Below are 131,818 nucleotides of genomic sequence, written 5' to 3'. Positions count from 1 at the left end.
CATTCGTCATTTTAATCCGTAAAGATTCCGACTGAGATAAGCGAAGTCTCCTGTCTTAACGGTATTGAATCCTCACTGTGCTCGCTTAACTGAACTCTGGATACGGCTCTCGGTCATCGGAAAGCATTTAAAACCTGCACACTGACACATACACAATCTATCAACGTTAACACACTCACTCACACACACACACAACGCTGTAAGGAGAGGAAGGCTTGGGAAGTTTGGGTAGTATTTGAGATCCTGTGGTAGAGTTTTCATTCAGAAAGAAGCCTAAGAAGAGCTGTTTGGAACGAATCTGAAACAATGTGTTCCTTATAGTCCTTATCAATTTAGACTTCGAGGATAAAGCGTTGTAAAGATCTGGTATTACACATGCTCCGGTCATAACCTGAACTCGATCATTCAAATGAGTTTTCTGTGATTGATTCCTGATCAGTCATGATGACCAATTCAGTTTTCCTCTCACGATAAATCACCCAAGGAATGTCCAGCGCACTCATGAAATCCCACAATGCTCAGCAATAGGTTAGCGTCCAATCGGTGCACCTTACATGATACGGAATGCCCAAGGACCAGATGGGAAGGACGTAGAAGGTTTCAAGGTTCAAAGGTCATGACCTGATATGAAGATATGAACGGTGCGATTATGATCCCCAGATGCTGCTGAAGATAAAGCATCGAGGCTGGTGCACTCGCGTCTCCGAGGCCACGCTGCAGTGATCACAAGCCCTGTGTGTGTGAGGGGTGTGTACACACACGTACGTGCGTGTGTGTGTGTGTGTGTGTGTGTGTGTGAGGATGTATAGTAATGGCACTATCCTCACCAAGCCTGATGTGACACCGTGTCCTGCATTCACAGGGCTTTGACATCGGCGCCAACCTGACTGGGTCATGTCACAGCAGGTTTTCCGGACCAGCATGGATGCTGCATTTGTATTACCATCACACACACACACACACACACACACACACATCACTCTTTTTCGTCTGCTTGTCTCATCCTCTCTTCCCTCCCTGCATGCCCTCATCTGCTGCATCCCTCCATCTCCACAAACACACACACATACGTACGTACAGACATATGCATGCACATGCACGGAGGAAGGAGACGGTCGCCATGGCAACCGCGCCGTTGCTTGCTTACCTGCTCCTGAATGAGCTGAAACAGTGAGCTCCTATCCATATACCGGGCCCTGCTTCACCAACCGCCACAACGAGATACACACTCACACACACATGCTCACACGCCTGCACCCACCAGGGCGCCACACACCCCCTTCACACCCCTCTCTCTCCTCCAACACACGGAGGCTGCCGAGGCTGGAGTACGATTCCGAGTACGGTCCCCTCCGGTCAGGGAGGAGGAAAGGGCTGCGTCCTTATGTGGGAAGAGGGGGGAATCCAGGACAGATCTGTCTCTCTGTCTGCCTCTGCAGATGCTCTTGCCTTCTTCGGCTTCCTCTTGGCAGAATGCAGCCCTTGCTCGCTCTCTGTCTATCTCTCTCTCTCCCTCTCTCACTCTCTCTCTCCTTCCTTCTCCTTTCCCCTCTTCCTTTCCCCTCGTCTTGCCACATGCACCTCCTTCTACCTATATGTAAATCTCTCTCTGTCACTCCCTCTCTCTGCCCTTCTTACAAGCAGCATTGCCTGAATGCTAATAAGGAAGGGGAGGGAGGTGGTGTCCGCCAGCCAATAGGAAGCCAGCGGGGCGTGTCTGACAGGCTGCAGCTTTGCCTCACACACACACACACAAGCATTTGTAGTATGCTTGTGCTCAGCCTTTAACAATAACCATGTTTTTTTTCATGCAAAAGATATCAAACCATTTGTACCATATACGGTCGATACAGAGTGTCTGTTATGGTTGAACAGAAAACAAATAAAACCATGGTGATAGTAGTATTAATCTTAATAAATACTAAATTCCCCAACAGTACCAGAGTGAAACTGTAACAGTGCCCTTGCTAGATACGTAATAAACATAGACGCTAAAGGACACCATGGTAAAACCTTTTCATTTTATGGTTATGCACAACGATCAGCCATAACATTAAAACCACCTGCCTAATATTGTGTAGGTCCCCCTTTGTGCCACCAAAACAGCTCTGACCCCCTGAGGCATGGACCGCATAAGACCTCTGAAGGCGTGCTGTGGTATCTGGCACCAAGACGTCAGCAGCAGATCCTTGTAAGTCCTGTAAGTTGTGAGGTGGGGCCTCCATGGATCGGACTTGTTTGTCCAGCACGTCCCACAGAAGCTCGATCGGATTGAGATCTGGGGAATTTGGAGGCCGGGTCAACACCTTGAACTCTTTGTCCTGTTCCTCAAACCGTTCCTGAACAACTGTTTCAGTGTCTCAGTGCGCATTATCCTGCTGAAAGAGGCCGCTGCTATTAAGGAATTTTGTTGCCATGAAGGCGTGTACTTGGTCTGCAGCAATGTTTAGGTAGGTGGAACGTGTCAAAGTAACATCCACATGAACGCCAGGACCCGAGGTTTCCTGGCCGTCCACACGATGTAAAAGAAAACGTGATTCATCAGACCAGGCCACCTTCTTCCATCGCTCCATGGTCCAGTTCTGATGCTCACGTGCCCATTGTAGGTGCTTTCGGTGGTGGACGGGGGTCAGCATGGGCACTCTGACCGGTCTGCAGCTACATAGTCCCATACTCACCAAGCTGTGATGCACCGTGTGTTCTGACTCCTTTCTATCAAGACTAAACGGGTTAGCCTTCGCTCCCCACGCTCATCACTGAGCCTTGGGTGCCTATGACCCTGTCACCGGGTTCACAGGTTGTCCTTCCTTGGACCACTTTTGGTAGGTACTAACCACTGCATCCCGGGAACACCACACAAGTCCTTCCGTTTTGGAGATACTCTGACCCAGACACAATTTGGCCCTTGTCAGAGTCGCTCACATCGTTACGCTTGCCCATTTTTCCTGCTTCCAACACGTCTACTTCAAGAACTGACTGTTCACTTGCTGCCTAATAAATATATCCCACCCCTTGACAGGTGCCACTGCAATGAGATAATCAATGTTATTCACTTCACCTGTCAGTGGGTGTAATGTTATGGCTGATTCTGTGTGTGTTTATATATATACAGTGCTCTCATGACGTTAGCGTTCTAACAGCTCTTAAGTGATATTTGACTGTACCAGTATTTACCACATTATGATTTAACATGGTTACTGTTACCACAGTGAAGTAGAATATAGTGAATTTCCTAGAAGGGAGGTTCAAATTCATATCATCATACTATAGAGGACTGATTTCTGTGAACATTTCAGGTTTGTATCTGGTCTCCCATTAGATATATTCAACCTGAAAGTGAGGGAAATTTGGGTGGGAAAATTGCACTCTCTCGTCCCCATAAAAAAAATAAGAGAAGACTCAAACCTGAAATGTTGTGCATGCACACTATACTTACCTAGGTACCCACTAAAAAAAATGAAGACTGAGAACAGTTCCCATTATAAATTTTCCCTTAAAGGGGAACTGTGAGCAAAGTTGGACTTAAGTTATGTCTAAGGAACAAGAATGTGCAAAATGTTTATACATTTACCTTGTAATATACTCTAGAGAACGGTTTTATTTCCAAGGAGCTCGGACCGTCCTGAGCCAAGATTTCGAGGTTTCTGTGAACAGCTGTTTAAGCAAAATTTGTTGTGTGCATTCATTTGAAAAAAAATATTAAAAATTTAACGATGGTTTTGCAGTGCCAATGCATAGAGATAATCATTTAAATAAATAAATGTGATATAAAATAAGATTGAGTGCTGACATGCATTTTTGCACATTCCATCTAACAGACTCCTTCAGAAATTAAATATGAGCTTTTACACTATCTAGACATTCTCAGAAGGCTGTCTGTGTGTGTTGTTTTCTTTTTTTATCTTTATTTTTAATACCTCAAATTAAGCAGATGGAACCAACGTTCTTCGGCTCTTGGCACGTTCTAGCACTCATCTAAAAACACATTCCCTCTGCCAACAAATATATAACAACAAATATAACAGCCATTGCATTCCGAGTAACTGGCAGTTTCAACAAGAATGGACCACAGACGGTCTCGCTGTTAGCGCTGAGACATAACGTCCTGTCAGACTGCATTAAATCTACAGTGATCTTACCCGCTGCTATCCAGAATTAAATTGGGGCAACTTCAAACTTTAATAGATGCATCCGGAGTGAGAGAAGCTCAGTACTGAAGCACACAGGCCTCATTACTCACTTCAAACCCTTATTTAAACACTCAGACAGAGAGAGAGAGAGAGAGAGAGATTGAGAGAGAGAGAGGGGGGGGATAGAGAGGAGAGAGGGAGGGGGGAGATAGAGAGAGAGAGAGAGAGAGAGAAAGGAGTTGGAAGTGAAAAATCCAAATAGATACAGTTACTAAAAAATTTTAGAAGAAAAAAAAAAACAACCAATAAGATCAGATAAATAGAGACAGACAGACAGATATGTAGACAGACAGACAGACAGACAGGTAGATAGATAGATAGATAGATAGAGAGATAGTCAAGCAAAGGGAAAGACAGACTGACTGACAGACAGAAAGACAGATAAATATAGAGACAGGCAGATAGACAGAAAGAGAGACAGAGAGACAAAAAAGACAAACATATAAACAGACAGACAGAAAGATAGATACGCATATAGATAAATAGAGAGACAGACAGATAGATAGATAGATAGATAGATAGATAAATAGATAGATAGAGATAGGTAGGTAGGTAGGTAGGTAGATAGATAGATAGATAGGCAAACAGACAGACAGGTAGATAGATAGACAGATAGATAGATAGATAGATAGATAGGTAGGTAGATAGATAGATATATAGATAGATAGATAGATAGATAGATAATTGACAGACAGACAGAAAGACAGACAGATAAATATAGAGACAGGCAGATAGAAAGATAGAGTAAAGGACAGACAGACAGGCAGACAGACAAACAGAAAGACCATCAGATATATAGATAGACAGTCAAGCAAATGGAAGGACAGCAGGTCGATAGACAGAACAACAGACAGATAAATATACTGTGGAGACAGGCAGATAGTCAGACAGACAGAAAGACCATCAGATATCTAGACAGATAGACAGTCAGACAGACAGACAGAAAGACCATCAGATATATAGATAGACAGTCAAGCAAATGGAAGGACAGCAGGTCGATAGACAGAGCAACAGACAGATAAATATACTGTGGAGACAGGCAGATAGTCAGACAGACAGAAAGACCATCAGATATCTAGACAGATAGACAGTCAGACAGACAGACAGACATATACAGAGAGAAAAAAGACAAATATATAAACAGACAGATAGAAAGATAGACAGATAGAGAGACTGACAGAAAGACAGAGAGATGGCTGGACAGACACACAGAGAGGAAAACTGTTAGCTATCTGACAGACTGCAGCGTAATTGTACGGCCTGCTGTAACGTCTCATGTATTACACAGTAAACGTCCATCTGTGACTCGTCAGTCACTAAACACAGGAATGAATAATCCTACAAACTCAGGGAAAGCGAGTCATTCGGATACGGATGAGGGCAATGTTACAGAGTGACCTATGAAGAGTAGAGAAAGAAACAGATATGGAGACCCAAGTATGAAGGAATAATGTGTCAGGTGTGTGTGTGTATTATGGAGAGGATGTCATTCAGAGTTGGCTGAATGAAGTGCTTAAAGCTACCAGATAGAAGATTTTGGAATTTCTCGGTGCCCTCTCTGGTAGAAAACAGCTACTGCAGGCTATTTTTTAAAAATCATTTTTTAAAGCATTTTTAGCATTTAGAAACGCAAGTATCAAGTGTCACAGCTGCCATGGCTCAGGATTCAGAGCGAATTCAGGGCTGCGTCCCAAACCGCGTAATGCTCACCTAAATAATAATGACACCAAAAGCGTCCTGACAAACTCATTAGTGTGGTTTTATTCGGTCTGGGACGTGATCCAAGTTATTGACGGCTCTGAGGATATAATTAAATGTTGCTGCTTCCTCAGTATTACAGCGGTTCTATGAGAATAAATCAAGCTTTACTGCACACATCAGTGGTTGCTCCACAATATGATGCCGATCGACTGACTCGAACTAGCTGCTCAGAAAACACTGGAGAGAACAAATCTCCCAACAATCACCTCTGTTCGCTTCCCATGTCTGTATTTTATTATCGAATCGTTGCATTTTGTTCTCCAGCCTGTCAAACACGTTCGACACAATCCTAACACGCAAAGCAGTGAATGGCGATATACACGAAATATACACATAACAACTGGTTAACCATACAAATTGCACAGCCATCATCGATAACTCACTGGCTTCAAAATTATTTAAAACGTCTTACCTGTTCATGAAAAAAGAAAAGCCACCGGGATTCTATCAGTCCTCGCTGTCTCCTGATTGGCTGTCAGCTCCTGCCAGTCACTGTGTATCTGGACTTCTTTCACTTTTTTAAACATTTTCTTTTATGCCCCCATAATCCTTTTCTGCACATTGATCCCAGTGAATCAACAGTCCGTATTAAGTATAAATAAACACTGACCTGTCCTGTACGCTCAGGAGTATTAGTCTCAAACCTAATAATAAAACTCCAAAACAACACAATTTCTATTGGGGTTTTAAAAATACGTCAATACTTCAACCATTAATTCAATATATGGTCCATTTTTATTATACTCTCTTGGCCTAAGAGTATCGGCTCGGAGATTAAATTACACCGTCGAAAGAGCTCCTATCTGATAAAAGTGGTTTGCCTTTGACTAAGCTCAATCAATGTGCATAAACTGAATAATATAAAAGACGCTGAAAGACAAATATTAAAGGCACAGGTTCGGTTTTCAGGTCAATACTGCTTTGGACACGTCCTTGTCAACTCCCAGATCGTCATCTAAAATTACATTTATACTCAATTTCCCTTCAGTCAAACCCCCAAAAAACAACAAAACTTATGTACCATAACTACTGTAAGAATCCAATCTATGGAATAAGTAAGGGGAGTTTATAGAGTCCAAAGTGTCCGTAGTGTATGAATGGGTGTGTGAGTGTGTGTGTGATTGTGCCCTGCGATGGCTTGGCACCCTGTCCAGGGTGTACCCCGCCTTGTGCCCCATGCTCCCTGGGATAGGCTCCAGGTTTCCCCGCGACCCTGAAAAGGATAAAGCGGTACAGAAGATGGATGGATGGATGGCGTTTATAGCTAGCAGGTTAGCACTGTGCTAACCTAATGTCTAAATAACATTGCACCACGCCTCCCGAACACTTTCTTGAGTGTGATTGATGGTGTAGATATGCTAATCTGGAAGCTGAAAGCTTTTCTGTACTCGTTAGCTTGTTACTTGTAGCTTCAAATCTGAAGACGCTGATGTTGGACACCGAAGATATTTCGGCTACATCACCTACATAAACGTTGGGTTTAAGTTCAAGTGCGCACACACACACACAACAGCTAGCTGGTTTTAGCTGGTATCCAGCCTTAACTATTTGGGCTGATTTGGTTTGATGGTTTTAAGCGAGGTTTTGGACGCTTACAGGCTAGTTCTAACTGGTCAGACTGGTTCCAGCTGGTCAAGCTAGTATAGTTTAATGGATTTAAATGAAATTTGGATGCTTTTAGGCTGGTTGTAGTTGGTCAGGTTGAAAGACCTACTAACCTAACACCAGGCTAGACCACACTAAACCAGTTAAGACCATCCCATGCTGGTCTATGATGATTTAAAAAATTTTATGAAAGGATATCGAGTCAACATGAGTGTAGATTTCAAACAAAAATGGTGGATGTAATTCTTTATGAGTGTACACAATAGCAATAAACTAATTCACATGCCAAAACAAATAACATTCGATTAATTAGCATATGATCCAGCTAGTTATCAAGCTAAGTACAGATATCTATAAATATCATGAAGAAAAGTGTGTTACTGATTTCCTCAAATAACTTCGGGGGAAATAATCATCCAAAAGAGCATGAAAGAAGCTGAGTTGTTTTATCGCTTACAGCTTTGAGATTTTAAAAAAGTATTTTTAAACGCGAAAAGATCTTGTCAGAAGTGGGATTTGAACCCACGCCTCCATGTGGAGACCAGAATCCTCATTACAGGAAGGTTTTACACCTTGAGTCTGGCGCCTTAGACCGCTCGGCCATTCTGACATAAAGACAACACGGCGAGAGGATAATATATAGCTGCATCTGTAACATACTCTGTATACCAGCAGTTTGGTTTTAGATGAGCCCTTGACTGAACGCATTGACACTAGAAATCTGTGATCTTGCAAAGGCAAAAGGTAGGAATAAAATAAAACAGAAACTCAAAACTGAAACACTGTTGTCGCTGTAATGGCCGCCAGTTAATGCATCATCGCCCCCTGCTGGTCAAACAGCTTAAATACCGTTTGTCTTACTGTGTGAGGAAATTCTGTTGACATAATTATTAATATATATACATTAATTATACTCAATAAACAAAAGGAAAACTTAATTTAAAAAAACAATAAATTTTTTAAAAAAAGCAATAAAAACAGTTTTGTTATCTTTTGTCAGTCTATTAGATGATTAAATTTTGTTGTTGTTTGCAGTTGTTTGCATACAAATATTGTGTTGTTTGCAGGCATTTGTGTAAAAATATTTTGTTGTTGTTTGCAGGTGTTTGTGTAAAAATATTGTGGTGTTTGCAGGTGTTTGTGTAAAAATATTGTGTTGTTTGCAGGTGTTTGTGTAAAAATATTGTGGTGTTGTTTGCAGGTGTTTGTGTAAAAATATTGTGTTGTTTGCAGGTGTTTGTGTAAAAATATTGTGGTGTTGTTTGCAGGTGTTTGTGTAAAAATATTGTGTTTGCAGGTGTTTGTGTAAAAAAATTGTGTTTGCAGGTGTTAGTGTAAAAATATTGTGTTGTAGTTTCTAGGCGTTTGTGTAAAAATATTGTGTTGTTTGTAGGCGTTAGTGTAAAAATATTGTGTTGTCATTTGCGGGCGTTTGTGTAAAAATATTGTGTTGTTGTTTGCAGGCGTTTGTGTAAAAATATTGTGTTGTTGTTTGTATGCGTTAGTGTAAAAATATTGTGTTGTTTGTAGGCATTAGTGTAAAAATATTGCGTTGTAGTTTCTAGGCGTTTGTGTAAAAATATTTTGTTGCTGTTTGCGGGCGTTTGTGTAAAAATATTGTGTTGTTGTTTGTATGCGTTAGTGTAAAAATATTGTGTTGTTGTTTGTAGGCGTTAGTGTAAAAATATTGTGTTGTTTGTAGGCGTTAGTGTAAAAATATTCTGTTGTAGTTTCTAGGCGTTTGTGTAAAAATATTTTGTTGTTTGTAGGCGTTAGTGTAAAAATATTGTGTTGTTGTTTGCAGGTGTTTGTGTAAAAATATTGTGTTGTTGTTTGCAGGCGTTTGTGTAAAAATATTTTGTTGTTGTTATGAACGCTGCATTCTTTTTGTCTTAATAACTTCAACAGGAAACAGGAAATGCCTGGTGAGGGAACAACTATTTATCTGCTATAATGCAAGTGATAACAGGAACTCGTTTAACAGATGTTCCATGTAACAATAAACTGATAAAAGAGCTAATTAATTCATCAAAAATTTTTTACAGTACAGTAGGTTCCTACAGTACATCAGGTCATATTTTATTCCTTTATAATGCTTTTTGTCAACATGGCGTGTTGTCCCTTGTTGCTTGATGTGTGTAATTATGTTGAACAACCATCGGAGAGAAAAAAAGAAAAAAGGAATAATACATCAGACTTTTGTATTGAAGGCCTGAGAGTTCCATTCCTATGAATTTTAGCTCATGCAAAATTCATAGCTTTATTTACGGACGTGGGTGAGTTGATCCGATGACAGAAAAGCTAGAATGGCTAACTCCGACACCTTACTGTAACCTCAAACCCTTTTGTAACTCTTGTTTTTGTGATTAATTGGTATGAGCGATTTCACACAGAACCCCCCACCCCAAAAAATAAATAAAAAAATTAAACCCCTCTAGGTTTAAAGAAAGCTATGAAGGATAAGCCTACCCATCTCCCAAATTTTTAATACAAGTTGTAAGCTTTCAAACTTGCAGTAGTGGTGTGAAACAGTTGTGTGTGTGTGCGCGTGTGTGTGTGTGTGTAGTGCACACTACAGGAACGTGAACTTATTTATAAGCACAATCAATAACGACTGATCAATAATGATACGAATTAATAATCAGTGCTCCCATCAGAAGTCTACATTTCCATAGCGCCCTGCTGAACACACCTGCTCCCTGGAGTGCACAGGCTGATTAAAAACTATTGTGAATTCCACATGAGAACCGACTGCCACGGAGAAAACAACAACAACAACAACTTTCAAATATGCATCAAATGCTAATGCTAACAAGAATGCGGGGGGTGATTAATTGAAGCGTGAAAACTGAGCGCGTGAGTGAAGTGTATTAATAATTGCAGCTCCACGCAGAGCCAAGATGGCGTTCAAGCGGCTGGAAAACACCAACAGTGAGCACGGAGAAGATATAAACAGGCCGCTTGAAGAGTTACAACTCTAAAGAAATGCTTTAATAAGAGTAATACAAATAAAAGTCTCTAACGGGGATAAAAGTGATGATTTGATTTGGTCAGAAGTGCACGCGCTGAGGAAGCTCTGCATGGTGGAAACGTGGGGCTTTGGGACGGCAGCTCTGGGTTTGTGGGCAGGATGAAGAACAAAAGAATGCGCGAGACCTGAAGCGCGAGTGCAAAACGACCCCGTGAATCACTTCACACTCTGATTAATAACATTAACGTGCAGTGTGTTGATGTGGCTCGGACTTGTTGTCGGTACCGGGGCTCGGTGTTCGGTCCGAACGGCTGTGTGAGCTGTTGGCAACTTTCCTGCAGCAAGCTCAGAGAGCCTCAGCATACTAAAGCATCAGTTATTAATACCCGAATTTAGGCGTTTTGCACAAAAAGCAGGCGCGTGCGTGCATTTTCGGGGCACGCTCTTTGCACGTGCATGCCCCCTGCGTGATTTCGGTAGCACTTTAATTCACGCCGGTTTAATTTATAGCAGGTTTAACGGCAAATAAGAGCAACAACGTCACGCGGACTCGCGGCGAGGACTGTGTTAGTTGGGCAAATCCGTCAGCCGATTAAAAGCCTAAACGGCGTTTTGCACGAGCCGAACCCGCCTCGTCGTGCTCAGCGATGATCCGGCTTTTCGGTGCACGCGGTGTCGTGAGGCTGGCTCGCGCGGTTTCGGGTCCATTTGGGCCGAATCCGGCAAAATGCGTGGCAGCGCGCGCCACTCCGAGTCGGTTTTCCGGGAAAAAAAGTTCCTCGCGCGCGTCTCTCTGACGGGACGCTCGGGCGGGCGCGAAGCCTGAAGTGTCCTCTCTCGGACCGGACGGTCGGCGGAGCTCGTGCGGTGGCGGGCCGCGTGAATTCGGCGCGAGTTCGGGCGACAACAAACACAAACCGGAGCGCGCGGGTTTCATGGAAGCACGCTCACTCAGCTTGCTGGCCGTTGGTGTTCTCAATCACGTCCGCGCCGAGGCTTCATTAGACTTCCTACCGTGCACGTAACACACACTCACACATATATATACACACACACTTATACACACACACACTTGCAGGACGCGGCACACTTTGATAACGGGACTGTAGTGACGTGATTATTATTATTATTATTATTATTATCATCATTATTTGATCATAAAAAGTTTCTGATCTGCGCGTGCCGGTTTGTTTACGTTCTTGGAGTTCTGACAGCGCGAGACGCGTTTGTATCTATTACACATATAGGATATATATATTTCTATATCAGGACTCGTTAAAACCATGGCGGAAACGGCAGCGGCTCCGGCAGCGGCTAAAGCCAAGAAGGCGAAATCACCGAAGAAAGCGACGTCGCACCCGAAATACTCGGACATGATCCAGGCGGCGGTGGTGGCGGATAAAAGTCGCGGCGGCGCGTCGCGTCAGTCCATCCAGAAGTACGTGAAGAGCCACTACAAAGTGGGAGACAACGCCGACGCGCAGATTAAACTGGCGCTCAAGAGGCTCGTCGCCACCGGGTTCCTGCGCCACACCAAAGGCATCGGAGCCTCGGGCTCTTTCAAGCTCGCCAAAGCCGAGGAGCCGACCACGACGAAGAAGAAGCCGACCACGACGAAGAAGCCGCCGACGTCGGCAGCGGCGAAGAAGAAACCCAAAGCCGCCGTGAAAGCCAAGAAACCCAAAGCCGCAGCCGCCAAACCCAAGAAAGCTCCCAAACCCAAAAAAGTGGCCGCCAAGTCCCCGGGCAAGGCGAAGAAGAGCAGAGCAGCGGCGAGCGAGAAGAAAGTGAATAAAAAGACAGCGGCGGCGGCGGAGAGGAAGAAGAAGTCTCCGGTGAAGGTCAAGAAGGCGGTGAAGAAACCGAAAACAGCCGCCAAGCAGAAGAAGGTGAAGACTGCGGCCAAGAAACCCAAAGCCAAGACGGCGAGCAAGAAAGCGGCGAAGAAGAAGTGACTTCAAAGAGAACAAAGTTAGCCCAATGACATGGACTCAAAAAAAAAAACACACACACACACAAACCTGTAAATAGACTTTTTTGAGGATGTTTTTTGGCCTATTATTATTATTAGTAGTAGTAATGTTAGTCTGTTAGGATGTAAGCTCTTTGTGGCGACCTGAATTTTTTTTTTTAAAAAATGCTTTTTTTTTTTTTTTATACACTTCCTGCCGTCACCTATTGCACTATTGGACTTGATGAAAGGAGCTAAAACTACACTCAAATACATGCTTTTTAATCATTATTATTATCATTTTGAATAAATAAATGCCTTTTCTTGACGGTGGAGCATCAGATGAAGGAGGTCTTAACACTAATCATGTTTGTCAGGTTGTTGTAAACTACATTAGCATATATTCGTGTAATAATAACAACTTGTTCGGACACATTTATACTGTACAACAATAAACTTTTCTCCTCTTTTAAACCTGTGTGTGTGTGTGTGTGTGTGTGTGTGTGTGTTGTACTAGTCAGAGTTCGAGTAGGATGCTGCAGTTAGCTTACTGACAGAGAGAATGAACCGGATATAGCCAGCAGTATATTTATTTATTTAGATCATCATTCATAATGCACTAGACTGAGGGGCACAGGTTCAATCCTAACCGGCGCTTCAGTTTGGAAGTAAGTGCACTACATAGGGAAGGAAAATAAAAGCTGGAGCGCCCTAAGCAGTGCACTGTTGGTCCAATAGGGAGCCATCTTGCGATGCAACCGGTTTAGTGTCTGGGCGTGTTGCCATGACGACAGTCCTCGCTAACCACGCCCACACCAGTACAGGGGGGGGGGGAAATACTATAGCCTAATGTAATGTAATATAATATTTGTAGCCTATCAAACAGTGATCACGTGAATATTCACGTTTACAGGTGTGGTTAATAATACACGTCTCACCCGTAACACATAATGCACGTGATTATATTTTCACACAATTCATTCAAATTATTTGAGTACATTTATTTTTTTATTTATTTGTTAAATTAATTGGCAAATACACCGATCAGCCATAACATTAAATTAACACCAAGAGGTGACGTGAATAACGTTGATTATTTTGTTATAATGGCACCTGTCAAGCGGTGGGATATATTTATTAGGCAGCAAGTGAGGAGTCAGTTTTCGAAGTTGAGGTGTTGGAAATGGGCGAGCGGAAGCATCTGAGCGACCTTTAGCCTACAAGGACCATAGTGTGATGGCTAGACGACTAGGTCTGAGCGTCTCCAAAACGGCAGGTCTTGTGGGGTGTTCCCCCGGGATGCAGTGGTTAGTACTTACCAAAAAGTGGTCCAGGGAAGGACAAACTGTGAACCGGCGACATGGTCACCGCCGCCCAAACCTCACTGGGGAGGGAAGGCTAGCCCGTCTGGTCCGATCCAACAGAAGCGCTACTGTAACACAAACTACTGAAAAAGTTCATGCTGGCTCTGACAGACAGGAGTCTGAACACACAGTGCTTCACAGCTTGCTGCATAGTTGCAGACAGGTCAGAGTGACATGTTGACCCCCTGTCCACCAACGAAAGCTCTTACAATGGGCACGTGAGCATTAGAACTGGACCAATGTAAGAACATGGCATGGTGCGATAAATCACGTTTTCATGTGGACGGCCGGGTGAGTGTACATGTCGCTTACCTCGGGAAGAAATAGCACCAGGATGCACTATGGGAAGCTGGTGGAGAGAGTGTGACGTTCTGGGGTAATTTCCTGCTGGGAAACCTTGGGTCCTGGCATTCATGTGAATGATACCATGACACGTACTGTACCACCTTCCTAAACATTGTTGCAGACCAAGTGCACTCCTCCACGCTAACGGTATTCCCTAACAGCAGTGGCTACAAAAGAAGCACAGAGCTGCAGAACTGTTTGCAGATAATTCAGCTCTTCATGTTTGGAGAAAGAAGGCTTGTGAGAAAGATCCCAAGCACATCATACCAAGAGTGAAGCACGGTGGTGGGAGCATCACCGTATCGGGCTGCTTCTCTACGAATGGTACTGGAGCATTACGCGTCTTCGACGGAAACGTGAATGAACAAGTGAAGAATTGAATCTCATTGGACGAGATGACAGACGTTTCAACAAGACAATTTCCCCTCACAGTATCTGCACGTGACCCCCCCCCCACATGATTTATTAACTGCACAGGTTTTATTTTCACACAGATCATTTTATTTTCACGTGATGTTTATTCACAAAAATAACTTCCTTGATTCTTTTATTTGCATGGATCCATCACATCGAGTCATTCACTTGATTCTTTGCAATTCTTTTTTGTGCTTTTATTTCCACGTCATTTTCACGTGATTCTTTTAGCACATTCTTACTGCATATATTTGAATCACTTTTTTCTATACTTTTATGTTTGTTTGATTTTTTTAATGCTGGATTTATTAACCGGCTTGTACGCTTACATGAGAGTTTATTTTCATGTTGTTGTTTTTTTTAATATCCCATGTGATTAATTTATTTGCATGTTTTTATTTTCACATGTAAAGCATGTTTTTTTGTCCCCCCACCCTGTCCATGCTGAGATGAACCTTTTTTCACACTTGGTAAACTTTTGTTGTGTGTTAACGGTGGTGAGCTGCCTGAACAATCCACAGCAGCCAAGAACATACGCAATTCATGGGCTGCCAATTGTGCTTGCGCTTTAGCACAATGTGAGACACTCGCCGGGATTCATTTCCCGTTACAATTCCTAATGCAGCCTTTCAGGGCTAGAGGTATTTTCTTGATTCCTGGTGTCAGCTCTCTGGCATTTGTCTTTTGTCGTTTTCTGCCTAAAAGCCTGTGTGTGTGTGTGTGTGTCATTAAAAAAACAAAACAAAAAAAACCACATTCTGTGCTTACAAAGTGGAGGAGAAAAAAACAAAAAACATTTATTACAAAATACTATTTGTTGAACACAGCGGCTTTGATGTGCCATAATTTAAAAAATTATTCATAAGAGGACATGTCTGTGTTGGACCATTCATGAGTGTGTGTGTGTGAATTCCAGTATCAGCAACCTGTAATGGATTACTACAGGCTTTGAAAGCGACTATACAAAATTAATGACACGCAGAGACCTGAGGTGGCGTCTCTCTTTTCAAAACCGGTTCAAAAAAATAATATTATATATATATATATATATATATATATATATATATATATATATATATATATATATATATATATATATGGAAAAGTCTTTTTTTGGACCTTTTACTGCCTGTTATTATAATACAGTGACCATCTGCTTCCTATAAATATATGCCAAAAATAACTGTCGGTCTTTCTCTCTTACATACACACACACGGTCTTACTGACGCTGAGAGGTGTGCGTGAGGGTCTCGACTCACAGGGCTCAGGTCAAATACACTAAGGTGAAAGAGGTCAAAGTTCATTCTCCCGCTTAACATATGTTGGACCAATAGCGCGGGAACTGTGCTCGTATGTGTGACTGAGAAGGAGCAGCTGAACAGAGTCAGTTGGTGGTATGTATGTATTCGTGCGTGTGTGTATGTTATTTGTGCCTGCTGAAGGCTCTGTAGACGGCGAATCCCAGCAGACTGGCGCCGAGAGCTCCGAGGGTCACACGTAGCCAGAAGGACGCGCTGTTCGTGTCCGAACCGTTCAGGTGCCTACGGACAGGAAATGACATCGACGCACGTCAATCACATTCGTTCGTAAAAACAGGAAGACCCCCGTGAACCTTGATCGAACCTTGGCTTTGAGTCATACATGTAAATCATAGCAACGCTTCGCTGCCGAGTTAACATCCAAGTCCGCTAGGAAAAAAGTAATGGCACCCTCGTTTTGCTGTTCCGTACACTAGAGAATCACTAGAGTGGGTTTATTCCCTTTTACACATCATAGCATGTGTGTGAGAGAGTGAGTGAGTATGAGAGAGAGAGAGAACGTACGGATACATGGCGGCCCAGGCGAGCTTGCTGTAGATGTGCGTGTTGCTGTGCGTGTCGAGTGCGCTGAAGCCGAGCGGCGTAGGGAGTCTGTGCTTGTAGCAGAACTCGGCCGGACTCATTCCGTGGTGCTGCTTCACCTCGGGCAGGTCGGCTTTGGATCCTACCACTACGCACGGCACGCCGCTCGCCATGTAGTGCTGCTGCAGAGACATACACACCACCACACACACACACTTCACTTCTGGAAGGCGATTCACTGCTTTTTTTTATTAACGCACTCCTTTTTAACATGTTATCGTTTCTATAGCAACAACTCGATCACGTGATCTAGGTGCCACGTGATCTAAGGCGAATAATAAACATGTATGTGTATGTAAGGAGTCTCTAGTGTCCGGGGGGGAGGACGATGACGACGACTTTACACCTGCTATAACATAAGTGAGAAGAGGAATGAACTTGTTTCACAAGCAAAATTGAATCTAACTAAACGGATAAGAAAAATAAAAGTAAGTATGACGTGTTATTTTAATTAATTCTTGACAAATTGCTGTGGTGTGAGAGGAATAAAACACTTCATATATTATACATACACGTGCGTGTGTGTACCTTGTATATACTAGCGCAGTAGTTGAACGAGTCGGGATCGCTGACGTCATACATCAGACAGGCAACGTCGCACGTGGCGTCAGCCGCTTTCAGGAACTCCGCTTCGACGTCCACTTCCTCCAGCTACAGGAAATGGAGGCACAAAGCAGGAAGCGGTACATCGTTACATCATTACATTACTTAAACCCGAGCCTGGTAACGTGACGAAACAAAGCGGCACAGAATGAACACGTGTGGCACTTACGATGAGGTATTTCTCCTGGTTGGAGACGGAGACGGTGTTGATGGTGTAGAGAGAGAAGGCGCCCGGGTGGCGCTCGTCACCCTGAAACACAGGTTTATACGTTTACAAAAATGACGACTTGAAAACGATGGCGGTAATAATCTGATAAGTCAGGCTCCCTCACCGCGAGGCTCCGCCCGAGAAAGGCTTTCAAGAAGGCGGACTTTCCCGTCCCACGTGGTCCAATCACCTTGCAGAGGAACACCGAGCGCTGCGTCTGTCCTTTCTCCAGGTCTGACGCCTTCTCTCTGGTTACTGAGACGTTTACAATGTATAAACACAGAGTTACTCTACTTTAAATGGCCTTTATGTTACCTAAATGTTGTGAGAATGTGTATGTGTGTGTGTGTGTACCAGTGATGGCTGATGTCTGAGAGTCCTGCTCCATCAGGATTGGATAACCGAGGTACCCCAGATGCTCGAGACACCTGTGGATGCCCAGGTACGCCGACAACCTGCAGAAACAAAAACGGGCGATACGAGATCAGGGAAGTGTCGCAAAATGAAGACTTAAAAACATGCGTGGCGGTTGCCACGGTTTCCCCGTTGTGGTCTGCCATCCATCGTGTACTATATTACAAGACTCCGGTTCGACTCACGTCCACTGGCAGAGGTAGCCGCGCAGAGAGATGTAGTTGTCCTCCGTTGTGGGGACGCTACTGTACACCGACTCAGACCAGGGCGTGTAGGGAAACACGGCGAAGAGGTTCTTCAGCTCCGCTGGCGAAAGAGCAGAGTCCTTATCCTGGTCCGGAACATACAGAGAAATCAATATCGCTGCACATGTAATTAAAAAAGGTTCCCCCCTCCCCTCGCTCATTACCTCATCGTACTTCTCGAAGAGCCGCTGGAGGAACTGGTAGCCGAGATGGTTCAGCTCTGTCGTACAACCGACAGGCACGCGCAGCCTGGGAACGCAAACACGCGTTTAATTAAATCCGTCGTGGACGCTTTGCTGGAAAATGACGATAAAACGGAACTCACGGTGGATAGAGGTAGTCGTCGGTCAGCTCGAGCGTGTCGTCGTAGCCGAACTTGCGCAGGATGGTCCACGTGGTCTCGTGACGTCCTCTCTGGATGAACAGCGTGTTCAGGAAAAGGAAACCTGCGAACGGCGGGTCAGAGCGCGGACTGTTTTTCAGGAGAGATTCGAAGGAGTCTCAGATACGCGGCACGCTGCCGCTACGCGGTACGAGAGCGGCCTCTAGAGGCGAAAGAAAAAAAAAAAAAACGACCGCTGACTAATTTTGTTGTGTTATTTGAAGGGTTTGTTTTGGATGTCTGTTTTTTATTTTTTATTCGTTATTCCGAGCGTAACTTTTTGGTTCAGTTTGGATGTTTATCTTTTATGTTCGTTAATATTTAATAATAGTTCATATATTAATATTAATTTCACTTTAAAAAGTACAGTACGTTTTAACGGTACAGTCAGTCCGACGTAGTCACCGGTATCAGTAAAATCCACTATCGCATGGCTCGACCTCTACTTGTGACTACGTTTTAGAATTGGCATCTAGTTTAACTGGGTGTGTATGTTAAGTGTACCGTGTGCGTGTGTGTGTTACCATTAAGAGTCAGGCCGTTGTCCTGCACGCCGTCGCTAGTGTTCTTCCACACGACTGTTTTCACGTCTTCCAGAGCCTGAGCGGCCAACGGGTTCCCAAAACAGGATTTCTGCACACACACACACACGTGCGCACAGTCACATGATGTAAAAAAAAAACCAAACAAACAAACAAAAAAAAAAACACCACCACTAATCCGGGACTTTACTACTACTACTAAAAAAAGAAAAAAAGGAGAAGGGAATTACACTGATTATGTCGTCGTTCATTAATTTGCACGTTATAGCGTTATAACGCACGCACTCTTACCTGAAAGCTGTTGAGTTCAGCGTCGCTGAGGACCCGATCATTGTCTTGATCGGATATGCTGAAGATTCGACTGAGCGCACGGACGCACTGCGGCTTCAACTACACACACACACACACACACACACACACACACACACACACACAGTGACGGTTCAGTATTCGGAAACTTGAGGGTTTTTTTTTAATTCTGCACACTGTTCATGTTGTTGACTTCTAGTGTGTGTGTGTGTGTGTGGGTGTGCGTACCTGTTTGTCCTCAGGATCATAGAGCGGTGCTGTCGGGTGCAGCACGGCTTTCTGAGCATAGTAGAAAAGCTCGGAGATGTTTTTCAGGTTCTTAGCTGAGCACTAGCGTGGAGAGGAGAGAAAAAATAAATATCTGAAACGCACCATCATTAAAGTGTAAATGTGTGCGTGTGTGTCCGTTTGTTCTCACCTCGACGCACGTCTCGATCTCTGAGAACTGGTTCATGATCGGCAGGATGGCTTCCATGGAGCTTCCGGAGCGCAGGTCGGATTTGTTGCCCACTAGGATGATGGGAATCCTGCGCAAACGCGAGAGTTCCGACTAATAAGACTCTGGGAAGACGAGAACGTCGTCTGGATTTATTTCCGGTGGGTGGAGTCTATTTCCGGACCAGATCTGGCTCCTCCTACTATGGGCCGAGTCAAGCCAACGAGACGTGTACAGCATTGTGTGCGTAAGATTAGGATTAGGAGGAGTTAGATCAGATCGCAGATCCAGCTCCACCCCCTGGTTTTGAATGTTGATATCTTGGACTACAGGTACGTAAACAAAATGTGAAATTCAGGTGTGTGTGTGTGTGTGAGTGAGAGAGAGAGAGAACGTGACCACGGTTCTTACTTGCTGCCTTTTTCGGCCTCGCCATTCACGAGCGGAATCCATTTTGTCCGGATCTGCCGGAAATAAACAGTGTAAAACCGGCGTCATGAGGAGGGATTAAAGAAAGACGAGGCGAGAGAGCACGAGGTACCTTGTCGATGGTTTCCTCTTGCGTGACGTCGTACACCACACACACCACATTCGCCTGAAAGGAAGATCGCAACAAGCTCAGAGACTTGCAGAAGAGAAAAAGACCGGCACTGTACTGAGCGTCGACGGCAAAGGCTTTAATCACGACCGAGCGGCGTTTACCTTAACGATCTCGTTGTGCAGCACTTCTTCCGTCTGCTCGCTCTCTGCACACAAAACCACAGACTATTGCAGAGCACGCACAATTCCACGTACACCATCCAAGACTCAAGACACACGTGCGCATGCTTACCGGAGTAGTCCACTATGTGCGTCGGCACTTTCTCAGGCGTGACGTCTGCGGGTATGGTGATCTCCTCGGCCCGGAGAGGAACCTAACCGATTACACAGACATTCACAGTCAGAGATTCAGAGTCACGGCACAGCGTAAGTGCTTTATTAGGAGTGGACTTTTAGGAGTTCAGTCAAGTCACCTCCTCTGGGAACTCCTCTCCTACCAGGGACATAATGAGAGATGTCTTCCCCACTTTGGCTAGACGAAAGAGAGACAGATTAAAAACAAAACCTTGAAATTGACACTGAAAGTGAATTATTATTATTATAATTATTCTTTGAATAAAAGACTACCCAAATAAAAAGCGACGCAAAGTTATAAAACACCATCTTTCTATAAGCACTCATGGTGACAAACCTTCTTGTGTCACTAACTTTTAAGCAAACGTTTCTGAACAGATTACAAACTGTAAAGATAAGTGTACAATCAACACTAACGAGGAAAACGCCCCAGGTAGGCTGCGTCCCGAACGGCTCCAGAATCCCTATTAGGTGCACTAGATATAGGGAGAACTAACGGTTTCTTGTACACTAGCTAGAGCGCTATTCGGCACAGAGCGCGCCGTTTGGGATACAACCACAGGCTAGTGCTGAAGCCGCATCCTACTCTACTAAGTAGTGCGGGAAAATAGTGCGCAAGTTAACGGGTTAGCGTGCTGGTTAGTACAGTAGTACGCGGCTTCAGGTGAGGCTCGAGCTCTCGCTTTGTTAGGGAAAAAAAGTTAGATAAATAGATAGATATAGGTACATAAATAAATGCTACAGTAACAGCAGGTGTATTTTCTGATATTTTATCACAGCGTTAGCTTGCGAGCTAGTTAGACGTTAGCTTAAAAAAAAACCCGCCTTCAAAATATTTCTCAACGCTTTAACAAAAAAATGTGGTTAAAATACAAATAAAAAGGCGTCAAAATCTATATAAACTAAATTAAATAAAATTATATTTTTTTCCGAGTTCAAACCAACCAACCAAATACAAAATATCCGACTCTCATGCTACGCCCAAATCCACATGTACAGTCTGTGAAGTGCACTACGCAGGGCGCGGAAGGCACGACTTGTGAGTGCACCTGAACAGGGAGCGCAGATGTAATTGGGACTGAACCCGACAAGTTGAATTCAAAACTTCGCTCACGTTAACCGCTGTTTAAATCAAAGCTAGGCTACTCCGACTAATTCCGCTTAGTAAAATCAGCTCGGGTGCTAACCAGTTGCATTTAATTATGTTAAATCTCGTTTCTGCTTGTTTTATTAATGTAAAAAAAAAATCGAACAGTAAGTAATAGCTAGTGAGCTAACTAGCCCAGGTGTACACGTTAGCGAATTAAAAAAAATAAGCTACTCACGTTCCCCTAACAGCAGAATCCGGACGTCGCGTTTCATTTTCATTCATTTATTTATCAATTAATTAAAACAGTGATTGTGTTTTTGAATAAGTTATTGAACTGCACGTCGTATTCCTTTCTGACCCATTCCGTCCAAGGAGACACACATATACACACAGACGCACTGCAGCTTCACTTCCGGTTCCAGTTGAAACACAACGCCCACTTCCGGTCAAATCACTCGCTCGCCTACCGGCTGCAACCATAAACTCTGTTTACATTATACAGTCTGTCAAAGAATAGTTCAACTACATTTGATATAAATATGTAAATAAAAAGTGTCATGCGCAAACATTTCAGAGAAATAACAACGTTAATAAGAGACAGTATTTCTGTCTGTTCCAGGTTACATGACACTTTACCTTCAAATATAGGTCAGAAATCTTAAAAATAATAATAATAATAATAAAAATAAAATGTTGCATTAATGTGTGAATCCCACTTTTAAAACATAATTTTCCATGACTAATCCATTATAGGTTACAAAAAGAAATAATTTTAGCTCCCATTCACTCAACCCCACCCCCCATGAAACATTTGGACTGTTCCAAAAAGCGTCACGTGATTAATATGACGTTGCATCATCTGAATTTTCTCATCTGGAGAAAATCATATGAAGTTATCTGAGGTAAACAAGCAGGTTTCTGTCCCTTGACTGTGGATAGAAATCAAAAATAAAAAAAGACAGATAGTTCTTATTTAGGATGTTTATTTAAAAACATAAAAAAAAGTGTTCAAACATTTTCGTAAGATATAAACCTCAACTAAACTGCGATAAAATACAATAGCAGAAGTAACTAAATACACACACGTAGACATTGAGAAGCGAAGAATTTGACTGGTTGGACAAACGGGAATAAAACTAAGAACAAAGGTCCAGGCTTGGTCTCAAGTAGTGCGTGCGTGTGTGTGTGTGTGTGTGTGTGTGTGTAGAGATTGTGTGGTAAGAGAGTAACTATGCTAATGGACGTTAAATGGATTAGTGTTGACCTTGTATCTTATTTGCAATACCACTGCTGTGTGAGTGTGTGAGTGTGTGAGTGTGTGTGTGTGTGTGTGTGTGTGTGTGTGTGTGTGTGTGTGTGTGAGTCACAGGCCTCTCAGGCTCCACAAGAAGACCTCTCCATGTGCTGCAGAGAACAGAGTTCCTGACTGGCTGAAGCTGCAGTGGTGAACGGAGTCGCTGTGCCATGTGAAATCCTGAAAACGGCCGCTGGACGAGTCGATCAGCTTCAGCACACGCTCTGCAACACACACACAAAGTCCATAACTGTTGATACAGTGAAGTTTTCCGTCAGGAGCACGGGCTCTTAACATGACTCACGGTTTGATCCGACAGCGAGCAGTCTTCCTCTAAAACACAGGCTGAGAGACAGAGCCCAGTCCGGGAGAGACACCGTCCTCATCACCTAGCACAAAACCGAGACAGACAAAAATGTTTAATGTAGTAGTGAAATCCGAAATCAATCCAACACTAGCTCTCTCTCTCTCTCTCTCTCTCTCTCTCTCTCTCTCTGTGTGTGTGTGTATACCTGTTTCTTTTTCAGGCAGTAGAAGGAGAGTTCTTTCTGAGCAGCATAGCCCGTGTAAACCACTACTCCCCTCTCTGTGGGGCTGAACGCTGCCAGACTGGGCGGCAAGCTCGCTGCGTCCTGATTGGACAAGGCAAAAAAACAACAACAATCGAGTCAGTTTATTGGATGAGAAGAGAGCGCACATGGATATCTCCTCCTCTCTCTCTCAGCTGTTTGCGCTGATTACCTGACTAGGAGGGGCAGGAGCAGGAAACGTCAGCCAATCCAAGAGCTCGCATTTGTCCTTGGCCCAATCGGACGCCCAGATGCTGACGCGGCGGTCGGCGCTGACGGCCAGCCAGAGCTCGTTTCCCTCCAGACCGTACTCCTTATACTGTTCACGATGATTTATTAAATGACCGATAAAATGAATCTGATTCTTAAATATGTTACATTCATGTTAAACACACGTACTACACTCTTCTACATGTTCTGTTCATCATCCCTACTGCTTTCTAACCTGTTTGCCTGTGCACTGTATAGCGCTGATCGGCGCCCCCTTCTGGTCACTGATGATGCGCAAGGAGGCTCCTGTTGATGGGCTGCTCACTGCAATGACGCCGTCTCGTCCTCCTGAAAGCAACACCTGACCTGCAAACGAGGTCGAGGATCAACACACACAACACACACCTCTGTCCTGAAGACCTTCCCACAGGGTAAAACGCAAAAACTGCCTGTTACAAATTGTTACTATAGAAACGATAACTTATTAGAATCAGTATAAACAGTATAATCCTGTGATTTGGTCTTGTACTTCCATTAAAGCGAACCTCGTGCTGTAAACCTGAGCTCACCATGGTGCGAGTACTGCAGTGCGCTCACAGCGCTTTGGTGAGGCTGCAGTTTGAGCTCCATCTCGGCCGAAGCTGCGCTGAAGATCCGCACGGAGCCGTCGCTGTAGCCTCCGGCCACACGTCCAACCATGTCAAGCTCACACGCTCCTGCTGCTGGGCTCCAACACACACACTCGCAGCTCTGAAAGAAACACTTCAGTATATAACACTGCACTTCAGACTATTACAGGCTCTGGGAAACAATATTAGATATTACATTGTTTGGCTTGGTCGGTAACCACCCCGCTGTTTGGCTTGGTCGGTAACCACCCCGCTGTTTGGCTTGGTCGTTAACGCTGTTTGGCTTGGTCGGTAATGACCTCCGTGTTTGGCTTGGGCGGTAACGACCCCCGTGTTTGGCTTGGGCGGTAACGACCCCCGTGTTTGGCTTGGGCGGTAACGACCCCCGTGTTTGGCTTGGGCGGTAACGACCCCCGTGTTTCGATTGGGCGGTAACGACCCCGGTGTTTCGATTGGTCGGTAACGACCCCCGTGTTTGGCTTGGGCGGTAACGACCCCGGTGTTTCGATTGGTCGGTATCGACCCCGGTGTTTCGATTGGTCGGTAACGACCCCCGTGTTTGGCTTGGGCGGTAACGACCCCCGTGTTTGGCTTGGGCGGTAACGACCCCGGTGTTTGGCTTGGGCGGTAACGACCCCGGTGTTTGGCTTGGGCGGTAACGACCCCGGTGTTTGGCTTGGGCGGTAACGACCCCGGTGTTTACCTGGTTGAGAACCTGAAACTGGACCAGTAGCTCGTTGCTAGGCAACGCCCACACTCTCACGCTACCATCAGCCCCGCAGGTGACGAAGTGATGCTCATCTGGACTACATACCACGCCGTTCACCTACACACACACACACACACACACACACACACACACACACACACACAATGTGTAGATGTGATTAAAAAGACAGGTCAACAATAACAATGCAGTGCCTTTCATACCCAAGTCATTTTGTTGTTATTTTGTGTGTGTGTGTGTACCTTGCTCTTATGGCCACTGATTAGGCGTATACTGGTGTTGTCTCTCCAGTTTATGTACCACAGCGTTCCAGCAGTTGTACCCACAATTCCCATGTCCATGACATCATCAAACGCTGCGCTCACCACTGTGCCATCCAGCATCATCTCCTGCTCTAGTAGCACTTTAGCGTCACTGATTGGCAGGCCAATGTTATGGGGGGGAGACAGATCAGACAATGCTTGTTGCTTTAATATAAATCTGGTATTGAATTTGTTAAGAAATGAAGTTGGGGGTGAAACTCAACTACAGCTAAAGCTCAGCTAATAACTCCAGAGAAAATAACAAAAGTAGGCCAACGTGTTTACTTGTATTATTTTAGACACAGCGGTTGTGTACGTTTTTATTTATATATTTTTTACCAGCGCTTGCTGCTCGTCTCGGAGTTCGAAGGTCTGAGATTTTGCACTGCGGTCACTGACCACAGTTTTAACTTCTTGCTGTTACTGCCAGTGAGCAGCCTGTTACCACGACACAGCAGCACACCTACACACAAAAAACACACAACGGTCTGAGCGAGCAAAGTGTGTAGAAATTCCTGTAGAGACAGATATAAACACACCGGAGTAGTTCTCAACCTCTGATGGACACACAGACACTGAGATGTTTCCCTCACCGATTTCACCATCATCAGCCTCCCAGGTCATGAAGCAGCGGTGTGTGTTGCAGTCCCACACACACACACGCCCACTGTTCGTCCCAGTGTACAGGATGAAGTTAGTGTCGTAACAAAGCGAGGTGACCTCGGCCTCGCCGATCTCCTCTGGCAAACCCACGGTTTGGACCTAGAAGGAGAAGGAGAAGTGTTACACGGTCTCTGTGAAGGAGGCGTGGCCACTGCGCTTACCTGTAGTGTGCGCGTACCTGTAGCTCCGCTCCACGGCCTTGTGTGCGTATGCGGCAGAAAAAGACGACGCCGGAGCCGACGTACGCCAGTTGGCTGGCGCCGCTCGGGCAGAATGCCGCCTCATGCAGTGGGACGCTCACACTGATCGAACAGAGCAGCTCGAACGAGTGTGTGCTCCACAGTGCCACCACCGACTCCTCAAAATCGCCTGCACGCACCACAGATGATCTTGCTATAATTTTAATATCGTTTAACATTCATTCACAAATAGGACAAAGAAAGCAATGTCGTCTGACCCCACCTACGGACAGGAAGTAGAGGTCGTCTCTGGAGAAAGCCAGACTCTGCACCGAGCCCTTGTGGTACAAAACGCTACTTCTGCGTGATCCGTCTCGAACGTTCCATATGCAAATGAGGCTCTTGGACGACGCCCCGCCTCCTGACGCAGAGGCCACGGTCTAGATAAAACAGCACGTGTTTTATTATCACACTAGTATTGTGCTTCTGTGAATATTAAAATACTTGGATTAAAAAATGTTCTTCAAATAAGACCGCTTGCTACGGCACGACCTGTGCATCGTGCGTTACGGCGAGGGTCGAGATCTCCTCGCTGTGGCCAAGCCAGTGCCTCTGAGAACCGTTGTGGAGATTCTCCACCACCACCACACACCCACATGAGTACACGAACAGACCTACAGGAACAGGAACATGGACACACACCGTGTTCTACTCAAACACACATCTGCAGTCAGGGCTAAGCGCAAATATGATAAAGGTATGTGATGTGCTGCTCACCTGTGTCTGGATTCCAGACCATGTTGCTCCGCCCATTGCCATTGTAACCAATCACAGCTTTGAGGCTAAGGCCTTCTTGGCCTGGAGGTGGAGTTACAGCACTCTGAAAGAAAAGAGGAGGAGAAAGCGAGTCAGCCAGTCATTCATTCAGCAAGTATCTCGGCTGGTCCGCTCGTACTATTTTTTTACACTCATTTAATAGTCAAAAATGGCCAAATGTTTCAATGAAGAAAAAAAAAAGTGTACCGGGTCAGGAGCAGACGTTTTATAACGAGGCGTAAAGTGTTTGTAACAGTCTGGACGGATCGGCTTCTCCTCCTCTCCGTTTTCCTCCACTGCGATCTGACCGACCGGAGCAGTGACAGATTTTGTGGCTCCGCCCCTCTCAGTGACTCGTAGGACAGAGGCATGTCTAGGAGCAGGGGAATTGTCGGGGCTGGGTCGCACCTCTTCGACGTAGTCAGTGACTGACAGGAAAGATGAAGCTGTTCCAAAAAAGATACGTCACATCTGAAATCACACTGTTTACTAATAAAGTCGATCATCGTTTAAGCTGAGGTCTCACAAACACAGCTAGCGACACACACTAGTGGGGATGAAAGTAGCCCGCTTACCCTCATGCCCCGCCTTCTCTCTGGCGATAACTTCTAAAATGGGTGGAGGTGAGGAGGGAAGAGGCGCCGCCTGTCGAGGCATCCCGCTGGACAATCCGTTAAATGCCACCTCGCTGTGTTTCACAGCCACTGAAGGAATGAGTCAGATGATCAAAGTGTCAAAAATTTTATGCCAAAATGTGATTCACAGTGAGTGAGTCATGTGAGTGTGAGTGAGTCAGGTGAGAGTCAGGTGAGTGTGTCAGGTGAGTGTGAGGGAATCAGTTGAGTGAGTCAGGTGAGTGTGTCAGGTGAGTGTGAGGGAATCAGTTGAGTGAATCATGTGAGTGAGTCAGGTGAGTGATGGTCAATCAGGTGAATGTGAGTGAGTCAGTTGAGTTAGTCATGTGAGTGTGAGTGAGTCAGGTGAGAGTCAGGTGAGTGTGAGTGAGTCAGGTGAGTGACAGTCAATCAGGTGAATGTGAGTGGGTCAGTTGAGTTAGTCATGTGAGTGTGAGTGAGTCAGGTGAGTGTGAGTGAGTCAGTTGAGTGAGTCAGGTGAGTGACAGTCAATCAGGTGAATGTGAGTGGGTCAGTTGAGTGCAAGTCAGTCATTTAAGTGTGAGTGAATCTGGTGATTGTAAATAAGTCAGGTCAGTGAATGAGTCAGTTCACTGAGTCAATAGGTAGCATGTGAGTGAATAAGATGAATGTGAGGAAGTCAGTTGTGTGTGAGTGAGTCAGGTGAGTGCGAGTGGGTCACACCCCTCTTCATCTCCCTCCACTGTCTTCCTGTAGCCGCCCATATCAAATTCAAAGCCTTTATGCTCACGTACAAGACCTTGTCTGGAACAGCACCCCCCCCTACCTCAACACTCTCCAGAAGGATTACGTTCCCTCACGCAATCTGCAATCAATTAATGACTGATGCTTAGTAGTGCATACTCAGCGTGGCTCAAGGTTTCCTTCCAGAACCTTCAAACTAACCGTCCCTCAGTGGTGGAATGAACTTCCAACAGTTAAAGCTATCTTCAAAAAACAGCTAAAGACCCACCTCTTCCGTGAGCACTTAACTAACCCATAAAATGCCAACCTCACATTATCCTTAAAAATAACCTTAAAAATGACTCTGGCTCCCACACCTCTACTCTGTTCACTTTACTTTTCTAGAACTCAATTAAAAGATCTTGCATGGTAGCACTGCTTGTATTGTTTTCCGCTTGATATATTGCTTTGCTTGTATTTCCGCATTTGTAAGTGGCTTTGGATAAAAGCGTCCGCTAAATGAATAAATGTAAATGAGTGAGTCAGGTGAGTGAATCAGGTAAGTGCGAGCGAGTCTGGTAATTGTCAATTGTGAATGAGTCGGTGATCAAGTAATTTCTTTAACGCTCCTGTTCTGTTAATTACACAATAGGGCAGTGTGTAATACGTAACGAATTAAACATGGTGAGGCTTGCTGTTATAGGAAAATAATCAACGATGTGAAGCAGAGTTACGCTTGAAGTTGATTATCTTCCCCTAACAACTTGTGACGTTACCAAGAAACCGAAAAGCCACGTTGGACATTCACCTGTCTTCGGAGGAGAGCTGCTCCGGTCTTTCCCTGCTCTAGGAAGAGAGACGGAGGATACTGGTGGTCTGAGACTGGGGTGGAAAATAAGAGAGAACAATTGAGAAGGTAAAAAAAATAAAATAATAATAATATTAATAATAATAATAATAATAATAATAATAATAATAAGTTGATACTCAGGATAAAGTGAGATCATACTTTTCAAAATATGGTAAGTGGAGGGAACTTACCTGCAGGTAGGCACTTCCTGTGGATGATGGCCCAGGAAGTCCCAGAAAAAGATGGCGTCACCCACTGAAACCACGCCCATCTGGTCAGGGGTGAAGCTCACCTGTCTAATGGGCTCTGAGTGACCGATGAACACCTGTAATACACAGACAGTTTTTCCAACTATTACATGCTTTCTTCTCCTCTAGCAGGTGCTGCTGGTTATATAATGATTATAAAGTATCCTCCACAATTATTGGCACCTTTCACAAACAATGCACACACACACACACACACACACACACACACACACACACACACACATACCTGTGACTTGACATCCAGTTTCATGTAGTAGTCCCAGACCTTCACCGTGTTGTGTCCGGCAGTGAGCAGGTAGCGTCCGTCTTCACTGACGGACAAAGACGAGCACTGATCCTTGTGCGCCTCAGATATCTGTATACGTAGAACAGTTATTTTTCAAAACAGAAAAGACTAAATGAACAGATAAACAAGCGCTGCACATCTCCCTCACCTCTCTCAGCAGCCTGCCTGTGTTACTGTTGAGCCACAGGATCTTATTGGATGAAGTGGTGACGAGCAGGTGGGACAGGGAGGACGGCGAGAAACACACCTTTAACGCCGAATCCAGTGTTGTGCTCTCGACGTCTAATACGCTCACGTCCACACGTAGTAACTCAAACACAAAACGTTAACAATGTAATATTATTATTAAGTTACACAGTACGTTATTTATAATAAATCGAACAACAATAACCAACCAGCACCTTTGGTGCTTGGACCCCTTAAAAGGTGTTCCTCAAGGGTGAATGCTAAGACCTGTTGTTCTTGCTTTTGTTAATTAATAGTTAGGTGTACCTCGTCGAGCGAACGTGTATCCGCGACAGTTACGGTGTATTCCGTGGGACCGACAAACGCCAGGCGTTTACTATCCGCACTCACAGCCAAAGCGTCCGGGCCTCGATCCGTACCTCGCGCCACCATGTTACCTTTACGACAGAATTAACACCAGCGTTAGCCATGTGAAGTGAATTCGATATCGCGGTATTACAGGGTTAGTCCGTGTAATGCGGATTAACCTAGCACGCGGTGGACATTATATTCCGGTTGGGAAGAGTCATAGAGAGCGAGGTATCCCAGAGAGCCGGCGCTGTACATGCGTTCGCCGTCGGGAGAAAACACCAGGCCCACCACCGCACCCCGATGCTGTCTGAAACGACACAAATCTACTGAACGCAATCACGCTGCAACGGATACGAGGTGTGTGGCATGACACTAGACATGTTCTTATATGTAATGTTCCTACAATGTACCTGTGTTGTGCTAGTAAGCTGGACGTGGGGATGTCAAACACTCTGACGGTTCCCGAGCTGGACCCGCAGGCGAAGATGGGCATCCTGGGATGGAACGCCACTGAAGACGGGGCGTCGTTATGATCATCAGATACAAAGTCGTACAGCTACACAGAGAACGAAAGATAAATGTTTTTTTCTTCACGATGCAGCACCAACTTCCTGGAACGGAGCGTGCGCACAATAAACGGACGGAAGCAAACCTGCTGAGCGGAGTCCACATCCCAGATACGGACCGTGCCGTCACGGGACGCCGTGGTGATCTGGCGCCGGGTTCCGTCCACGCTGAAGCCCAGCACCGCGTCCATGTGCGACCTCATCAGCGTGCGGTAAGCGTGACTACCGACGTCCAGATAGCCCAGGTTTCCTGTGCTGGTGGCCGCCAGGACACTCAGACCGTAAGAAGATATGCACACCAGACTAACTGGCCCTTCATGTTCTATACAAACACACACACACACAAAAAACCCCTGAAAGGTTGAATGTTATAAAAGTTCAATGAGTTGGAGACTGACAACTGGTACCGACCCGCCTCCAGGAAGACAGAGGAGAAGTCGAGAGGCCAGAGACGCAGGAAGCCATCCGCTGAGCCAGTCGCGCAGAACGCGCTGCACACACTGATGCTGTTCACTGCAATACCTGGCCCTACACACACACACACACACAATGCTTGTAAAGACATAGTATTACAGTATATATAAATGCATAACCTCCTTGACTGCCTCACCTGTACTGAAGGTCTGCTTCTCTCTGCAGTGGGTGTGGCTTTGCTGAGATGGGAGGAGCCTCCGGATGTTCCGAATCGTCACCGAGACATAGTCAATCTCCAGGATGTGGCCACTCCTACTGCTGACAAAGCTGCGAAACCCACACACACTAATTACAACACGCTCTTTATAATAATAATAATAATAATAATAATAATAATAATAATAATAATGTGTGAGTGAGTGCACGTCCTCACAGTGTGCGCTCGTCCGGCTCTCGCCCCGGAGCGCATCCCTGCTCGAAGTCGAGGTCGGTAAACTCCAGGCTGTGATACTGTCCCAGATTAACGGGGCATGAGCGCAGAGAACGGCCGCGTACACGCCACAAGCGGACGTTACCCGCGCCGCAGGACACCATGCTACACGACACAAACAGGCGAGCGTACAGTAAATACGAAAGGACATGCAGACACGTGTATACAAAGCACATGCGTACCGTGGAGTAGCAGATGTGTGTGTGTGTGTGTGTGAGAGAGAGAGAGAGAGAGTATTTGTACCGCGTGTCATTGAAAAAGGCTATCTTCATGGTCTGGATGTCGACATCTGTGTGAGCTTTAGCCACAACTGAGACAACACCTCCTTTGAGAGCGCGCTGTGTATTCCACACCACAACTGTCTACACACACACACACAAACTTTAGTTATATCTCCCCAGGAAGCAAACGCCTCACTCCCAGATGCGTGGTCTGTCAGGCCAGGTAAATATTTATCTGTTTATAAGTTCATGGTGTTTGTGCGTACGATGTGAAGCAACACTCACGGTTTTGTTATGGCTGTCTTTACCGACTCCACACAGAACCCCGCCGCTACAGGACAAACTGGACACACGACCCAATGCATTTTAGTAAGCCTAAACAAAACGTCTAGTGTGTGTGTGTGTTTGTGGGTCTGAGTACCTGAGTGAATGCAGCGAGTGAGTGCTTGTTTTAATAACTGTTAGCGCCTCTCCCTGGCTATAGTTCCAGAGCCGGAGCAGGCAGTGTGTTCCCATCTGAGCCGACACTAACAGAGACGAGGTGGAGTTCAGAGCCAGAGCTGACACCTGAGACACATACACAGTATACGCATTAACCGCTCCGCATCTGTCACACACCAAGACACTATATTGTCTGTTTGTGTGTATGTGATGTTACACACTTTATCGGTGTGGCCGATGAAAAAGCGCTGTTGACCAGATGAGACTTTCATACTGACGATGATGGCGTGACACGGATACACCACCTCTTCTCCGTCACAAGCCCACACAGCCTGAGAGAGAGAGAGAAAAAGAGAGCGAGAGAAAGACAGACAGAGACAGAGAGAGAGAATGACAGAGAGGGAGAGACAGAGAGGGAGACAGAGAGGGAGACAGAGAGGGAGACAGAGAGGGAGACAGAGAGACAATGAGAGAGAGACAGAGAGAGATTTGGATATATATATATATACATACACACACACACAAATGTGTTTGTATGTGTGGTGTTGTCTCACTCACACATCTCACTGTTGCGCCACCAAATCCAACGATTCTGCTCAGCTTCAGTATAGGGTCAGGGTGCAGCTTCTGCTAAGACCGATCACAACACACACACACACACTTCATCAAAAATGTTATCAAACACTCTAGACTGTTTCTATGTATGATTTTACATTAAGTGCTGCATCTCATCTCACACTTCGCTGCTTTGCTGGTTTAGTTGAAGGCAGAGGACGCGGACGAGGAACAGCTGCGTTGAACACCTAAACACAAAACGCACTCATGATAAAAACACACATTCTGCACTTTGAGTCCAATGAAAACAAATGACGAAGGAGACCACACACACACACACACACACACACATACACACACACAAACAGGCCACTGAATCACTCACTGCCACTTCATCGCTGTCTGTTGAACGGGCGCTGATGTCATCGTCCTCGTAGTGAGCGTACACATGCACGCTGTCTCCGTCATCACACACGACCCTGCCGTCTTCTTCCTCCTCCTCGTCCTCGCTCTGTGACCCATGACCTGTAGATCTGGGGCTGCCTACGTCTCCGGAGAGCGCTGTGGCGAGCTCGGGCAGGCTGGAGGTGTGCAGCAGTGAGCGCTGCTTAGCATGCTACACACAAACACACACACAAAGAAAAGTGATTCAGTTCCAGTATCCTAATACGTTACATCTTAGTTTCTGATAATTGGTGAAATATAAACAGGAAGTGAAGTCAAGACTCACGGGTTTGGGTGTGGTGATCTGTTGGATGAGGGAGACGCGGTCCTGCACTGGCTTGCTGATGTCCACGCTGCGACTCTCCTCTCGATATGGACTTTTGTCATCCAGAGTTTCTTCTACAAAGGGGTGGCGGGGGGGTTACAACATATTAAACCAGGAATTATTAGCACAATTACTATACACTCACGTGTAGTACGTCTGTGTGTTTAACACTTACGTGGAATTGGGGCTTGAGCATCCTGTCCTTTCTGTATGGAGTCAAATGGCATCTTTGCACCGTCAGAGGGGAATCTGCAAAAACACACACCGCATCATGTTTTAATTTCACACGTTTAAATGGAAAATTTAATGAAAATTCATCCGATCGTTTGTTTATTAAGTGACATCAGGAACGAACTTGTACAGAAGCTGTTCCGCAACATTACGTGTGCACAAATACTGATATGCAGGCGTGTGGCGTACCTGATGTAATCGTAGAGCTGATGCCAGCTGCTGCCTTTTGGCACAGGGAAGCACATGTCCCTGGGCATCGGGGCCGTGCCCTCAGGCAGCACCACGCCTGCCTGCCGGAACTCTGAAAACGACAGACCTGCAGTCACGTAGCATGAGAGCATGATTAGAACAGAGACAACACTGTATTGTTTTGCATATCGGTTTTAACGCGAGTATGAGCGTGTACCAGGCTCCAGCATCAGGTCGCTGGTCACTACATTTTTGACGGCCATGTTGGCACACAGTTTGATGCTCTTCAAGTGGCTGTGTGTTCTGTTCAGGTAGACGGAAAGCACGTAACGCAGGTCCATCGCCAGGCACGTCCAGCGCACACCCACCGGGGCTGGACCCACCAGACCTGAAAACCCAGACAGCCATGTTAGCTACTAAATGTTCCATCAGGACCTGTTTTGGCAAGACACATTTGTAGTGAGCCAGCCTAAAATAAAGCTATGCATAACTAGACACCCAAGGACTTTAAAATGCAAAGACGTCCATTATTTGCCTCAGTTTCTTCAGAATTCTGGTGAGCCAGCCAGGAGCAAACACTGAAAAGACTACAGGGGTCTGCATGAGAATGCACCCAAGGACTTTAACACAGCCACGAGTGGCATTAACTGACTTATAATCAGACTATTACATTTGTGGCGAGCCAGCCAGGAGTGACCATTGAAAAATTGAAAACCAGTCTAAAACACCACACTCGAGGATGTGTTTAACACACCAAGAACGGCATTATCTGCTTTATAATCAGGCTGTTGGATTGATGGCTAGCCAGCCTGGAGGGAAAACTGAAAACCAGCCTTAAAGTGTCCATGTCCTTATAAAATTCCATGTTACATCTGGACTATATGCTTTTCACCCCGAGTTTGACGGCACAATCAATAACTGGTGCAAATAAGGTGAAGTGATGCAAGTGTTATATTTAGCACGTGTGTACCATGTTTGGTGGTCTTGGCTGTGCTCTCATACACAGAGCCAGGTGCAGCTGCACACAGGAAGGGGAACTGAAGCCATGTTGCTGTGGATTTAAACTCCTTAAACAGGTTGGAGAATGACACACGAATCACACGACCCTCCTGAGAGCGAGAGAGAGAGAGAAAGGATACAACAACAAACAACCCTTTATCCATGACTCCATTTCATGTTACACTTCCTGAATCACTTCTCAACTCAAGCCATCATTCTCTGACAGTATCTGGTTACCGATAGTAACCATAGCAACCTGTATATACGGTTTGTGAGCATTATTATTATTATTTCGTATGGCAGAATGCAGTTTAGTAACTGCAAAAAGCACTTTCAAAGAGAAATCTGCTTGGAAATCTTCTGTCAACGCGCTCACCTCAGCCGCCACGTCCAAGTGCACTACGAAGTGTTTATTGGGACAGGGTCTGAAGAGCAGGTACAGGTAACGGCCTGTGAGGCCCAGCGACTGGCTGCTGGTTTTGGGAATCAGGATGTAGTTGCTGGCCGGAACTGAACCACGGATGCGGAACACGGTGCACTTCAGCGTCTTGTCCTACCGTGACCAAAAAAAAAAAGAGGGGGGGGGGGAGGGGGTGAAGCTGAGGATGTGATTGGGATTAGGGGCAGGGCTAGTCCCGGCCCCAAAAAATCCCCCAAAACAATAGCCTTAAATCAGTGGGGGCTCGGGGGGGCGCAAATTCTTTCAAAGAAAGAAAAAAAAAACCACAGACAGGGCATAATTTGGTTACTCGGTGTATTTTATTGCTTTTCAAATAGAATGTGCATAATTGGAAAAACCCATGTTCCCTCTCCCTCTGTAGTTTCTTTTTGCTGGGGAGAGGCGGAGCTTAGCCTGCCTTTAATCTAGCTGGTTGAGAACCTCCGCCTTAAATAACTCAACTAGCCTGAGAATACTGTAAATTTCAGTTCTTGTTTTTAGTCTTTAGATCATTAAACTAAATATAATGATTACATGTCAAGTTAGCTTTAAGTGTTGAGTATAGAAGAGGTTTATTTTGTTTTGGGTTTTTTTTACCATATAGGTTGTGACGTCTCCGTCTTTGCTGGCTTTCCTCCATTCCTCCAGCTTCACATGTTTAAATAGGTTTACGTAAGGATGCTGCCACACTGGAGGGAGAAATATCATACAATAATAACAACGATACACTTTATTTACGGAGAACACACAGAAAAACAAAACCTTCAGCAGGGGATTCAATTTTTGTAAATTTGTTTATTAATCAGAAATAAACAGAAATACCAATACCAAGAAATTGAGGAAATGAGGATGAGCTCCAGAGAGTGTGTGTGTGTGTGTGTGTGTGTGTGTGTGTGTGTGTGTGTGTGAGACAGAGAGAGAGAGAGAGAGAGAGAGAGAGAGAGAGAGAGAGAGAGAGAGATGAAAAGAAACCAATCTGAATAGGAGAAGAGAGACTTACCTTTGGAAGCCATCATTAATCCCTGATACTAAAGCAAAAAGTAACACATCACCTGGTGACTACTACACACACAATTAGCCCTCTAGCTAACTACAACATGCACCAAAAACATTTTTTAATTCCTTGACGACGTCCATTTGTGCTCCCTATTGCCTCCACGTTCAGTTATACCTGATCTACATAACATAAAGTACTAATTTATTCACTTTAAAGTCAGTTTAAGTTGATGTTTATGGTTGTCAGGCGCCCGTTGTTGATAAATCAACTTCTCCCGCTGCAGCAGCCGCCGCTGCCCAACGTCATGACGTAAACGTCAAACAGGAAACGTCACTCGCGGTAATGTAGTCCAAAGTCATGGGTAATGTAGTCCAAGAAGAATAACGATTAAAACCAGTGAAATAGAAATACACTGGAATGGCCGTACGCGGGATTCCTGGCCGCCATCTTGCTCAGTGCTTCATGGACACACGGAGGTTCAATCTGCAGAATTTAATTCCCATTCATTCTAATCAAGCAGTCTCTTGACCATTTAATTAACATGTACATATAATAAATATTATTAATATATGCATGAATATAAATCAGTATTTATACATACTGTTATTAATGTGCATTTTATTAAATTATCCATTACTGATATGATTTGTAATTTAAAAAAAAAAAAAAAATGTTTGCATGACAGTGTATAACATTTGAAAATGGAGGGGAAAAAATGATTACAGAATGTCTGTATATACTTCAAGGACCTCAGCAAAGAGACTAACTTATATAATACAAGCCATCCGGGTTGGTTAATAAGCAATAGATTCAAAACATTCAGACAAAAATCCCACACATTTCTCAGGCACTACCTTGTGATACAACCTTCCAAGTGACTTTACAGACTACCTTTAGCTATTGTATTGATCACATTTTTATTTTCATGTTCATATTGTTAAATGAAACCAAGCTGTATTGTGATATTCATCTGATCAGTACTCACATGCAAAAATGGATGTAAAACCCGTCATTTAAATGAGTGTATATACAGTTCTAGAAAGATAACAGTCCTATTCAGGGTCTGTCTCACTGATCGATTTAATCCAAGGTTCTGAAGTCGGGCAATGTGATGATGTCTTAGAGTGCAGAATACTTCTACCAGAAGCCTGATCAGGTAGACGGTATGATTGTCAGTGCTATCTTGAGTTTCAGCAGCATGGTCTGCCATGCCATTTCCAAACACACCCCTGGCTCCAATATCTGACAAGACTCGGTACTGGACACGGGAGAAGACACCCTTCCTTGTTAGGACATTGCTGTCCGTTAGTTCTTTGAGATGCATTTCTACAGCTCTCACTATGGTAACGACTCCTTCACATGGCATAATAAGTCCTCCATTGGTCTTCAGCTGAATAAAGTAGTATGAGGAGCTGTATCTTGGAGGTGATTCTGAAGTCATGAGTGCCACCCTGCAGGTGGAGATGAGACTTTCAGCAGCACCTTCCTAACCACCCAACCTTCAATGTATACAAGGATGTTGTCCAGGGTTGCCAGGACTTCCTGGTTTGGGAGAACAAAGTCCTGGTCCATGCATATATTTTCTATCTCCTCATCTTGCCTGTTAAACAAGAAAGTAAAGTAATGTCTTATATTATAATATAATAATATATCATATAAGTTAGCTAGCTAAGTTTTTAACAGATATAGTACTCAAATATTTCACTTTTTTAAGTAAAGTTGAATATGGCAATCCTAGGTAATAGTATGTGTAATTATTGAAACTAGTTCTGCAGTGTTTCATTACCTGATTAGAGTTGGAGGCACAAAAGTGCTGGATCCTGCCTGTACCAGGTCTGTATCACCAAAGGATGTGCAGTTCCCTGATGATCCTGCGGCTAGGGCCCCACATCTCATGATCAGACGTTTAAATGTGGCTTTGAAATGTGCAGCAGTGGAATTGTTACACCAGCCTCCTAGAAATTATGATTCAGGTTCATGTATTATATGTATGTTAAATATATATCTGTATTTTTCTACATTTTTAAAATTTAAAATCATTATGTATGACGTACATAACCAATTATCACCAATGAATTATACAACTTAAATTCAGGATATTTTCAAGTACTGTTAATAAATTAGACGATACCACCTCTTATAACTGGGTCTCTCCTTTGTAAATGTTTATTGTTATCAATGACACTTATCATTACAGTTTTAGTATCTTATGGCTATACTTACATTATTATACGGCAGATATCTTCCTTTGTGAATATATACCATTCATCAATATACAGTAGCAACTTAAATCAAAGATCAAATGTTAAAATAACAACAACTGAAATTATATATCTAAGTTCCAAATTCAACATTAAACAAATAAACTTGGAATATATGAAATTAAAATAATTTGTTTACCACAACGTCGTACTGCATTGAAAAATAATTCAATGTGATCTTGGCTAAATTTGTACATAGGGATATATCTCAATATCTCAATATCTCAGTATAAAGGATATATCCATGTAGCACTGAGCAAGATGGCGGCCCGAGATCTCGCCTCTATCGTGAATCACAAGTCAAGTAAAAAAAAAAAAAAAAAGATTCGCAAACGAACAAACAAACAAATATACAGATTGTGGTGGAAATTAGACAACACTCACAAGACTCACCCTCTGAAGGTAAAAAAAGGTTTATTACAGAAGGATGGTTAGTACAGGATAGAATAATGAGAGCGCTCTGAAGTGCTTGTGCTGAACCACTACTATATATATGAAACGCAGAGTATGACACACTTCTGTGTACCGATAAGAAGCAGTTTGAGGCAGTTCAAACAGGCTTTGTTTTAGGGGTCTTAGAACCTTGAACAGAAGAACATGTTTGTGTCTCTGTAAGCAGATAAACATTCTGTACCGATCTCAGTGACATGACATGGCCTTCTTAGGCGTTATCCTCTGATGAAAGGAAACAGAACAAGAACAAAACTATTACAAAGTAAAAATGAATAATTTCCCTCACATTTCCCCCATTTTATCATTACAAAATATGATAACTAAAATTAACAGAGAAATTACAATGCTGTGAATACATCAGAACTTCAGAATCCTTTGACGGTTCAACTGAATTCATCATAAAACAGACATAATGACGGCGCTAAGGATGTTTTTGTGGATATAAAGTATCCTGTAGTCAAGCAAGCTTATTTTAGAGTGAAATGAGAGTTGTCCTGGTCAAAGGAATATTTACTATAGGTGTGAAATGGATGTCAGTGGGTCGTCATCATCAGTGTCGCTGGGAGAATCTGATTCCCAGTCAGGTTTAGGATACAAGTCAGGTTGGTCATCATAGGGATCGTACTCAGTCTTTGTCAACGTCAGCGTTTGGTCATTAGTGATTTCAACGAGCGTGAGAGACTGCTCCGAACGAGAGAAACAATACAAGGCAAAATGAGCAAGACAAGAAGAATTATTGCACCTATTGGTAGACAGACGGTTAATATCCAAGAGCCTCATCCCCCGAGTACTGAGTTCAGCCAATCAAACCCCATCTTGCTAGTCTGTGGAGGGTTGCGTATCGCAGACCGCATGTGTTCAATGATAAAATAACCATTTTGTGTCTGTGTGACGAGGGGACGTGTGACATTGCGTGGGTAGCACTGTTGGCAATGATTCTTATGACGAAAGGTGATACAGAACGGTTTACAGAGGCGGCCAATATCTTGGCATACGGGCTTTTAACTGCTAATTGTCATCCAATCTGCAGCAATAGTCTACTAAAGAACTTCGCGGGCTTATGTGGGACCTACAGAAATCATGTCGCCTTAGGCACTTAGTCCCGTCACCACGATCAGCTAAATACCAAATTTGGGTAAAAGTGTTTGCGTCATCCACTCATTCTGCCACAACGATGTGATTGGCGTGATTGATCATTAAGTCTTCCACCCAATAAACTTCAATATCGCACTTTGGTTTATCTTTCCAGCTTAAGGGTCTACCCCCGGACCCCCAGTGTTGTCGGGAACGGTCCCAATGATTTGTGAGTTTATTTCTATGACAGGGCTTAAGAGATACCACCTGTACCAGGAGAAGGGTGCACGATTAGGAATAGGTTTGTATGTATGAGTGGATGGATGTGCAGGTCGACATGTAATGATTTGTGTCTAGTCTGCAACAGTAGTCTGTGGACAGGGAGTTTTGGGGCGTAAGAGGTGAGGTAGCAAAGTCACGTTATCTAACCTCTGTCCTGGTCACATGGCTATATAGTACGCACCAATGAAGTTCAGTCCTCCTAAGAGGTTTCCGTGTCGTCAACACTTTCTCCAAAAACTACATGTCCGTGATTTCGCAGGCTACTAGATACCACTTGGTGTCTTGTGTTGTGTAACCACAAGGAACTGGTGTGAGAATGTGTGTTTGAGTGCAGTGTGTCATGTGTGTGGGTGTATATGTGCAGATCGTCACTCGTGAATGTCGGTCTTCCTAGAGGCCTCTCGATAGAAAATAACTTTCTAGTCCTCCTATTGCAGTCCCGTCTTCTCCAGCTCATTGCTCGGCTCTGGCACTCTCCTGCAGTTGCTGGCGTGCATCCACATGGCTCTCTGGCTGACCTTTACCACAGAGCGAGTGACGAAAAGGATCTGGAATGGCCCCAACCACCGTGGCTTGTTCCACCTGGTCCTGCAGAAGTCCTTGATCACGATCCACTCTCTGGGCTTCAGATCATGCAGCGGAACTGTGGCTGGAGCTGGAAATGCTGCTTTTACCTGCTTGTGGATAGAGTGCAGAGCAGACAGGGTTGCACAGTAATTTAACACTGCATCATCACATACTGCAGCGTCAGGAAGAGGAGCTGTCACAGGTCCAATTCCTGTGTGTGGAGGTCTCCCAAACAGTATCCCAAAGGGGCTAAGCCTTACATACAGCCTTTTCCACTGGCGTAGCTCATGCTTGGAGGTCTGAAAGTTGTAAAGAAGGAGTGATTCATTCTTTTGAGTTTTGGGACCATAGATGCAGCTGCTTGCTTTGCTGCACTGTCCACTTGAGTGTTTCCTAGGAAAACAGGGTCTAATTTGTTAGTGTGTGCATCACATTTGCATACTGCAATAGTTTTGGGGAGTAGGACTGCATCCAGCAGCTCAGAGACAAGTTTGTGGTGGGCTATGTGTGTTCCTGAACTCGCCAGGAAGTTCCTGTATTTCCAAATTGTTCCAAAATCATGTACTAACTCAAAGGCATATCTACTGTCTGTGTAGATATTTACTGACTGTGCCTCAGCATGTCTTCATGCCTCTATGAGGGCGTACAGTTCAGCTGCTTGTGCTGAAAAGTTTGAGGGGAGACTTCCTGGCAGACCGTCTTGTGTGTGGTTACTACGGCATAACCGACTTTTTACCTGTCTCTGGATCGTGACGCTGACCCGTCCACAAAAAGGATCAGATCTGGGTTTTCCAATAGAACATCCTTCAGGGCGACTCTAAGAGAGTAGAGTTCGTTAGTCAGTACAACACAGTCATGTGGTTCTCCGTCTCCCTCTGTTGGAAGAAGAGTAGCAGGGTTAAGGACAGTACATCGTTTTATAGTGACATCCGGCATGTCTAGTAGAACTGTGTTATAGTGCAACCACTGATGGGTGGACATGTGTGAGGTTCAAGCATGAGTAATGACACCTCATGTGGTACCAGAAGGGTCAATTCTGAGTAACCTACCATGCCACCACAGCTTTCTCAGCTGCTGCTACTGCACATACACACGGGGGAAACTCTGCAGCGACTCGATCCATCTGACCTGAGAATGAGCTGTCGAACCTCTCGTATATGCCATTTCTCTGAGCGGTGCTTCTAGAATGGAATAGTTTAGAATGAAAGATCTGCGATACGAACACATACCTAGGAAAGATAGAACCTGTTTCTTTATCCGAGGCTTGGGAATATTCTGGATTGCAGATACTCTGTCAGCTGAGAGTTTCTTTCCCTTTGCAGAAATCTCACTTCTTGTTGTACATACTGTAATTTGGAGAGACTTTGTGGCCTTCTTTGGCAAGATGCTGCAACAATTTAATGGTGTCAGTTTCCCACTGTGCCCTGGAGAACGTGGTAGAGGTGCTAAGCTGTCCTTTAGCATTTGGTTGTATATCATTAGTGACTCTCAATAAACTACACACAAGCGAGTGAAAGTGTAAGGACGTCCGTCAAATATGAATGCAAACCGAAACTGGCTATTTTTGTCCATTTTTATGGTTATAATGGTCCATTGTTATTTTGAATACTGAAAATGCATTAGCTAAATCTACGACTGAAAACTATTCGCTATTTGCTGGAACCTGGCTTAATGTAGTGTAAGAATTTGGCACGTCTGGAGCTCTTTGTTTTACTGCTGCATTTACCGCTTGCAAATCTTGTACAAGTCTCCATTCATCAGGTTATAGGGTTTTTTTTGCTTCTCACACTGGAAATATTGGAGTGCGCAATGGTGAATCTGGGCAGGGGACAATGATGCCGGCCTTCAATAATGAATTGAAATCTGGTCTAATGCCCTCAATAGCTTCTGATTTAAGAGAGTATTGAGATTGTCTGGGCCTAAAGTCAGATTTGGGCGTGATCACGACTGGTGGTGCACTTCTAATCAGGCCTATGTTATGTTTCCCTTGGGCCCACAGCCCGAGAGGCACCTTCTTCAATTGTGGGTGTATCTCTATGGGTGTGGAGCTTGTCCCAAGGTTCAGAAACATCCCCTTGTCAAGACAAATAACATCCCAGTTATCCTTGCACATTTCCAGAAATAATTTTTTTATAAACTCCCAGCTTCGGGCTGTACCACATGTTGGAGGTGGGTTTCTGTTCCCAATCTGTAATTTTCCCACTCTCACATAATCTGACCCACAGTCCCATGTCTTTCTACTGTTTGTTCTTTATTTTGGCTAATGAGACGCGGGGCGCTGATTCTGGGACGCAAAATGCACGCAACTGCGTGTCACTCAATTTGACTGAACATGCACAAAATTTGTCACACCAATATAGTGCCTTTAGGTACAGCTCTTCACTTTCTGGGATATCCATAAACCATTCTTTCTCAAAATTAAAGTATCTTCCTTCATGCACTTCCTTCATACTGTGCATGAAGGGTAGAGACCAGCATAAAATCAACACAGTTGTCCTTCATCTTATCATGTGCCAACGTCAACAAACGAGCACAGGCTGTAGGTTTGTTATGCATGGACCATTGATAAACCATTGATGTAACATGGTTAGTGTGGCTGTGTGGAGGTCTTTTCCCCTCTTCTGTGTCTTTCTGTCCTTTCCGTCTCGTAGGAGCTTCTCCGCGTGGATTGCATACCTCTCCACTTGTGTGAGGTTTCCGGTGTCCCAGGTGATGCATTGTTGTTTGACTATAGCGGCAATTTCTGGTTTCATGCCGTTCATAAAGCTGATTCTGAGATGTGCCTCCCATGCTGTGACGGCCGCCTGCCCATCTGCCAAAGCGTCGGCTTTCTCCAAGCCTGAGTTTGGATCATGGATCTCAGTGAGCCTGGAAAGGTACTGTGATACAGTCTCTGAGTCTTGTTGTTTACACTTTGCTATTTTTGTCATGTCCAGTCGCACAGGAAAGGTGTTCGTCAGCCTCTGCTAGAGCGCCACGATTTGTGCTCTGTACCTTGCGTTGACTCCATCATCCCACTGTGGTTTGATCAGACGGACTTCATTCAGTGGGAATTCACGTGAAACCTTGACCCAGTCCATGCCAAGTTTCACCATGAGCAGTCATCGTAGTTCATGAGTGGTGGGTCTGAATTCTCTGCAGAATATCTGAAGTTCATCCCCAAACTTTCGTCCTCCTACTTCGCGGAGCGCTGGCAGATGTGTCATGCTGTTCCTGATGTCTTCCAATGTCCAGGTTCTGTGAACTAGCATAGGGTCTCCTTCTCCGGCCACTTCTAGCATTGGGGCATTTACCACAGCATGCACTGTCCCTTCTCTGTCCGATTTTGTTGGTCTGAAACCCTCAGGCAGCAATGTTGTTGGGCCCTTCACTTGGGATCTCGTGTGTAACGCCACTGGTGAAGCCAGGACAGCTGGCGCATAGTTCGGTGGGGGTTGGTGGCTCAGTTCTGACAGGTTCGGATAGAGTGGTGTAGTCTGGGCCGCTTCATCGTGAGGAGGTGCCTCTGCAACTGCAGGTTCCTTCCTCCTTCCTGGCTGTGGGCGTCATGGTGGGGCGGAGTCCAGGTCAGGATCGGCTTTCTGAAATTTATCACACTGAGAAATAGATGAGGGCCCTGCCTGACATTTTTTCTGTCTTTTATGTACCTCACTCTGCCATTCAGCAAATGCCTTCCAGTCAGCCAAAAAGTGCACTTCGCTCTTTGTTTTAGGGGTCTCTCTCTCTCTCTCCTTTGTCTCCAAATTAAATTTCTGTTGTTCTAACTGTCTGAGACTAAAACTACCTTTTTCTGGGAAAGCGCATTCTTTAACCCATACATCTTATTGGTTCAAACATCCTTCCCCATAATTCACACGCATAAATGTGATATTAGAACCAACATAAGAGCACCCTTTACATACCATAGCATGTGTCTCAGGATGTGCTTTGCTACATGTTTTTCCCATTTTTATTTTTTTTTATTTTTTTTTACAGCTTCTAAAACTTTCAAAGTTTTAATCAATTTAACATGCTATGAAAAGCAAGTGAATATGCATTCTCGTCCACAGACAGAAAAGGTTCTAGTGTGTGCCAACTCTCTAGACATTCAATTAATCATATAACCTATAGGTTCAATAGAGCAAACCTTAAGAATGTAAAAGAGTTGACCTGTGAGGGCGAGTCCACATACCGCAATTTGGTAGGACTTACAGTTTTCTCTTCCCTTCTTTTTTTTTTTTTTTAAATATATATTTTTAATTATTATTTTTTTTTTATCTCAGTAAAATTTACTTGTGCGTTAAATTTGCCAAATAGATCATGTACCGCTGATATGATGGAATGAGTCAATGGGGAATGTCACTTGATGATAACCCGCCGCAAAAATACTGCGCTTCTCGCACTTCTTAATAAGTACTCTCTTATTATTTATTCCTCGAACCGGACTCTTTCCGTTAGCAAATATTTTTACCGTTATTATCTCTCTCTATATATATACCCGTCGGTATATATCTTAGTTTTGAAGCTGTGTTCTAAGAAACACCAATATCTCTGCCGTCGCAGAGGCAAAGTTCCTGGAACTTCTTATAAGAAATCGCTCCATGTAATACTTCTCTCAATGTAATACACGCATTTCTTAAATCATTGACTCCCTTCCACACAGACAGCAATACACAATGACTTAAAATGCTAATTCTAAATCATTGACTATTCAGTGACTGGTAGGAATCATCAAGATTTTAGTATTAGAATTGGATGCCATTAAAGTAAGGCTGCATCGGTCGTTCACTCTGGACAACAAAGGACAAATCCCCTGCGTGTCAACACGGACTTCAGGGTAAAACTTTTCTACGAACATTTGCTTGTTGTCCAGAAAAGCTGAAATGACCCGCGCAGCCCAGCCAGGAGACACCAAATTGTCGTGGAAATTAGACAACACTCGCAGACTCGTCCTCTGAGGCTGTGAATACTTATGTACATGTGCTTTTTTTTGTTGTTTTTTATTTTTAATAAATTCGCAAAGATTTCAAACAAACTCCTTTCACATTGTCATTATGGGGTATTGTTTGTAGAATTTTGAGGAAAGTAATGAATTTAATCCATTTCGGAATAAGGCTGTAACATAACAAAATGTGGAAAAAGTGAAGCGCTGTGAATACTTTCCGGGTGCACTGTGTATATATGAAACTCGGAGTATGACACACTTCTGTGTACCGATAAGAAGCAGTTTGAGGCAGTTCAAACAGGCTTTGTTTTAGGGATCTTAGAAGATGTTCAAACGAACCTTGAACAGAAGAACATGTTTGTGTCTCTGTATAGCAGAGGAACATTATGTACTAATCTAAGTGGCATGATATGGCCTTCTTAGGCGTTATCCTCTCATGAAAGGAAACAGAACAAGAACAAAACTATTACAAAGTAAAAAGGAATAATTTCCCTCACAAGACATACAGACTCAATTCCATGCACTTTATATGATGCTAAACTGGCAACCCACATTAGTGCATAAATAAATAAACACTCCTTAACTCAATTTCTTGATTGATTAGTGTAAAACCGGCTGTACTATTTTAATTAGTCAATTTTAAATATGATATTATTATTATTATTATCATTATTAATTAAAACATATTAATATTACCTGAAAAGGTCAAGACCGTAGAACAGTTTTGCGAATGCGTTTCGTATTATCTCGGATTTGTCCTGCTTGATATGCCGTAGCTCCGCGGCTGCTATAGTGACGGATACAGCTGTAGATGCTATAAGATGGCGGCGTTATGTTATACAGTAAAATGTTGAGCTAACTAGCTGGATAATTATAGTTACCTTGTTAAAAACAACAACAACAACAACATAATATTACAAAAAAAAATTTCTCGCATTTATTCCGTTGAAGTGCGCTGGGAGAAAAAAGGGGAGAAATCAACCATGTCGTTCAGAGATCTAAGAAGTAAGCGAGTTCTTTTATTTATATGTACGTTATACAGTGCGTTGCATAAGTATTCGCCCCAATGACCTTCTCTGCATGTTGTAGTGTTACACCCTGAAACTGGAGTGGACTCATTTGGGATTTTATGTCACGTCTGGGTGTTTTGTTGTTGTTGTTGTTGTTGTTGTTGTTGTTGTTGTTGTTTGTAGATTTTACAGAGATGATGCGCGCGCTCGGCTACCCTCGACTGATCTCCATGGAGAACTTCCGGACGCCGAATTTTCCTTTGGTCGCAGAGATCCTCTTGTGGCTTGTCAAGAGGTGATGCATGCATATATATAGCCCTCATATCTATCCAATGAATACCCCCATCCACACACACACACACACACACACACACACACACACACACACTAGTTTCACATTCAGACATATAGAATGTTAATAATACCAAAGTTTAATACTAAATTTGAAAAGTTGAAAATGGCTCTTTAAACATTTTAAAATGGAAACTAAAACACACACCTAAAAATAAAACTGAGTGTTTTTGTCTCACGCAGGTACGAGCCACAGATGGACATCCCCAGTGACGTCGACACAGAGTCGGACCGAGTGTTCTTCATCAAAGCCGTGGCTCAGTTTATGGTATTATTAACTTCAATAGAGAGAAGACAGGAGAGGCTGGTGAGAAGACGACGTTTATAGATGTGTATGTGTGTGTGTTTGTATTCACAGGCGACAAAGGCTCATATCAAAATGAACCTGAAGCGTCTGTACCAGGCGGACGGCTATGCAGTGAAAGAGATGCTGAAGATCACCAGCGTCCTCTACAACGCCATGAAGACCAACGAGACGGGCGCTGACGAGCCCAGCTCCGACGACCCCAGCAGCAAATTCAAATTCAACCTGGCATCCAAGGTGAGTGGTGTTTACTCTCTGGTCGTGTGTTTGCGTAAACGTTGTCCTTATTATTATCGTTTTAATTGTGTTTGCATGTGTGTGTGTGTGCATAGATAGCAGATTTAAAGGCAGCGCGTGAGCTCGGCTCTGAGATCACGGCAAAGGGGGCATCGCTGTACGACCTCCTGGGGCGTGAGGAGGACCTGAGAGAGAGCAGGACTGCTGCCATCGCTAGACCGCTGGAGATCGCTGAGGTGGAACGAGCGCTCCGAGTGGCTGTGAAAGACGTCCTGGTACACACACACACACACGCGCGCACCCACAGCATGATTCACAGATACCGCATGCCCTACGCAACAGAGTCAAGTGAATGTGCATTCTGATTGGTTCATGTAATATAATATCAATTGAATAGCCTGCTGATTGTGTGTGTAGGAGAATGTGCAGAAGACCAAGGAGATGTTGAATAACGTGGCGTCCGACGAGGCAAGCCTGGACGCCAAAATCGAGAAGAAAAAACAAGAGCTGGAGAGAAACCAAAAACGCTTACAGACACTTCAAAGTGTTCGGTGACGCGCACACACACACACACATTTGTTATTTATTTATTTATTTATTTATTTATTTATATTTAATACCCTTGTGGTTTAGACCACGCCCACCACAGATATGGCTATTTCGAGCATTAAGAGATATAAATAGTGCACTGACATGCAGCTACAAAGTCTATACACTCTGAATGAGATCATGGTCCTGTGCGCAGGCCGGCGTTCATGGAGGAGTACGAGAAGATCGAGGAGGAGCTGCAAAAGCAGTACGAGACGTATGTGAAGAAATTCCACAACCTGTGTTCCCTAGAGCAGCAGCTGGACGAGTACCACCAACTGGAGCAGGAGCGCTTTGAGGTACAACACACTCTGTCCACGTGGACAGAGTGTTTTTTTTTTTAAAAAAGGAGCTGTTTCGGTGCTTGGACCCCGCAAATCGCACCGTCCAGCTATATTAATAGCACTTACTATTATTATTATTATTATTATTAGTAGTAGTAGTAGTAGTAGTAGTGCACACTTACAGTAATGCACTGATACAAAGCTGTAATGATGGCGAACTAAACATAACTTCTGCGTTATGTTTCGAACTCGTTCTACCCACGAAGAGATAAACGAAAAACCGAAGCGAGGCATTTTTACTTTGTCGTGTCATATTATACTTTTCTGTGTCGGACTAGGAAACGGAAAATTCCATGAAAATGATGCAAATCAAGCTACGTGAGGAGGACAGGAGGCTCATGACGAGTGGAGGTAGTAACACACACACACACACACACACACATTCTCACAGTAATTCACATCGACACGTCCTTGCACACAGTCAAGCGCCACTTTTCTCGTTTTAGTGCGAGAGGAAGACTCCGACATGGAGATCCCAGAAGACGAAGGCTCGGACAGCGACATCGAGGAAGGTCGACCGTCCAAACCGTTCCCCCTTCGCCATGCGCAGATACCGGGTACCCGAAGCTCAAACACACACCGCACAGTCCAGCGTGGTCTAACGGTTCACAAACGATTCCCAAAAGATCCGTTTTAGTTTTGTTTTTGTCCAGTTAGTGTTGCTGTAGTTCATTTTTGGCGAGCGATCCCGATTGATTAATTTATTTATTTCTTGCTGTAGGTCGAGCTGGTGGACGTCTCATTGGCAACATGCAGGGAGGCGACTCCGATGAAGTGAGTCAAGACAAAACACGTTGAAATATATATGTATATATAAACTGTATATCTTTTTTTTTCCTTTGTCTCTGGTGCGTGGCTTTGCTCTTTCTCTCATTCACACTCGTTCACTCAGCCCAGAGTAAAGGATACGCCGCACCGCCCTGGCACTGGCCGGAGGCGGAGGAAACGACAGGTGTGTGTGTGTGTGTGTGTGTGTGTGTGTGTGTGTGTAGGAAGGTAGCAGTTCGCATAGTTATTTAAACCCCAAGAACCCAACAGCCCACTGGATGTCTCTACTGTGTGTGTGTGTGTGTGTGAATGTGCACTAGTAGAACCTTCCTCCCTTTCCCTTACCTGCCGTAAACACGTGGACACCAGAGAGTCTTCCTAGGTCACCTACCCTGATTTTGCGAAGGGCGGAGCTTACAATAAATCCGATTGCACCCTCCAACTGATTAGCTAGCAACCTCGTAACCGTTTTTTGCGTGTCGGTCCCTGTAGTCGGACGACAGCGAGATCGATGTGGACGACGACGACGAAGACGAGGGAAATGAAGATCTCGACGAAGAAAACGACAGTCTGGAAGGCTCCGCCTCCACGCACAACCGACCAACCAGGTCACTGCAACCTCAGATCCTGGAGGAGAGTGACAATGACTTCTAACTACTACAGTCCATGTAATGTAATGTAATATTATGCAATAAATTCGCACACACGTTGTTAAACTTTTTTTTTTTTTTTTTACAGTTTATTATAAAATGCTTCAGCTGACAGGAATGTTTATTGTATTTTATTTTTTTGTTTTAAACAAATAAACCGCAGTATAAAATATTGTATGCAATATTATACAGTAAGAAATAGAATCAGCACTGATACATAATAATAATAAATACTAATCCATATAATTAAATAAATGGTTGTAATTTGTACAGCTTGCAGCTTGAGTGTGTGTGCGCGCGCGCTCTCTCATCAGATGTCCACCACACACTCTGGCGCGTCAGCTCGTATGGCATCCGAAACGACCTTCGCTCCCGACTCGCCAATTCCGTTACCCTGAAGACTGAAAAGTTCACAAATTTAAACATGCATGCAAATGACTCCTCTCTTCTCTCTCACTCACACACACACACACACACACACACACACACACACACACACAAGTCTTGTGATTTGCCTTCTAATTAGTGACTAGACATCAACAGGTAAAGTAGAACTCCAAAGGTCTACAGACATCTTATAAAAACACTCAAACAGCAGCTGAATTCAGTCGATTGACATCCCTCTGTCCGGGACTGGCAGCCTGCTCTACCGTTCAAACAGAACTAAACACAACAGCATGAGTGTAACAATGCTGAGGAACACTCGGTACTAGCGAGCGGTCCAAGTACGCTCCGTTCCCTCCGTTCGCTTTTCCTCGCGAGCTTGATTTTCCTAACAAGGTCTCTTGAGACACATAACAGTGCAGAACATCTGCGTCGTGACTGGAAATAATGAAATTCATCCGAAAGTGGCTCCGCCCGCTTTCCTTTCTGCTGCCCAAATGGATATCCCAGTTATTCGCGCTTGGATCCGTAACCGCCTGCTGTAATCATAACGACACCGGATTCCGGCCACGGAGGTCGGTTCTATTCCTGACGCCTTCGATGAACCTCCCGGTATTAATATTAAAACACCGGCTAAGATTTACGGACTATTCACGAGTACGAGCGAGTTTTAACGTTCCGTTCTAAACTGAAGCGCGTAACTCCTAGGCAGGTGCAGTAAACAAGCCTACTCTGTTTCCAGCCACCTCGCAGAATTCCACTGTTTGTCACGGGGCATATAAACGTATGGGATTATAGGATAAACTACAAAACCAGGCACCGTATAAAGCACTTTGGTGAAGGAAAATTTCTGATCTCTGTTAACTAGTTACGACGAACCTTATGTGGTTTGTTTTTAATGAACGATCGACTTTAGTCCTTGACTCCCGATCCAGTTCTAGTTCCTCTACTGTATGAATTTTGATAATGATGACAATGATAACGAGTCTTTATTGGGCACGTATACATTACAGTACAGTGAAATTCTTTTCTTCGAATACCCCAGCATGCAAGGAAGTTGGGGTCAGCTATGATACAGCGCCCCCTGGAGCAGAGAGGGTTAAGGGCCTTGCTCAAGGGCCCAACCGTGGCAGCTTGGCAGTGCTGGAGCTTGAACCCCCGACCTTCCGATCAGTCACCACTGCAAACTGTTAACATCAGGGAACTTACTTTATATAAGTGAGTTGATGATTTCCTCTGAGAGCAGTGGCAATGAAGATGGCTCCATCCATTCCCAAAGAGTTCTCCTGAAGACTACACACAATAAACAAACATGCTTTAAAATAAATAAATCGGTAAATAAAATCCCTCAGAGATTTTCGAAGCATTTTATTTCTCGACGGCTAGCTCAGGAGTGAGGTTCCGTGCATTTGACCAGAACGTTGCGAGTTCGAATCCTAGTACAGCCAAAGAGTTTCTTCCATTAGGTTCTTCGACTGTTTTAGCCGTTCTCGTGTCATAACATGCATCAGGAGCAGTGTTGGTGGTGACATGTCAGAACGATTTAACTATTAGCGGTGAATAGATATGTCCAACTGCTAGAGAATGTGAAAATATTGGCACCCTATAAACCTAGTAAAACAACCCCAAAAAAAAAACACCCATGTAAAGCCTACTTTCTAGCTAGTCATTAGCTAGCATATTTCCTGCACCTACATCTTCTAGTTGCTTAGCAACAGTGTTCCGGTTACTTTAGCTACGCGAATGGCGAGCATGTATTCCCAATTCCCATCTTGAAAGCCCCAAAAGTTCCTTTTCGAACGCCCCAAAAAGAACATGTCTGCCATTTTGTAATAATGATTTGTTCGCTGATATTTCAGGATAGGATTCTGTAGTGATTCTCATTTGTATTTCTTTTAGGTAGCAACTAGTACCGATAGCGAAGGTCAGCTGAAAATCCCACGAGAGCTCATTGCAAGGACAAACAGGACAGTGACGCAAGTCCTGACCGTTCTCGCAAATATGTACGAGCATAATTTCATCTGGTTATAACTTTCATAATAAATTGTACTTCGCTTAGTATATTATAAAAATTACTTTTCAAACGCATTACTATTTATTATAATAGTTTCGTTTTGAAGCTAGTGTCAAGGTATCAAGGTATACTTACAAATGGTAGCATATTAAAAAAATAAAAATAATATTGCACAGCACACTACTCACTTCAAACTTCTCAAGCTACGATTGGTCTTCAGCGCGCTGGAGAGAGCCTTGGCCCCGCCCATGCCGATGGAGTTACCGCGGAGACTGATCACAAGGTGAGAACAGTTTTTTTTTTTTTTTTTTAAGATGACGCATGACAGCAAATTAAGTATACAGATCATGACTGCGATTGAGACAGACTCACTCGAGTGTGTGGAGGCTTTGGTTGACCATCAGAGCTTCAGCCAGAGCCACAGCACCCGCTTCACCCGCCGATACACCCTGAAGACTACACACACACACACACACACACACACACACACACACACACACACACACACTCGTACATTCTTCCAGGAAGACAGGAAGTTGATGTAGGCCTTTTCCTGGAACCTGACCTATTTCTAAGGCTTACTGCCAGACCACACGCTGCACTTTTACCTGCTGTGTGTGTGTGGGCATGTTTTTACATCTTAGTGGGGACCAAATGTCATTGATGATCACAAGGATAGAATTGTTTGGCTTGTGCCTACAAGGAGTTTTACAAAAACCGCGGCTTTAATGAAAACATAAAAGAGCCGAAGGCGCGAGTTGGAATTAAATAATTTTCTCAATGGAAGGTCCTCACAAGGATAGTAAGACAAGTGTGTGTGTTTGTGCGTGTTTAACTTACTAGAGCACCATGAGAGAGGAGTTAACCTTCAGCGCGCCTGCCAGTGAGACGACACCATCATCACCCAGAGCATTTTCCTGGAGACTACACACACACACACACACACACACACAGATTAATGCACACCCTCGATCAGCCAATCAGAAAGAAGAACTATTCACAGTAGTAACACTTTAGGCACCTATTGTTCCATAGGAGTAACAATACCAGGACAGAAATGAAACTAGAGTTGGATAGAGATGGCTCTGTATCTACTCACTCCAGGAGCTGGATGAACGTGTTGGATTGTAGGGACTGAGCTAGAGCTTTAGCTGCACCAGCCTTCATGAAATTCCACTGGAGACTAACACACACACATACACACACACACACAAACAGATAGAGAAGGTGAATCCTGCAAAACTAGTGTTTCTTGGGATGCTGGGACACGTGTGTATGTGTGTGTGTGTGAGACTCACTGCAAGGAAGTCAGAGCTCTGTTGACTTTCACTGCTGCCGCGATGGCTTTCACACCTTCATCATTAAGAAGATTCGCTGTAAGACTGACACACACACACACACACAAATATATTTAGAAATCCCTGGGGCTGTCCCAACAAACTTAGAATACTACTGAAATTTCACAGAAGGAAAAAAAAAAAATCTCACTGTTTAAGATTCCTGGATTTTTTGCCCGATTGAGCTCCGTGTCTTGATGTAGGAAAATGAAGTACTATATTTTCTTAACTAAAAGTTGTTTTTTGTTGTTGTTTTTTTTTTTTGCTGTCCACTGCAAGGTACACTTACATTAGCTTAAAACTAACAATGTTAAAAAGCCTGAAAAATCCATGGCAGGGATAAAGTTGGACGAGTGTAGAAATGGAAGAAACCACTACCAGTAGGGGGCGCTGTAGTAGAGGTGACTAAATGAGCAAAATCACAGTCTTTATTTACCTCGTGTTTCCTTTTTTATTTTTTGTCCTGCTCGTTAATTCAATTGGCTTCTATTTCACATGGACGTAAAATCAAGCAATAGGACTCTTTACTACAGGAATACAGACGGAAATCTGAAACATTAAAGTGTACGATACGGTAAAAGAGAAGCGAGGAATGTACTCACTCAAGCTCCCGGAGTGTGTGGTTCTCTTGTAAAGCTCGGCCGATGGCTCGAGCACCTTCGACTCCGATGGAGTTCTCCCTAAGGCTACACACACACACACACATAATATAGCATAGTACTGTTTAAAATGAAAATCCAATTTACATTATGAGGACCCCAATAATATCACACTATTTCAGGTTTTCCTTTAATACCCTAATTATTACCCTTCATAAATGCCCAGAATGTCTCAGAAATGTCTTACATTTTCCTTTTTAAATGAAGAAATTTGTCCCTGGTGTGCTTGGGATCATTGTCCTGCTTAAGCTGCTGGACAGACGGCCTCACAGTTGTGTGTGTGTGTGTGTGTATATATATATATATATATATATATATATATATATATATATATATATATATATATATATATATATATATATATAGTATCTCACAAAAGTGAGTACACCCCTCACATTTTTGTAAATATTTGATTATATCTTTTCATGTGACAACACTGAAGAAATGACACTTTGCTACAATGTAAGGGGTGTACTCACTTTTGTTGCCAGCGGTTTAGACATTAATGTCTGTGTGTTGAGTTATTTTGAGGGGACAGCAAATTTACACTGTTTCACAAGCTGTACACTCACTACTTTACATTGTAGCAAAGTGTCATTTCTTCAGTGTTGTCAGATGAAAAGATATAATCAAATATTTACAAAAATGTGAGGGGTGTACTCACTTTTGTCAGATACTGTGTATATATATATTTAAAAAAATACACTTTTCATCGTGAAACCCAACAAAACATGTCACACAGTTTCAGGTTTTCCTTTTTAAATTTTGACCTTGATTTGGAAGGAGATTAAAAACCTTTGTGTACACACATACTCACTTGAGTTTAGTGAGGCCCTTGTTGTAGCACAGGGCTTGAGTCAGAGCCTTCATCCCCCTGTCACTAACAGAGTTACTCCGGAGGCTGATGGAGACAGAAAGCAAGCGATCGTGAGCGATGTGGAGTTAGAGCTGACATTTACAATTGTGTGTATGTGTGCACGCGTACATAATACCTGAGAGTTTGGAGTGTATGGTTGACTGCTAGTGCTTGAGCCAACGCTAGTGCGCCGATATCTCCCAAATGATTTCCAGACACACTGAGATAAAAGCAAATGTTCCATTATAATCAAGCATGCACGTGAACAGAAAATTGAATACCTTTAGTAGTAGCTTAATTCATGACGTTAGTTAACACTGACAAACGTTAACAAAAATCAATCAAGTAATACGAATATAAATGATACCTTAGTTTACCGTTAATACTTTTAATAGCAAGTACATTAAAACATTTATTCTGAGCATATTCTATCCAGGACTACAATTGTTCCCATAAAACACGCTGAATGATTTAACCTGGACCTAATTAAAGCAAACTGGAACATGTAATACATATAAAATGGCTAGAAATGCTAGTATAATAAAAGAAAACTGTAAGTATACTTGATGCTTAATTTACTTTGCTGCTTCACGAGTATACATTAGCATACTTTGAGAAAACTTCAGCTTAAATACTTCAATTATTATTATTATTATTATTTTTTTTGCATAAGGGCAAGCACGACCAATCTGAACTTGATTAATACGCTGGTTTAGCGAGTGTATCTAGCTTGATCTAGTAATTAATAAACAACGTAGAGTACACTATAGGTGTTAACGCGTTAAGATTCTCTTAATTAACGAACATTATTCACGCCTATATTTACATTAACTCGACCGTGATTTTCAACATAAAAAATCATAATAACATAACAACATTAATAATTCACAGGTTAGGTTATTAACGTAATAGCGACATTAAAAGATGCTCGTTTTAACCTACCTTAAGTTTTTGTCTTTATTAGACCGAGAATAACCGCATAAAGTAACATTACCATAGCTTAGCGTACTATAGATGTAAAATGTCAACACATTCAAAATTAGCTCAACGTGTAGTCGGGATTTTAATCAAACATCAGTTAATACAACTGGCATGTACTGAGCGTGTATTTATGCAGAATTTACGGCTTGCTAACGTTACGCTAACGTGTTTAATAATGATTGCTTGATTCATTTTCTATGACCGCACAACTATCATGTAACACGAGCTGCGATACAGATGTTGCTGTTGGATTCTCAGTTATGTGGTAAGCTGCTTTTTTCATCAAGAGAGAAAAAAAAGAGAAGCAGCTATAACATAAGTGATAACAGGAACTAACTTTTTTTTATTTTTATTTTTTTTAAAAAAACAAAAATGCCAATTGTTGACAAATTGTCATGGTATAAGAGGAATTCAACACTTTTTGGAATGCTGTTACAGGACAAACATCAACTTCAGGGTGGTAAAAAGAACTCCTCTTCACGCTGGGCATCGCGCCGTTTCACTGTTAATTATTTTCCTGTAACAGCATGCTCACAAGTGTTTTATTCCTCACCCAAGTGAACCTTAATGTGAAGTGTTACAAAAGCATGTTTCATACTTGAGGTCTTGTAATATCTGGTTCTTTTTGAGCGCTTCTGCAATTTTCTTCACCCCCTCTGGGCCTATACTGTTCTTCTTAACACTGAAACACACACACACACACACACACACACACAAAATACATGATAACATAAAAAAAAATTCTTGAAATTAATTAAGGGAACATTACAATGCAATTTCAATGTAAATGCAACACACACTTACTTTAGTGTGGTGAGTTTCCTGTTTGACTGCAAAACCTCGGCCAGTGCTTGAGCTCCCTCGTCCCCTATCTGGTTACTTTGAAGACTAACACACACACACACACAAATATAAATACACAACAACACTGTACAGTTATATTTACTCTATAGATTTAGATCTTGTGTTCAGTTTAGTTTATATTACTGCCAATATTTCATATTACAAATGTAACACTGTCCAGGTTTTTGTGTTCTGAGGACATAAAATTTAATATACAAAGTATACACTTAGTATACACTTGCATATCTATAACGTCTACTGTATTTCAGTGGAACTCACTTGACTGACACGATAACCTGGTTCATCTTCAGCGCATCGGCCAATGTCTTTGCTCCTTTGGTGCCAATGTTGTTGCCATGGAGACTGTTAATAAAAAATTTTTTTAAATAAATAAAGAGGCCATGTGTCGGGACAAATAAAAGCTGGACGAGCCACGAAGTTAGTATATTATCTGATTTTTCACTCTCACATCAGGTCCAAGTTGCACATAATGAAGTTTAGGATGAGGGAATTGGATAAAATCCAATCCATTGACTTTCTTGTGTCCCTATGAATGACGCTTGAAATCATTTAACTCAAACATCCATTGGTGATGGCACAGTAGGTAGAGATATATATATATATATGTATACATACACACACACACACACACACACACGGTTACACTGAACACTTACTCCAGTGTGGTGAGAGTCCGATTGACCAGAAGAGCTCGACTCAGTGGCTTGATCCCCTTACTGCTAATCGAGCTATCTGCCATACTATAGCGAGAGAAAATTAGAGAGAGAGAGAGAGAGAGAGCTTAATGAAACACCAGAGAGTAGAGATATACAGTATATATATCTGTACGTACAGTACACACATTATACCTTAGTGATTGAATATGACAGTCTTTGGCGCTTAGCAAACTTCCCAGGAGCTCCATTGCATCGTCCTTAAATTTATTATTTTCCATCCTGAAAAATGCACACACATGCAGTAAAATGCAAACGTTTGCATTCCCTTAGGACAAGACAAAGACAATGAAGACATTTCATATAAGACAGATGCTCAATCAGTATCACAAATAACAATAAGTAGAACTCGACACCAACGGCATGAACGAGGATGCCTCCAGCGCCTTGTTGCTGTGACCTTGACCCTGTTTGGATTACAGTGATGATTCCATGTAAATCCTACGAACATTTAACCATTGTTCTCGAGGGACCTCGCTAACAAGAATCTTGGATGGACGGACTGACTTCTATACACAACCCCCAACCCCCTTGGTTACCCTGCCAGACATCGTCCGTGTTTTGCCCAGAAACCACAGGGATGCACCACACTTCACCATATAAACACAGTCCCCTCCAAAAGTTTTGGAACAGCAAGGCCAATTCTATCATTTTCGCTATACATTGAAGACATTTGTGTTAGAGATCAAAAGATGACTATGAAGCAATAGAGCAGAATTTCAGCGTTCATTTCCTCATATTTACATCCAGATATCTTTAAAAAAAAAAAACTGAGAACTTGACAACTTTTGTTTGAACCCACACATTTTTTCAAGAACATGTGACCGATACGTGTTTCTTGCCCAGGTGTGTCCTGTTTAAACAATTAATAGCCCTGAATGTCTTCTCTTGGTTTGAGCCCTATGGTTTCCCCTGTGAAGACCGCATTTGTTGTTAAAAAGGATAAACCAACTTGAAGACCAAAGGAGTTGTCTATAGGAGAAAAGCAAGCCATTTTGAGAATCAGAGATCAGAGGTATCGCACAAACATTGGGCATAGCCGATACGACAATCTGGAATGTCCTGAAAACGAAAGAAACAGCTGGTGTACTAACAAACAGACATGGAACAGGTCGGCCATGGAAAACAACCAACGTTGATGACAGAAACATTGTGAGAGCTGTGAAGAAAAATCCAAAAACGAATGGTAGTGTCATCACCAACAACCTCCACAGGGCAGGGGTGAAGGTATCACAATCCACCGCTTGAAGAAGACTTTGAGAGCAGAATTATAGAGGCCATACCACAAGCTGGAAACCACTCATGAGCAGTAAGAATCAGAAAGTCAGATTGGAATTAGCAAAGAAATACAGAGATGAGCCACAAAGGTTCTGGAACCAAGATGAACCTCTACCGAAGTGATGGAAAGGCCAAAGTGTGGAGAAATAAAGGATCTGCTCAAGATCCAAAACATACAAGCTCATCTGTGAACCTCATGGTGGAGGTAGTGTCATGGCTTGGGCTTGCATGGCTGCTTCTGGAATTAATGCTTCTCATTAATCTTTATTGATGATGTAACTCATGACGGTAGCAGCAGAATCATTTAAGAAGTTTAAAGGAACGTTCTGTCTGCCGATTTACAGAGAAATGCATCCAAATTAATCAGGAGGAACTTCATCATGCAGCAAGACAACGATCCAAATCACACTGCCAACTCAACAAAAGATTTTATCAGGCGGAAAAAGTGGAAGGTTTTAGACTGGCCAAGTCAATCACCAGATCTTAACTCAGTTGAGCAGCATTTCACCTCCTGAAGAGGAGACTGAAGGGAGAACCCCCCCTAAAACAAACAAACAACTGAAATAAGCTGTAGTAAAAGCCTGGAAAAGCAACACAAAATAAAATAGAACAATTTGGTCATGTCACTTTGTCACCTGCTTGATGCGGTTATAGAAAGCAAATATGAAGTGTTATTTACTTTAAGACTATCTGTCCCATTACTTTTGCTTGCCTAAAAATTGTATGGTCTGCTACAAAAAGTGCCATGTTCTAAGTAGTTTAACACATCTAGATGTAAATATCAGGAAATGAAAGCTGATATTCTGATCTATCATCTTATATTATATATATTATATCTTTTGACCTCAAAAACAAATGAATTCAGTGTAGAGCAAAAACATAAGAATTGGCCCTGCCTTTCCAATACTTTTGGAGAGGACTGTATATACAGTGTATATATTTGCAAACAGTAAGTGTTTTTTCTGTTTTTTTTTTTTGTTCTGTTAAAATATTGTTAAAGTACTACCTTCATATTGCTATGGTTATATTTCATCCTAGTACATACTGTACTGTACTGGTGATTAAAGTTAGTAATATGAAGTCTGGTGTGAAACAAGCACAGCTCAGAGTGTTTCATGGTTTCCAAGAGTGGCTAAGTGTGAAAAATGAAATGTGCATGTGAAAACCGCTATTGATAAAAATTATATGTGTGTCTGGGTGTGTTTGTGGTGGGTGTGTTTGTGTTACCTCAACTTGCTGCAGTACAAGAGCTGTGGGAGTAGTTGCTTGAGAGAGGCAAAGTCCAGGCAGTTTGAGAGGTGTGTCTCATTGGCACATGACTCTGACACCTGCAGGAGATATGCTAGCACTGCACAAACCCCGCCCTTCAGTTTCCCCTGTAGTCTACAGCCAGTCAGGTCCTCCTCCACAGAGCGTATCCACTCCCCCTGCTGTAGCTCTGCCAGGCAGGCGACTGTAGCTACACTACGCATGCTAACCGCCTCGCCTCCTGATCCTGTCACTGTGTTCTGGAGCAGAGTCATTGCCATCGTGCGCTGGGTCACCTGCTCTTCTCGGCTTACTCCCAAAGCCCCGCCCAGCAGAGCTCCGGCCGCCGAGGACAACAGGCCAGAGAAGAAGCGCATGAAGAGGTCAAGTTTGCCGTTGGTCGACGCACTAGTTTTCTGAAGTGCAGCACGATAGTGGTTTTGGAAGCCAATTCGTGGCCATGAAACGCTGCTCTCGGAGAACAGATCAAACATTCCACGCCGTGAGGACACATAGTAGAAGAGCGCGCCTAGAAACTCCTGCACAGAAGTGTGTACAAACCGCCATGACACAGAATCAGAGGACCAGCTCTGCTCACGTTGAAGGATCCGATGTCCCAGAGATCCTGGTGGCGGTGGGATGTCAATACCATAAGTTCGTAATTCGTTCTCAAGAAACGTATGACGTTGGCGCAGCAGACTGTAAAAGGCCAATCGTCCGAGAGTGCCCAGCGGCTTCCGGATGCTTCCGCCGGATGGATCTGTGCAAGAGAGACGTGGCCAGCAGTAGAGGGCATACACCTCTGTCAGAGTCCGTGGGAGATGTATATCCTCCAAGTCCATCCCTACAAGGTGGGACAAGGTGGTTGTAACAATGTGACAAATGCAAGGCACTGAACAAAGAATGAGCAAGGGTTTCTGGGATCTCAGATGAGCCCATGTCTGGCAAGACTTGTCCTCTGATGATTGCGTTTCAGAATCCGACCGAGTGGGCTGCTGGAATTGTGTGTAAGAGTTCTCTGGCACGTGTGTATTTTTTATGTAATCCTGAATCTGATCATGCAAAAAAGGTGGGACTTCCGTCACACGATCCACCAATCCCGCAGGTACTTTTGCCCCAACTCCAGGCCTTGACAAAAGCCACAGTGATGCCCTTGGTAAGAGGTTGCCCCTGATGATGTTTGTGATAAGATCGGATACCGGAAGCTCCCGACGTGTATCTGATGTAGCCGGGGCCTCTGAGAAGTCCAGAGGCAAGCGGAATTCTTCCAACCCATCAAAGATCAACAGCACTTTACAGACATGACTGTTCAAAATCACATCAACGTTATCATATGGAACAACCAATCGAAGCAACCTCTCAAGTGACAACCGTTCAAGACTGCTCAATTCCCAGCACGCAATAGGAATTGCCAAGCTTAACTCTTGGCATATCTTCCCTGAACTCCATTGATGGATGAATTTGTGCACCAATCGGGTTTTCCCGCTGCCAGCCACTCCTACCGTCAGTGTGACACGAGGGGCGGTGCTAACCCTCGTCAGCGGAGCGAGGAGTTTATCTAGTCCCAGTGGACGACTGTGCATAGGTCCCACTCCTCTGTTGACTGACACTTGAATGAGATCGTGCTCTCTCTGTTGCAGATCAGACACACCGTCGACCAGTAACAGGGCAGGTCCAGGGGTTTGATTGGGTGCTTGGTGGGATAGAATCTCAATGTCCTCTTGGACTTGCTGGAGGAGGCTGTCTTTATGTTGCTGAGCAACAGAGTCTAAAAAGAAAGCAGAAGAGAGACCCGTCTCTAAATAAAACTACGTTTACGCACGTAAATATTGAACTTAAATGGTTGCCTCTGAATTCGCAAGTTGATCTTGCACACACTCACCATGCAGAGTTATGAGGTTGTACTCATCCGGATGCGAGTTCTGCAGGTAAGTCTGGAGGGTGCTGCCCTGCGGATCACCTCTGAACAGCAGCTCAATCAACGCATGCACTTTATCCTCCAGAGATCCCGCCTCTTTGATAATCCCCACGCCTTCTGCACTCAGTTCATCCGACTTCCTCATGTGGTTGACTATGCCCACCAGTAACGGGTCAGTGATGAATCGCTGCAGTGATTTCTGATTTTTACGCAACCAGCCAGCATCTGATTGAAACAAACACAGCACGATGGGATTTAATCTAATGATATTACATCATCCTTGTTAATAATGACACAGGAAACCGAGTGTGTGTGTGTGTGTTGGTTTTTACCATCCATCTTTTTGCGAGTTCCTGATTTTGGAGTGGATTTAAGAACCATATAGCAGTCGTCCTGCCAAGGAATTTGAGAGTTCCTCTCCATCCCAGTGTACATACTGTAGGTGTTCATGTGATTGTATGTTTATTAGATGTTAAACGCCGATTTCGCGGTCACCCCTTTGACCCATGTCTCTGTTTCAAAGGAAGAGTTAAAGGCATGTTAGAAATTTCACTTAATAAACAATGTATTAGAGTCGTACATACAAAGTCAATGAGATACCTTTATTTAGATCCACCTTAAAAGGTGTCGTGGATTTGGAAAATGCACAACCATTACAAGCAGAGTAACTATAAATCTACAAAAAAAAAAACAAACTACAAGCTATGTGGAGTACACTGAAGCTACGTTCATGGCTGATGTTACCACTTTTGCGAACTATAAATAACAAGCAGTAGTAGTTTAAGTACTAGGGTTTTCTCTAAGGAGATTTATTTCATATTTTGGAAAGAGTTTTCTGTGTCGGCGCTTTGTAACGGTCAGGTTTCCAACATGGGAAAGAGGGCGTTGTGGTTGCGTACTCGGTTGTTGATTATTTTCCTCTAACAGCGCACTCTTAAAGTGTTTTATGTTTAAATGTCTCCGTTTATCATTCATTTTATTATCCCGTAACTATTATTAAAAACAGTGAACCGAATAAGGACGCGTGCCGAACGGACAGTCGGGTCCATAAGTATTTGGACAGCGACACAATTTCCGTACTTTCGCCTCTGTACACCACCACGATGGATTTCAAATAAAGCCATCAAGATGAGATTGAAGAGCAGACTTTCAGACTTAATTCAAGGGGTTTAACCAAAAAAAAAAAAAAATTACATTAACCGTTTAGGAATTACACCCATTTTTGCAGAGTCCCTCCATTTTCACAGGCTTGTAGAAATCTAAACACACACACACACACACACACACACACACACACAAATAGCTGCTTCATTTCTGCACACGCAATGCATGTGGCTTATAACACACTTTGTGCTTCTACAGGCTTTTGCTGCTCTTGGGATGTCAGCGTATGCATGCAGAGCATCGCAGCAGGGGGAAAGCATTCAAGACGTTCAAGACCCAGACAGACGCTACCTCACAAACCTCACAAGCCACATGCTTTAACAAACACCCGGTTACCAAGGAAACGGCACGACTTTTCTTTAATACACATCCACAAGCATGCTGAGCACATAACGATCGGTACAGCGATCAACAAATGACGTGATTATTGTCTGACCCGACACCCCTGTACTGGCCAGATAAAAATACACTGGTCACAAGCACAACAATTTTGTCACGGCCAACTACGTTCTCTTAATATACTTCTTCTAGAAGTATAATAAGCTGGTGTATGACTATTGTAGTCATCTTTTGCAGGCAGATATGGTAATAAAAACATCCCATTACCATCGGCAAAGAAGTTAAACAGAATCGATCATTGGGTTATCAAAACAGTTAATACAAAGACTAAAAGAAAAAAAAAAATCCATCAATTAAGAAATGATTTATTAACCACTCGATTATCACATGATGGAACATTATTTTTTACTTTGCATTATTATTTTTCAGTGGTTTACATTTTTCGTTTCCTAATATATTTCTTTCTTTTTTTTTTTAACCAAATTGTTGATTTCTTTACATTCGTTTTTTTTTTTTTTTTGCTTTATTTTTCCATTCATGTGTTCATTTCTTTATTGGCTCATTACTTGATTATTGATTTATACGAATGGTGTCACAACTTTCTTTCCTCACTCTTTAAACGAGATATTTTATGTCGATGTTGCTTTTTTCATCACGAGTCTGAAATATTTGTAGGGTCAGTGAATAATAAATGTAATATTGTACATTCCCTTCAGTGCTGTTCAGAGATGCAGTCAGGAAATGTCACAATTTTAATTTCAAGCAAAATGAGGTTACAGGGTGTAGAAATGGATGAACAAATAACTAAGCTGTGGTTTTCGTGCTGTATTATATTACAAATAAACATGAATTTGACACTATTAATTAACAGTATTGTTGTTGTTTTTTTCAGACAGAGAATATCAGAAGATAGAGCATCTCAATCAGATATAGTTTGTCTCAAGAAGCAATTTTTTCTATAATTAAAATGATGAATTCATGCATAAATTATGATACAAGCATAGCAGATGAGTGCTCCTTAGATTTTCATTCAAACCATCAGTATGTTTTTCTTACAGGAAAGCATAGCAAATGAACAAAAAAGTGAATTAAGAGTATGATAAAGTTTCACAAAAATTTACAGTGGTGCTTGAAAGTTTGTGAATTTTCTATATATCTGCAGAAATATGACCCAAAACATCAGAGTTTCACACAAATCCTAAAAGTAGACAAAGAGAACCCGATTAAACAAATGAGACAAAAATATTATACTTGGCCATTTATTCATTAAGGAAAACGATCCCAATATTACATCTCTGTGAGAGGCAAAGGTATGTGAACCTCTAGGATTAGCAGTTCATTTGAAGGTGAAATCAGAGTCCGGTGTTTTCAATCAGTGGGATGACAATCAGGTGTGAGTGAGTGCACTATTTTATTTAAAGAACAGGGATCTATCAAAGTCTGATCTTGTTTGTGGAAGTGTATCATGGTACGAACAAAGGAGATTTCTGAGGACCTCAGTAAAAGAGTTGTTGGTGCTTATCAGGCTGGAAAAGGTTACAAAACCATCTCTAAAGAGTTTGGAAACCACAAATCTACATTCTGACAGATTGTGTACAAATGGAGGACATTCAAGACCGTTGTTCCCCTCCTCAGGAGTGGAGACCAACTAAGATCGCTCCAAGAGCAAGGCGTGTAATAATCCGCAAGGCCAGAAAGGAACCCAGGGGAACTTCTAAGCAACTAAAGGCCTCTCTCACATTAGCTAATGTTAATGTTCATGAATCTACCAACAGGAGAACACTGAAGAACAATGGTGTGCATGGCAGGGTTGCAAGGAGAAAGCTACTGCTTTCCGAAAAGAACATTGCTGCCTGTCTGTAGTTTGCTAAAGATCACATGGAGAAGCCAGAAGGCTGTTGTTTTCTTTTTGGTTTAGATGAGAGGCGTTATGTTTGGAGAAAGGAAAACACTGCATTCCAGCATATGAACCTTATCCCATCTGTGAAACATGGTGGTGGTAGTATCATGGTTTGGGGCAGTTTTGCTGCATATGGACCAGGACGGCTTGCCATCACTGATGGAACAATTTCTCGAAAAATTCAGGTTTTTCTAAATTCTTCTCAAGTCTAATAACGTATGATTTCCTCAATATATTTTTCTTTAGGTTTCTTGCATATTGGCTATCTATAGATTCCAGTGGAATATGACCGTAATAGCCACCTCATCAGCAGGTGTCAGACGGTCCAAGCTGCACAGCTGGGTTTGAACTTTCTGTCATATCTGCGGTGGAAGCTGAATAGTTCAGCATTCTGTGCAAGACTGTCTGAGGTCTATATATACACACACTACCATGCTATAAAAAAAAGCACAACATTTCAGACATTCATTTATGTACACTTGCGTAATTTCCTACCTCCTTCTCTAAATAAGCTTACAGCGAAGAGCAACTGACCCTCTGTGGTTTATTAAAAGAATATGACAAGGTTACTTCTAAGGTTAAACCCCCCACCCCCCCACCATTATAAGGTTGGGTAAAATCAATTGAGAATAGTTTGAAAACCTGAACAAATTATTTTAAAATTATACACACCCTCTGAAATTATTATTGGAACGGCGAGGCCAATGTTGAACAACTTAAACCCCGACACCGTTTGGGGCATAGTCAACCACCCATTTTTCGAGCGCTCAAAAAATACTGGAACACGACAGGTGATTGACGGGTGTTTCTTGTCACCCAGGTGTTCCATGTTAGATCGAATTATTTCAAGAATGAATAGCTCCGAATGTCTACTCTTGGTTTCGGCCCTGGTTTTCACCTGTGAAGACCAGAGAGCTGACCAGAACCATTGCACAAACATTACGCATAGCCAATACAACAATTTTTGAACATTATTACAATAAATAAATAAAAAAAAGAGGCTAAAATAGCGACTCCACTCTAAATGAAAATGTGGCTTGTTTGAATGCGTACTTCACAACAGTAGCATGAAAAAAAATCCATCTTTATAGTCAGAGCGATATCGGTCATGATAATTTGAGAAAGAAATGACTAATACTGAAGAACAGATCGAGAGTTTCTCTCAGGTTTGAGAAGTCCTCCCTTACACAGTTTATATTCGTGCTGAAAATCTCAATGTTTCCACAGCTTTTGTAAGTTATTACTGCAAAGAGCTTCCTTTTTAAAATTTTTTATTTGTTCGCCGTTTTGTACGAGCGTAATGGTTTAATATTACTGAGCAGGAAAACAGTTACTGTAGAAAAAAAAAAGCCTACAGATGAATGGACACCGACCGGCGAAGTGGAACTAAGATCGTGCGATGTTACATCAAACGCTCGAATTTGAGAGTGAATAAAATTCTAGTGGAAATTCCGTAAGCATTTATTCGAAATTTGGTCCAAAACAATGAAAACATCAAGAACCAAACCAAAAAAAAAAAGAGTAAATAAATACATACAAAAGGGGTCCAAGATGCCATCAGTACCCCACAGTTCCCTCCTATAGGCACGCGCACACTCACACAGTACTTTAAGAATGCAGTATTCTAACTCTCACCTTGTGTAGTTGTGTGTATTCACTCTTTCGTCTGCGATCATGTTTTTGCTTTTATTGCTCGTTCTGCATTTCCGAGCACACATGCACAACACCCGTCTTGTCTGCCTCTTTCGTTCTTTTCTTCCTGTCACACCTCGCTCTCTTCCTGTGATGCAGATAGAACTTTGACAAAGTCAGCAGCATCTTCGCGTCACGCACTCGAGTGCGCACGACTTCACTTTAGCAACTAGTTCACCGCCTTTACCTGCATCATCTTCCCTTGTGCATGGCCACACACACACACACACACACACACACACACACACACTTGTCTACTTTCATATGCAGACACACACGCGGCGTCTCTACATATTAACTCTGTTAACACTTGGTTTGTACGGGCTTTGAGGAAAGAAAAAAAAAAGTTACAAACTGCACGTTGTTGTGCCACGTTTTTGAAAAAATTGGCCATGCTTGACAGACAGAGTGAAACAGAGTGCACGAGCGTCTGGCACGCAGCAGGAAGTGCTTCTGAGAGAACAGGAAAAGAGAGACAGGCAGAATGAGACACGGTATCGGATGATGTTTCTGAACAACCTGTGCGCACTCTCCTGGGATTTTCATACACACGACAGTCTGAAGCGTTTTACACGGAATGGTGTGAAAAACAACAGCAGCAGCAAATTAATACAAATAATAAAAAAAAAAAGTGTTGTTTTTGACATGCTTTCTGCTCAGCATGGTTGTAAAGAGCGGTTACTGGAGTCACCACAGCCTTCAAGTCAGCTCAAACCGGTCTGGCCAAAGATTACGAGTTAAATCAGTTACAAAGATGTGGTCGCTTTTTTTAAACCGGTCGGTTTAAATTATGCTACTAGTACGGTTATATTATGGGAAAGTATCGAGGGTACGTACAAACAAGAGTATTAACTGCAGAGTGGGATAAAAAAATCAAATATATATATTATATATATATATATATATATCAAAACAACCAAACAGTCCAGAGCACATCTCTAGTTGAGACCGATCATGAACTGGAGCGATGTAGCTGAGGTTGAGGAACTGTTCGAACCGGAAATCGCACTTTTCTACCACTGGGTTTTAAAATAAACCCATCATAATTTTGTTTACTTTTTCAATTCCGTAAACAACTACACAGGATGTGCCTACGAACCAAGTCCGTGTTCCAAATAATATCCGCATACGCACAAGCTCAGGGCTAGACGCGACAATATTCTCGGTTAACGTGTTAACCTCGGCCGGATTGAGATATGTTTTGGTGCAGATCCAAGCGGATGTAAAAACGGATCGGTTCCAGCGTCGGACCAGATCTGAAGCGAATACTTTAATTCGGTCTGGTGTATGTTTGTTGCGTGGCAGGAGTCCACCGACTGACCAGAAGCAAGTAGATGATGAAAACGCTGGACACGGCGCTGGAGTTAGGGCTGCATTTAAACACTCGGCAGACGTGTAGTAATTCTTTACTCTTTTAAAAGTTTAAGTACAAGCTTTCAGTTCTTAAGGTCAAGTACAGAAGCATGAAAATAATGCACAAGAAAGAATCAGTGGCGAGAATGAAGTCAGAGTACACGTTGATCTTGGACAAACATTTACACGCGAACGGTGCTCCCTTCGAACGACTCTCCACCCGTCATTAACCTTAAAACATCCGATTAAATAAATATTCAAACGTCAAAAAATGTAATACATGACTGACATGATTTTCGGAAATTCCCTTTTAGATAGTGTCAAGATTCCGTTTGTAGCAACAATAATTACAAACAGTGGTATGTATTACAGAGCAGAGTTAGACATGTGAGCGACTGAAAGCTGGTTAATGAGGACCAGGATTAAAAATAATAATAATAATAATAAAAATCTAAAAATGTTTTTTTTTTTTTTTTAAAAACCACATTGCATATGAAAGCGAATTGTAGAACTCTGATACTGGCATTAAAATTTTTTTAAAATCATGGTACATGTAGGCATTTGTAAGCCCCAAACACAGTGAAAACTCATACACACAGGTTTTAGTAACCGAGGACCCTTTTATGACCCTATATAGTATTCTAAATTGAAGGCAAACACCCTTCACTAGCGGTTTTCCGAAAAACATTTAGGGGGTAGCTGATCGATCCCGGAAGCGGCGTTACTGTCACCACCCAGGAAGTTGAAACCTCTTATAATGCAGCAACGAATACGATTTATTTATTAAAAGAACAGCGGACGTTTTAAACAGGTTGTAGTTATGTTCAATGTTATGAAACATTACATGCATTACATGGACAGTATGAACGCCTGGGGCTAATTTCCGAGCCGGGGAAAAAAGTAAAACAGGAGCCCGACATAAAAAAAACAAACAAACAAACAGCCATCTATTGTGACACCTTGCATGCAACATCAGAGGTTGTCGTCGTTGTTTTTTCGTTTTTTTTAAAGGTAAGTATGACATGATTGGCATATTACAGGTCTATAAAAACATTTCCGACTGCACCTTTAATATCGTGAACAACTCAAGTTCAACAGAATATTCCATTAAAGAGCATCAAAACATATTAAAAGGTAAAACAAACAAAAATAAAAAAAAAACAAACAAAAAAACCACATAGCTTACAGTTATGTAATCTTAGTAAAAAGGAAAAAAATAAGAAAATTACTCGGTTTTATGACACACCACATAAAAATAGACTTCCTTTAAAATGTTCTCTCTCACACACACACACACACACACACACACACACACACACACACGCACACACACACAAGCGCTAGAGATCCACGTGTGAGTCATGTTCATTCAGCTCCATCGAATAGTAGTCTTGCGGCCGTCTGTGGAAACACACACACACGTCAATCATTCTGGATAACATTTCAAAGCAAACAACTCTTTATTCCGTTGAAATCTTATGAATGCTTACTTTTTCTTGTACAGGTAGAAGAAGATGGCTCCTCCCAGTGCACACAGGAGCACCACCGTTAACACCAGCCCCACCTGCAGCCCCAGCGACGACTCTGATTGGGTAATCGAACTGTCAATCACTCCGTTCTAATAATGCTGCACTCCTAACAATGTCTTATTACTTACTATACGTGGAGTGTGTATGTGTATATATGCCCAAGTTTTCCCATGGTAGAAAACCTACCAAAGTTACAAAGCATTGCCATCGGACTCCGAGTCCTTCCGTAACACGTTAAATAAACATCGAAAGGTTTGTCTGTGTCAACACTTTTATTCATTGAGTTTCTTTTCTTTGTTGAATTGAAAGTCTAAAACCATTTCTTTATAGTTACCGAGGTGAAGGTAAAGGCTAGATGTAAGATTCCGGCTACAAATTTCTTAATACGTATAGGCAACTAACTACAATCAGTTTATGTCAATGAAGCGTCACGAAAACTGAGAATTAGTGTTATTACTGTAGAGCTTTTAAATGAGATTCAGTCAGGTTTTGTGGGTTGTTCCATGTCAAAGCAAACAAACAGTCATGGATTTTGCTGATTTTTTTCACTGTCTGTTAGAATAAGTACGAGAAGAAAAAAACCCAAAATTTTTGAGTCGACTCTCATTCGTTACGAAATGGCAGCCATTTTAAGATTTGGCCCTATCTACGTTCCCTTGTACATGTTTTCAGCAAAAACGTACACAAATTATAGTTTCTTTTGCTATTTCTTTGTAATGGGGATTAACACACAATTAATTTTCACTTATTTGTAAGATGAAGCGAAGCTAAATCTCTCCTAAAATTTGCAGACAGAAGTAGGGCTCTTGGGGGTCAAACACAGGTACCCCCAGAAAATTATATTTATTTATTTATTTTGGCCATTTATTGTTGAAATCATTAAAGATTAGTCTGATTCAACATGTATAATCACACAGGTACAGTATACCAAGCTTCATCTTCATAGCACGTATACTTTGAGAGTTATTAAGGGAAAAGTGTTTCAAAACGGAGCACGCTGTCGCATCATGATGTGCGTCTGGGCCAGATTTTGAAACGGCCGCCATTTTGTAATGAATGAGAGTTGACTCAAACAATTCGGGAGTTTTTCTTCTCATGCACGTCTTAACGAATGGTGAGAAAATCCGCAAAATTTGACACTGAATACTGGAAAAGTCCTTGGCCAATGGCTGAACTGGAATGGATTCACCCTTGTTTTTCATGTAAAATGTTCAGTTTCATGTCGTTTTTAGTCGACTTTCTATTATATTTTATATATTTGTGTGGCTGCCTGGGAGAACCCTTCACATGCTGAAATTTTAACATTTTCTACTATATATATATATATATATATATATATATATATATATATATATATATATATATATAGTTCTACTTTTTCCTGACCAGAAATACGTTTCCCTTTTGCATGTTATGTCAACCAGACGTAAAGAACTCATTCCAGTTCCACTGAAAGAAGGTAAACACACTTAGCTAGTGAAGTTTGAAACATTTTTAGGCTTTCGTTTTGGTTTCTTAGTTGAAGTGTCAATATGTTATAGGTCCAGTTTTGACCAAAAACACATTTTTTCATAATTTTCATCCAGAATTCAGTATTCAATTTGTTGTGTTTATTGACGCCGAATATTTCTGAACTAACACAAGGATTAGGCAATGTTTCTCAAATGGTTTAAAAAAAAAAAAAGTAAACATAAATTTGCATTGTATTTCGTTTAAACTGAAATCTACGATTCTATTTCTGTTTGCAAATTGTTTTTTTCCTGTAGTCATATTATTTGTTAACTGTAATAACTCTGGTGTGCGTACCTTGATTGTACAGGCGTTTCTGGACTACGCTGCAGGAGCGTGTGTGTGTTTTCTGCAGTGTCTTGGCCACAAGCTCCCTCTGGTGATTGGACAGTGCAAATACAGGACCTTCTGCGTACATGCTCTCAGATATACAGGTTAAATTCACATCTAATACACACACACACACACACACACACACACACACACACACACAAAAACAATAACAACATTAACAATAATAAAACTGTTGAAAGCTTTTCAAGAAATCGTGTTGTTAACAAGTAAAATTTTTCAAAACTACATGCTCACGTCTGTATACATGATACACGTTTAGGGGCAAATTTAATTTAATTTTTGCTCATCTCTGTGTGTGTGTTACCTGCAAGATGGGCACCAGAGATACCACACTGACAGGAACGCTCCAACAACTCTGCAAATCCCTCAGCTGTGCATGCTACGAAAGAAGGAGACACAATCAGGTGTGTATGTTCCTAAATAATAAACACTAGTTCTAAAGACAAAAAAAGGCAAAAAAAAAAAAAGACTTTAACATACTAATGTGATAATCAGTCTCCGCCTGCAGACACAGTTCCATGTGGACGGAGTGGGTGGGGCTTGGGCAGAGGTTTGGGAGGCGGGGCGTTGGATGGGAGGCGGTCCAGACGGCAGATTGGTTCATTGCACAGCGAGAGACGGAGTCAAAACTAAAGACACACACAAACAAGGTCTGTAAGTACAAGTTGAAAAGAAAAAAAAGAAGAAGTGTAAATCAAATTAGACAAAACACACACACCTGGCCACTGGGTGCACGACCTGATACTTGACTCCGTGGAGAAAAGGACGCAGACTTGAACTTTTAGATAGTACTAACAGGTCCTGAACTTTCGATTCACTGCTACACACGGTCGGCAGGCCGGAACACAACCAGACTGCACCGAGAGACGTCACGGCAGGCAATTTCTGGTCTGCGGGTAAAAAGAGAGACACGCGGAAGGGCCGAGATTTGAGATTTAACTAGAGACATGCCACTGCATAAAATATGAGTGTACAGCGCCTTGCATAAGTAATGAATAAGTATTTTATAGGTCTCTCCTCATTCAAGTAAATAAGACACTGATCCTGTTTGACTGAAAATAACTGCCTGGGAACGTTGCCATGATGACCACCAAGTAAAGATTTATCATAACTTTAACCTGGACTTTCGAAATAATAAATTTTTTTTGAAATAATAAAACTTCTCTCTGTCCACACAAATGGACACGCTCACCAGCTCTAGACTCGTTGCTCATGAGGAAGAATCCATCATTTCCCAGACTTCCTTCTAGCGGAACGACATGCCTTGCAGTGCTGAGCTCATACAGCACTAAAACCATTTCGTGCAAAGGAGTCAAAGGTGGACCGATCAGTTCTACATAGATATCGGCTCCTAGGATTCCGCCCACCTCGTTAATGACTAGCTCTTTAGGAGGACGGGGGCAATCGTTGTCTTTCATTGGTGTGGGAGAGGAGACCTGAAAGAACAAAGTGTATCAGTTGGTGAGCTTTGATATAGCAATGAGGCTAAGGGTGCTAAGAGGAAAACTACCACACTGCACACAACATAAAACCATACAAACAATCATGGAAAGTGACATGAATTTGGTCCAAGTACATTACTTTTTGAAGAAAAAAAAACAAAACAAAACAAAAAAAAAACCACACAATACCTTGGGGAGAAGTGGCCACTTATGATGTATTCAAGCCTATGTTAAAAACAGTACTGGAGCACAGAAAATGGAGACCCAAACAGGAAGTGACCTTACCCTGAAGGAGTTCAAATCGAGTCGGTTTAGGCTACATCGGCTGAGACTCTCGTCTCCTTGGAGTGAGGTGGCGTCTTCTAGCAGGGGGAGCTGTCCTGGTGTCAGAGCTTTGATGAGATTTGCCCAGTCTCTGTCTGAAGTACGGGCTCGATACACCATGCCATCCAGGAGCCCATTTCTGGGAACAATGACGTTCTCAATGGAGGGCGGAGATGTTGAGCGGTATATCGCTATGGCGTCTGGGCCGTTCTGGATGGTATTTGCTGGTAGGGCAACCTGTGGTTTGAGCTTATCGCTGCCAATCTACAAAAGTCAGAAAGAATGGACAATATCACAGAGACGTCATCTCACAACGAAGACGTAAGACATCACAACTTAAACAACTCACCAGGAAGTAGCCGTGATCGTCCGTGTAGTGTCCGTCGAGTTCGATTTCACGGTAGATTTTCCCGTTGTTGCCGTTGATCAGCAGGACCCAGATGCCACTGAGTGAAGTCCGGCGGCCGGACGGATGCCAGAGTTCCACAAACTCCTCGTCTTCCGCCGAACCCGGCGAGTCCGTGTTCACCTCGCTGATCAGGAAGTCGCCATCCATGCCAGACCACGGCTCGAACGGTTCATCTGTCGTGTTGACAGCTGCAATAAGAAACCATTTTTTTTTTTTTTTTTTACCCATCAGCCATACAAGCAACAAGACCTCCAATTTGGATTCCAAATGAAATGTTTTGCTGCTAAAAATAAAGACCCTGGAAGAAATATATATCACCAGTGATCAGCTTCCCTGCCACCTGGTGTAAGAAAGGTTAGGGTTCAAACTGCAAAGGTAAGAGGAGTCCATACCAGTGCTGTAAGGGCAGGTGTTATACCAGTTGCAGTGGCTGGACTCGCTCGGTCTCTGGATCTGATGCTGAAATACTCCAGGATCTCTTGGCCAGTGAGCTGTACCACACCGGGTGACATAAGCATCGACTTCTGAAAACCTGGGAAAGCCAATCACGAAACGAATCAGAACTCTGTTTTTAATTTAACGGGTTTGTTTCCTGATCTGGCTGGGAAAATTACCTGCCGTCGAGCTTGAAGGCTTTCCTGCCTGGTATGAGAGTCTCGGTGAGAAGGGCGCTTGGTGTGTTAGTAAGTCCGCTACAGACGAAGGCATCAAGTGGCTGAAGTTGATTGAGTGGGCTGCCTTTTTGGAAATCTTCAACCTTCCCCTGGTACACCGCCAACGCCCAGCCGTCTAAATCTGAAAAGTTAAACGTCAGATAATGGGTTACCCAAAGGATCAATCGGCAGTAAGAGCACACCATTTGAGTGATAGTATGGTACGTTTAGACATTACCTGACAAGGCAGTTGTGTTCAAATTTACAGAGACATTCCCAGGTTCACTGGCCTGAAACTCTACACTGGTCTTCACTGTGTCCGTCTGCACGTTATACACCACCACCGTCATCGCCCCGCTTTCTGTCCCAATGCTGATCTCTACAGGTCCAGTCAGTGTCCCTCCACTCAACTGGATCCTGTTAATCCACAGGTGTCCGGGGTTCGACGGCGGGCAGATATTGTGCCGTCCAGGGGTGGGCACGCCATTTTGGAAGCTGTAGTAATTATCAGAAAGCCAACACCTCTGGATGGACTCGTCTCCCTCTAAAAATTTATCATCCTCAAAATATGGTAAAAAACCTGGTGTGAGGACGTGTGACAACATCTCGTCTGTTCCCCGGCGAGACGTGTAAACTATGGCATCCAGCAGCCCGATAGCAGAGACGTTCCCGTTCTCAGCGACAGGAACCCAGGACGGGCCGTACAGGGCGATGGCATCGGGGCCGTTCTGGATGGAGTTGGGTGGAAGTTGGATGGCCGGCGATGGCTTGAGCTCAGCCGAGCCAACGAGGAAGAATCCTCGTTCATCCGTGCTGTGTCCGCTCAGGTCCACGACGCGGTACGCCACGTTGCCGTTGCCGTTATAGAAAACGAGGGTATAGCCATCCAGAGAGGTGGAGCCGAGGCTAAGAGAGAACAACTCTACAAATTCCTTGGTGTCGAGGCTGGGATTATCGCAGTTCACTTCGCTGATGATCAAACACGAATGTACTGCTGATAAACACATGTAGAAACTCAACAGCAACAGCGCACCTGTCACACTCAAGCGCATGGTGGCCAAAAACAGCAATCCAGATGAATCAGGAAGACGAGATGGCCTGCAGACAGAGCGGAAACACCAATGAGATTTAACGTGCATACAGGACCTTTTCTTGAGACAAACGCTTACTTGTTTAAACGTTATACACGTCACGGTAACGTGACGCACCTTAATGCTGTACACTATAGAGGCGATCTTGCTGATGGCGAAATGAATTAATTGAATTCATTTACTATTAATTTGCGTGAACGGATCTTTTCGGAATCAGGACCACGCAGGTAAGTCGACACACCATGACGCCGATGAGCGAAATAATATCCAAAGCAAAGTTTGTTTATTTAACATTTATTTATGGAAGGAGTCTCCAGTGTCAGCACCTTTAACCAGTCAGAGGTAACTGTTTTCCGAGGCAGAAAAGTCTTCAAGATGGACAAACATCTCCCTTTTGCACAGGGACACATCACGTCATTGATTATTTTCCTAGAACAGCAATCCCCCCCCTGAAAGTTTTACTAATTACTTCAAGTATCGTGAGACAATAGTTTACATTCAGAGTAATAATGCTACGTTGAATCTTGGGAGGAAAGTGTCCATCTGATGGTCCCTTCGATAATACATATTTACGTATTTACATATTTCTCTCTCTTGACGTTGATAAGACTCCTGGTCCTGAAGACTTTCCTGTGGAGGAAAACCTACCGACTGTGACAAAGCCGGACGCACACCATATCGACAATTATTATCCATTATTACTCATTTTATTCAATAGCAACATCCTTTGTAAAATGTATTTATGTGGAGCGTCTGTTGCGTAATTTCCTGTGGAGGAATCGTTAGTATAGAAGCCAGAACTATTATCAGAGAGGCTCAGAAGAATAGAACACTAAATCAACAGCTTTTGACCGATCAGATTTGAGTATTCGGACACTACTTAAAGAAACCAGATTACTGACTTATTCATGCAAACGGAATTTTTCCTAACTGAACTCGGACATGTAAATATATTATTGATTACTTACAAAAAGCAGATTTTTCAGTCACTAGGTTACAGAACATAATGTAACTATACAAAACTTGTAAAACTGTGCCACGTTTAAGTTGATTATATTTATTAAATAGGCACAGTTCTAATCAACACAGACTATGCTGAAAAGAACATACTTCAGTACTTCTTCAGTAGCAATTCAGTACTTCCTCCGTAGTTGTTCAGTAGTACTTCAGTAGTACTTCAGTTGTTCTTCAGTACTCCAGCTTTACTTTAGTACTCCAGTTGTACGTCAGTAGTACTTTAGTTCTTCTTCAGTAATACTTTAGAATTTCTTCAGTAGTACTTTAGAACTTCTTCAGTAGTACTTTAGTACTTCTTCAGTACTTCTTCAGTAGTACTTCAGTAATACTTCAGTACTTCTTCAGTAGTACATCAGTAATACTTCAGTACTTCTTCAGTAATACTTCAGTAGTACTTTAGTACATCTTCAGTGGTACTTCAGTACTTCTTCAGTAATACTTTAGTACTTCTTCAGTGCTTCTTCGGTAGTACTTCAGTACTTCTTCAGTAATACTTTTGTACTTCTTCAGTACTTCTTCAGTAATACTTTAGTACTTTTTCAGTAATACTTTAATACTTCTTCAGTAGTACTTCAGTGCTTCTTCAGTGGTATTTTAGTACTTCAGTAATACTTCAGTACTTCTTCAGTAGTATGTTCAACTAGTGCGCAACTAACGCGTATGGTAACTATGGTAACAATCGAAAATGTACTATTTTGGCATACTATTTAGTACGCGAGTACGCTGTTTCAGATGCAAGCGTTGTTTATTTATTTTTCCAACATTCCCGAAGGGGGGAAGAAAAGCCTTGTTAGGAACTCTAACAAAACACTGGGTCCTTTAAAAAGTTGTAGAAAGAAGAAATAACAGAATGAGGAATATAAATTACTGCTACATTCAGATATATCTTTCCCCACACAAAAGCCCACAAACTAGTAGTGCTACTGCAGTGAGTTAGACCAAACACAGTGTTTAACTTCGGTAAAAAACTGAATTCAAACTGGAACGACTTACCGTAACACTTCCGTTAATCCCAGAGAGATGTTTGGACAAGTTTAGAGGTTGTTTGCGCGGGTTACTCTCTCTCCCGTGTCCCAAAATCCAGAATGTCATTCTCCTCCCCCAGTGCCTTGTAGTTGATGGGAGATTCGCCAAAGCTTCGGTTCTTTTGAATGACTCCTTTAAGTGACTCGAATGAACGAATCGATTCTCGAGGCTCGAAAGGTAATACAATGTAATATACTGTAAATATGTCTATATGTATGTATGTGTATATATATATATATATATATATATATATATATATATATATATATATATATATATATATATAGATCAACCGTATTGATATAGCTCATTTAAATGTGTGCTGTTTTTCATTATTCCAATAATGAATTAAAATGTTTTTTATTAAAGTAATTTTAAAGTATGAAGTGCAACTAAAACTAATAGGCCAGGATGACAATGTTGTATTCATATAATTTCATACAGACTGTTGTAAATAAACTTTAAAGTCCCAGTGAACTGAAGTGCCTTGAAACGCACAGCGTAATTCGATGTGTTGATGTAATTTCCACTGAAACAGGAAGTCAGGGTGGGACATATGGAGTAGCTCCTCCCCCTCTTTAAATAAATAGCCAATAACGTTTACCTTACTTCACGAGGGTTACTTGTGAAGTAAGTTCACAAGTTACTTGTGAACGTGCTAACCGCTTAGTGGTTAGCACGTTCACCTCACACCTCCAGGGTCCGGGGGTTCGACTCCCGCCGGGGCCTGTGTGTGCGGAGTTTGTATGTTCTCCCCATGCTGCGGGAGTTTCCTGGTACACTGCCCAGGGTGTCGCTACCCTGCTTTGTGATATCCCCTCCCTGGGATAGGCTCCAGGTTCCCCCATGACCCTGAAAAGGAGTAAGATCTATAAGATGGATGGATAGAGAGTGTTTGATTGGACAGAAAATCTGAGGGGAAGCTGAAGTGCAGGATGATGTCATCAAAATTCTTGATCTGTATCGGTGGTAGAAAAAGACTGTAAACTTTGAATGCATATGTCTTCTAAATGCTAATTGTATCATTGTTTTGGAGCACACTAGCTTATAGATAACCTTAAAGCGTACATATTCATACTAAAAGCCACAAAGCTTCAATTTTGATTTTATTGGGACCTTAAATGCACTGAAGCATTGTGTTTGGATTAGGTTTAAAAAATAATAATAAAAATTATCTAAGTAACTAAGGATTCATTTCCAATTTCAAATACTCACAAATTCTTAAATTATATTTAGGATTAGATCTCAAATAAGCCCTACTTACTCAACTGCCATCTCTGCTCAGCAATTAAATTGTGATTTGTGATCTATGTAGACTAGGACAGCTATGAATCGATTCACTTGAAAAGGATTTGTTTGAAAGAATCAAAGTAAATCGAGTCATAATGTGCGTGGGCGGTAAAAGTCGAATTTTTCTTCAGTGATCATGTCAGTGTGTGTGTGTGTGTGTGTGTGTGTGTGTGTGTGTGTGTGTGCATTAGTCACGTAAGGCCCTACATTCAGTTTTACTAAATAATTTGGAACAGTGAAAGCTGCTTAAGGTCAATGTGAATCACTTAAGTCATGTGAAATGATGTGCTCATAATTTATGGAAGTGGTTTTTCTTTTGGTCAGATTCTTTTGACACAATTCCAGCCAAAAGTTTACATACACTGGTGTCACTGAGTCGGGATTCTGGGCCTCCTTCTCAGACACACTTTTTCAGTCCAGTCCACACAATTTCTACAGGATTCTGGTCATGGCTTTGTGATGGCCATTTCGGAGGTATGCCTTAGAATACTGTCCTGCTAGAAGACTGGCTGATGTCTTGATGTATTTCTAAATAAACCTTCTTCCTCATGATGCCATCTATAAGTGTACCAGACAATTTTCCAGCAAAACACCTCCACAACATGATGCCGCCACCCCCATGCTTCAAAGTTTGGTCGGTGTTCTTCAGATTAGCATTTTTCCTTCAAACATAGCACTGATCATTATAGCCAAATGGTTATGTTTTTCTTTTCTTTTCTTTTCCATCTGACCTGTAAAAGGAGTTTCCAGGTTATGTGAATGTTTGTAACGTATACAATCGGGATTCTAAGAGGACAAGGCTGTAACATTACAGTAACAACATTGCTGCAGTGTGAAAACATCAGGTACTGTTGGTTTGCTTCCCAGTGTTTCCAAAGCATTCCTCACACAACACTGAGTGTTTAAAAAAAACCTAGACATTTGTGTATTCTTGCGAGTGAAAATATAGCAAAAAGAATTCTCAAAATTTTAATGTCTTAAAATTGTTAGCTGGGTAAGTTCCTGGTCTTTAAACTGAGATTTTACATCTGCAACATGAACACGGTCCCAACTCTCAGGTAGACAGGAATAAAACACTGGACACTGACACTGGAGACTCCTTCTGAAAATGAAAAAATACCTTTCTCCTCACCATAATAACACTTCCACACATTTTTCATCTGTTTACGTGGACTGTCCGCCATACAAGTCACTATATGCCTGTGGAAACTGTCACTATAGAAACAATATTATATTAGAACGAGCACATCAATGTAAACTGACATTTGGAAATAACACACATAATCTCAGACTGAAATCCGCTCCTTATTCTAAATTTCACTGTTGATTTATTCTGAGAACCGTGAAACTATAAAAAACACTAGAACTGTTATTTGCCAAACTTCTTCAATCAATGAGCAGTCAGCATTCTCTAATCCAACTTCACACAAGAGAACGCTCCTGAAATATTATGTGTAAAATGCTCTCACGCTCGTCACTTTAGTTCTGCGTCAAAAATGTAGCCCTGAGTCACAGTCACATTTCCTATTCAGATGTTGCAATCACGAAAAAAATACTGAAGCAAGACCTTTAGAACACTAACAAAAAAAAAAAAAAAAGACGCAAAGACACGATTGCAAAATGTGAGCATGGGGTAACAGAATGGTTCCAGAATACTCGTACTTGCTTTTTAACGTAATCAGTTGAGCTTATATTCCAAACGCACACAAGAGATGCGATACATTGTGCAAAACATTGCTTTAAAAATGATTGGCACGCCCACAATATTTTTTGTTATAGCTCGCCTGGAGTCCTGCACGTCCTGTAATGTATAGTCAAAGTTGTACAGTATCTTGGTCCACTTCTTCCACTTCTTCATGCAGAACATTATATATTCTCAGGTACTACAAACCATTGATTTTGTCAGGACTCAAAACGAGGAAGTAACCAAAACACTGGATACAAATGTGCAAATGATTTAACGAATGAGCGTTAACCCCCCCCCCCCCCAAAAAAAAAAAACAGCTTACAAAGGTTACACTTGCGAAATAAACACAGGTAAAAACAAGACACAGGGGATTAACAACAGCTTGAATGAACAAAAACCAATAAGCCAACAGGAGTAGAGAAAACGAAACCTAAACAAAAACAAAAGCATGGTAAAACTGTGTTTGTTTCCGGTCTGTGTTTAGTTGGAGCATGTTTGCCTTGTAGTCTTGTTGCAAGGCCAAGTCAGAACCTCCTGGCAGAGGAAATTATGTTTTTTTAAAATTATTATTTAAATTTCTTATATCGATTACAAATGCTATTTTAATTGTTTGAGAATTCCTCAAATATTGGACGCTATTCTCCACCACTGACAGGTGAAGTGAACAACATCGATTATCTTGTTAATCAATGGCACTTGCCGAGGGGGGATACATATACATATATTAATGTATATTATATTATACGTTAATAAAATAATATGTTTATTAGGCAACAAGTGAACAGTCAGTTCTCAAAATCGATGTGTTGGAAGCAGGAAAAATGGGCAAGCGTAACAATCTGAGCGACTTTGACAAGGGTCAAATTGTGATGGCTGGACGACTGGGTCTGAGCATCTCCAAAACAGGAGGTCTTGTGGGTTGTTCCCGGTATGTATTGGTTAGTACCTACCAAAATTATTCCAAGGAAGGTCAACCAGTGAACTGGCGACGATGTCATGAGGTCCGAGCCACGGAAGCTCCACCTCACGACTTGCTGCTAACGTCTAAAGACTGTAAGCTGTAAAAGATATTATGTAGAACATTTTAAATGATGACATTTCAAGACCCAATCAGATGCTTAGCAGCAATGTCGGAGACAGTAAAGACAGACGAGCATCCTTGACCCAATTTATCAAGGGGTATCGTTGCTAGATAGCTAACTACGTAGCTGGAAACATATATGAATTAACACAAATTCTTTCTCATTGACAGACTTTTTGGACCCTGCTTTTTATATTAGCACTCCTTATCAGGGCATGCTGACTCTCTCAAGGTTAGTAGCTACATGTGGTGCCAGCTGGTATTCCTGAACATTCCATCAATCCTTTTTTTTTTTTTGAGCTTTCATCCTTGCTGAAGGTGACAAAACGGACCTCAGATGGCATGGGAAAGCAGGTGAAATCCCAGATGGCGTACACACCCCGCTTGACAAGGGAGGTCACACCCAAGGGTGCATGTACCTGCATGTGCGGACTCCCGTAGTGTGAGTTTGACAGGAATAGTTTTGTTACAGATGCCCCTGTCACGCCTTTCTAACACGTGTGAAACGGCGTGTGTGAATCTGGCAAGAAAGGTGAAAGTCCTACCGAGGAGTCTAGCGACAGATAAGTACTGCCATATTTAGAGTCGTGAAACGTTTCTCTTAGCACAGACGTTGATGCATGGTTTTAACTATGCACTGAAGAGGAAAGTGTGTCAGGGTGTGTTTTTCCCCAGGGGATCCCAGCAAATCTATTATGAATACAAAACCTAGCTGCCAAAAGGCAATCCGCAGGATTAGTGCCAGCTCAGACTCTAGAAATGACTCTGATCACAAGTATGACGCTTATGTGTTGTTCAACAGCTACTATAAATGGACAAAATGTACAATGTGTTGTTCCGTATTTAAAAAGGGATAATTGCTGTGGGATAAACCAATTTTTTCATGGAAATTTCAACATTCAGGGCCTCATGTCTGGTGAGCAACATTGTGGTGGGATTTTATATTGCTAACAATGTTATGCAGTTGAATATCAAGGTCATTTTATGTAAGCAATGGGAACTAGCAAACTCCCTGACGCTCATGGCAGTTGGCAAACAAAGTGACCTCAGTGACTTGGACCATGGAAAGTCATTTGATTTTCACACCCAACAGTTTCTAGTGGTGCGAAAAACAAAAAACATGCGCAGCGGTTCTGCAGGTCGAAATGCCTTGTTAATGAGAGAGGTCAGAGGTGAATAACCAGACTTGTTCAAGCTGATAGGAAGTGTATGGTAACTCAAATAACCACTCTTGACATCCGTGGTGAGCAGAAAAGCATCTCAATGCACACCATGCAGATCCAGGCCACAGGTTGCCAACCCTGGTCATGGAGATCCCCCTGTCTTATGATCCTCCCCTGTAGGCGGAGATAGGTGTGTTCCACATACCGACGCAAACTCAGTTTCACAGAATCCTCAGCCACAAGCCCAGTCACATGATCCACAGACTCCTAATAACATCCACCTGCTCCCGATCAGCATACTCACCAAGTTGATTTTTTGCAAACTAACATTAGTGACGTTAGTAAGTGCTCTCGAGGAATCCAGAGGCTCCTGGGTCCTGTGCACGCACGCACACAAGCAAATGCACCATTTGGGACAGGGCCATGTCCCTTCTTGACGTAGATTCCTACACTAAATATCCAAATCTCCAACAAAACGTCTGGTGCTGCCTACTGAACAACTCATCACGGACCTTTTCCAGCACTGCAGTGACTCAGTGCACAGAACGCTGGGGACTCAGAATCCTATTTTAGTCCAGTCTCATATGCAGGGTGCAGGCGAGTGTGCACCCACACATTTCCCCTCAGTTCAACACACTCACACACAGCTTCTGGATGTATGTCCTGTGGTTTAGAACCAGTGGACCACTTTTACCAGCCATGTAAATGATCACTGGGCGGTATCTGATATCTATGTGGACACAGTAACAAACAAAAAAATGATATATACGTAAATCTACACTCACTGACCTCGTGCTTTTTTTAAATTTTATTTAGGAAACACCAATACACATGCTCATTCATAAAAATTTCCAATCAGCCAATCATGTAATGTTTCTCCAATCTTCAACTTTCCTAGGTTGAAGTAGCGTCCAACGCAATGCCGTCTACTGCATTTGCAGCCCATTCACCACACCATATGATGTGCATTCTGAGATGCTTTTCTGCTCAGCATGGTTGTATAGAGTGGTTATTTGAGTTACCAGAGCCTTCCTGTCAGCTTGAACCAGCCTGGACGTCCTCCTCTGACCTCTCTCATCAACAAGACGTTTCTACCCACAGAACTGCGGCTTCTTACTGGATTTTTTTTTTGTTGTTTTTCTCACCATTCTCTGCAAACTCTAGAGACTGTTGTGTGAAATTCTGAAATACTCAAACCACCCCAATCTGTCACCACTGAGATTGTTTCTCCCTCCCCAGTATGCTGTTTGATGTGAAAATTAACTGACCTGTATCCGCATGTTTTTATGCTTTATGTTGCTGCCACATGATTGGCTGGTTAGATTCCTAAATAAAGTGGTTGGTGAGTGTAAGTAATAACGCAGTAAATCTCAACCGTAGACAAATTTTCATTCCCCCCAGTCTACTTATCTACACACCCCAATAAGTCAATCGAACGAAAATCTAACAATAACTTGTTCCCTGAACACACTAGCAGTGTGTCGGTGGAAACCCAGAGAAAGCCATGACTAAATTTGGCACACAGATTCAGAGACGTGGATACATAATGAAAGAGGAAAAGCAAACATCTTCACACACTCACACACACACACACTCATGTCTGAGTCTGTCAAATGTGAGTCCGATAGGTATACCTTGTAATAATAACAATAATGGAGTACTGCACATAACTGAAGGAAACACACACAGCTGAGTGTTTCTGTATTGACGTTTTCACAAGAGCTCACACAGTGATGCAAATTATGTTAAGAGCTTCGTGAACAAAGGCTGTTACAGTACACTTACTGAAAAGACCTGCACATTTCCATTTCAATAAAAGTCGACCTTTTCCCCATTACAAGCCCTAGACTACAACCAGGACTTGTTCTAACATGACCTTGAAGCACCCTTGCGGTCTGCCACTCTAGTTTCCATGGTAATGCCCCATTTTTCCTCCTCCCCCCCACCTCCCCCCCACCTCCCCCCCTCCTTGTGGTTACAGTCCTCTGACTATAGGGGGCAGTAATCAATTAATAATCTGCAGGAACTGAGCTTGGTAAAGTAACTTTAATCAGAGACGTGAGCCTGATGAGCTGGGGGTTATTAGAAACTGCTACACTTCAGTTGATACTTATTCAAAATGGCATACTAAGAGCGTTAGTACATAGTAACACAGGAAATGTGAAAATGAACAGTAGAATACTCCCCGAAATGTAATCAAGGATTAAAACCCTTAGGGGCATGCTGTTTTAGGAAAATTATCAACGACTAAGTGACGTATTTTCCAATAACAGCACGTCTTGAAGTGTTTTATACCTCTTATACCGCCTCAGTGGTGTGTGTGAGCATCAGAACTGGACCATGGAGCACTGGAAGAACGTGGCGTGGTCTGATGAATCACGTTTTCTTTCACATCATGTGGACGGCCGGGTGTGTGTGTGTGTGTGTGTGTGTGTGTGTGTGTGTGCATGTCACTTACCTGTGGAAGAGATGGCACCAGGATGCACTATGGGAAGAAGGCGAGCCAGCGGAGGAAGTATGATGCTCTGGGAGATGTTCTTCTGGGAAACCTCGGGTCCTGGCGTTCATGTGGATGTTACTTTGACACGTACCACCTACCTAAACATTGCTGCAGACCAAGTACACGCCTTCATGCATGGTATTCCATAATGGCAGTGGCCTCTTTCAGCAGGATAATGCTCCCAGGCACAACATGACCAAGTGTTCATGGTGTTGACTCGACCTCCAAATTCCCCAGATCTCAATCCGATCGAGCTTCTCTGGGACGTGCTGGACAAACAAGTCGCATCCATAGAGGCCCCACCTCGCAACTTAAAGGACTTAAAGGATCTGCTGCTGACTTCCTGGTGCCAGATACCACAGCACGCCTTCGGAGGTCATGTGGAGTCCATGTCTCGACGGGTCAGAGCTGTTTTGGAGGCACAAAGGGGAACTACACAATATATGGCAGGTGGTTTTAATGTTATGGCTGGTCTGGTATATTTACCTATTAAACACTAGGTAACTACTGTACTGTACAATTACGTCTAAGCACGCTTAGTAACGAACTTTTAAATGTTTTCAATGCCCGTGAATCTACTAACATTGCCTAGGAACATGTCTAAACAGTTACAATTAGAGGTGTAATAGTATTTCTTTTTTATTTCTTATTATTCAGGACGACATTTCCTGAACTCAAGGACCGTATACATTGTTGTCGTTGTTGTTGTCGCTGTCGTCCTGTGGTTTCAGCAAAAGCACAAGGAACGAATAACGAACGGAATGGAAGAACGACACGACCCATACATCTATTTTCGGCCATTTTAACGGTCTTTTACTACAAATACTGGACACCGTGTTGTTCAGATGGTGTCCTTGAAAGAGAAGCGATTTATCTTTCTTCTGGCGATGTCCTTGGGATAAGAGCGAACGGGCGAGGCATGAGGGATTTCCGTCTCCAACACCCTTTAGTTCACCCTTCAGCGGAATCCCAAATGCTAGCGTTTCAGAAAAGAAACCTTCACAAACGACGCGAACGTGTCCCCAGTGCGTAACGTTTTTTTTTTTTTTTGAACGTTTCTGCCATGATTTTCATCTACTTTGGCAAAAGACTTTTAATTTGGCCAGCTTCAAAATGGCACAGTGGGAATCAGGGGCACGGCGTTGGCTGACCTTCTACTAAGAAAATCATCTACGCATGGTTTCTGGCGATTTGGAAAGAATCGTACTTTTCTCCAGATGGCAACTCATCATCATTAGTCCAATTCTTTGTGAGCTGGCAGAGTAGGAAAGAGCATATGATGTGGAACTGTAGAGGCGACGGTGTCTATTTTTAGTTCCCTTCCTTCGTGTAACGAGCAGCTAATTAAAATCCAACAGCTAACCCAACACTCATTCTCAATTCTTCGTTCCGTGTATTTTTAGTTCAGTTAAATTTGTCCCTGTTTATCAAACAGTGAGGGGAAATTAGCACTTCCAGTGTATACTGTATCTCCGCGTCAATTTTACACACAATGTCTCGCTGTCTTGTTGAAAACGTCCGTCTTTTCCCCAGATTCAGATATAATGTTATAGCTCATGGTACATCGCTCCATTCACGTTTCCTTTTGTTGCTATGTAAAGCTCCAGTATCATTGGCAGAGAAGCAGCTCCATATCATGATGCTCCCACCACCGTGCTTCACTATAGGTATAGTGTTCATATGCACAACCATTCTTCCTCCAAACATGACGAGCTGAAAGAGTTCTAATTTTCCGATCAGATTACATTGTTCCGAAAGAGTTCTGATTCGTCCGCATTGTCAATCCGTCCTTTTTGATTCGGTCGGAAAGAAGTAGCATTCACTTTACACTTAGATTTCTTTGAACCATTCTCACGCGTTCCTATTTTCAAATCCATCCCTCGTCGCCCCCTTCTCCACTTATTCAGGAAGTCCATTTCTGTTATGCAGGGCACCTGTGTCCCAAATGTTGCCCCACTCTCTATTACAAATGGAAAGGTGCATTATGGGTGCTCAATCTAGGGTAGTGCAAAAATAGTACACGATAGCATAGTGAATATGGTGCAGTTTGTTTGATCAGGCAGCTAGTGTGTTTCTGTCTCTTTGTCAAGCTACTGGTTTTAGCTTTATGTGTTTCTGTTTCTTACTCGCTGGCCACTATATTAGGAACACATATACACATGCTCATTCAGACGATATATCGGTTTTTTTTTTTGTTTTGTTTTTTTTTTTTTAGATGCTTTTCTGCTCAGCACGGTTGTATAGAGTGATTGTATCAGAGTTCTATATAGTGAGAAAAAGTTCATAACATTATTTCAATACCAGCACTCATACACACACTTCTACGCACTCACAGCCACACAGCACTGACTGATAAAAAACTGGCATAAACAGCGCAGCCAGTTTTGAGGCCAGAGCGTTACAGGAGAAAAACAGGACGCCCTGGATAGAGAGAGAGAGCGAGAGAGAGAGAGAGAGAGAGAGAGAGAGAGAGAGAAGAGAGATAGAAGAGAAAGTGGGACACTGCAAAAAAAGTCATGTAGAGAGTGGGACAGGATATTTGGAAGATGATAAAAAAAAGGGGAATGTTAGAAGAGAATAGAAGTACATACGCATCATTGTTGAACATGTTATGATATGTACTGAATGTATTCCTGAAAGTTTTATTCCTCTTCTACCTTTTTTAGATTTCATCCGTTTATACCTACATTGATCTACATGTTGTGGAAGCTCCTGTTATAGCAGCAAACAGTCGTTCCCACTCCAGCTTCTCTTGAAGTTAGGGTGAGGGTTAGGGTTAGATAAGAATAAGACAAAAAATATTAATAAGACAGCTTGTTACGTTATCGAGAAAACCGAAAGTCCTGAAGACTTTCCTGCGGTGGAAACCATACCGTTAGAATCCTCTGACACTGGAGACTCCTTCCATAAAATGGTACATAAGCATCTAACAGAAAACTTCCCCAAAGGATTTTTAATGTTTATTATTAGTCTAAGATTAATCCCAGTGCAAGTTGTTACTATAGAAATCATAAAGCATACCTTATTTAAATATGGAAAATAGCAATATGTAATATATATATATATATATATATATATATATATATATATATATATATATATATATATATATATATATATGTTGTTTTAAATGCATTAAGAATAAATAAACACAATTCATAGTATGCACATTTCGCACATTGTCCACAATCACATGTTCGGGCGCTAGGACCCCGCGCTCACGTGAGCGCGCTCGTGCGCCCCGTTTCCACTCTCTCTCTCTCTCTCTCTCTCGCTTTTTTTAAGAGGCACCGCGAGCGCGAGACTGAGGCGCAGAACAAGGAGCGCGTGGCGCAGCGCACTGGGCTGACCCGGAGATCGACGATTTCCTGTCAGATCTGCGCAGCGCGCGCTGGGGAACATGCCGCGCGAGGACGAGTGACGGAGCGCTGGGAAGTAGGTCATCCGCGCGCGTGCGCCGGCTGCGCGCACCAAGCCTCGCGCACAGCGCGAACGGGAATAAACACCGGAGGATACCCATGTGCCGTGCACACAAAGAACAAAGTCTTCTTCTTCTCTCTCCCCCCTTCTTTCTCCGCGCCGTTACGCGCGAGCGCGTGAAGACACGCTGCTATATTCTCGCAGAGACAAATCGTTAAAAGATATTCAGACGAAGTTTTTTTTTTATTATTATTATTATTTGTTTAAATTTTTTTCCAAGCAGGAACACGAGCCCTTTTCGGTGCTCAGGTTGTGTTACCGGAGGCGCGCGAGTTCGTCGGATCCTAAACGGTGACCCGGCGGCGCGTGGATGCAGGAGCATGGAGCAGAGAGAGAGGGCGCCTGCAGCAGGTGAGACCTAATAAGACCTCATCATCATTTCATATTCATTATTACTCTTTAACATTAATGAGTGAAATAATATTAATAATACAACATTATCTTTTGGCTTAATGGCAGAAACGCACCCATGGTTTTGTTTGTGCGCGCGCGCGCACGTGTTTGTGTGTGTGTTTCTTTCTTTCTTTTTTCTTTTTTTAAATAAATCATCACAGTTTTGAATCAATTGTATTAAATGTTTTTGCATGAATGGTCCTGTTTTTGAGAATTTTAATATGTGAGAATATATATATATGTGTGTGTGTATATATATATATATATATATATATATATATATATATATATATATATATATATATATAAAGCAAATTCCAACAGTCAGAAATATGATTATTAAAACAGCTGGACTTCACAGGTGTTAAAAGAATTACATGCACATGTAAGCTGTTTATCCTAATATCCCATTTTTTTAAAAAAAACATATATAATTTTCTTTTAATTTGCCAATTTTTGCTTATGATCTATATTGTCTTGGTTGGTTTCCTGCTGTTCGTTGTTCTGTGTGTGTGTGTGTTTTTTTTTTTTTTTTGTTTTGTTTTTTTTAAATATAATTTGCTTTTACATGGGAAAATCCCATAATTGCAAAACAGCACACTGTGTTAATTCGGTTAATTGGTATTAGAAAGTGTTCTAGAAAAAGGCAATGCACGAGAGAGGATTCAAAAATAAAAACAAAACAAGCAGATTTTCATGACCAAGAGGTCAGGGAGGTCACGTGCTTCCGGGAGCCGTCTCTAGCGTTAGGTAAACAGTATAAAACCCTTTGTTGAACGGAGATGAACCCCCAGTAAAGAAGTGCCACTGGATGGACTGACTGTCAGTGGGTATGATTACTGGAGATGTTCCTGGTGCTCACGCTTCCTTAATGAGACTCCTGCAGAGGAAAATCTGGAAGACAGTGTTTGATCTGTGTAACAGTTTCGAGTGCGTTCTTACACTACTTAGCTACAACGAATTCTGGTTTCCATTGAGTGAACTTGAGTCCCGTGAGGGTAATATATATATATACTGTATATATATATATATACAGGGGGGTTGGGGGTGCAGTTCTAGGAAAATAATCACCAACTGGATGCCACCGTATCCATTCGGCGTCCACGAAACAAAACTCACACCAAAGAATCCTTCCATAAATGTTAGATCTCTGTACAACTTTGCGACTTGTGGCCCAACACTGCTTCGTTAAACGCCTCATTATTAACGCAAGACGTGAATCATGAATAAAGTATGCGAGCAAAAAGAAGCACTGCGTCAACGAGTTTGGCTTCGTGGTTGAGCTGTGGTTTGATGAACACTAACTCCGCACAACTTTCACCATCTGGCACAGAGCCAGAGAAACCTAAAACCATCAAATATACCCACTTATTCATCATTCCTACGGTTATTCAACTTCTTCAGGCATATTATTCTGTTCTTACCTTGAATTATCCAGGGAAACTAATAGAAAAGATACGATTTGGGTTACCTTACCCCCTACCTAACAGGATTCAGGTTTCCTAACCCCCTACAGCTACTTAGGACATTTGAGAATGTGGGGGTTTGAGATTTTTTTATTTTTTTTTACTCGGTAATGCCACTCCAGCAGAGTAGCTGTGATCAAAAATATCACCCATGCAAAGCGAGAAGCTTGTCTGCTTTCTGTAATCGCACTCACGCTCTGTTATTGTGCACAGTAGAAGTGTAATGCAATGATACTGTGTGTATCTGTATTAAACTTGAAGTGGGCGTGGCCTAAACCTGAACGCTTCATGTATTTATCCTCTCGCTCACGCCCGCATAAAAGTAAACACCTCCCACTCACGTGCCTTTTATTTATTTGTTTCTTTATTTTGCCCCTCTAGTCTCAACCAGCTTCCTGGCAAGCTTTCAAATACTCCGCCTACTATTTTGTATCTGTTTAGAAGACATTATCTGCTCGTTCTGAATGATGTCTTCGTATCCGGTTACGTCCCTAGTGCACAACATCAGTGAGTCACTGCTGAATCCATAAGAAACTCAAAACACAGGAAACCACAAACGGCTTCAGGTAACACATGTAGGAGCTGTATTTTACAAGGCCTGTGTGTGTGTACAGTAAATGATGAGTCTTCTGAGAAAAGCCAAGCGATATGGACTTTGGCAAAACAAAGCAACAATGAGAGAAAGAGGAAACTGAAATGTGTGGGAAATGGGAGGAAAAAACTTTTTGCATAGTGTGTGTGTGTGTGCGTGGGTTTGTGTGTGGGTGGTAATATTTCAGGCAGTCAAGCGTCTGGGTCAAGTGGCACTCTCTTCCAAGGCATTTCTTTAGGCATTAGCATGTGTAATGCGGAGATGGCGTCTACAAGGGTTGTGTGATGAGGAAACCCCCTTTCGCCAGCTTACCTACTCTCTGTTTTGTATTGGCAATCACATACGAGTGCTCCAGTACTGCAGGTGGCGCTATTCAATTTTCATTACAGTGAACCTGCTGGGCCGTGTTTCTTGATTCTGTGCAAATGAGGTATGATGATGCAAATGATTGACTCATATGATTCCTTAGACCGGAGGAGGGGGTGTTATTTAGTGGTTAGCACGTTTGCCTCACACCTCCGGGGTTGGGATCCCGCCTCTGCCCTGTGTGTGCGGAGTTCGCCCTGTGCTTCGGGAGCTTCTTCTGGGTGCTCCGGTTTCCTCCTCCAGGCCAAAGACATATGTTGTAGGCTGTTTGGCATTTCCGAATTTTACGTTGGCACCCCGTCAAGAGTGGCCCCCCGAGTTCCATTGGATAGATTCCAGGCTCCCCTGCGCCCCTGTGTAGGATTAGCGGTATGGAAAATGGATGGGATGGATAGATTCCTATGGCATGTGTGGCTTGACGTTTCTTCAGTTTCCCACTCACATCATTAGTTCCTCAATGTTGCCCACGAGCCTGAATGTAGGGTAAAATGCTACCGACTACCATATAGTGAATCTATATATTTAGCACCAAAGCACAATAGGTAATGATATCTGTCATAAATAGTGCAATTTTCTGTCTTTCAGCGCCCAGGTAGGTGTGCCCATGGTGGCGCGGAGCACTAACGTGGGCATGGCCCCGGTGGAGGACATGCAGGCGCTGTCAATCACCACTCTCTCCGCCTCTGAGGTGGAGCAGCAGTACGAGCTGATTGGTCCGTTAGGGAAGGGCACGTATGGCCGAGTCGATCTGGTGGCTCACCGCACACAGGGTAAGTGTGAGAGTGTGTATCGGATTGGTGTGTTTAACATGTTATCATGCCTGCTTTGATGAGTTATGTTTAATTTGACATAATCATCTTGCAAAACAATGAGAAACAAAAGAGTTGGGTTCCAGTGCTTGGGTCCCTAATTAGAATAGCTTATAAGTGGTATGGTATCAAAAGAGGCACAGGACAATAAAAAGATATGATCAAAATGGAAGGTTATGAATGTTTTGATTGGGTGTATGCTGTAAATAATTCTTATGTGTGTGTAACAGGCACAAAACTGGCCCTAAAGTACGTCAGTAAGAACAAGACCAAGCTTCGGAGTTTCCTTCGTGAGTACAGTTTGACCGCAGCACTGGGTTGCAGTCCCTTCATCATCAAAGCTCTAGATGTTCTGTTTGAGACTGAAGAGAGTTATGTATTTGGCCAGGAGTACGCACCTGCAGGAGACCTCTTCGACATTATACCTCCACAGGTACAACACACCGATGATGTCATCACTATGATCACTGCTGTTATATTTAATGCTGTGGAATCAAGTTGGTTCCTGCTATCGCTTATGTCGTAGCAGCTATAATTGTCCCAAATTTCCTCTCTCAGCTTGCGGCTGCTTGTGCTTTTTCTTTGCCCTACATGTGCTTTTGTTTATGCTCGGCCACGTGCCTTTGTTTTTGGTTCTAGTCCTGTCTCCGCCCCTGTCCTGTCATTGGTTCGTTCTCCAGATGTGTGCGCCTGTTCTGTGTTTAGCCCTTGTCTATCTACAGTATACCCTACTGTTTGTTTAACTCATTTCACTACATTGTAATTAAGGGTTTAACACAGAACAGGTGCATTTGGTGAACGAACCAATGACAGGATAGGGGCGGAGACAGGACTAGAACCGAAACAAAGCAGCAAGCAGTGCTTGCTCTGCTCTGAGCCGTGCCGCGTGACGAGACAATACACATTAGCAGATTGTAAACAAATCAGTCTTCGGTTCTTTCTCGGGTCTGCCAAAAGCAACAACAACACATGTTCCCTGGAGAATTGATCTAGCTTTGGGTACACTGGCATAAAAATGGATTCTCTGGTGGTTTATTACCATCAATTTTTTAAATTAGGAACATTCCTGCGATGTGAATATTCTCAAGACAAAAACGAATATTCTTTGCATAAATTAAGCTGCCTGGAAAGTTCACTTGGCTCTGTCACTCATGCCTCCTTCAGTGATCTCTCCTCACTGAGCCTTGTTTACTCAGCTTGTTCAAAGCTTCTTAAAATAGCCGCCATCTCAATCTTTCCTCAAAACCGACTTTTTCATTTTATGATCATCTTTTTTTTTTTTTTTTTTTTTGTATTCGTTGGTGTATTGGTGGGTCTGTTTCCTTTGGTATAGCTGATATAATGAGTTTTGAACACTACATATAATGCAGTCTGTTAACAATTCATAAAGCATTATAACCATTGCTTTAAATAAAAAAAAAAAAAGCATAAAAATGACTCCATATCACGGTATGAATGTATTCTTAGGTTGTTTCAAACCGTTCTGTTAACAATGCGCAATTTATAACTATTGCTATAAACAGTGTAATTGATTTTTACAAGTCATTATAAATTGCCTTAGAAAGACATTCAGTATTGTTCATGGAATGACGTATAAGTAGTGTTTATAACACATTATGTCGCCAGATGTTTGCATAATGCAATCTGTTAACAGATCATAATGCATTATAACCGTTCATAACACATAATGTCACCGACACCAAAGAGACTCAATCCCATCCCATGCTGTAAAGTGTTATGCACTGTATAATATACCAAATGTATAAAGACCAATGAATACAGAGGTGACATAATGTATTACGACCACTACTTACACTGTATTCTGTTAACAGTTCATAACGCATTTGAACCATTGTTGTAAAGTATAATACATTGAATAAAATGCCACTAATGCACACATTAGTGGCATAATGTATTATGAACACTGCTTACAATGCAGTCTGTTAACAGTTCATAATGCATTATAACCATTCACAACACATTATGTGACCAACACCAAATAATTCATAATGCATTATTTTCATAAGCAATTATAGCAATAAAACACCTTATAAACACATTATAACATGTTCTTAAATGATTTCTATACATGCGGCCGCCATAGAAAGTGTTGCCATCACCTTCCTTAGTGTAATTCTTTTCATTACACTCATGCCCTCTCCCTTTTTTATTATTCTTTTTTATATATATATATATATATCTCAGTCCGTCATTTTCCTGAGGTCATGTTCATCTCCAACCTCTGAACATCATTTCCTCAGCTATTTATAAAAAAAAAGCAATCTTAATTCTCCTTAAATTAAAATCCATATCTCTGTCTCTTTCTTTTCTTCTATCCTGATTATAATTAGTTTTTTGATGGATTATTTTACCGCAGGTTGTTTGAATGAGGAATGATGTCTTTCTGCGTTCACTGGTCATTCAAACTAGCGTGTTGGTATGTAACTAACCGCGAGAAATACTTGGGGGTGTGGTGATAAAGGGAAATAATCCAACGCGGAGTGGAGCCTCTGTCTCACTAATATTTTTTGCCATAGATGGGTCTGAGCTGTTTATATAATTCCTTTGTGATTCACCAACCCCCTCACTTGAATTTCTGTCTTCTCCTGCACTCTGTTTCTCTCTGTCCATTGCTCAGGCTGGTTTGCCCGAGGACATGGTCAAACGGTGTGTGCAGCAGCTCGGCTTGGCTTTGGACTTCATGCACAGTAAAAGTCTGGTCCATCGGGACGTGAAGCCAGAAAACGTGCTCCTGTTTGACCGCGAGTGCCGGCATGTGAAGTTGGCCGACTTCGGAATGACACGGAGGGCAGGCAGCCGCGTCAAACGAGTCAGCGGCACCATCCCCTACACGGCAGCTGAGGTGTGCCAGGTCACGGGCTCAGAGGGCATCGTAGTGGCAACGCCGCAGGACGTATGGGCGTTTGGCGTGCTCCTGTTCTGCATGCTGACTGGAAACTTCCCATGGGAAGCAGCGCTGCCCAGTGACAACTTTTATGCAGAGTTCCAGCGCTGGCAGCATGGCGCGTGTCCCCCAGGCACCGTGCCCTCGCAATGGCGCCGCTTCTCTGACGACGCCCTGCGCATGTTCAGCCGGCTCCTAGCGGCCGAGCCCGAGCGCCGCTGCGGCGTTAAAGAGGTTTTTTACTTCCTAAAATATGACCTACTCAACCATCATCGCCGACGAGCTTCCTGTAGAGCCTCTAGAGCCGCACGAGGCTCCGCCCATAAACACGGAGAACACGCCTCCGCTCCGGGCACTTCCTGTCTTCGACCCACGCCTCTTAAACGTAGCATCCTGTCAGAGCCGCACTCGTCGAGGGAGGAGCTTTCAAAAAGCCCCTCCCCCAATCGGCAGGACAAGAGTAAAATGGTAATGGCCACGCCCATCGAGATCTGCGTATGAAAGCGCACACCTACTTCCGTATTCATAAGATAGATATTATAGGAAATATAGGAAATAGGAAAGGCGATACAGGTTGGAAAGGAATTTGGGTCAGTCGTGTAACTGTAGCTGAAGATCCAAAACTCCGTTAGAATCCACTATTAACGACTGTTTATATTTCGATATTTATTCAAAGCGAATTCAGCTCTTGATTAGTGGATCTTTGGAAAGAATTTACTGAGTTCTAGCAAGAATCCTAGAAGCACATCCTAATTATGACCTTCACAATGTCCTATGCTTCCTCTTTAGTATGAGCGAACTGTTGATAAGAGATACGACTTTGAGGTCAGGTAGCTTTATTACAGCCTGTAGGTCAGTCCGTCCATTTCAGAGGACTTCTTCTTGTCGTTCTTCTTCCTTAATCCGCGATCAAACGATGAGAACTCCACCCACAGACGAACTCTGAGGTTTTTTTCTGAGGTGGCCCTCCTTTCTCTGTCATGTGACTCAACATACTAGCCTATCAGGGGGCGGATTACCTCGGAGACTTATGACTGATATGCATTTCTACAAACAGACCGTAAACAATACGGCCACTTCCCATATATGGACATTGTAGGTACACAGGATATGACATCATTCTCCTTATGTGGGGGAAAAAAATGAAGTATCTGTAGATGACAGGGATTCTTTATTATATATGTAAGTGTGTGAATGTGTTTGGTTGTGTTTAATAGTCCTGTCTACAGTAAGCACAAGGGGTTTTTTTTACAGCTTGTTTAAGAAACTTTAAGGACTGTTGTTGAGAGGGTTAACTGGAACAAACGTTCATTCTGTGGTCAGATAGTGCCATTATGTAGCTTTTTCTTTCCTTTTTTTTTTTTTTTTTAAAAATTGTAAGAAACTTTACTAGCGAATATCCTGCACAGAAGCAAGTCGTAGTAGCCTGAAGATTAGTACCTGTTTGCAGAGGATGTCTGGAGGTCTGATACGTTTAGTATTTTTTTATATTTGGGTCAAATAAGATAGCGTTAAGGGGTTTCTTTCCAACTTTTGAAGCAAAAATAATACAGTAGAGCACGGTAGTTCGTGTAGCACGGGGATAACAGCTGCGAGGGAATAGCAACATTTGAGTTCAGAAGGTGGAGGATGATGAAAAAAGAAAGGAAGAATGAAAAAATCTGGGGATGGGTTATGTTATGGGGGTTTGGTGCTTGATGCACCCCAAAAAACGATAAAGTATTAAACTGTGTAGCAGGCGGTATGAGGGGTGTATGTGTTCTAGAAGAATTGGTCTTTGCTAATTGCATCATGTTGAATAAAATGAAATGAATGGGACAAACTGAACTGTGGACACTTTTGTGGCAGGACGTAAGCGTGTATATTGTTTAATCGTGAGCCAACCAAGATTTGTCCACAGACATGTTGAGAATATAATCCATACTCAAAAAATGGCAACGAAAGCGCTAGCACTAGGAAAACTGGAAAACAACCGGCAAGAAACAATGCTCAGAAATGCACGACATGATTGGCAAGACTTTGCAAAGACGAATGGAGAAAAAAAGGGCTAAATAACGAAACTAATTAAAGGCTGAACACGGAACAGGTGCACACGTTAGGGAAACAAACCAACCAAGGGCGTAACCATGGTATGGACATTGGGGTGGGGGGTCCAACGAACTCGGCGGGAGGATATGCAAGTGAATGTAACGTTAATGGTCAAAAACTGGAACTGACGTTAGCCTAGCCTACTTCGTGGGTGTGCAAATATCAAAAGTTAATCGACGTTCTTAAGAACAAACCAAGCCATGGTATGATGCCTTCTATACTAAGCTAAGGTTACCTACTATTTAGGGATCTAGTTACTGACTGTCTGAAAAAAAGCTCGTGTGCTCTGCTGCACTTTTCTACGCTTGGCTGCGGTCTCCATTTCTTACAGAATGAGCTGCTAAAATGTATCGACGCACTTGCGTTGAGTATGGGCGCAACCAAGTGTACAATTGGAGGGGACACACACACACCGATTGTCCTTAAAAAGGAATAGACATAAATAAATAGAATAGATGAAGAAAAGACAGATCCGTTGGCAGGGTTCACTAAAGGGGGACATATAAAAAATATTTTGAACTGTATATTGGCGGAGACAGATTGGTATTTCCTCAACATTGGGGGGGACACGACCCCCCCCCCCCAAAGAATGCGTGGTTACGCCCATGAAAACAACGATAAGAGATGGGAATGTTTAGGCTTGGAACAAAAACTAAACTAAGCAGCACATTTTGTTTTAAAGCTAGCTATTAGGGAAAAGAAAAGGTAAAGTAATGTAAAGGTAAGAGACATTTGAAACACAGAGAAGGTGCACATTTCAGATAAATAACATTAATAAAACCGACAAAATCTACAACACTTTGTAGCATAAACAACATTTCTGCCTATCTTAGCCCACAAGAACTGCACTTTACCTCGAAATATAATCATTAAAGCACTTTTTTTGCATTTTTAACACCCCACGCTTTAACATCCTTTTCCACAGGTCATCCATTATAGGTCATTGGACTAAAACTGTACATTTGACTTTTTAGACATTCACTCAACCCTGTTACCTGAACATACTCATCCCTATGAAATATTTCCAGATCAAGTCCCATGTTCAACCCAAATTTCCTAACCATCACGTGAAGAAGAAAAGTAACTCGTTTCTTTATTTCCAAAGGCGTTGTGCGACTGTGAGTGCTGACGTCTCTTTGAAGCTCACTGTTCCACAGGTTAAAGCTCGAAAGAATATTTTTCATCGAAAAAAAGACCGATTTTGAGTAAATCATTAGAATGTGCTCATCCCATTAGCATGGGTGCTAATGAGGCATATTTAGTGTATGTGGTTAGTGTAATTCTATGCGAATACAAGCAAGCTTGAAAATACGGTCATTATCAGCAAAGATAGCTTATAAAAAATGATATTGTTGCCTGAGAAGGTTTAACATGCTTTTCTGTTGTTGTTGTTGTTGTTGTTGTTTAAATTGATACAAATGTAGCATTTCAGCTACGAATGATAAAAAAAAAAAGAATTTAAATGTGATTTCATGCCTGCAAGTCCCTTGGCCTTTATCCCAATCACAGCAGAGTCCTGCGCTGACATCTGCAACTGATTCATTCTCACTTTGGAATGGATTCATTCTCACATTGGAAGACACATTTTTTTTTTTTTCTCCTTTCCAACAAGTCGCTGGCGAGCGTTTAAGTGAAAACACTGCGCACGCAAAATCTGGAAGTCGAAGAAGGGAAAAGAGTTTTTGTTAAAGTTCTGTATAATACTCTGAATGTACTTTAGAGTTTTAAGAAAAATTGATCAGCGCTCATCCTACTTTGAACTTTGAAACCTCGACGATCTTTACCGAGAAGTTGGTCTCGGCTAAGTAATATTGATTTCTCCATGACACCCACACACTGTGCCATAGGTTCTCAAACTTGCGCTCGTCTGAGACGCAGATACCGTATAGGCCGTTATTCATAATGTCCTTCTATAAACACGAATATAAACATGAATTATCCCAGATCTAATAATAATAATAATAATAATAATAATAATAATAATTGAAACTGTCAGATTATTACTACGACATTTTTTAACCATCATTCATTCACAAAGCTCCTCTTAAGCCCATTTTACACCAGACTGCATCGACAGCGCGATGTCCAACACGGTCTCGGTGATCAAAGTGGCCTTAATAATAAACGTAAAATATTCATGCTATATTTTGTCGTGTGTGCCCGGAATCTAAACAGCACATGGGCGATATTTCATTTTGTAGTTCTAATGCAGCAGCGCATACTTGGTTAAAATCGTGTATATATGATGGTGTGGTGATTTATACATAATAAACCAGCGAGAAAAATTCGCCATTAAAACGGACCAATTTTCCTTTTCATTATTCACTTCGTTTTTATTTTTTGCCCGTCATCTGAAGGTCATTCCAGCAATCAGCCTATCAAGTGTGCCAATTTCTCTGCTCAGTGAGTGTATTCGGGAACGCTCGGGAGTGTGAAATCCTGTGTGAAGTCCAGCCTTATACGAAGTAGCACACAAATCCATTCATATATATATATATATATATATTTTTCCCCCAGGTTATTTCTGGCTTCATTTGTACTTCTGCATGTCCTGAATGTTCAGTAATGTGTCAGTAATCAGTCACTTAGGAACAACATCTTCTGGATGCTATTTCCAGTCCAACCATCTGCAATTCCATGGAAATATTCATGAAAAAAAAAATCTTCCCATGTAAAATAGGGCTTAAGTCAGATAATGTGCAGAACCAACATCCGGATCTCAGGCTACATCAAGATTCATCCATTACTATGGCAACAAAGCAGACAACCGCCAGTGTTGATGTGGAGAATGCACTAGTTCTCCTCTTTTTTTTTTTTGTATCTGCTCTTCCTCTATCAATCCTTCTCACTTCTTAAAATCATTGGTCAGTGATTAAAAACAAACAAACAAATGCACCCACACCCTTCACCCCAAACCCACCGAACCCTCGTTTTTCGTCTTACATGGTGAATCATCGAGAGTAGATCAAATCTTTTCCATTCAGTAAGAGCTGAGAAGCTAGGAAAGGAAATGAGGAGTCACATTTAAAGAAACGAAAAGCACCCACTGTTCCATATACGCGAAGTCTTGCCGTCATTACGTTGCAGTTCTGATCCTTTATGTCTCGTGTTTGGTTTTTCTGGTTGCGGATACTTCTGGATTGTTTACTGATTTTGCCTGTTCCTTGCCTTCTTTTGGTTTTTGGTTTTTGAAATGCTACACCTTTGGGAAGAAACCCATGTAATGAGTAATGAGTCTTTATTGGTCACAGCACAGTGAAATTCTTTTCTTCGCATACTCCAGCATGTCAGGAAGTTGGGGTCAGAGCATAGGGTCAGCCATGATACAGCGCCCCTGGAGCAGAGAGGGTTAAGGGCCTTGCTCAAGGGCCCCAACAGTGGCAGCTTGGCAGCGCCGGCGCTTGAATCCCCGATTTTCCGTTCAGTAACCCAGACCCTTAACCACCAAGCCGCCACTGCCCAACTCCTCAAAGACAGTAATCCTGCATTTGGCAAGAGGTGGTAACTCCTGATTCCTGACCTCTGACCAGGATAAACCAAAAGAAAACGCTCTCTCAACTCGTAATTCCGACTCGGGATGGACTTCTCAACTCCGAGTTCCTCAGCAAGTGACGTCAAGTCGACGTGGCTGCACATGGTATCAGCGGTAAACAACGTCGCACTTCTTACCTCGAAAGGAATGACGCTGTATAATGTATTTGCTTTAGATGAATCAACACACAGAAACATTCGCTTGTTAAACCTACAGCAGTGACTACACAGTGTGCTGTTTTGAGAAGTAAAATATGCATCACTCATCAAAGTGAGCTGGCTAGTATTAGATGTCTGTCCTTCAATTGCCATCTTTGGTGTTCCATCTCAGCGTCAGCCTCTGAACTATAAACAAGCTAGTGTTGTGGCTTTTGCATCGTTACTTGCTCGGCGCAGAATATTGCTGTCTTGGATCTCTCCACAACCCCCCTCTATTTCAGTCTGGCTTAGAGATTTAATCTTCTTTTTAAAACTTGAAAAAATCAAGTATAACTTCAGAGGCAGGGGTGAATCATTTTTGGGAAAATGGCAACAATTTATTACCTACTTCAATGATGTACGCACCCTGGAGGTGGATTGCGGGAAGGTAGACGGTAAACACTAATCATCTTACTTTTTTATCTTTTTTTAAATAGTTTGTTTGTTTTTTGGTTTGTTTGTTTTTGTTTTTTCTGTTTGTTTGTTTGTTGTTGTTTTTTTGTTTTGTCTCCCCCCTTCTTTTGGTTTTGGCTGTGATTATTTTGTTGGGGCCGGGTATGGTGGGGTTGTTGGATGGGGTGTTATAATATGTAAAATGCGGTTTTCCAATAAAAATTCTATGATTTAAAAAAAAAATTAATAAATAAGAATGTTACATCATAGTTCCCAGGACACAGCGTGCTACATCATTGTGAAATGGAAGCCGTTCGACCAAACTCGGTTACCGGGCTAGAAGGGCCTCGGTCAGGGAGGTGACCAAGAACCCAATGACCACTTTTAAAGAGCTTCAGAAGTCTTCCTTGGAGATGGGAGGACCTTATGGAAAGGAAAACCATCTTAGAAAGGCATGTGTGAAGATATTCTCTTCTGATGTGGGATGTGGAAAAACCCAAACTCCAAGTACTACGTCCTGTGAAAACCAGGTGCTACTCATCAATTGGCTAACATGACTGCATGCAAAAGGGGTGTGTCTCAGCAGCAGGGCCGGGAAGTCTGTTCAGAGCTGAGGTAAAGATAAATGCAGGCAAACGCAGAGTGGTCCATGAAGAAAACCTGCCTCAGGGCGAACACAACCTCAGACCGGGGCGAAGGTTCACCTTTCACCAAGTCTCTGAATGTCCTTGAGCCAAAACCCAGTTTTGAACCCTACAGAACATGTGTAGAGAGAGCTGAGGATATCAGTTAACAGTTATTTGATTGAGCTTAAGATGATCTGCCAGGAGGAATGGGAAAAATCACCCAAATCCATGTGTGCAAAAGCTGTAACTGCTTCTAAAGCAGCGGAGAACATGGAGGCGTCCATATTTATTTCGCCCTGGCATGGAATCTCAGCAATGACATGTAAACATATTCAGAATTTAAATGGCTACTCTCTGAACATGATGGCTAGTCATGTATCACAGAACACTGTAGCTAACTTTACACTTTATGTTAAACTTTTTTTTTTTTGTACTGAATATATTTGACTGGATTCAGCCATTCTCAGTGTTAAACTTGCACATACTGTACTCCCTGGCACAGCCATGACAACTCGCTATCGGAGTTCACCATCTCCACAGAACTGATCCGTTGCCATGACCACAGCTTGTCTGCTATCACTTCTCATTAGCTTCACTTCATATACTCCGCCACATCGCTCTCCTCTTAAGTTGGTCTTAGACTCGTTCTTGTATACCTTTTTGGAGTGTCTAACCTTTCGATATTGGATTTTTGGTGGTTTTTTGGACTCAAATCGACAGAGCATTATAAATAACACACGGTCTTTCAGACTTCAGCATGACACAGTATGAACACTTGAAAATAACTGTCAAAACTATATATATATATATATATATATATATATATATATATATATATATATATATATATATATATATATATATATATAAAGACTTGCTAGAATGGGTTCTATACAATCCAAGATTTGGGACATCACATATATAAATATATGTAATATACATACTTTATATAACCATGTGACACATTTCCTGCCAAATTCTTTCAGAATTAGACGTTGACACTTATTAAAAGAACCAAAAAGTTGTCATTTGTCACATCTGCCATTACTATACACTACTATTATAAATGTTTTTTCTTCTTTTTTTTTCTAGAAGCCTTAAAGGAATTGTATCCAACATTTATTTTGTCAACTTTAAGTCAACTTTTTTTTTAGTTGAAAGTTTTCTCATTGACATGTTGGTCTATTTTCACTCTGGTTAGCATTTAGCCTACATTACCCTGTTATCTCAGTGACTCAATAACTACTGGGTGATCTCAGTGACTTTCAACGTGGCATTGTTGTTGGTGCCATACTGGCTGGTTTGAGTAGTTCAGAAACAAGTTTCTAGAGTTTGTACAGAATGAAAAGAAACCCATCCAGTTTTGATGAGGAAAACATCTTGTTGATGAAAGAGGTCAAAAGGAGAGCAGCCAGCCTAGTTCGAGCTGACAGGAGGGCAACGGTGACTCAAAAACAAACAAACAAACACACTTTACAACCGTGGTGAGCAGAAAAGCATCTCAGAACACACAACACATCCAGCTAGAACAGCAAGATTCACCATTGGGTTCCACCAGTGGGATCTAGCCGTTGCTTCATCTCTAGCTAATGAGAGTGATGCGGCAGCTCTTTAGTGCTTTAGTCTGCCGAGCTCTCTCAGCTCCTTGTCTGGACACTCATTCAGGTACTCGATAATTACATCTGCAATTGTATTTCACATGCGCCTTCTCAACCACTGCTGATGGCAGATGCGCCATGAGATGACATCACGGTTGACTCGACAGTCTGGCCTTCTTCATATCACTCTGGGTATATTTCTTACGACCGTTGCTGCTGCACTTGGCTCAACAGCAGTCCAAAATAGACCGGTTCAAGCCAATGTTTAAGAGCAGATAATCTCATATACTTGCCAAAAACAATACTTCATACTGATGTCTTTTTTCTGTGAACAATGGGTGGGTGGGTGGGTTGATGGGGTTGTTTATACCAGCTGCCCTAAAAAGGACCCTTAACTCTGCGTACAACCCTTGAGAAAGACTTTTTCTCAACGCATGTAAATATAGATTTAAACCCATCCCATCCATCCATCTGTCCGTCCATCCATCTCCGTCCATCCTGCGAATATGCTCCAAAAGTAGTTCCAAAACCTTCAGGAAAAATCAATGACCTCACTTTCATCTCAGTCTCTTTGACTGTCTTTCACTCCCTGAGAAAATAGCACATAGCCTTCCCATGAGCCTCCTGGGCTAGACAAAAAGATTTATTACCCAGCATGCTTGAGGGGAGGGTATGTGCACAATCGATGGGAGGTAGAGAGGACAGTGAATCAGAGGAAGTAGAGAGAGATAGGCGGAGTGCTATTTTAGACTATAGGAAGCTCAGGAGAGAGAGAGAGAGAGAGAGAGAGAGAAATAGAGAGAGAGAGAGAGAGAGAGAGAGAAAGGACAGAGATGAAAAGAAACAAATCTGAATAGGAGAAGAGGAAAACGAGAAGTTCAATGGGTTTATTGTTGATGATAGCATGAGAGAGGAAGAGCGAGTGTGAGAGTCCCCATCTGGATCCTCTTGGGTCCTGAGATTGAAGTGTGTGTGTGTGTGTGCGTTTGCGTGTGTGTGTGTGTGTGTGTGTGTGCATTTGTTCCCACAAACACAGCATTACCAGAATCAGTGCGTGCATGTGTGGATTCTTTTATGCGCCCGACTGGTGCATTCACAGTCATGTTTGACTCTCTGTTGCCATGGTAACTGCAGTCCATGGTGCACCTGACCTACATATGTGCAGTATGAACACAAACATGCACGCTCCATCTGCTACCAGTCATACACACATACATACATTCATACATACATGCACACACACACACACATGTTGTCTCACCTCCTGCTGTCGGTGTTAGATAGGTAACACACTAAAACACACACACCAGAACACACACATCCTCAATATAATATGTCGCAAGTCCTTTCTCAAAATGTCTGATTTCTGAATGAAGCAGCTCACACACACACACACACACACACACACACACACACACACACACACACACACACACACACTCAGGCGCACAGTGTGTGTCCATATGCTTCCAGCAGCACAGTCTGTGATGTGTTGATGACTCAGTTGCTGAGCCTCAGTCAATGAGTCATTCATCTATCAGTCAAAACACACACACACACACACACACACACACACACACACACACACACACTGAGTTAGATTATTAGAGGTGGCCACTGGCTCTTTGTCTGTCTTTTATCCATGTAACCCAATTACACACACACACACACACACACACACACACACACACACACACACACATGCACTCCTTCTTCCCTAACCTGTCAGCCACACTTGTCTTCATTGACAGCTTAATGCCCAATTACACACTTGAGCTCTCATCTTTGTTCTGTTATTGATTTAAATGTGTGTGTGTGTGTGTGTGTGTGTGTGTGTGTGTGTGTGTGTGTGTGTATAAAGCACTTACTGAAGAAATATCTTTATGTTTATTTTATAAGGACATGTTTAACATCCCAATAATATAATTAATTAGAAAACATTCATTCTAATAAATGTTAATTTTACATATATATATATATATATATATATATATATATATATATATATATATATATATATATATATATATATATATGTCTCGTTCATTAGGTTATTATACTCACTAACTGACCAGTTTATTTGACTTTTTCTGACTGGTGGGTTGCCATCATTTTTAAGCCTACTATCCTGATATATAAGCTATAAAATGTATATTATATATAGCAGTGAATTACAAGCTATTTACAATAAACCAAAAAAAAATCAATAAGTCCTATTACTGCTTCTATTTAAATGTATAATATACAATTGACTCACTTTTAACTTGGCAACTTGAAAACACCTGTGATGCTGCCACCATGTGGCTCTGAGTACCATTTCACCATCCTTTACGCTTCTCATAACAGTCCTACAGAAAGTGGCTATTTTGACACACAATCAAAAACTGTATGGCGAGGATTCAGATGTAGGCGTAGTTCGCACGATACCAATAAAGTTCACTTCATAGTGGTCAAAAGTAGATTTGTTCAGATACAATAAGATGAATGTTTAATGCAATGAAACTTAAACTGATTCTGTTTGTGATTGTGAACTCAAAAATTGAGCAATCCTGCCTGTTCCCACAGAAAGTTTGACCAATCCTTACTAATCCCAGCTGCTCCACAGAAATGATGGCCAATCCCACCTGCTCCCCCAGAAATTTAACCAATCCCAACTGCTCCACAAACATTATGGCCAATCCCACTTAAACCCCGCAGAAATTTGACCGATCGTTTCTGCTTCCCAGAAAGTCTGACCAATACTACCTGCTCCACAAACATTATGGCCAATCCCACTTGCTCCCCCAGAAATTTGACCAATCCCACCTGCTCCACAGAAATTATGGCCAATCCCACTTGCTCCCCCAGAAATTTGACAAATCCCACCTGCTCTACAGAAATTATGGCCAATCCCACTTGCTCCCCTAGAAATTTGACCAATCCCACCTGCTCCACAGAAATTATGGCCAATCCCACTTGCTCCCCTAGAAATTTGACCAATCCCACCTGCTCCACAGAAATTATGGCCAATCCCACTTGCTCCCCCAGAAATTTGACAAATCCCACCTGCTCTACAGAAATTATGGCCAATCCCACTTGCTCCCCTAGAAATTTGACCAATCCCACCTGCTCCACAGAAATTATGGCCAATCCCACTTGCTCCCCCAGAAATTTGACAAATCCCACCTGCTCCACAGAAATTATGGCCAATCCCACTTGCTCCCCCAGAAATTTGACAAATCCCACCTGCTCTACAGAAATTATGGCCAATCCCACTTGCTCCCCCAGAAATTTGACCAATCCCACCTGCTCCACAGAAATTATGGCCAATCCCACTTGCTGCCCCCCAGAAATTTGACGAATCCCACCTGCTCCACAGAAATTATGGCCAATCCCACTTGCTGCCCCCCAGAAATTTGACGAATCCCACCTGCTCTACAGAAATTATGGCCAATCCCACTTATATATTACAAAAATGAAAATAAGCAATAAAAAGTACATCAATGCCAAAGTAATCTTAATCACTGCCAAATCATATCATTTACATTCCATGCTGCATTGCATGTTACTAGTTTCAGTTTTGGCGAGAATGATCCTCATTATGATCCTCATTAGACTTCAAATAGTTGACCTTGTTTGTAGGATTTTGCCAGAACACTTCAGGAGCCGACTTCCTTAAACGGTGATCATTAGTAATGACGGAGACGAGACTCATGAGACAGTGATCATTGATGAGCACTCAGTTGATTTAACATAATCTATATTTCTCCTTCTATTCCATACCCTGCCCCTCACATTTTGTGTGACTTCATTTTTTTTAGACGATCCAATAGAACGAACAGAAGATGAATACTATAAAGACATCTTGAATATACAGTTCACCATGGTACAGGTACAGACTTTGCTACCACTTAGTAAAAAGCTGGGGTCCTTGAATAGGTGTGTCACAGGGAACGTACGTTTGATTAGACCAGGGGTGTCCAATCTTATCCGCAAAGGGCCGGTGTGGGTGCAGGTTTTCATTCCAACTGTGGCTTCTGCATGGTTGGAATGAAAACCTGCACCCACACCGGCCCTTTGCGGATAAGATTGGACACCCCTGGATTAGACAATCATATGATAAATACGGCACAGAAATTCCCTAATAACTTTCGTGGTGCAAACATCACAACAACAAACAAACAAAGTCAGAAATGAAAATATGATTTCTTCATTGCAAACACAACTCTGAATGCATGTTTAAATGAAGCAGTCAACCAGCTGAATGAAAGTTTAACATTGTCACAAAAAAACAAAAAAACTAGAATAATGTAACACACACTGGCATCTCACCATGATTTATTCTCTGATCTAAATCAATGTCTGGTAAGATTACTTTATTTAGATTACCATTTAGATTTAAATAATCACCCTGTTTAAATAATATCATTATGAAAAGATTAAAATAAATAATCGTTTAAAATAAAACCTGGATTTAATAGATGCAGTGAATCAGCTGAAGGAAAGTTTGGCATTATCTCCTGAACACAACTTGTTCTCGACTCTTGAAATTGCCCTGGAGGAAGTTTCATAATTGGACAGTTGACGACAGTCAATGAAACTCAAATGAAATGAAAAATCCTTTTAGAACATGTAGCACCGTGTGACTCTATAGGATAGCTTCAACTATAACAATCGCACTATCCGGTGTCACCCAGGTGAGGATGGGTTCCCTTTGAAGTCTGTTTCCTCCCAAGGTTTCTTCCTCATGTCTTCTCAGGGAGCTTTTCCTTTCCATCGTCGCCCCTGGCGTGCTCATTAGGAACCAATTTAAATCTATATCCGGGTTTCTGTAAAGCTGCTTTGTGATTAGATCCATTGTTAAAAGCGCTATGTTAAAAAAAACCCTGAATCATAGAACCGAATACAATTAATGGAATTGAATAGAACTCGAGGTTAGAATAATTAATCAGGACAGATTCAATAACAACGAGATTAGAAGAGTAAATTTTTCATTGGTTGGTAATGTCAACAGTTCTGCAGAGCTTTATAAGTTCTGATGACTTCAAATAGTGAGGGATGTCGTGACAATGAAAGTCCAAGGGGACACGCTTCAGCGTTTCATATGTGTTTCAGTGCTTCAGCGTTTCATATGGAAGGAAACATCTATGTTTTCCATAAGACAGTTTGTGTTTGTCCACGCCCAAGTATTGACTCCAATTGTTGAACGAATTGTTACATGTCACAGTTTGAACAACAATCGAGCTCCTATAAAATCTCCGTGATGCACCATTGCTCAAACAAAGAGGTATTTGTTACGTCTTTTAGTTCACAATCCAGAGTTCGATCATTCCTCCATCAACCGTCTTTCGTTCCTACCAGTTAAAGTGAGCAGCCTCCCAAACGCCAAGGGAGTCATGGAAGAAAAAAGCTATTCCCCCGTAGTACAATTGTAAAAATGTTTTGACTTCAAGCAAGAGATGTTTTTAGAAGGAGGTGTTTGCTAGGCGCTTGAAAATGACATCACCGAACAGAAATCACGTTTAATGGTTCGAATACACCTTTGCCAAGACGACCATCCAACATGCACTCGTCGCATTTTGGTAACTATTTTGTAGCTGGTTACTCTGAAGATCATAAGTCATGTGACTTCTCAAGTTTTTTGGTTGCAAAAAAGTGCTTTCCCTCAAATGGACTGCATCCTTAGCTCATCTCATATTCATTTCAATTTCCTGCCAGAACAGTCAAACAAACACTATGTATTTGCATTTGATCGATTGCTACAATTTTTTTACTGCTTTCTATCCTTATGTCAATAAAATTGGACATATCTGGTCGGTCATCCTACCATCGTTTTTACGTGACACTGAGCCTCTGGAAAATGTTGCCATCACCAGAGTAAAAGTCCTAGAGGCCTGTGGGCACCTGTTCTACCATAGTGTGTAAAAATCAAACTTGTGTTTAATCTATCTAAAACATCCGCCAAGCAACGGCAAAGCAGGAGCGATCGTATGGCTCAGGAGAGAGCTCTGACAAGCGTCTGGTGAAAGTGTGGCACTTTCCTAAGAAGTTGGGTAATCTGTTAAGGATCGCCGTCTTGGGTGGTTGATGAAGCCACTGAAAAGCAGTACGTTCAGGGGGATGAGAAGAACTAAGGGTAAGCTTGATTCATGCCATATGTTTGTTAATCCTGACGAGAGCCGTGGCTAAGCGTGTACTGATTTCTTAGTTGGGTAAAAAGGTCAGATGACGTTGTCAATGAACCTGAATTGTTGTTCAGTCATTTGACCAGTTACTTGGATGGTTTCCTGGATGCCAGGAATTAAATGAGTGAGTCTAGCTCCTAAGCTAGACTTGGCTATGGCTACGGTACTCTAAAAGATACAATGACTATGAAGGCTAAAGGAATGACTTTTAAATTACACCAGTTCTCAAATTCAATGAGGGACCTGGTGGAAATATATTCTCGCACAACCACATTACGATAAAAGGGGATTTCACTTGGAACAACACATTTCAGTTGATGTGTATAATGTGTATATAGTGTATGTATGTTTTTCTTTTAGTATCAGAAAATATGAATGTCTGGTTTCAATGTTGGGGTTCAACTGGCCTTTTCATGTATAGCTTTTGTATGGACTTTTCTTTGCTATTCTTTTCAATAAAACAGTCCTCCCCCAGTCCAAAGACATGCATGGTAGGCTGATTGGCATGTCCAAAGTGTCCATAGTGTATGAATGTGTATGTGATTGTGCCCTGCGATGGATTGGCACCCTGTCCAGGGTGTACCCCGCCTTGTGCCCGATGCTTCCTGGGATAAGCTCCAGGTTCCCCGTGACCCTGAAGGAAGGATAAGTGGTATAGAAGATGGATGGGTGGATGGATGGATGGACACTGCACACATTGAGATGCTTGTTTTTTTTTGTTTATGTTGGGGTCATTTTCTTTTCTTTTAACAAATGACCCAACCATACGCTTTCTTTTTTTAAATCATTATACATGGATATAATATGGCTAAATGAAAACCCTTTACAAAAGTGTTATATATAACTAAAGTAAATTTTTTAAACTTGTATAGAGTTGTTTTATTATACAACAGAAAAAAAGAACGACCCAAACAAGGAAAGATTTCCATATGGGTCTAAAATACTTTGTGCTATGATTCACATTTAGCTACAAATAAGTTGTTCGTCCTTATTTGTTGGTTAATGTAGAATGTTAATATCGACTGTGTTGTGAGAAATATACTTTTGCTATAACATTTGTACAAAGATTTGTCTCCGCAGCACAATTTTGGACCAAAATGGGTTTGAATCAGTCCTAATATAAATAAATATAACCCTGCACCAAAAATTGCGTCGCTCCATTTTTTTCCCCCATGAACGTAGTCAAAATTCCAAAACCATCTTTAGACATAACCAGCAAATTATACACTGCTACAAATATAGAGCCCATTACAATCTCCTCTGCAGTTACTGTCTCAAACATTGCCAAAAAAAAAAACCTCCCACAAACACCAAGCTGTTAATTAAGATCTGCTCCACGTCATCTGCGTCACCAATGACTTGGCTACGCACAGTATGCCATCAACAGTTCTGTTCAAATCTGTTCACCCGTTTGAGTGCCATCTGCTCCACTACAACTCCATTACAGACGCAGTGACATCGAGAAGTACGAGACTTATCTCATGGAAATCATGGCTTTTCTCATGGTTTGCTATTTGAATGCGATCATGTATAAAAACAACCATGAAATCTTTATTTTGAACCTGTCTCATTCCAACTAATTGACTGTCTCATGGTAACATCTGAAGCGTTCTCCAAACACATGCATGTTTGAAATTCTATGTTCGTAAGACTTTTAAAGATCAACATATTTCTCAGTTAGAAGGGTTGGAACTACGTTCTGTTGTTCAAACGTTCTCCTCAAGGCCAATGCTTTTCTGTTGCACCACTCGGTAGCCTTGTATTTATCAAAATCTTTGCAGAAAGCCAAACAAGAATGGGAAAGAAAATAAAACCATTTCCACATCGTTTTTGGTGAAATATATTTGCTTGTACGTATTTATTTTTGGCCAAAACTTGTAGTTTTCAGAACTACTCAAAATTTCACCATGTGAAGAGTTTTCCAAAGCAACCACGCAAATATGACCGCCATTCAAAGTAGCGAGTAAACTGTTTGTTAGAATTGTTGGAGCTACCATTTTCTCATTTCTGTTCTTCAAACTTTAAGGGAGCTCTTGTCTGAGGACTTGTATTCCAATGAGCATAATTCTGAACTCTCAATGCTGACAAAAAAAATGAAGGTAAGAATAATCGATCCTGAACATTACGGTTTTAGCAACTTTTAAATGCTAAAGGATTTCGTTGTTCGAGAATTTACACGTTCCTACTACACTGTAGCAATGCTTTCAGCTGACAAAACCATAGCATGAAGATTTCCATGGTGCTGGGGGCAGCGTGTGATCAATGTTCTAATCCCATTGGCAAACAAACCATTATTAGAAGATGCAGCATTTTGCCAATGTTTCCAATTTCATGTATTCATGAATGACCTATTATATTTTAAAAAAAAAAAAAATCTAAGTCAATCTCTTGAATTTAATAAGTAAAAAAAAACACAGTATTTTGTTAGCTGATACTGAGACACTGTAACGCATAAAGTCGTCTGTCCTGAAGACTTTCCTGTGGTGGAAAACTTGCTGTTACAACTCGCTGACACTGGAGACTCCTTCCATCAATGTTGAATACATTTTTCCTTATTGAAAACTTCACTATATCTACGGTTATAGTTTATTCAGTTTGTAATTAGTCTTAGACGATGCGCCATGCACTCATCCCTGTGAATGAGTTGTTACTATAGAAACTATCACATTTGTCAGAGCTGCTATTACAGAAAATGAATCAACAACTTTTGACCAATCAGATTCGAGCGTTAAAGGCGTTGTGGTATAATACAGTTCTCTGATGGCTGTGTAAGTAGGCATGCTCCACTTCCTGCCTGCTTGTCTCCTAATGTGATTAGCCGCTGAGTGACAACTTCATCCTCACACACTGATGCTGATTTGCGTCACACTGGGGAAACTGGAGGAGGAACTGGGGGTGTCTCGGGAAAACATGTCCTCGGTGGCTTGATCGCAGCCGTCATCAGCCTAGCCATGAATATTTCTTTCATCATCCTCGACGAAATCCATTAATCCGTCTGTTGGCTTTTATGAATGGTATTGTTTGGGGGGGGGGGGGGGGGTTTGTAGTGTAATTATCTTATTACACTAATTATACTCTATACATCTACTATGAAAAATGCATCTCTAGTAGACTTTGAAGTGCTTTGGATTGTAGTGTTCATGACATGTTCTTTTTATTTCCTATGATAAAAAAAAAAAAAAGCATACCGATGAGGGCTCACAAGTGAAAGAAATGGATGTTTGAAAATGGCTTCATTCTGATTTTATCGTTCGCATGTTTGTACATACAGAAACAAAAGCAAAACAAAACTCTTTTCCCGTTACATTTTTATTACATACAACAAGTTGTAGTTCAACAGTTTCTATACCTGGTGGCAGCAGAGGTTTGTGCGAGGTTTGCAGATTTTCAGGGACTGACACACTTGTAAGAGGAATTCATATTATCTTCATCTTGCGTGCTATAAAACAAACAGATTGAGCTTTTTTTTTTTTTTTTAATTAAAATACTGTGATAAAACTGTAACCTCAGACATGGCATTCTGGGGTCCATGCTGAGTCATGGAGTAATGCTGTCACCACTACGTCTCTGTTGGATGTCTCATTAATATCAGCTTGCGATTACATTTTATGACATATTCCTCCCAGTCGTTGTCTGAAATAAGGTGTGGACACTCACCTGTTCAAGAATACATACTTCGGCATGATACTCTAATGCAGCAGACAGGAAAGCCTTTTTTTTTTTTTTGTCTTCAGAATTCCGGACAGATTTTTACCGTACATATTAGGATGTAGAAAATGTTGGAACATTGGAAGTATTGTGAGTAACAGTTTACAAATGATTGACATTTCTGTGGCTGAGAATATAGGGACACTGTGTGCACTCGCATAGATGTCTGCCAAATAGTATGCACTAGGGGGCAGTGTCACATGTACCGCAACAGAATGTCCAAAAACAAAAAGAGGCAAGTTTTGTATTTGGTTGTAGTAAAGAAAAGTAAGAAAAGAACAATTCAGAACAAATATTTACGCCGTAACTGAGGATCATTCGTGGCAACATTTTGTATAATTCTTCTTGATTTTAAAGGCACTACATTGGATGTTAACCCAAGAGTTTTGCTCTTGCTCACTGATTTTTTTTTAAATGGTTTGCTAACTTTTATGAAAAATAATTACCTGATTCACCCTGATGCTCTGCTTCTGATCGAAGCTTCTGCACTTTTGATTCACCTTCTACTGCTGTGCATGGTCCCTAAAGATTTTGGACGTCCTCAAAAACATTTTACGTCCATATGTCACTTTTGTAAAACAATTCAACAATTCATGAAAGAAAGTACATTCGACAGTTTTAAGGGTTTTTTTTTCTTATCGTTCACTTTTTTGTAACTTGGATGCATCTCAAAAATATAGGCTTCAAGTCCGGTGAACATCTAGTCTTTGTTGGGGAAAAACGGATGCAAATGGTAGGCAATCCTAGACGTTCTATTAGAAGTAGCGCATATATAATTCAATATTAAGTGCTTTAGGGGGTTTTTTCCCTCAGGAATTTTTTTATTTTGATTTCTGTAAAAGGAATTATACGTTAAATTACATTCTTGTGTGCCGTGTTGAAACCTACTCAGATAGCATGCACACTTGGGCCACATGTGGATGAAATTTGGTACATTCTGCCAATATATGGCTAAAAAGATTTGGGCCAAGTCTAAACCATATACTGTATGTTTTGCCATACTTTCAAAATCGTTTGGCTCACCACTGACATTGTGAGATATGGTCAAAATGTGAGCACACAGGTGTACCTGTAGGCCTCTTGTAGTGTGGATAGGGTACATCATAAAAAGTGAGTAATGTTTGGTTTAAAACTTGGAAAACCTTACGGCCCCAAGGTTGTGGGTTCGATCTTGCGCTTGAGTAGTCTCTGTCTATAGTTTTCCCCATATTCTCCCTTCAGGATCAGTTAAATCCATCCATTCATCCGTCCATCCACCCATACATACATACATACATACATACATACATATGATTGTCAGTGCTAGAATATTTCCAAATATGGGTACTTGAGAAGGTGACTTCAAAATCTGCAACTATACTGTAGTGAATAATGATCCTGAACAGGTGGTCAGTTACACCGTCAGTCAATTTGAGGGACCGGGACGTCTCCATGGTTAAATAGCTAGCTAGCTAGCTAGAGCTGGAAATGGAAATTTGAGAAAAATATAGTCGACACCATACAGTCACCCAAGCTCAGGCGCAAACCCATGACTTTGGAGCTATAAGTCCACAACTCTACGACTGCACTATGTATGTACTGCACGTATGTTTGCCCAATAATGCATTTCCAACATTAAAAAAAAAATAGTTGTGACTTTCGGAAACTGCTTTAGTTATCTTGCGTTCTTGAGAAAAACAACAGGACATTTAAGAACCGTACTGTAAGCTACTGTAACCGTACCGTACTATCCATCAATCCATTTTCCATACCGCAGGGTCGTAGGGGAGCCTGGAGCCTATCCCAGGGAACTCGGGGCACGGGGGCGGGGGGATGATTGGCAACCCATGGCAGGGCACAATCAAGCATGCACATTCACAGACTACGGACAACTTGTAATGACAGTCAGACTACAACACGTCGTTGGACTGGAGGAGGAAACCGGAGTACCCGGAGGAAACCCTGGAAGCACGGGGAGAGTATGCAGGCTCTGTGCACTCAGGGTGAGGGCGGGATTCTAGGCAAGCGCACTAACCACTAAGTCATCATGCAAAAAAAAAAAAAAATGCTCTTGGAAGAATATTTTATTTGCTCTTTTTTTGGGCATCACGTCAGAGACAGAGAGAGAGAGAGAGGGAGTGAGAGAGAGGGAGGGGGGAGCATCGTTTCAGACAGAGCAGACAGAGGGACCAACCAGACCGTGCGCGCGTGCGTGTGTGTGAGAGAGAGAGAGGAGTGCTGTGTGTGTGTGTGTGTGTGTGTGTGTGTGTGTGAGTGAGTGTGTGTGTGTGTGTGTGTGTGTGTGTGGCGTCTGTCTGCCTCTCCACATCTTCACCGAGGCTTAGAGGTGGATTTTTTTTTCTAAAGCAGGGATTATCGCAATAAGGAGGGTGAAAAGGGGGGAAAACATGGCAGTTATTATAGCACGAGGAAGGTGTGTCAGCGATTAGCATCATCAGTGTCGAGACAAAAAAAAATCCATCTCTACATCTCTTCATCTTCATCATTCCCATGGGTTGATCGATCCTATGGTATCGAGAAAAAAAAAGAAAAAAAGACTGCATTCATACACACCCTCGGATTAAATATCGGACGATATTTTTCCATTGAAAAAAAACAGAAAAGAAAAAAACAAAACCACGACGTTTGGCTTAAATTTCCGGGTTTCACCGGTAACGAGCTCGAAACCGAAGCCAGTGAGTATCTTCACCGTGACTGTTCGTGGTGTGGCGTCTGTGTTCTTGTGTGTGTGTGTGTGTGTGTGTGTGTGTGTGTGTGTTTTCTTCTCCTCCCGTGCCTTTACTGTTCACTGACACAAAATGAATTTTCTCAGACCTCTGTGACATCTTTTGCGCTCAACATTCAACATTCAACAAGTATCTCGGTTTTTTTTTTCCTCTCTCTCTCTCTCTCTCTCTCTCTCTCTCTCTCTCTCTCTTCCTGTCACGACGGTTGCTATATTCTTCGCGCCAGAATAGAATCTCGTGCTCCTTCAGGTGAACCACCACTGCACCAAATTAGCCTAGTTAGCTTCATGTCGCATATTGGTTATAGAAAGAAGAGGAAACCTCATAGAACATGGCTGAAATTCTGTCAGTAATGTAAAAGTTAATATCATTCTGGGTCATTTTCAGCCTTGGCTTTTATGTACTTTCTTTTTTTGTTGTTGTTGAGCAAATCCCTTATAGCGATCTAGTGCCGTTACTGACTAGCTGAGGGATGAGTAAGCCTGAGAAGAAGGGAGGGGGGAAATGAGAGGAAAAAAAATATACGGAGGATTGAGACCGTGCTAAACATATTTAAAGCCAGCGAATTTGCGTTATGACAAAGTAAGACGGTCATTTATAAGAGGGAAATGACGATACAAAACAAGGCGGTGTCGAGGACAGTCCGGGGAGTTGTCAGGTCTTATATTAAGGTCAGATGAACAGGAACGTGTGAATAATTTAAAAGCTGAACACCGTCCAGAAAGGGTTTCAACTTCAGCATCGTGTCTGCTTTTCATATAGAAATCTTTGGCTCTTCTTTTATGTCGTTTATTTATTTATTTTTTTAGCCTGCGTGCTACCGTCAGTGCCAGGATTAGGGACGCATCGATATGGATTACCGGTGTACAGTCCAATACTGTATTCATGCTCGAATACCGATATACTGGTCGGTCCCGACAGGATTCTGCGATCGCGGATATTTACGCGAAATCGAGGAAACTCCGCGGTATTCTTCGGGTTTTTTCAAAAATTTCCACAGGTTTGGGCATGTGACAACGTCATCACAACGCGCGTTCAGCCAAAACCCTGTTCGATTCACGTGCGTCGGACACGAGTACAGCTAAAAGGTCTCGTTTACCAACACACATCGCGTGCGAAACAATTTCGTGCGATGTGACGTAAGCCGTACGATGTGTACGTCGTCGCGCTAATGAACAAACGACACAAAAAGACAGCAATCCGTGCATCGTTAATGATTATTAATGGCAAAACAAACCACACCTTAAACCCTGCTCCTCCTCCAAATATTGCTTGATTTTGCGTTAATTTCTGCGAGGGACTGCCAAGTATGTCATTCTTGACGACTATCACTATCAGCCAGTGATGACGATTCTGATGCAGTGAAAACAATCAGACATATTTTACTAACAGCCGTACAGAAGCGTGTGTCCAAGGTAAAACTAAACGGGCTTTTCTGATCTGCAATCCATCTGAGGTAACGAACGTAGCTAGCTACTACAGTAGCTACTTCAAGTCAGATAAACTAGCTAATTTATTATAAAGAGCTAATTTCGTAGCCTACGTGCATGAACACACTCATTTTGCTTTTCACAGCCAATATGCAAACATAAAAAGAGATAAATACAATGTTCCACCATTCCACCATAAGTTTTTGTACTTACAGTATCTCACAAAAGTGAGTACACCCCCCTTTTCATGTGACAGCACTGAAGAAATGACACTTTGCTACAATGTAAAGTAGTGAGTGTACAGCTTGTGTAACAGTGTAAATTTGCTGTCCCCTCAAAATAACTCAACACACAGCCATTAATGTCTAAACCGCTGGCAACAGAAGTGAGTACACCCCTAAGTGAAAATGTCCAAATTGGGACCAAAGTGTCAATATTTTGTAGGTCACCATTATTTTCCAGCACTGCCTTAACCCTCTTGGGCATGGAGTTCACCAGAGCTTCACAGGCTGCCACTGGCGTCCTCTTCCACTCTTCCATGACGACATCATGGAGCTGGTGGATGTTAGAGACCTTGTGCTCCTCTACCTTCCGTTTGAGGATGCCCCACAGAGGCTCAATAGGGTTTAGGTCAGGAGACATATTTGGCCAGTCCATCACCTTCACCCTCAGCTTCTTTAGCAAGGCAGTGGTCGTCTTGGAGGTGTGTTTGGGGTCGTTATCATGCTGGAATACTGCATGCTGATCATGCTCTGCTTCAGTATGTCACAGTACATGTTGGCATTCATGGTTCCCTCAGTGAACTGTAGCTCCCCAGTGCCGGCAGCACTCATGCAGCCCCAGACCATGACACTCTCACCACCATGCTTGACTGTAGGCAAGACACACTTGTCTTTGTACTCCTCACCTGGTTGCCACCACACACGCTTGACACCATCTGAACCAAATAAGTTTATCTTGGTCTCATCAGATCACAGGACATGGTTCCAGTAATCCTTAGTCTGCTTGTCTTCAGCAAACTGTTTGCGGGCTTTCTTGTGCATCGTCTTTAGAAGAGGCTTCGTTCTGGGACGACAGCAATGCAGACCAATTTGATGCAGTGTGCGGCGTACGGTCTGAGCACTGACAGGCTGACCCCCCACCCCTTCAACCTCTGCAGCAATGCTGACAGCACTCGTACATCTATTTCCCAAAGACAACCTCTGGATATGACGCTGAGCACGTGCACTCAACTTCTTTGGTCGACCATGGCGAGGCCTGTTCTGAGTGGAACCTGTCCTGTTAAACCGCTGTATGGTCTTGGCCACCGTGCTGCAGCTCAGTGTCAGGGTCTTGGCAATCTTCTTATAGCCTAGGCCATCTTTATGTAGAGCAACAATTCTTTTTTTCAGATCCTCAGAGAGTTCTTTGCCATGAGGTGCCATGTTGAACTTCCAGTGACCAGTATGAGGGAGTGTGAGAGCGATGACACCAAATTTAACACACCTGCTCCCCATTCACACCTGAGACCTTGTAACACTAACAAGTCACATGACACCGGGGAGGGAAAATGGCTAATTTTGCCCAATTTGGACATTTTCACTTAGGGGTGTACTCACTTTTGTTGGCAGCGGTTTAGACATTAATGGCTGTGTGTTGAGTTATTTTGAGGGGACAGCAAATTTACACTGTTACACAAGCTGTACATGCACTACTTTACATTGTAGCAAAGTGTCATTTCTTCAGTGTTGTCACATGAAAAGATATAATCAAATATTTACAAAAATGTGAGATGTGTACTCACTTTTGTGAGATACTGTATACTCGGTTTGAAAAAAACATATGAATTCATCACTAGTCAGGAGTGTATAATTATGTAGCGATTAAAGTGTGGATTCACACACACATTCCCAGCCTGATATAAAAAAATAAAATTTGCCCCCCCACCCTACTGATATTCCCTCACTCTAAAAATTGCTTCCACTATAAACAGGTCTTCCTTTACACTAGTACCTGACTAAATACACTAGTGTAAATTTGCACTACTGGATTTTCAGGAAAGTTCTCCTGCCAAACTTCAGAAAAGCATTCAGAGAAGGTCATGTCATGTCTGATTTAGTTACACAACACACCTGACAACGCACAATTTGTGTGACAAGCTGAAATATGACCAGCCGGTTGATACCTTGCGCGACACGGTGGTAGCGTTGCTGCTTCACAGCTCCAGGGCACACGGTTCGATCCTGAGCTCGGGTTGCTCCCTGTGTGGAGTTTGCATTGGCCTCTGTGTGGGTTTGCTCCAGGATCTCCAATTTCCTCCCACTTTATAAAAAACATGCCAGTAGGTGGATTGGCTAAATTGCCCCTAGGTGTGAATGTCAGATGGACTGACATCCCATCTAAGGTGTATTCTTGCTTCAAGCCCACGGTTCCGGTCACAGGCTCTGGATTCACCGCAACCCTGACCAGGATGAAGGGGTTACTGAAGATGACTGGTTGCTGTGCGCTGGTCACTTGTGCAGACTTGTGAGAGTTGGTCTGCTTACAGATAAACAAATTTGGAGCAAAATTAGTGAGGAGCAGTAAGTATATAGTTAGTTCATTGCTGTAGAAATGATAACATATTAGCGCGAGGGCATTAATATTAGCCTTAGCTGCTGTTATAGAAAATGAATCAACACCTTCTGTCCAAATAAAATCAAGAATTCAACAGCGCTGCAGTGGAAAGTTTCATATTAATCCAGCATGTGTGGTCATAAAGCACTCTCTGTCTCTCTTTATAGACTATATACTGTATGTGCTGTAGTTACTGGTAGCCTAATGAAGATTTAGAAGGAAATGACAAGCACTGTAATATTATACTCTTTCTTCTTTTAGCCTTTTTTTTTTCTTCCTTCCTCCCTCTGTTCATCCTTCCAGCAGTGATTTGCTTCTCAGAGACCACATTTACACCACCACAATTTAATTAACTTTAAACTCTGGCGGAAGGCCTAGTGTGGTTGTATCGGCATTATGAAACCGTAATGAGTGTGTTCTACATATAGCTCCTTACATCAGGCCCGGATAGTAATGTTTAAAAAAAATATCGCGCTCTAGGTGAGGTAGATCTGCTCAGCTAACATGCTAACCACTAAGCCACCATGCCCCCACCCGGAAAATGTTGCAGCTCACCTCAGACCCTTTAACTAAACGGCCGTCGTTTTGTGTGTTTATGAGTCATTCTTTGGGAGAAGGTGGTATGTCCAGCAAGCAATTCTTCATTTGAGCAATGGTAGATAGTGTTGCAACATACTACCACTTGGCCCTCGGTCTTACATTACCTTTGGCTTTTCTTTGAGACTTACCATAGAATCCTCTCGTGAGCTGTCAGACTGCCCCCTTATTCCGGTCCTCGGGGAATGTCCTTCTTTAATAGCAATTTAAGAGAACTACCACAAGTGACATGCTCAGCTTGCATTTTTACTTGATTCACATCGAGTTCAAGCACCATTTCTTTGGACCCGTGCAAAACCTGCCACTGATTCTTACCATTTGCCAGAAGTCCTTGTCTGTTTTAATATCATGGGAGCATTCTGTCCCAAGGCACTTTGGAGTCTTCTGGCCAGTCCACCCCTGCACTTGAGAAGTACTTTGCTGTGCACAGGATGGAGAGGCCGTAGAATGAAGAATAATCGGTAGTGGAATTAAAGAGCGTTTAGGTAGATTCAGTAGAATCCAGCGTCTCAGATCCTTTGACTGTAACCAAGCACATTGGAGACTCCTTGCAAAAATGTAAATAAATAAATAAATAAATAAAGTCACCATATCCACAATTACATACTTTTTTTGTGGAACATCCACCGTACAAGTCTCTGTGTAATGCCCTTCTATTCTGGTCAATGGTATTTGGGAATTCAACAACGCTGTAGTATAAACTGTGGAACAAACCGTCCAAGGTTTGTCAGAAAGACCATACCACAATCTCCTATATTTAAACTTTCTATAAATTCCCATCTCTCACTTTTGCGCCTTGTGACACTCACCACTTCCACGTCTCCCCCATATTATTCAACGACTGCTACCTGTCTCGCACAAAGCAGAATCGGCCCAGGTTCTGAGAGTTTTTCCCCCGACTACAGTTTCACAGTCACTCTCCATACCGTTTAATTAAAGCTATAGTCCGGCTTTGCACTTAACTCTTCACAAAGCAAAAGTATCCTGATAAACCATATGTCAACAGTATGCAGACACCTGACCGTCACAACCATATGAGGGTTTTCCGCAAACTGCTGCCACAAAGTTGGAAACACAGCAGTGTTTTTGTATGCTGTAAGCATGATAAATTCCTGTAACTGAAAGGCCCAAACCTGTTCCAGCATGACATTGCCCCTGTGCACAAATTGAGGTCCATGAAGACCTGGTTTGGAAGAACTCGAGTAGCCTGCACAGAACCCTGTCTTCAACCCCATTGAAGACCTTTGGGATGAACTGGAACACCAGCTTCGCACCAAACCTTCATGATGGACATCAGTACCTGACCTCTTGTGTCAGAATGGCCAAAAAAAATCCCCACAGCCACTTTCCAAAATATATTGAAAAGCCTTCCCCGGAAGAGCGGACTATCTCAAAATTACAGCCCATAGTTTTGGAATAGGATGTTCAATGGTCAGGTATTGACATACTTTTGGCCATATAGCGTAAATCAAGATCTAAGGTCAGCGCTCTGACTGAAATGTTCTTCATAGCATTACTTTTCAGCAGTGCTACAGAGCACAGAGTAGCTCTAATAACTTTCCCATCCTTCAAAACTATACTGCTATCCTGGTCCTTCTGGGCTTTATTAATAGATTGGAACCCAAACTCGTGTTCCCTGCAGAGAAGAACAAGTTGCGTGTGATCAATCTTTCATTCTATTTTTTGCCAGAATATCAACAAGCACATAAGTGGCGCCTTCAAAACTGTTTTTCACATCTGGCACGTCCCTGCGAGGAACGTTTGAAAGATACGTCATGGGAATCTGAGTAGGTTTTATGATTGCCACAGTTACAAAAACCTTTGGCTAAACTGTGCAAGACCAAGCCCGTACCTTCAGGGTTACAAGGTTACTTGCTGGCTCTGGCAGGTCAGTGGCGTGTAAATGAGATTTTGTTGCGTGTTTACTGACAGGCTCGGGTAAAGTCTGGGATCTGTAACATACATTATAAGGGGTTGTGTGATGAGTTACAGCTACCAGTCGATGATTTTCCAATAACAGCACATCTGGATGTGATTTATTCTTCATATACCACAGCAGTTTGTCAACAATTCCAAATTTTATCCATTAAAGGCCGACACTTCAGTATACGACAGTGCACTTTTTAACCATTTATAGTTACATTTTATGTTTGTCACTCACATTACAGAAGCTATAAACAGTCATTCCCTCACCAGCCTCTCGTTTATTTCTCTTTCTTGAATTCAGTAATAAAAAAAGACAGCTCGTCATGTTATCGAGAAAAGTTCTAAACACCTGTTGGAAAACGTAATGTTCCAAACCCGCTGACGCTGGCGCTGGAGACTCCTTCCAGAAATGTGTATAAAATAAATAAATAAATAAATAATCGCATTGTGCTGTCAAACTAGACATCATATGGGAGATTAGTGTAGTATGATTCCTAGGATGGAAACATTTAGCCCAAGCTAGCATCCCAAAACTAAATTAAATATGGATTTTCTTGTGCATTTTTAAAACAAACAAACAAACAAACAAACAAAAAAAACAACAACCCAAGAACTTTGTAATCCAGACAGGATTTTTTGTTCTGTTCTATACTTACAGTGTGGATGATTTATATGATGTCTATGTTTGCTTTATGGTTTAATTGATGTACTATATTAGTATAAGACAATGTCGCACCGGAGAGGTTTGTGCTTCAGGAAAATGAAACGATCAAAAGAATGAGGCAGGAGGAGGCGGGACTTGCGGTGTCAGCATTACAGTGAAAGGCCTGAATGACGCTGTGCTTTTCTACACAATGTGTGTTTGGCAGAATGAAATAAAAACTGACATGATTTCAGTATAATGCCAAAAAAAAAAAGGCTCAGGACACACACACACACACACACACACACACACAGTGTAACGACACCTCCGCCCCTTCTCTCCACTTGCTCAGTCCCATTGTGCCACGGGCGAGTGACGTCATACTGAAGGGTTTTTCTCAGATGTGACTGTGATGTTTTTCCACATAATTTAACACTTAACCCGAATGATAACAGAACACCGGTCTATTCTAGTCTACTCTTTTATATTCCATTATTTTCTGTTGTGTTTTATTGTATTCTGTTCTTCTTTTTTTTTTTAAATATTCTCTTCGGTTACGTTCTTAGTTTGTTCTGTTCTAATTTCTTCTTTTGTATTCCACTCTATTCTCTTCTATTCCATCCTATTCTCTTCTCTCTCTCTTTTTTTTTTTTTTTGGTTCTGTTCTATTCCATTCTCTTCTACTCTTTTACGTTGTTTTCTATTCTATTTTATTCGATTGTGTTTGGTTCTATTTCGTCCTATTATGTTGTGTTCTATTCTATAATAGATCATATTCTGCTCTGTTCAATTCTGTTTTATAATATTCCATTGTTTTCTTCTCTATTCTTTTCTTTTCTATTGTATTATGTTTGGGTTTTTTTTTTTGTGCTCGGTTCTATTTTATATTTATTTTTCTTTCTATTCTGTTTTCCTTTGGTCTGGTCAAATCTTTTCTCGTATTCTGTAATGTTCTACTCTTCACATTTTATTCTATAGTGTTTGGTTCTGTTCTTTTGTGCTCTATTCTATTCTATTCTATTCTATTCTATTACAGTCTATTCTATTCTGTTATATTCTAGATTCTTCTGTAATATTCTATTTTATTCTTCACAATTTTTTTCTATTCTATTCTATTGCGGTCTGTTCTAGTCTATTTGATTGTGATCTGTTCTATTCTACAGTAGACTATTCTATTGTGTTGTATTCTATTTTATTCCATTCTTTATTATTTTTATCGCATTCTGTTCTATTCTGTTCTATTCGGTTGTTTTTCTTTTCTCTTCTTTTTTGTTCAATTTGATCCTGTCCTGCGTTGCTCTGATGTTCTCTATTCTATCCTGTTGTGTTCCATTCTATTCTATTTTATCCCATTCTTTATTATTTATTATTTTTTTATTCCATTCTATTCTGCTGTGTGTTCTATTCTGTTTTGTTCTATTAGATTGGATCCTTTCCTGCCTTGGTCTGTTGTGTTCTTTTCTATTCTAGTCTACCACATTACCCTGCAGTGAGAGACACACAGAGACAGAGAGAGACAGATACAGAAAGCGAGAGAGACTGAGAGGGAATTTGGAGCTTGTGGGGAGATGATCATTTTGGGGGGGGCAGCGTTGTCACTGCGTGGAAGTGGGAGGGGACTGCAGTATTCTGCATGGCTGCAACACCACCTTCATCCTGCTGGTGGCGCCTCTGGAGGACAAGAGAGAGAGAATGGTAGAGGACATGAGCAGGGGGAGGGAGATGCAGAAAGAGTGTGAGTTTGAGCCTGAGGCACTCTTTACAGCACAGCGGTGGAACACACTGCTGCAGGCGGAGAAAAAAAAAAATCACCCAGCATCCTCCAACATCTTCTCTCTATCTCTCAGTTTTCACCTCCTTCCTTTCCTCTATTCCACTGCCCTTTATCTCTCTATCTCTTTCCCACCTTCTATACGTCCCTCTTTATAACTCCCTCTCTTTTTCTTCCCTTTCATCCCTGCCTCCTACTCCACACCTTACACCCTCCTTTTTACCGTTCTGTCCATAAAATTCCTCATATTGAATTCCCTCGTTTCTGTTTTCTGTCTCTCCATCCGTTTCTCTATCCCTCTAACCATCCTGCGTCCTCTCCCTCTACACCTCCATTTCTTTATCTCCATCTCTCTTTTCTTCTTTACCTCTTTCTGTCTTCCTCGATACCTCTTTCTTCATTCCTCCACCTGTTATCCCCTTTTCTTTTCTTCTTCCTCTTCCTCCGTTTAACTCTGTCGTTCTCTTTTCCTTCCTATCTCTGTCCGTATCACTCCTCTCTCGAGTACACATCTGTCTTTCCGTCTCTCTATACACTTCCCTCTCTCATTCTATACCTCTTTTTACACCTGGCTCTCTCAGTATACCTCCATTCTTTATCCCTTACATTACGACTCTCTGTGTATGTGCCTCTCTCTCTCTCTCTCTCTCTCTCTCTCTCTCTCTTTACACCACTCCATTTCTCCCTCACCCCGTTCTCATTCTCGCTCTCTATTTCTACACACCTTCCACACACACATCTCTCCCTCCTTCCTTCTCTCTCACTCTCGGTGTGATCGCGCCCCTTATTTACGCGCTCTGTTTTTATTTTCTGTTTGATATTCTCTCGCTCCCTCATCCTTCACACTGTACATGTAAATTCTTGCCTTTGCTCTTCTTCGCTCCTCCTCCTCCACCTCCTCCTCTCACGTCATCTCTCTGAGTTATTCTCCCTTTTCCTCTCCTCCCTCCATCCTGCTCCCCTTTAATCCCCCATCTCTTCTCTTTTTACTCTTTTTATAGAAGAGGTTTTGCAATTTTTTTTACATCATTCGCTCTCTCTTTTTTCTCTTTCTCTCTCCTTCTCCTTCTTTTTTTTCTCCCCCACTAGCTGCAGTGTTTACTAATGTATATTCATCCCAGATCTCTCGCTGCCTTTCTCTTTGTCTTTTTTTCTTGCTCTTCACTGATATCTAGTGTTTGCCTCTCGTTTTACACACAAACACATACACATACACATACACACACACACACACACACACACACACACACACACACTGTAATGCAGTGGTAGAGGACATGGTGAATGTCATCTGTGCTGTAAATGCTCAGTAATTAAACTCCTTTCTCCATCTCTCCATTCATTCTCTCATCTACACATTCTCCTCGTGTCCTTTACTATTGTTTCCTTTTTCATTCTTCTCCAACTTCTTCCCACAACCACCTCTCCCCCCACCACACACACCACAGTGGTCTGTTTAGTCATCTATCCAGTCCATCCATCATAAAGGTGTACAGTCAGAGACTAAAGCTCATCTTTTTCTGTGTACATTGTGTTAATCTTCTTCTACCCTTCAAGCAGTGGTAGCTCAGTGGTTAAGACGTTTGTCTTTCCCTCGCCCAATCTTTCCCTCGCCCAATCCCCCCCCAATCTTTCCCTCGCCCAATCCCCCCCCCCACCCAATCTTTCCCTCGCCCAACCCCCCCCACCCAATCTTTCACTTGCCTAATCCCCCCACCCAATCTTTCCCTCCCCCAAACTTTCCCTCACCCAATCTTTCCCTCCCCCAATCTTTCCCTCACCCAATCTTTCCCTGAACCAATCTTTTCCCCCTCCCAGTCTTTCCCCTGCCCAATATTTCCCTCTCCCAAACTTTCCCACGCCCAGTCTTTCCCTCTCCCAATTTTTCCCCTGCCCAGTCTTTCCCCCTCCCAATATTTCCCCTGCCCAATCTTTCCCCCTCCCAGTCTTTCCCCTGCCCAATCTTTCCCTCGCCCAGTCTTTCCCTCTCCCAGTCTTTCCCTCACCCAGTCTCTCCCTCTCCCAAACTTCCCTGCCCAATTTTTCCCCTGCCCAGTCTTTCCCTCTCCCAATTTTTCCCCTGCCCAATCTTTCCCCCTCCCTATATTTCCCCTGCCCAATCTTTCCCCCTCCCAGTCTTTCCCATGCCCAATCTTTCCCTCGCCCAGTCTTTCCCTCTCCCAGTCTTTCCCTCTCCCAAACTTTCCTCTGCCCAATATTTCCCCTGTCCAATCTTTCCCCCACCCATTTTTCCCCCCACCAAATCTTTCCCTCACCCAATCTTTCCCTTGCCCAGTCTTCCCCTTGCCCAGTCTTTCCGTCGCCCAATCTTTCCTTCACCCAATATTTGGAATCTCTACGGTTCAGTTCACTACAGACACACTGTTTACACTCACACTTTGCTTTAATTCCGATTACTGCTAGAAGACGAGATCTTGGCGGCCTCCGAGTATTTTTAAACTAGCCACCTAGACCACGCCATTAACTGTTCTGTCCGCTGCTCCTCCCAACACTGAAACTGTTCCTAAACCTATGATGCGTTCAAGTGATGTCAGCAAGATCGTATTATACGAGTTTTAATACACACGAATGCAACCACAAAGTCATAATTACGAGTGGGAAACTCAGGATTTTCTTTGAGCTCAGAGTTTCCGAGTTGGGGGCGTGTCAGTAAGAAAACATTGTGGAATCGATGGATGCAACATCTGTAGTTGACGGTAAATTAGTTGAAATTGAACGTTTACAATAAAACAAGCTAACTGCCTGCACAAAAATACGATAGCGTTGTACAATTACGATACAACATCTAACGATAAAGTTTACAGTGGCTTCATAAATTGATTAAAAGGATAAAAAAAGCTCAATACACCTGATGCGCATTCTTTGTTCTTCATTTTCGAGAAGTAGAGTTTAAAAACCATGCTGTATTTTTTTGGAGTTAATCATGCTCTGACCAGAGTGGCTTGAACGCACCTGACGTCGTAATTACGACTTCCCAACTCGTAAATACGAACTTCCCAGGAGGACTTGAATCCACAGCAATCGTCGTTTTGTTGGACGATATATTGTCCCAGAAATAATTGCGATAATTGATATTATTGTCATTTTAAGACCATTTTATGACACTGATATAACGATAATATAACAGCGTAATAATACAAATACACCCTTTCAAAGCGCAATGACCTTTTAATCCTTAAGAATATCCAGACGTTTGTGATTGGAACGTCAAAAAATAGTTTTTTACATTTTTACTTTGCATTTCGTCAGTATTTCGTCATGTCATATTCATTGTACGTGGGGTACTGAGCACACTGCCCCATAATTACACACCATCTAGAAAGGCAAGCAACTCAGTGGAACATTATATCTGTCAAGTAGCTACATTTCGAAATTGTTGTTCATTCAGAAGAAGTAATTTCAACGGAATTTAAAAATATATGGAGTTGTTAATGCGGACTTACATTTGATATAAATAATGAGGCTCTGCTCTGCTACACCTGGCTCTATGGACAGGCCACCATTGGCATCATTATTTGATAGAATGAACTCTTTTTTTTTTTTTTAACATTTCAGAACACGTTGGCATATAAGATACACCCATTTTCCATTTCTGTTCATGTTGTACTGCCTGTTTGTGGTCCTGACACTCAGCTGTCCCGTCTCAAACACACCCTCCACCCAGATAAAATAGAATAAACTCATAATAATAATACAGCTATCACTACAACAGACGATGCTTCTCTTCTGCGAAATGTAGGAATTTTAGCTGGAGTAGCCCTTGATTCCCTCTCATTCTGCTTGTCCTGCTTCAGTAAACCTCGGCGTCATGGAATATCTTGTTTTTTAGTCTATGATGTTCAGACTTCGATTCGGGTCTCAGGAAACTACTCACGCTAGTATCTAGAGCATTAAAAGCTATTAAATGCTCAAAGGATAGGTTTCCCTTCTGGAAAGGTTTCATGTCGAAACTTTTTTGGAAAGTTAGACCCATTAACTACTTTTGATTAAGACTGTATTGTATCGTATGTATCGTAGTTATACTGGTCATATACTAGCTCTTACTAGAGCTGTTTCCAGTCTCTGAGGTCACCAACCCTGTTCCTGGAGATCTCCCTTCCTGAAGACTTTAGTTCCAGGTATAATCGCGTCCACTCGACTATCTAATCAATGCCTTAAGAAGTTCTTGATTAACTAAAACAGGTGTGTTGGAGATGAAACCCGCAGGAAGGGCGATCTCAAGGAAGTTCTACTGGCTTCATACCAGTTGTAATTTGCAATTTGATTGGACGATGCGTGCTTTAGTTTGTCCTCTATATGTATATATGATAGAGTAAATAATCCACCTTGTTCATGACGGTTTCTCACACGCACCTTCTCAATCACTGACGATCACGTGCTAAAGATTTGTCCGAACAATATTGGCCCAGCGCTCCGATAGACTTCATGAATCAATAATCTGGGTTGGAAAGAAATCAGCCCCAGCCTCGCTTCTTTTGTGTATTACTCTCACTCTCACGATTCGAATTATTATCGTCAATAGCAAATAACCGTACGTGGACGCCGAAATCGAAACCTTATATTGACGTCTTGTTATCTTTGTTAGGCAGGACGGGCTCATCCTTGCTAGCAGTCATGCCCACGAAAACAAGTCATGCCGGACAGAAGCGTCCTACCTCGCGTTCGGCCGTCTCGATCCGTCGCTCGAGTTCGCAAACTTTTGGCGAGGACCCAGATATGGAAAAGGAAGTCTGAAAGTATGGAATGGAAACCGACTAGAATAGATGAAGACGAGGGCAGGATGAAAGTGGGAAAGACGAGAGTTGAGGTGGACATGAGCAAACGGATGCAAGACAGAGAGAGAAGTGGAGAAGGAAAAGTGAAGCATGTGGGAAAGGATCCTGAATGCGGAACCTGAGAGAGAGAGAGAGCGAGCGAGAGAGAGAGAGAGATATTGAAGTTAACATATTAGTTAGGAAGCACAGGGGTAACACAGACGGCACTGCAGTGGCAGAGAGAGAGAGGGAGAGAGAGAGAGAGAGAGAGAGCAGAGGACGAAATGAGAAAGCAACTCCAGCTTTTACTGCAGCAGAAAACTCATTCACCCCCCCAACCCACCACACCTCCTGCTAGTGACGTTAAGGCTGGAATGCTATACTGCTGAACACATCTCTCTCTCTCTCTCTCTCTCTCTCTCTCTCCGCTCACTTTACTGAATGACATTGTAATTCCGAACAACACTCAGTACCTACAGTACTCCCCAGCCGAATCCTTGAATTAACAGCTACGGTGCAGACGTCCACAGAAAGCCAATGGATTGACAAACCACAGCACTTTTAAATGCTTGATTCTGATTGGTCAGAAGGTGTCGATTCGTTTTCTCTGACAGTAGTTCCCGCTGCGAGTCTAATCATTAATGTGTTGGTTGTAAATGTTCATCATTTATATAGCAACAGTGAGAGTCAACTCGGAGCGGCGTTCATTCTGAGCAGAACGCTGGCAGACGACGTTGAGTAAACCGAGAGTAAGCCGTGACTGTAACGTGGGAAAGCATGTGGCATTTAAAAGCAGGAAGTAGACAGAGCTAGAAAACAAGGGATTTGGTGGGGAAATGGGAAACATGACGAGAATGCCTGGT

General features: G+C 42.3%; 9 protein-coding genes and 1 non-coding gene across 16 annotated transcripts in view; 4 read left to right on the top strand and 6 right to left on the bottom strand.

Annotated features, from left to right (window-relative positions):
- Positions 1-8,057: 8,057 nt before the first annotated feature.
- On the bottom strand, positions 8,058-8,166 carry trnal-caa (transfer RNA leucine (anticodon CAA)). The gene is made up of 2 exons: positions 8,129-8,166; positions 8,058-8,103 (listed from the first exon to the last, which is right to left on the bottom strand). It is a non-coding gene; the product is annotated as a tRNA-Leu (tRNA).
- A 3,383-nt stretch (positions 8,167-11,549) lies between these two features.
- LOC128605206 (histone H1.0) lies at positions 11,550-12,952 on the top strand. The gene has a single exon (XM_053620419.1). The coding sequence runs from the start codon at positions 11,811-11,813 to the stop codon at positions 12,480-12,482; it is 672 nt and encodes a 223-aa protein (XP_053476394.1). The 5' UTR covers positions 11,550-11,810; the 3' UTR covers positions 12,483-12,952.
- A 2,732-nt stretch (positions 12,953-15,684) lies between these two features.
- On the bottom strand, positions 15,685-33,131 carry LOC128605179 (mitochondrial Rho GTPase 2). 3 transcript variants are annotated; one of them, XM_053620379.1, is made up of 34 exons: positions 32,967-33,131; positions 32,630-32,740; positions 32,389-32,534; positions 32,253-32,310; positions 31,990-32,108; positions 31,690-31,851; positions 31,453-31,583; positions 31,254-31,370; positions 30,929-31,164; positions 30,687-30,832; positions 30,453-30,583; positions 30,232-30,362; positions 29,888-30,049; positions 29,680-29,808; positions 29,376-29,509; positions 29,143-29,216; positions 27,591-27,719; positions 27,223-27,461; positions 26,977-27,079; positions 26,752-26,873; positions 26,483-26,639; positions 26,199-26,389; positions 25,951-26,119; positions 25,697-25,820; positions 25,298-25,469; positions 25,032-25,154; positions 24,269-24,449; positions 23,935-24,065; positions 23,662-23,808; positions 23,433-23,552; positions 23,225-23,309; positions 21,862-23,144; positions 20,656-20,714; positions 20,482-20,556 (listed from the first exon to the last, which is right to left on the bottom strand). In XM_053620379.1, the coding sequence occupies exons 2-32, from the start codon at positions 32,678-32,680 to the stop codon at positions 22,990-22,992; spliced, it is 4,275 nt and encodes a 1,424-aa protein (XP_053476354.1). In that variant the 5' UTR covers positions 32,681-32,740; positions 32,967-33,131; the 3' UTR covers positions 20,482-20,556; positions 20,656-20,714; positions 21,862-22,989. The 3 variants fall into 3 exon arrangements, with proteins under 3 accessions (XP_053476363.1, XP_053476371.1, XP_053476354.1); XM_053620388.1 differs by lacking the exons at positions 23,225-23,309; positions 23,433-23,552; positions 23,662-23,808; ... (26 more) ...; positions 32,630-32,740; positions 32,967-33,131 and adding exons at positions 15,685-16,143; positions 16,426-16,625; positions 17,032-17,154; ... (11 more) ...; positions 20,184-20,237; positions 20,345-20,388 and having other exon boundaries at positions 20,475-20,556; positions 21,862-22,970; XM_053620396.1 differs by lacking the exons at positions 23,225-23,309; positions 23,433-23,552; positions 23,662-23,808; ... (26 more) ...; positions 32,630-32,740; positions 32,967-33,131 and adding exons at positions 15,685-16,143; positions 16,426-16,622; positions 17,032-17,154; ... (11 more) ...; positions 20,184-20,237; positions 20,345-20,388 and having other exon boundaries at positions 20,475-20,556; positions 21,862-22,970.
- On the bottom strand, positions 33,001-38,033 carry LOC128605198 (WD repeat-containing protein 90-like). Its single transcript, XM_053620408.1, has 11 exons — positions 36,591-38,033; positions 36,188-36,279; positions 35,528-35,704; positions 35,123-35,261; positions 34,370-34,540; positions 34,153-34,279; positions 33,908-33,981; positions 33,694-33,806; positions 33,349-33,579; positions 33,146-33,211; positions 33,001-33,068 (listed from the first exon to the last, which is right to left on the bottom strand). The coding sequence occupies exons 1-11, from the start codon at positions 36,604-36,606 to the stop codon at positions 33,039-33,041; spliced, it is 1,236 nt and encodes a 411-aa protein (XP_053476383.1). The 5' UTR covers positions 36,607-38,033; the 3' UTR covers positions 33,001-33,038.
- A 2,952-nt stretch (positions 38,034-40,985) lies between these two features.
- Positions 40,986-42,315, bottom strand: LOC128605176 (uncharacterized). Its single transcript, XM_053620369.1, has 3 exons — positions 42,274-42,315; positions 41,961-42,041; positions 40,986-41,331 (listed from the first exon to the last, which is right to left on the bottom strand). Exons 1-3 carry the CDS (start codon positions 42,274-42,276, stop codon positions 41,086-41,088), a joined length of 330 nt encoding a protein of 109 aa, XP_053476344.1. The 5' UTR covers positions 42,277-42,315; the 3' UTR covers positions 40,986-41,085.
- Positions 42,316-46,941: 4,626 nt separating this feature from the next.
- On the top strand, positions 46,942-52,057 carry cluap1 (clusterin associated protein 1). 3 transcript variants are annotated; one of them, XM_053620342.1, is made up of 12 exons: positions 46,942-47,153; positions 47,342-47,453; positions 47,693-47,777; positions 47,868-48,050; positions 48,146-48,325; positions 48,468-48,601; positions 48,796-48,937; positions 49,261-49,333; positions 49,429-49,539; positions 49,704-49,756; positions 49,875-49,934; positions 50,243-52,057. In XM_053620342.1, exons 1-12 carry the CDS (start codon positions 47,132-47,134, stop codon positions 50,402-50,404), a joined length of 1,317 nt encoding a protein of 438 aa, XP_053476317.1. In that variant the 5' UTR covers positions 46,942-47,131; the 3' UTR covers positions 50,405-52,057. The 3 variants fall into 3 exon arrangements, with proteins under 3 accessions (XP_053476317.1, XP_053476334.1, XP_053476327.1); XM_053620359.1 differs by lacking the exon at positions 50,243-52,057 and adding an exon at positions 50,071-50,088; XM_053620352.1 differs by lacking the exon at positions 49,875-49,934 and having other exon boundaries at positions 50,243-52,049.
- Positions 50,468-68,549, bottom strand: nlrc3 (NLR family, CARD domain containing 3). The gene is made up of 19 exons (XM_053620329.1): positions 67,691-68,549; positions 62,985-63,164; positions 62,617-62,877; positions 60,714-62,502; positions 58,344-58,430; positions 58,152-58,235; positions 57,754-57,837; positions 57,436-57,519; positions 57,230-57,313; positions 55,787-55,870; positions 55,612-55,695; positions 54,738-54,821; positions 54,097-54,180; positions 53,898-53,981; positions 53,639-53,722; positions 53,171-53,254; positions 52,987-53,070; positions 51,994-52,077; positions 50,468-50,801 (listed from the first exon to the last, which is right to left on the bottom strand). The coding sequence occupies exons 2-19, from the start codon at positions 63,100-63,102 to the stop codon at positions 50,711-50,713; spliced, it is 3,438 nt and encodes a 1,145-aa protein (XP_053476304.1). The 5' UTR covers positions 63,103-63,164; positions 67,691-68,549; the 3' UTR covers positions 50,468-50,710.
- Positions 68,550-68,733: 184 nt separating this feature from the next.
- si:ch211-183d21.1 (uncharacterized) lies at positions 68,734-78,550 on the bottom strand. The gene is made up of 13 exons (XM_053620317.1): positions 78,422-78,550; positions 75,559-76,418; positions 75,282-75,462; positions 75,060-75,199; positions 74,608-74,855; positions 74,220-74,522; positions 73,685-73,928; positions 73,211-73,382; positions 72,973-73,121; positions 72,797-72,871; positions 72,436-72,585; positions 70,591-70,684; positions 68,734-70,501 (listed from the first exon to the last, which is right to left on the bottom strand). The coding sequence occupies exons 2-13, from the start codon at positions 76,370-76,372 to the stop codon at positions 70,441-70,443; spliced, it is 2,631 nt and encodes an 876-aa protein (XP_053476292.1). The 5' UTR covers positions 76,373-76,418; positions 78,422-78,550; the 3' UTR covers positions 68,734-70,440.
- Positions 78,551-89,391: 10,841 nt separating this feature from the next.
- Positions 89,392-99,787, top strand: sbk1 (SH3 domain binding kinase 1). The gene is made up of 4 exons (XM_053620314.1): positions 89,392-90,006; positions 93,058-93,242; positions 93,512-93,714; positions 95,920-99,787. Exons 1-4 carry the CDS (start codon positions 89,966-89,968, stop codon positions 96,685-96,687), a joined length of 1,197 nt encoding a protein of 398 aa, XP_053476289.1. The 5' UTR covers positions 89,392-89,965; the 3' UTR covers positions 96,688-99,787.
- Positions 99,788-116,497: 16,710 nt separating this feature from the next.
- kcnc3b (potassium voltage-gated channel, Shaw-related subfamily, member 3b) overlaps positions 116,498-131,818 on the top strand; it is a 65,238-nt gene continuing 49,917 nt past the window's right edge. For all 3 annotated transcript variants that reach the window (XM_053620294.1, XM_053620286.1, XM_053620303.1), the window contains exon 1: positions 116,498-117,167. The gene's annotated coding sequence lies outside the window, so the exon portion shown is untranslated. The remainder of the gene's footprint in view (positions 117,168-131,818) is intronic.

Source organism: Ictalurus furcatus, chromosome 1, assembly GCF_023375685.1.
Source record: "Ictalurus furcatus strain D&B chromosome 1, Billie_1.0, whole genome shotgun sequence".
In the NCBI taxonomy this organism is placed as follows: domain Eukaryota; kingdom Metazoa; phylum Chordata; class Actinopteri; order Siluriformes; family Ictaluridae; genus Ictalurus; species Ictalurus furcatus.
Note: the sequence above shows the minus strand (reverse complement) of the source record. Positions and strands in the feature narration are given on the sequence as shown.

What these genes read in the sequence shown, in the direction of transcription:
- LOC128605206 (XM_053620419.1), top strand. Translation starts at nt 11,811, where the DNA reads ATGGCGGAAACGGCAGCGGCTCCGGCAGCGGCTAAAGCCAAGAAGGCG.
- LOC128605179 (XM_053620379.1), bottom strand. Translation starts at nt 32,680, where the DNA reads ATGAAAGTCTCATCTGGTCAACAGCGCTTTTTCATCGGCCACACCGAT. An exon ending in ATGTGGACTCCGCTCAGCAG is followed by an intron (nt 30,833 to 30,928) that starts GTTTGCTTCCGT and finishes TTCTCTGTGTAG; the next exon opens with CTGTACGACTTTGTATCTGA. An exon ending in ACTGCCTGAAAAAGAAACAG is followed by an intron (nt 23,310 to 23,432) that starts GTATACACACAC and finishes GTTTTGTGCTAG; the next exon opens with GTGATGAGGACGGTGTCTCT.
- LOC128605198 (XM_053620408.1), bottom strand. An exon ending in AGCCAAGACCACCAAACATG is followed by an intron (nt 34,541 to 35,122) that starts GTACACACGTGC and finishes CTGGGTTTTCAG; the next exon opens with GTCTGGTGGGTCCAGCCCCG. An exon ending in AACCAGCAAAGCAGCGAAGT is followed by an intron (nt 33,069 to 33,145) that starts GTGAGATGAGAT and finishes TTTTTGATGAAG; the next exon opens with TGTGTGTGTGTGTGTTGTGA.
- LOC128605176 (XM_053620369.1), bottom strand. An exon ending in GCGTCACGATCCAGAGACAG is followed by an intron (nt 41,332 to 41,960) that starts GTAAAAAGTCGG and finishes ATCCACAAGCAG; the next exon opens with GTAAAAGCAGCATTTCCAGC.
- cluap1 (XM_053620342.1), top strand. Translation starts at nt 47,132, where the DNA reads ATGTCGTTCAGAGATCTAAGAA. An exon ending in TGGAGCAGGAGCGCTTTGAG is followed by an intron (nt 48,938 to 49,260) that starts GTACAACACACT and finishes GTGTCGGACTAG; the next exon opens with GAAACGGAAAATTCCATGAA. An exon ending in TCGCCATGCGCAGATACCGG is followed by an intron (nt 49,540 to 49,703) that starts GTACCCGAAGCT and finishes TTCTTGCTGTAG; the next exon opens with GTCGAGCTGGTGGACGTCTC.
- nlrc3 (XM_053620329.1), bottom strand. Translation starts at nt 63,102, where the DNA reads ATGAACACCTACAGTATGTACACTGGGATGGAGAGGAACTCTCAAATT. An exon ending in CGGACTCTCACCACACTGGA is followed by an intron (nt 57,838 to 58,151) that starts GTAAGTGTTCAG and finishes TTTTATTAACAG; the next exon opens with TCTCCATGGCAACAACATTG. An exon ending in CAGATATTACAAGACCTCAA is followed by an intron (nt 55,871 to 57,229) that starts GTATGAAACATG and finishes CTTTTATCTCAG; the next exon opens with TGTGTCTGGAAATCATTTGG.
- si:ch211-183d21.1 (XM_053620317.1), bottom strand. Translation starts at nt 76,372, where the DNA reads ATGCGCTTGAGTGTGACAGGTGCGCTGTTGCTGTTGAGTTTCTACATG. An exon ending in GCCTTCAAGCTCGACGGCAG is followed by an intron (nt 75,200 to 75,281) that starts GTAATTTTCCCA and finishes TGGCTTTCCCAG; the next exon opens with GTTTTCAGAAGTCGATGCTT. An exon ending in GAGCAACGAGTCTAGAGCTG is followed by an intron (nt 73,383 to 73,684) that starts GTGAGCGTGTCC and finishes TTTTACCCGCAG; the next exon opens with ACCAGAAATTGCCTGCCGTG.
- sbk1 (XM_053620314.1), top strand. Translation starts at nt 89,966, where the DNA reads ATGCAGGAGCATGGAGCAGAGAGAGAGGGCGCCTGCAGCAG. An exon ending in AGAGAGGGCGCCTGCAGCAG is followed by an intron (nt 90,007 to 93,057) that starts GTGAGACCTAAT and finishes TCTGTCTTTCAG; the next exon opens with CGCCCAGGTAGGTGTGCCCA. An exon ending in TCGACATTATACCTCCACAG is followed by an intron (nt 93,715 to 95,919) that starts GTACAACACACC and finishes TCCATTGCTCAG; the next exon opens with GCTGGTTTGCCCGAGGACAT.